The 105,867-nt window shown below is 36.8% G+C and overlaps 1 long non-coding RNA gene across 2 annotated transcripts; it reads left to right on the top strand.

Annotated features, from left to right (window-relative positions):
* The first annotated feature begins 26,856 nt into the window (after window positions 1-26,856).
* Window positions 26,857-73,434, top strand: LOC308176546. 2 transcript variants are annotated; one of them, XR_013938362.1, is made up of 4 exons: window positions 26,857-27,348; window positions 30,692-30,771; window positions 37,583-37,661; window positions 65,918-73,434. It is a non-coding gene; the product is annotated as an uncharacterized lncRNA (long non-coding RNA). The 2 variants fall into 2 exon arrangements; XR_013938363.1 differs by lacking the exons at window positions 26,857-27,348; window positions 30,692-30,771 and adding an exon at window positions 30,789-32,459.
* Window positions 73,435-105,867: the final 32,433 nt, after the last annotated feature.

The raw sequence follows: 105,867 nt of genomic DNA, 5'->3' as shown, positions 1-105,867 counted from the left end.
TTTGTCTATTTCTTCAGTGTTGAGGAGACACCTTGATTACATATTTAATGTAGACTAATAGCAATGGTTTAGAATGTACAATAACTTCAAGGTCATTATGAGTAGTATGTGAATCATAAAAGGCAACAACTTGCAAGGATTCTACTGCTGTTGTCAACTGCTGTCTCTGCAACAGTAATCTGCTTTGCAACTACCAAGATTTCATGGGGTTAAGTTTAAGAAAATTAAGGTAGCCATGACTGAAGTTTTATATTCAATCTTGTTTCTTCAGAAAGAATAATTAGAGATATTTACACAATTACATTTTAGTAAACTATTATGCCAGCTTAACAGTAACACATATCTGGTAAAAGTATATTAAACAGCAATCCAAAAGCAATTTAGCTGCTGAAGGCACTATTTGCTATCTATCTATTCATAAATTAATGTATAAAATTAAATTCCAATCACTAAAAAAATGAAGCAATGTTGAGAATCAGAACTACATATTAGTTAAAGCTATGCAATTCATAACAGAATTAAAGCTTTCTTTTATTCAAATTCAATGCTTAAAAAAGAACAAATCCATCATCTTGAAATTTGACTTGTAGCTTGACATTAAAAATAATATGAGTAGAATTTTCAGTGGGGTAAGCACAAAACTAGTTCAAGTAGTGTCACTCTCAATTAATGTACTCAGGTGGTGTGCCCATTAAAATTCCCACTTGTGGGTTCAGCTCTCTATGCAAATGGGGTCATTACCTGGAGAATTTAATTGGGTATGACACTGGGAGTAGGAATTTTCCTTTCAAAATAAACCTACTTGCACACATTTTCACTAGAAATTTGATTGTTACATATACTTCATATTGTTTGGCTCTATAAATATTTACCAAAATTGAGAATGTCTTCACTTATTTATTTTTTTACAGGTGATTCATAATGCATCAAAATGATTTTTAAATTGTTCCATGTATTGCATATGCAAGTATTGCTACAAAGACCTGTGGTGAAAATGATTTTTTTTTGGTGTTAAATTGATATTTTTACACATCCTTTTAAAGCTCATATTAATTTTTATAGCATCTGAAACCAGAACTGTAATATTTTTTATAGTGTACATACATGTTAATGGAAACATTATATAATACTGAACTTGTATCTCACACATTGTTTGGAAAGGACAAAAATATATTGTCTTTCTGAGAAATACTAGCTTCTAACTTTTGCTGCAAATTACTTTGCAGAATCATTTGTATAAAGAAAGCTAATACCACAATACATTCATTCCAAAATGCTCACACAAATATTGTGGAAATGCAGAAGTATATGGCTGAGAAGAACTTCTAGAAAACTTCTAGTTCAGCAGCCTAAGCTGAAAGAGTGTCTATAAACATGATCTTGAAAACCTCCAAAGAGAATTTTGGACACTGTAGAAATAATCGTCAGTAGCACTACAGTAGTCTTCAGAGAAAAAGCTTTTTTTCTGAAGAACCCATTTAATCTTATTTTCATTTCTGCAAGACTGATGTATCCATGTTCTATTCCCGGTGGATGTGTAGAACAATCACCATTCTCTTGTCATAACCTTTCATATATTAACCTTTCATATAGTTTGTGTACTCCTGCCTAATTTTCTCTTACCTAGTCCAAAGAAATAGTCTAATTTCTTCAACCTTTCTTCTTCAGTACAACATTTCAGTACAACATTCATTTAAAGCATTATCTACTATATGAGTTATGCTTCTTGTTTCAAAGTATCACAAGACTGAGGGAACAATGCGTGCAGTGACTTTCTCTGGAAATGAGAAACATACTTGTTGCCTGCAGTGTTGAGGTAATAAATACATCCATGTTTCTAACATGCATTTTTGTGGCAAGAGAGTTGACAGTATTTCATTTGTATCTTAACTTCTCTAAAGGATACAGTATAAAGAATCAACCTGATCTCCTACATGCAGCACATGAAAAATTTTAATGGGATTTGTAGAATCCTTTTAAAAATTTCTAGGGTGGAGGCTTGGAGAGCTGTCTTAACAAACCAAAAGAGAAAATGAATCGACCATGTCATTAAAGCTTACCCCATTTGTTAATTCTACATTTTTCTCCAACTCAGCTTTCAGTGTGTTGCCATTTCTGTTCAGCAGTCTTTTTCCTGATCCAACTTCCTCCATGTTTTCACTAAAACTTCCTGACCAGTTTTATTGATTCTCATTGCTTCTTTGATGGCTAATACATATTAACTGATGTGAAAAGGCCCTGCTACTGAAGATTGTTATTTTTGTTTCTTAAACCTACCTGCAACATTGTGGTTGCCTCATAATATGGTTGTAAGACCTTGGCTTAGAGTGGACTTTAACATATATATCTCAAAAGGTTGATGTTACTATAACACACTTAATTGTCAAAAATGGTAATAAGGAGAATTTAGGGAAATCATATTTAATTCTCTGGGAAGACCATGGCAAAGCTCGAAATAATGAAAAAAGTATATTATGGGAAAAATACTAATTCTCATCAGCATAGTTTTATAGGAAATACATCTTGATTGTTTTTAACTAATGTGATTAACAGTTTGGCTGATAAAATAATTGTATAACTATAATATACTTGAGTTCTTATGATATCTGACTTATGACTCATACGACATCCTGATTTCCAAGATTATACTGTAAGACATGCATATGCTATAGACTGAAACTGAGTAACTGATAGGTCTCAAAAAGTAGTTGTCAAATTAAATCATTGTTAAAACAGTGATTTTAGAAAGATTCTGCAGAGATTGGCACTGTGCCTGGCACTATTCAACATTTTCATCAGTGATCTGGAAAGATTTCTAGCAGAATTTATAGATGAATCAATAGCTGGCAGAACAGTGATTAAATGTGTACCTTGTTATGAGCAATCTGGATCTAGTTGGTAGGACCTATTCTGATATATATGTATTTTTTTTTTCCAAGAAAGAGAAAAGAAATATTTAGAGTTTTCTTCATAGATTCTTCACAAGATTATTTTTAAGCACTTTGAAAAATACTGAGGATCATGATGAAGAAGGCACTGAGCAATGTTTTTTGGTTGAAATGCTGTGGCCTTTCATGGTGACCTTTAGATTTTTAAATGGGCAATGCAGTGTGTGGGAGCAGGGAAGAAAGTGTGCTTAGGAAACTGGTTTCAGAACGCTGTTGCCTGGCTTTTGCCTTTTGAAAAACAGAAATAGTTCAAAATAGAGCCACAGAGATGATTTAGACTCATAAAATTGCTTTAAAAAGAGAGAACTGCAGAGCTTAATCTAGTCAGTTGATCAAACAGGAGACCGAGATGGGACTTATCGCACTGTACTGGTATTTTCACAGACAAAGATTACAGTATTCTAAAGCTGTTCTTATTCTACCAGAGAGATGCAAAACACACTAAAATACAAAGGCAAACAAAAATTGTCCAATTTCTTACCTAAATGTAACTGTGAAGATAGTAATGAGCAGAGCAAACTACTAAACTCAGCATTTGATTACCTACCTCCTGACAGTCTTAGTATACAAGTGAATGTTTTTCTGGAACATATGCTTACCTTATAAAGTCTGTGTGTGTGTATGCATACTTACATACATGTATGTATGTGTGCATATATACATAAAATATATAGAGTAAATATATATATATAAGCAATAAGTGTTGCATTGGATGAAATTTAATTTCCTTTTGTATTGGAGGTGACGAGGTGATGCAGTAATACCTCACGTATTTGTTGTCTAGCAGCACTAATTATTTTAATCAGCTGAATGGGTAGACTTCTTTCTTTCATCAGACATTTAAAAGAATAGAAGACAATGTTTTTCTGTAACGCTAACATTGGCATAATATAGACATATTCTAGGTCTATATATTCTAGGTCTATAATGGGATGGGATCAGAAAAGCGAAGGCACAGATTGAATTGAGCTTGGGAAGGCATGCAAAAAATAACAAGAAGGGATTCTACAGGTACATTGCTCAGAAAAGAAAGGCCAAGGAGAGTGTAACTCCTGTGATGGATGAGAAGGGAGAACTGGTAACGACAGACCTGCCTTTCAGGTGAAGTCTCTGGTGACTGGAAAAAGTAAACATCGCTCCCATTTTTAAAAAGGGTAGAAATGAGGACCCGGGGAACTACAGACTGGTGAGCCTCACCTCTGTGCCTGGCAAGATCATGGAACAGATCCTCCTGGAAGCAATGTCGAGGCACATGCAGGACAAGGAGGTGAGACAGCCAGCATGGCTTCATCAAGGGCAAAGCATGCCTGACAATCTGGTGGCCTTCCGTGATGACTGCATCAGTTGACAAGGGAAAACCAACTGATGTCATCTACCTGGACTTCTGTAAGGCCTTTGACACAGTACCACATGACATCCTGATCTCCAAATTGGAGAGAGATGGACTTGATGGGTGGACCATTCAGTGGATAAGGAACTGTCTTGAAGGTCACACCCAGAGAATGGTAATCAATGGCTCTATGTCTAGGTGGAGGTTGGTGATGAGTGGTGTCCTTCAAGGGTTTGTCTTGGGACCAATAGTGTTTAATAATCTGTTTCAGTTATGTAGACAGTGGAATTAAGTGCACCCTCAGCAAGTTTGCAAATGACACCTAGATGAGTGGTGCAGTTGATACAGCAGAAGGAAGGGATGCCATCCAAAGGGACCTGGACAAGTTTGAGACGTGGGCCCATGTGAATCTAATAAGGTTCAAAAAGTCAAAGTGCAATGTGCTGCACCTGGTCCAGGGCCATCCTAGACATTAGCACAGAGTGGGTGTAGAACTCATTGAGAGCAGCCCTGCTGAAAAGGAGTTGAGAGTTCTGGTGGACGAAAAGCTCGACATGAGCCAGCAGTACACACTGCATCCTGGGCTGCATCAACAGAGGAGTGGCCAGCAGGCCAAGGGAGGTTATTGTCCCCCTCTACTCTATATTTCTGAGGCCCCACTTAGAGTATTGCATCCAGGTCTGGAGCCCCCAGCACAAGAAGGTTGTAGATCTGTTAGAGTGGGTCAAGATGAGGTCTATGAAGTTGATCAGAGGGCTGGAGCACGTCTCCCATGAATAAAAGCTAAGAAGGCAAGGGATGTTCAGCCTGAAGAAGAGAAGGCTCTGGGTTGACCTCATTGCAGCTTTTGAATACTTAAAGAAGGCTTATAAGAAAGACGGAGAGCAACTTTTTGATTGGGTAGACAATGACAGGACACGGGGGAATGGTTTTAAACTAAAAGAGGGGAGTTTTAGATTAGAGGTAAGGAGGAAATTCTTCACTCAGAGGGTGGTGAGGCAGTGGAACAGGTTGCCCAGAGAAGCTGTGAATGCCCCATCACAGAGGTGTTCAGGACCAGGCTGGATGAGGCCCTGGGCAACCTGATCTAGTGGGAGGTGTCTCTGCCCATGGCAGGGGAGGTGGAACTAGATGATCTTTAAGGTCCCTCCAAGCCAAGCTGTTCTATGATTCTCTGATTCTGTGAATAACAGTATTCTGGATTACTTATCACACCTCTGTTCAGAGATACAATCTAATGAGGACATGATGTTTTCTGCCCCGTGCTCTGCAAGTATCCGTTCATCAGATAAAACATGGATTTAAAAAAGGATTTAAAAATAGATCTAAAAGTTGGATTGCTCCTTGACTGTCTTCCCATAACAGTTTCCACAATGCCTCTGTGTTTTGTTGTTGTTGTTACCCCCCCCCCCTTTTTTTTTCCTTCTTTTTCTTTTTTTCCCTTTCCTTCCTCATATTCACTGGTGAGGATGTGAGAAGTACTAGTATATGATATACATGTCTACTCTATTGATAATGTGTTTTTTTCACTAGTTTGAGACCTCCACATCAGAAAGATATATGTCCTCCCTCCTAGCTGTCTAGGATAATGTGGCAGTCACAGATGTTTTCAATACCAACATTAAAATATGGTGAATGTAGGTTATAGTTCTGGACTAATAATTCAAATAAAGATTAATTTCTATTGCAAAAATATGTAAGACATTAAATGTTAATTTCAAGGGCAAAGCTAAATTGAAGTCCCTAAGAAAATACTTTAAATTAGATGAATTACCTGTAAAACAAACATCATAGATAAAAACTGAATTTACTTAATATAAAAAAGTTAATAAAATGGGCTGTGAAAAGAAGATGAACAGCAATGTTAAGATAAATAGTCCACTCACTGAAATAAAGCATGAATGTTCATCTATGATATACAAGCTTATTGAAAATTTACAAGACAAAATGCAGTCCAGTATATTAAACAAAGGGCCACTGGGACTGGAATGTTGTGAGCTGTCAGTAGGCTCATCATAACAATTACAAATCTACTCTGAAATGTTAAAAGAGCAAAAATACAGAACTAGAAGGTCTAATTCCTGTGGGCTGGTGAAAAGAAGTGGGCACTGGCCTTTTTTTTTGTACATTATCCTTCCACATGTTGCAACGCAGAAAATTATAGAGCAGGTGGAAAGGTCAGGAGTGTGTAGAGACTTACTGCATATTTCACTTCCCTGCTCCTTAGTTAGAGGTTAATACAATACTCTGTTGCATTGATTCAGCAGGAGTTTTGTATTCCCCTACTCCAGGAGAAATTTAACTCACAAACTGTATCTGTTTGTTTGTTTGTTTGTTTGTTTTTCTTGTGCTGCTTTTTTTTTTGCTTCTGTGATATTCCTGAGTTACTCAAATAATAAAATGAATATTGACCCCTACGGAAATCATTAGTTTGTTAGACTATGTTTAGAGACATATGGAATTTCTCCAATTAGAAAAAATATTTTTTCCCTATTCTTAGCCTCATTTCCTGGGTGAAAATGGCTTAATATTCTGCTGTGATGTGTATGCTTGCATGTTTGTTCATCCATTTCCTTATTCCCGACTAATACCATTTAAGCCTGTTGGTCCAATTTAAACCAAATGAAAAATGAGAGCAATTAAAAAAAAAAAACATAAAGGTAACTAGATAAAGGAGAGTGGGCCTATTATTACCCCACTGAAGAGGAACTTGCAGAATTTGCTCAGCTTTTATAAGCTGTCAGAGAATCAGCACAAGGGAGACTTAACTAAAAATGTGTAATTGTAGAGAAACCTACTCCTGAATCTCACATTGTATTAAATGTAATGGAATTAAGCTGAGAGACTCAAATCATACAAATGGAAAGAAACAAGGTTTCCTTAATTCTGCTATTCATGGAACGAATTGTTTTGTGTGATTTAAACATGATCTCCACAAATGTGAATAGTTTAAATTGCTATCAAAATAAATCCTAGTTCTTTCTCTCCCATTTTGTAACAGTTGCTTTTGGAAAAGTTATGGTATTCCCCTCTAATCATTCTTTTTTTTTTTTTTCCCCACAAAATTGCTTTCTAAATCCATCGTTCCAGGGTAGCCTTCAGGTAGCAAACTAAAAAGAGCTGAGAATATAACTTGATAGTGACTAAGAAAAAACTTCTGTAGGGTTGAAAAAGAAACTGTTTTTTTTTTTTTTTAATTAGGATATGCCGATATTTATTTTCTTTTTACTGATACGAACTTTTGACTCAAGACTCAATTTTAAAAATTAATCCCATATATAATACTGAAGCAACTTTGTGCAACAAAAATTATAATGAAAAAATAAATAATATACTGCATATTTGTGTTCCCAGTTAGCATTAATAAAGTATTATGTGTGTAATTTTTACAACTAAAAGTGGTACTGTGGTTGTCACATATTACTGTACACACAGTTTGATTGTTGCAGAGTAGACATCTGCCAGAAACATTTCAGTTTAGCATGATGAATATACTGTAACCCTGTCAAAAATCACATAACAATGCTGAAGTATTGCTTTGAATATGGGTTGAAAAACAGAAATAAGTGTATTGAGGAGGGGCTTCAAATTCTCTCAGAATCCAGTCATTACTGGAGCTACGGCCAGGCATGTAGAATGCTGCTACTCCGTAGGGGATTCCAGGGAAGTGAACATTACTTAGTTAATCAGGGTAGTGAAAGGGAAGACGCTGTTGACTGTAGGTGCCCTGGGTAGGCTCTCAGCCCCACAGTGAGGATGCTAATGCACTAAGGGCATGCAATTTACACAACAGCGTAAAGACTTTTTGAAGCACAATTGTTGAAGCTTTCTAGTAAAACTAAAATGGCAAGTGCACATTTTGTTAGTTTGCGATGTCTTCTGTGGTGATGGCATTTCAAATGCTTACTTTTTTTACTAATTACATACGGAACACTGTAAGCAGTGCTGCTTGGGTTAATATGCTTGTTGAATCCTTTTGTTGGGACCCAATTCTGAACTCAGATAAACAGTAGAGGAGACAATCAGGGAAAACACATGCTGTCTGGAGGCTTAATGGTAATTCTCTAGGATCCTGACATTTCAAGAAATGGTGTATCAAGAAAGTAAGTACTGCTTCTGCATCTTTGATAAAAGATTCTTCAGCGTGGTGTGGCTTAAATTAAATGTAAGCTATCTCACTTTTTTCTCAGTTTAAATCTTCTTATATTTTCAAGAGGCCAAAGGTGTTCCAGCACATTTCAAACAGAAGATAAGATATGATCCTGGGATGTAACTCACACACCACATTTGTAAATTATATAAAACTGTTATTTATGAAAGGGAATTATAAATGTCCATCTGCATCTGCTAGGTCCATTGTCTGCCTATGTGCATGAATATTTCCATAGCCTTCAGGCAAACCTTGGAATCAAAGGTAGGATATCAATATGTAGTCTTTAAAGGACTTTTAAACTGTAAACAACCAAACTGCTTGCTCGCATGTAGATACAATTACTGTAAATGATTATTTTCTGACATCAACACGTTAAACAATAAAGATGCATTGTTTGTTCTATTGTAATTTTCTATGGTTAAGTGACTTAAAAAACTGTATAAAAGTCTGACAGCAGAGTGGCTGTGCTGTATAGCATTGGAACTTCTACCTTCATTGATTTTTGTCAAAAAGCTTGAACCATTGAAACCACTATTGAACAGAGAAATCTCCCTCTCTTTCTTCCTTTCCCTTCTCAGAAATGTACCTCAGAGTGCTGGGACAGATGGTATCAGGCAGTTTAAAGGCAACCCCAACCTCCCAAACTTCCCCAACCCCCCAAAGCCAAAAGCCCCACAAAACCTTCTAAGAGGTGACAGCCTGCAAAACTGGAAAACATGTTCCAAAACAGGCAAAGGGAGAAATCCTTTGGTCCTTCAGAGAACTTTGGTGAGAGAGCTGGGAAAGTCCCTGTGCTGTGAACTTTACTTTCAACATCTACAATCACTGAATTTATCTCTGTAAAATATATTGCTATAGTACATACACATTGATTCCTATAGGTGTATCTTATAACTCTAAATAAATAGTCTTGCTTGGAGTGTTTATGGTTCACATCCTTCTCTGCCGTGTTCTTGTGAACAGCCGAATGCACTGAATGACTGACAAGGCACCCTATTCTGCTATAGCTGAATTAGGGCTGATACACGTTACACACAGTGCTGTCTGACAAATTGAATCAGCTACTCTAAGTGATTTTGCCTGTTTCAGAGTACTGGGAAACTCAAAGGGCATCAAGTCAAATTACACATTGATCGCAGTTTGCCCTGTAGCTTTTGCACACAGGAGGAATCACATACTACACTTAGAAGATTAGTGGAAGAGACTGCATCAGGGGAATATCACATGTAAGGATGTAGAAGTTGGACTTCTCTGGATGATAGTAACATCACAAACCTAACCATCCAGGAAAGAGCAAAACGTACATTGTTGTGAGCTTCCCAAATGATGCAGTTAAGACATAGAATTTGTCAACCCTCCTGTAGACTTTGTAATTCCAATTTAGCCAGAGCACAATTCCTGTTTGGTTTTAGGTTATTTTTCCTTCTTCAAAACCATAAAATGGCAGAATATTACAAATTAGAGTGATGTCTAGAATTATTTTTTTTAATATAGAAATAAATGGCATTTAAAAGGCAATACAAGATAGAATGTATGATTTGCAACGATGTGCCAACCACCAGCACAAAGGTTTGTGTTTATTTAATTTGCAATGCCTGCACTAGCTGAGGCCTGCTCCTTCTCCTTTGTACACTGATGAGTAAATTCTAGCACAAAATCATAGAATCATAGGATCACCTAGGTTGGAAGAGACCTCCAACATCATCAGGTCCAACCATCAACCTAGCACTGCCAAGTCTACCACTAAACCATGTCCCTAATCACCACATCTACAAGTCCGTTACATACCTTCAGGGATGATGACTCAAGTACTTCCCTGGACAGCCTGTTCCAATGCTTCACAGCCTTGTCAGTGAAGAAACTTTTCCTAATATCCAATCTAAACTTTCTCTGGCACAACTTGAGTGTGTTATCACTTATTGCTTGGGAGAAGAGATTGACTCCCCCACACACCACAACCTCCTTTCATGTAATTGTAAAGTACAATCAGGTCTCCCCTTGAGCATCCTTTTCTCTAGGCTAAATAACCCCTTGGTTACGGGGCTTGGTGAGAACTTCTGCCAGTACCCTTGGGTAGATCCCACCTGTGCCCATAGACTTGTGCATGTCTAAGTGGTGTAGCAAGTCACTAACTATTTTCTCATAGATTATGGGGGCTTCATTCTGCCCCCTGTCCCTATCTTCTGGCTCAGGAGGCTGGATACCCAGAGAATATTTGGTCTTACTGCTAAAGAGTGAGACAAATAAGACATTAAGTACCTCAGCCTTTTCCTCATACTTCATCACTATGTTTTTCCCAACATCAAATAATGAATGGAGATTCTTTTTACTCCTTTTGTTGCTAATGTATTATTTATTTATTTTTTGGTCTTTAATAGTGATAGCCAGATTAAGCTCCAGCTGGGCTTTGCTCCTTCTAATTTTCTACCTGCACAGCCTCACAGCACCTTTGTAGTCCTCCTGAGTGGCCCACCCCTTCTTTCAAAGGTCATAAACTCTCTTTATCTTCCTGGGTTCCAGCCAAAGCTAAACCAGGCTGATCTTCCACGCCAGCTTCACTTTGGGCACAGAGGGACAAACTACTCTTGTACCTTTAAGATTTCCTTCTTGAAGAGTGTCCAGCCTTCCTGGCATCCTTTGCCCTTTAGGACTGCCTCCCAAGGGACTCTTGTCAATCAGTCTCCTAAACAGGCCAAAGTCTGCCCTCTGGAAGACCAAGGTGGCAATTCTGCTAACCCCACTCTTTTTCCAAGAATCAAAAACTATTATTTCATGATTGCTATGTTCAAGACAGCCTCCAACCTTCACTTCACCCACAAGTCCTTCTCTGTTCGTGAGCAAAAGATCAAGCAGAGTGCTGTCCCTAGTTGGCTCACTCACCAGCTGTGTCAGGAAGTTATTTCCACACAGTCCTGGAACCTCCTAGACTGTTTCCTTTCTACTGTGTTGTATTTCCAGTAGACATCTGGTAAGTTGAAGTCCCCCATGAGAACAAAGGCTAGCAATTGTGAGACTTCTCCCAGCTGCCTATAGAATATTTCATCTGCCTCTTCATTCTGTCTGGAAGGTCTATAAAGGAATCCCACCATGACATCTCCCTCATTGGCCTTCTCCCTAATTCTTACCCATAAACATTCAACCCTATCATCATCATCATCATTAAGCTCAGGACAGTCCAAACACTCCCTAACATACAGGGCTAGCCCACTACCTCTCCTTCCTAGCCTATCCCTCTGAAGAGTTTTTTGCCATCCATTGCAGCATTCCAGTTGCGTGAGTCATCCCACTGTGTTTCTGTGATGGCAGCTATATCATAGTTTTCCTGCTGCACGATGGTATCTAGCTCCTCCAGCTTATGTCCCATGCTGCATGCATTGGTGTAGATTCACTTCAGTTGGTCTAGTGATCCCGTCACCTTCTGGGGGCGATCCTTTTGTATCTTTGTGCGCCAACTTGTGGTATGCTACTCAGAGGAGTGTCATCTTGAAGTATTACTAAAATCATTTCAATAAAACTTAATGTATTGGATCTCAGATTACTGATATATATATATATATATATATTTCCGTAGTAGTGACTCATTAGCTTGTAGTTTTCTCAAGTCCATTTTGCATTCTTTTTTTTCCTCCAGATTTTGTGATTTTTGTGATTTCAAAAATGACCATGATGGTATTTGAGTTTTCTGGGAGTTTCTTCGCTACGATGAATGTTGTGAACAGAGTTATTTCTAGTTCTGCTTCTGGGCTCCCTCTGATCTTTATAACATACAGTGCAGTGTTCTCTTCCCTAGGCACTTCGCTTATGATTTTCTTAACTTGTTCTTCTGTTACTAGCAGGTTGTGGAGCTCTGCTAAGGAATCATTTACAGTACCAGCTGAGCAGTAGAAAAACATTTCCAAGGATTCTACAAAAATGAAGAATGATGACATTTATCTTTTTAAACATCAAAATGAGGAAAAATGAAAATTCCACAGTTATCCAAAAATCCTTTCCCCTTTTCCTGCAAAACCCAACAAATAAATGCAAGTCTTACCCATTACAGATGCAACATTCTTCAGTAGGAACTACTTTGCTTAGGACTGTATTAAAATCAGAATGAGTAAACAAAACAACTATTAGGCCAAAGCCAAGCATTCATCTATAGACATAAATTTTAAAAATATGAAATATTTTCTTTCTTACCCCTCCTCATGCAGCAGCAAGTTCATACAAAGAAAACACACATCAGAATTAATTGCTCTTCTCCCTGGAATAAAATATGTTTCATTTTTGAAAAATATCATTATTTTATCTCTAATTTTCTGTTATTAGTAATATATGAATTGCTGAAATTGATCCTCTTTAATTTGCCTGGGCTTTTGCTCTTGCCATTAATCACAGTTGTGAATGCTGGAGCTCCTGTTGTCCAGGTGGCTGGCCTCCTCACATGGCTTACAGCATGCGTCCTACCAGCTGGCACTGGGAGAAAGCCTTCTGCATCTTCTCCCACTTCAGCTTCCTTGATACCTGTGCTTATAAATACTTGCTTTTTATGTTCCTTTGATTTCTTGTTGTAACTATTTTGGGCTTGAGCAAGACAAGAAAGACGTATACAAAAATATTATCAAAGAGAGAATATTTCATCTTAAACTAACCAATGCTCTTCCTGAAGTATTTGAATCATGTGTCTGTGGACACAACAGACGTCCCTCAGAGGCTTATATGTCTGTCTTTCTGCAGGTCTGTCTACATGATCTTGATCATCAAGTGATTATTGACTTGCTTTTCTGCTTAATGCAAAGAGTTTGTTACTAACAATGAAATCAGTAGATCCTAATACCAAACCTGAAACCTTGTTTTGCCATTTACATTGTACAGTGTTGTGCTTATCTAGCTTACCTATCAGACTGTCTTAACTGTGTAGGACCAAGTTGGCTGATACTTCTAGAAGCATTTTAACTTCCTACTGCTTTGGTAAGAGGTAGCCAACCTGAAAATCTATCAAAACTTGGGAAATTGCCCCAGTTCTCCTTTGATTTTACTGGTGATTTTAACAGGAAGATCGTGCTATTTTGAAAACACAAAAATTACAAGACTTGTGAGGCAACCATATATGCTTTTCACCATCATTCACAAACTCATTTTGCCCACAGAAGGTTTAACATTGCTTTTGCATTTGCTTTTTTTTTTTTTTAGTGTAACTTGGCTGTGCCTCTTTATCTTATTTGTCCTTGTTTATTTATTTTTTTATTTTTCTTTCCCCTTTCTTATATTGTGAAGTGTTCTGGCCTGTCTCTTTATGGCTGTTCATGACTGTCTGTTGTCCATTTGTACAGAGCCTCTACCTTTATTCTTTTCATCACAGCATGGCTGGCCAGTCAGTCCCTCCAGCAGGAGTTAACTGGAACTTGGGTACTTTTCCAGTTGAAGGACAAAACTGTTCTTCCTGAAACCTGTATTTCAACAATAAGCAAGAGAAGTTTTGTAGTCAACATTAAATAAAAACACATGGTTTCCTGCAGCTGGAGTCTTAATCTTGCAGTAGGCTTCCCGCAGTCAGTGCTGCAAGTGTCAGCTTTTAAAAGCTGGTGGTACTGCAGCTGTTGGTTTTGCAACTGTGAAACTCTCTTTTCAGTTAAACTGGAGTTAATGGCTGCTCATCACAAAGGTACCAAAAGGGAAATAACTTTTTTAGTTTCTTACTTTTGGAAGACCTGCTGGGAAATCAGTGGAACCCACTCTTGTTGTTCTATAGGAGACTGCAGTTTCTGTACTGAAGGCAGAAAAACACCCTAGGCTTTATTTAGCAGCATATTTCTCCATTTAATTAGACCTTACATCCCCCTCTCCTTTGATATGTTCCTTTCTGGAATTAGCTGAGTTATCTAATAGTGGAGTTAAATAGTTTGCAAAAATTATGTTAGTCTTGTTGTTTTAAAAACGACATGTTTTGGTGTTCACTTCTTATGTTGCTCTTGTGTAAGGTGCCATAATCTTAAATCCTCATCTGAAAATGCTATGAGCCTGTCACTTTTTTTTCCTTGACTCGCATTTCAAAGAGATCTGCTTCTTTTTATCATCCTGTCTGCCTTCCCATTACAATTTTACATTATGATATTGAAGCAGTCTTTGATCGTTTTGTAGTTTGCGTAGGTCCTTGTGTAATATGTTCACTTGCTTGTCTCGTAGCATGTTCACTTGCTTGTCTAGAACACTGCATGTCAGTGAGACAACCTGCACAAGCCTAATCTCATCTGCCTTGTTTTTTTGAATAGTTGGCATATTTTGTCTGATGTGCTATAGAAATTGTCTGAGTGTTTGGCGGAGCCCTTTTTGATAATTAATATATTATTCACCAGGGATTTTCATAAATGCATTTCCTCTAACTTTCTGTTCTTTCTTTATCTGAATAATGAGAATTGTATATGCACAGGGTACTGTCACTACATCTTCCCAATTGCTTCCAACCCCCTTCACTGACATGATTTTATCACACTGGTAGATAATTTGGTGTTTGTTATGCTAATGATAGTTAGCACATGATAGTAAAAATTATTTTCCTGTTGTCAACAATATTCTCTCTTGCATTAAGTTACAGCATTCGTGTGCAATGACTGTTATGTTAGAGATCTTTTGAAACAGAAAGTATGCTGGTTATTTTGGCAGAGGTAAATTACACTTAATTTATAAGTTTCACTGAAATGGAAAAGGCAAAAGAGAGAGACACAAGTGTGAGCATGAGTGACAAGTCTGTTTCTCCCTGTTTATAGGTGACTACTAAGGATCCTCTCCTCATTGTATGCATTAAACTGAATTTTGGGGGTTAAAGACTGGTCAAGTTTATTCCCGATCATGCAGAATGACAATTTGGGACTTGATGTTTATCAGGAAAGCATATAAAGTAAATTTACATAGATTTGCACGAGTATTCATAAGGAACTTATGGGTAGTATGCTCCTGTGGAAAAGTTTCTATATTGCTTTTATATATGTATATATATATATATATTTATTTATTTATTTCCGTCTGATGGTATTGAATTAAAAAAGAAAGGACAGAATTTCTAGTGACCATTGTAATACTTGGGACTACTGATGGGAAACAGGGAACAGCCAATGAAGTTCCTGTAGGGAGAGGAAGGGGAAGGAAAAGGACCTGAACTTTCATTTTGGCTGCATGCTACATTGCCTGAAAACCTCAGGGAAACTTCCAAGTGTTACGGTAGGTAGACTGCAATGTTCTGATCTAGTCTGAAGATAACCAAAGTACAGCTTAGGGTGGGGAGGCTTGAAACTGATTAAAAGTAATCACAGCCCTGTGGCCTGAGGCATGTAGAAAACAGAACCATTAATGCTATCCGGGAATCCATATAATACCCTACATAGCAATTGCCAGTAAAGAGAAGAATAAATTTCACTAGCTCTTCTTCAAACCAGGGAATTTGTTCTTTCTGCCAGTGTGGCGAATAAGAGCATTATCCCAACGTATCTTGAGTGTCAGCCTTGATGCTAGTGGGAAGTGAGTTCTCTGCCACACAAACTAAGCTTTCTATATTCAAGGGGTGCCTTTTTGTGCTTATTAATTTACAATCTAATTTACAGCCATCTTATTTTATAATTCAATAGATGCTATACTGAGAAATACCAACATCTTGTTTTGTGCTCAGTATAGTAGAATATATAGAATAACAGTGGGAGGAAATTGCTGAAAAATAATTGCTTTGAGATATTTCAGTGATGGCTTATACAGCATCTGCTGGGAATACCTCATATATTGTTGATTTCCATAAGAATATTTGCATTAATAAACACAATAGAGCTCTATTTTTGGTTTAATATAAAGGTTTGTGTAAAAAAAAAAAAAAGTTATTCAGTTGTATCTCTTGAATTATCTTAACCATGTGGGGTCACTTTTAAAATTAAACAATTTATTACATTCTAAAGAGCAGCTAGGGAACTATTTAATAAATAAAACTGAAAGCAATGTAATTACAAACAGAGGGGCAGAAATAATATGTAGCCACAGTTTAGAAACTGAGGCTCAAGTATTTTAATATGTGCCTACATGAATGATTAGCATTAGTCTGGTTCGGTACTTAATGAAAAGTTTTTGTCTTAGTATGTTTATTCCACCTGTTGGTAAATTAGTAAACCACCTCATGCAGTCTTCTTTTGTGATTTTTCTTCCTTCTCATTTATATCACTTTGAGCTTACTTGAAATAAGTTCCTTATTTTCATGCATGCATAAAAATCACCAAGGAAGCTGAAAGCCTTTAGAATGAAATTTAAGAAATGTAATTATTAAAAAAAAAAAAAAGAAATGCCATTTCTAGAATTTAAAAAGTACATGTATTTACATATGCATTTAAAATTATAAAGATCAATTAGTCATGATGAAAGATATTTCAAAGATATTTCAGCATCAAAAGGTGTACATATGCACCCTCTGCATAGGTCTGCAACTTCCTGGATTTTGTTCTAGGAGCAAAAAATAATTATGTTCTTGCTGGGTAATGACACAATCATTTCTTCTGGGCCTAACTGAACTCCGAAGATGCTGTATATGAAAGCTGTTCATGTATTTGTGTTGTAATTATAAAATTATAGATAATGATATCTTTTTTACCATAGGTGACCACTGTTTTTAAAAATAACAGTCATAGTTTTAGAAATCAGAGTTCACTCACACTTCTTAGCAGACATAATTCTGTACAAGTGTCATAAATTGTTATTCTTTTGCATTATTTAGGATAGCTCAGATAGGGTGCTTTGAACTAAAGGTTTTTTTTTCTTACTTTATTAAAAATACTGAATTTTCCATATTTTTTCACTGTTGTACATTTTATAGTGCTTCCTTATTAATGCCTTTGTTTTAAAAATGGGGCAGAGAGACTCCTGATCTCAGCAAATATCTTAGTGAGTATACTTTTGCTTTGGGGCAAGCACAACTTAATATTCATAAATCTTGGAATGCAGAGGAGGAACGTGAAGGGAATCAATGTAGATTCTCAAGCATTAGGTATTGGGGCTAAATATCTGATGTGAACAACTTATCAGAGGATTGGCAACATTATTAAAGTATCATGTAAGAGCCAAGCCATTTCTAAGTTTCAAAAATCCATGGAAAGATCCCTGGTACTAGTTGACATTTCAATAAGATATGGCTAAGAAGAAAATATCTCATATAAAGTGATCTCAACAGACTAACATAAAATGAAACAATAAAGTAGAAGCCAGTGCAATAAAAAATAAAGGTCCTTGTAGATGAAGCTTGAAATCTGAAAATCAATTAAATCTACTTTTTAAAATGACAAGTGAGTAGTTCATGTTATAAAAGACACAGCATATCATGTGTTGCATGCAGTGCATGTGTGGTTTAAAAAATATTTACTTTTGATTAACGGAAGTCTCAGCAGGTGTCTGTTCCATGCACTGCTTGCTTCACAGTCACATTAACATTAGCAATCATCCTAATTTATACCATAGATAAAAATTCAGTGGCAAATATAAATAATAATAATAATAATAATAATAATAATAATAATAATAAAACAGTCCATAACAAATATAGACCCCCTTAAGTGAAGCTTCAAGTTGCACTAAAAATGACCCAAGAGGCAAACAGGCTTTGTTACATATTGAAGAATAGGAAATCTAAAATGTGGCAAATCAACAGCAAAAAACATTTCCGGTGTCAACAGCATCCCTCAGGAAAAAGCCTTCTGCCAACAGTTCTCCTTTGATTCCAAGGGGAGTCTGTGTTCAGCATTGCAGGTAATATGGACAGAACTTGGTATGGAGATGGTATGGAGCAGCCTTGACACCAAAACCCGGTCTAGAGCTGAACACTTGCTTGCTTCCTCTGCTTCAGAGCCACTGGGTTTTGGGCTGGTGTAAGATTACACGTAAGTGATTTGGGTGACATGAGCTTTTTTCAAAGCATGGTATGTGTCCCCTTCTACATTTGATTCATAGAAGAGATGCATTGCCTCCAAGTCATTTATGAGGCACCAGTCCTGCAAGCATATATACAGGCACAGAATCTTGCTTCCTTAGCACAATTCATGCCTGGGAACTTCTACATTCAATGACCTATGACAAATAGGCCTTTTTTTTTTTTTTTTTTTTCATTGGCATTTTAAAGAATTCTACTGAAGACAAACAAGAAGGAACAGAAACCATCTTTCTCAGCTGTGCTGGTTTTGCAGGTCTAGCTGCAATAAAAAGCATTAAAACCTTTTTTTTCTTTTTTCTTTTTTTTTTTTTCTTTTTTTCTCCTTACTGAAGTCAGCAGATTCAGCTCAGAATGCTCAAAAGGGCTGGCACTGTGGAATAAAACTGTGCTATTATTACTTGGACATGGTAACACTTCAGGGTAGGGAAAAAAAAAAGACTTTTATGAAGTTCTGGATGACTCTATTTCACCAGTTATTGATGTTAGCTAGCATACAGTTGGTCAAATGCCTATGCTTTTGGTCATCACTGGTGACTTTTCTATAATATCTGGCTTCAATTTCTTTTCTTTGTGCATTTTTATTTTCTTTATAAAAGAATGTTTGAATACATTGATGTTCAAATATATCTGTATATATATATATAAAGTATTAATATTTTGTGTATATATATTTTTGTTTTTAAAATATTGTCTACTGGAGTGATTACTGTAAAACTTGTGAAGGAAGCTATGTATGAGAAACTGGTTGAAGACTTCTCTAAACAATTTAGTCGCATGGCAAAATTTTGTACTGTCTTTATCAAGGTACAACACTCAACCCAGAGTGTGGGGTTGAAAAAAATCTTTATACCACCATTGTGCTCTATTGATTATAAGAGAACACAGAAATTGAAAGCATTGGATTTGTTGTAGTATTGTAAGTTATCGCTTCTCAGCTGAGCAGTGGTCACATATGTGTGACTTCATGCTACCCCAGATATAACTGAAAATGTTAGTATTAATTCTATTACTTTGGGCCATGTACTGTTTTGTAAGTGGTTTTAAGAGTAGCTATGACCTTCAGAGATTGTCCTCATTTCCCTTTGAGCAATGATCCTTTGATCCTTTCAGCTGGAATCCCTTTCCATTCCTGAATTTTGTTCGAACCCCTTCATTAAAGGCCACTCTGCCCCTATCTTTGGGTTCTGCACCAGCAGTATAGTCTACTATAGCAGAATTTGTCTGCACAGTTTGCATCATGGGCTTTCCCTTATAAACCTATCTATAGGGCTATAAAACTCTTTCATGTTGTCACAAAAGCATAAAAAGATGAGAATAGCCGGTGCACATTGAAAGTTCCACAGGTGTATTTTAAAGAGAGAATAAAACACACTAATTTTAAGTAAAGTTGTTCTCAGTCTATGATTTTTGAACATCACTAAAATACGTGTAACCACATGAGAGTGTGTACTGGGTCTGGCTGGGATGTTAACTTTCCCTGCAGCAGCCCATACAGTGCTGTGCTCTGCACTTGTAGCTAGAACAGCAGTGGTATCACACCAGTGTTGTGTCTGCTGCTGAGCAGTGCTGGCACAGCATCAGGACTCTCTCTAACCCTCCTAGGGGGTGGGCAAAAAAGTGAGAAAGGAACATCACCAGAGCAGCTGACCTAAACCAACCAAAGGGATATTCCATACCATATGATGTCACACTCAGCAATAAAAGGTGGAAAAAGGAAGAAGAAGGGAGGGGTGGGCTCTCGTTGCGAAAACGTCTGTTCTCCCGAACACCGGCTACGTGCGTTGAGGCCCTGCTTCAAGGACGTGGTCAAGCATCGCTCATTTGTGGGAAGTAGAGAGTAATTTCTTTCCTCTGCACTTCCACACAGCCTTTACTTGTTTTGCTTTTCCCTTTCCCCCTCCCTTTTCCCCTTTCCCTTTTTTCTCTTTAGTTAAATTGTTTAATTAATAATAATCTGTCCTTAATAATTATTTTTCCCTTTAATTAAATTATCCTTATCTCAACCTGTGAATTGTTCTTTCCTTTACTTCTTCCCCTCCTCTTCTAAGGAGGGGGAGTGAGAGAGCGGTTGTGGTGGAGTTCAGCTGCCTAGCACGGTAAAACCACCACAGAGCGTTCCGAAAGAAACAGTTTATTTCTTTGTAAGACAAATTATATGAAATTTCTAAACAGGTATTTTGTATGAACACTTTGGGTAGAATCTCATAAAATTAGTAGCTGAGATTTCACAAATGTTAGAATTAGAATTATGTGGAGAAGAATTTGGAAAGAATGGAACTAAAAGTCTTGATACATCAACTGCAAACAAATGAACGTATGCATGATAAAAGACTAGCAAACTTCAGTTCTTTAGTCAAGATGATGAGGGATGGTGAATATAGACTTCCTTTTTATTGGTGCAGATTTATTCAAACAATTGTTGCTTACTGAACATAAACTTAGCAAACCTAACAGAATTAGTAGTTCAATAAACATTCTCAAAAATGTTAAATTTCCTTGAGAAAATGGATATCATTTTTATTAGTCCTAATTTTTAATGGCATTTGTTCAGAGCTTTACTTTCATGTAGACTGTCACAGGTTTTAAATTCATACATTTTTATATTTTTAGCAACATTCATTAACAAAATATCTTCTTAAAATGCATCTATCTCAGCATTGCAACTACATTAGATACCTTCTGGTGAAGATGTTAGAAATTCTATTGGCAGTTACATGAAGTAGAGAACAGGGAGCACCATGCAGTTCAAATTCATTTTCAATAAGCAGACAGTCAGGCAATGGCAATTCAAACCATTAGACAGTTTCCCAGGACTGGCAAATAAAGAATAATTCAACATTGTAAATTATGTAAATGATCATTATCGGTCCTTTTTATAAACTTGAGCTATCTATACCTGTGAGCATAATTTTGCAAGGTGGAAAGAGTGACTGCTTGTCTTACTGGCTATGAATGACCTGTGTATTTATACACAGGTAATTAGCTAGCATTTTCAGTGAAATATTTGTGTATATTAATAAGAAAATATTTTTCTGATAATTAGGAAAAAATATGTTTTATCACTGTGTAGAAGGTTTTAAGTTTCTTACTGTTCCTTCCAAATTTTGTTGTTTATCTCCTTCATTAACAAGATTTAATGTTCATATGGGTCACCAGACTAGCTAAAATGAAAGAATGATGAGTAACAAACAAAGAAAGATTTCCATAAAGTTTCTATGGATGTTTGACAAATTTGGTGCACATACTAGTATCATTTTTTCTTTTATGTATAACGAAATGTATTTTTCTTCCAGAGGTTAACAATGAAAGCTAAACAAAACAAAACAAAACAAACAAACAAAACCAACAAAAACAAAACAGTTCAACTTGTCAGATTGTAACCCGTTCTACATATTCTACATAGCCAACACTTGACCTTTTGGACCATCAAATTTATGAACAAGGATACTGATCTTACACCAGTTCAACCACTTTGTAATGTGTGCTTGTCTCTTATCCAGTATTGTTTTGTTTTCAGTTACAGAGATTTGAAGAGATCTGAGTTATATATGCTGTGCTGTGAAACATATCAAGACCTAGGAGATAAAAGATTGCTATGCCTCATATTTCCTGTACATGTTTTTTCCAGATTATTGAAACTTCTTAGGTCTGCTAGTGTGGTCTGGTGGATGAGTTTCTGAAAAAAAAAAACATGAATCTTATTCTCCACAAATAGAATTTTTACCCTAAATCACCAGTGTGAATTTATGTTATTTAGCAGACGGAAAAGTCTAGGAGATTTTCAGAACCATAATAGTTAGACAAGTACCATAACAAGGAGAGATTTCCATCTGGAAATAAAAATTGGGGAGGGCAGGAGAAAATGGGATCTGGGGGTGCTGGTTGACAAAAGGCTCAACATGAGCCAGCAGCGTGCCCTGGCAACCAAAAGGGCAAACTGCATTTTAGGATGCATTAAACACAGCATAGCCAGCTGGTTGAAAGAGGTGTTTCTCCCACTCTACTTAGCATTGGTGCAGCCTCACCTTGAATATTGCATGCAGTTCTGGGCTCCTCAATATAAAAAGGATGTCATGGTCCTTGAAAGCATCCAGAGGAGAACAATAAAGCTGGTAAAAGGGCTGGAAGACACATCCTATGAGGAGGGGCTAAGGACACTTGGGTGGTCTAGTTTGGCAAAGAGAAGGCTGAAAGGTGACTTCTTACTCTCATTACTCTCTACAACTTCTGGAGGAGGGGAAGTGGAGTGGGAGGTGCTGATATCTTCTCCCTGGTAACAAGATGCACAGGAAGGGCACAAAGCTGCGACAGAAGAGGTTCAGACTAGATATAAGGAAAAAATTCTTACCCATGAGGGTGGTCAAACAACGGAACAGGCTTCCTAGAGGGATGGTTGATGACCCATGCCTGTTCAAGAGCTGTTTGGACAATAGCCTCAATAATATGCCTTAACTTTTGGTTAGCTCTGAAGAGGTCAAGCAGCTGGACTTGATGATCTTTGAAGGTCCCTTCCAGTTGAACTGTTCTGTTTATTCTATTCTATTCTATTCTATTCTATTCTATTCTATTCTATTCTATTCTATTCTATTCTATTCTATTCTATTCTATTCTATTCTATTCTATTCTATTCTATTCTATTCTATTCTATTCTATTCTATTCTATTCTATTCTATTCTATTCTATTCTATTCTATTCTATTCTATTCTAAATTCTAAATTAACAAAGACCTGTTGGTCAACTCTGGACTGCCACCTGGTGCTCAGAGGAATGGGAACTGCCTGCCCGGCCACTTCCTATCCTCCACCTTCCAAATTAATTGAAGTAAGCAGGAGAACTTGCCAATTTATTTAATTGCTCATAACTTTAGGACTGTATGATCCAAATTATTACATTTTTTAGCAATGTAATAGTGTAAAATGACAAATTTTGTTAAGATTAAATTGTATCTTTAAATTATTTAGAGGTCTTAACCGTTCATTAAAAATCACCTTCATAAAACACATAATTGTGTTTTTATAGAAGAAAATATGAATATTCTGACTGTGGCAACACTTTAGATGTTTAGCTAATTAACTGTTTCTGAACAATTCTCTTGATGAAATATGTGTGGGCAAGATTTCACTTGGCAGTAGTTGTCTCAAATAGTTTTCTGCAAAAAAGGATAATCTAATAGAATAAATCCTGTATACACTGAGGAGGCTTCTCTTAGCCTGTCAAAATCCCATTGGTCAGATGGATAAATCAAATCTTATTCCTTTCACTTACATTAGGGTTCATGTTGTTTAACTTCCGCCACTCCATCAAGGCAACTGGGCTTCTTCAATGGTCTTCAGAAGTTGAGAGGCACTTCCAGAGAGCAATGCATCCTATCTGAGACTGGTCTGTTAAGACAGAAAAAAAAAAAAAAAAAGAAATAACTCTAGAAATGGCCATTGCTTCCCATTGACTATAGCCCTAGAAGCCAGATTAGATAAGTAAAGTTAATGAGAAGAATTTCACTTACACTTTCTTACTCTACTTTTTGACATAAAGAACATATTTCAGCTATGAGCCATGACTGGCTGATGCTGCATATTAATTTTCAGTACATTTCCCTCCATGCTGTGAAATAATCATTTAATAAAGCTTTCAGGGGCAGTGTGAATCTGAGTGATATCACTTTAATAGATCTGTTGCCAGGGAACTTAAATCACGGCTTAGGCCCAATGCCAATATTAACGTAAAGACTCCCATAGGTGGCCTTGTCCCTTGTGTAGGTCTTACACGATCTGAGCCAGTTTTGGCAGTATTTTTTCTTGGTGGGAATGTTGACAACAGTGCTCAGTGCAGACCTCTGCTGGAGATAAATCAACATTCACAAAGATAATCAGCGGGATGGAGCACCTCCCCTGTAAAGATAGGCTGAGGGAGCTGGGGTTGTTCAGCATGGAGAAGAGAAGGCTCCAGGGAGACCTTATAGAGGACTTTGAGTACCTCTAGGGGGGTGCAACAAGAAAGCAGGAGAGGGGCTCTTTATCAGGCAGTGTAGTGATAGGACAAGAAGTAATGGTTTTAACCTAAAAGAAGGTAGATTTAGATATAAGGAAAAAAATATTTATTATGAGGGTGGTGAGGCATTGGAACAGGTTGCCCTGAGAAGTTGTGGATGCTCCACCCCTGGAAGTGTTCAAGGTCAGGTTGGATGGGGCTTTGAGCAATGTGGTCTAGTGGGAGGTGTCCGTGCCCATGGCAGGGGGGTTAGAACTAGATGATCTTTAAGGTCCCTTCCAACCCAAACCATTCTACGATTCCACTTTGTAAGAGACATAAAAAATGCCAAATGATATTATTTTCCATTGCTGAAACCTATCTTGTACAATCTGGTCCCAAACCTTACAAGAAACTATGAAAATGTACCATATTAATGGATTACAATATAAATATATATTTAATATGTATTATATTTTCAAGTACTGTCACCATTATAGCATGGTGTCTTTTTTTTTTTTTTTTATAATCTACTTATTCACAGAATCATAGCATCAAAGAATGGTTAAGGTTGGAAGGGTCCTCTGAATGTCATCTTGTCAACTCCCCTACTCAAGCAGGTTGTCCAAGACTCAGGCAGATAATGATAGGACAAGGGAAAACAGTTTTAAACCGAAAGAGGGGAGATTTAGATTAGACATTAGGAGAAAATTCTTCCAACCCAAGCCATTCTATGATTCTATGTCCAGAAATTCAAAGTAATATGTATCGAAATGTAGCTCTTAATGGTTCAGGCTTCAAAGAACAGTTTGGTAACCATAAAATGGCCAGAACGAGAAATTATTCCACCCTCTCCTGACAAAACATGGCAGAGGTTCATCAGAGCTGTGTCTTTGATCTTTAAGTAGATTAGTAGCTCTGCTGCTATTGTTGCTTAATAATTTTGAAAATACTATACATTTATGTAGAAAGTTTTGATCTAGAAAATATCAAAGTGCTTTTGTAATACATGACTTTGATAGAGCTTTTTAGTCCTTTCTACCAAGAAGGTAACATGGGCTGATCTGATACCAAGAGGGCCTGGACACAGGTCATTATCTCTTGGAGTTCTGGAGAATATAATCTGAAAATAGCTGTCACACTGTATTTGGAATTGATGTATAGAGTGCTTTTGTACTGTATGCTTACCTAGTGCTAAGACCTTTGTTGGAGAGGGCTTTTATTTCACTTCTTCCCAACACAGAGACACGAAAAACAGTTGAATCTTTGGACTCCATGAGTACCAGCAGTCTCTATGTGATGAAATTTCATGTACTAGCTGCAAATAAGGTAGAGAGAGGAATAGAAGAATTATCATATTCTTTCCAGCATTTTTGCAACGGAAAGCAGTAGCCAAAAGACCCACTACAAGTTCTTGATGAAATAGGTTCCCTCGTATTGAGGCTTTGAATCAGTGACTGGTTCCACATCTACTTAAAACAATATTTTTTATAGCAAGGTTGTAATCCTCTTTGAGGTCATTTGTTAATAAATAATTGGTAATAACTGGTAATAAATAGTCATTGTATACCTTGTAACATAAAATAAATGAGAAGCTGGAGAGCAGCCCTGCAGAAAGGGTAAAAGTGTTTTGGTCAATGGCAAGATAACTATGAGTCAACAGTGTGCCCTGGCAGCCAGGAGGGCCCATCATATCCTGGGGTGCATCAAGCACAACATTGCTAGTCTGCTGAGGAAGGGGATTGTCCCATTCTTTTCTGCGCTAGTGCAGCTTCACCTTGAGTACTGTGTGCAGTTCTGGGCACCACAGTATAAAGAATATAAAACCAGTAGAATGTCCAAAGGAGGGCTACAAAGGTGGTGAAGGGTCATGAGGGGAAGAAGTGTGAGGAGCAGCTGAAGTCACTTGGTTTGTTCAGCCCAGAGCAGAAGAGAATGAGAGGAGGCCTCATGGCGGCCTGCAGCTCCCTCACGAGGGGAGTGGAGGGGCAGGTGCTGAGCTCTGCTCTCTGGGGACAGCGACTGGACAGGGGAGGGTCAGGCTGGGTGTTAGGAAAAGGTTCTTCACTGAGAAAGTGGTCAGGCACTGGAACAGGTTCCCCAGGGCAGTGGTCATGGCACTGAGCCTGCTGGAGTTCAAGAAGCATTTGGACTTTGCTGTCAGACATAGGGTCTGATTTTTGGGTGGTCCTGTGTGAAGCCAGGAGTTGGACTTCATAATCCTTGCAGGTCCCTTCCAACTCAGGATATTCTATGAATTTAAGATTCTATGAAACAGTAAAAATTCCATGTACAATTTTAAATTTATTAATTTCTAATAGAATGAGTCTTCACTCTTTATTATGTAAGGTGAAAGCTTGAAGAACTATTTGCCTTTTTTTTTTTTTTTAGTTGTATATTTAAAAATATTTGGATAAAACATTTCCTGATCATGTCATATTATATACTGCATTATATATATGTATATATAGATATATGTATATATGTACTATGATAGCACTGCATTTGAGCAGCATGTAAACAAAAGATCAGCAATGTGCTTAGAATGCCCATCCTGAGACCAATATATAACTAACATAATTAGTCTTTTATTGTTCTTGTAGGAAAACAGATTCAATAGCAGTTGTTGGATAAGTGTAATACCTGGAATCAGTTTCCAACAGGATAAATTTAAGATTTGATGATGACATCTTGGAAAATTCTACAATTAAAGGCATACTTTAAAGCTGTCCCATAGTTGACAGTCCATCAATTAGTGAATACTGTAAGGACACTTTAATCAATGACAAATAAATTAAAAAAAAATCCCCATGAATTTATTGGTCTTTCAAATCTTGGAAAAAAATGCTAATCTCAATCCTTGATTTCCCTTTTGGCAGCTTCTGCAAGTGAGCTGGAAAGTGTCTTTTAAAACGGAATAGCTGAACTGAAACAAATTCCTCTTGCTTTTGTCTCCAAGTGAACTGCACTGTGAAAGGACATGAAATGCGAATGCACTGCCTAAGTAAAAGATAAGGTACAGACTGGGGGGAACTATTAACATCTCCATTGTATGGGAAATACTCAGAATGGTAAAAGGTTGTTGGTCAAGAAACAAGTAAAACAAAGCTTTAGTTTTTTTTAAAGGTTCTCTGTAGATATCTAAATTTTTCATGTGAGTTGTCCTTGTAGCCCTGTTAAGAGCTGTTCTTAGAGCTGCAAGAAGAAATTGCTAGTTATTCAGGTATATGAAATTATATGCAACAAAAGCATGTAAGAGAAGAGGGCAAAACACCCTTACATTCACCAGTTATGTTATTAATTAATGTGTCCTCATCTTAAGATTGACGCTTTAATTTAGCTGGAGAAAAAATCATAACATTCATGCTGATTTGTGTTCGTTTATGGATCAGGCTTTCAAATAAATAAACTTTACATATAAAAATTTGTATGAAACATTGTATGCTTATATTTGTGCATGTCATTATTATATGGGGCCTGGATAGGGCTTGCTCCAAAGTCTCTGGAAATTAAAGGTAAATAATTCCTATTGATTTCAATGGGTGTTAAGGCAGACCTTCTGTGAAGATACAGACAATTGCAAATCATTTAAGTGTCTCATATTTCACTACATCTGCCTTCCTATATCTGGCCTTTTATGTGCCACAAATATATATATGTAAACCATTGTGGTGGTTTTACCCAGATGGGCAGCTGAGCTCCACCACAACCATTCTCTCTCTCCCTCCTCAAAGGAAAAGAGGGAGAAAATACAATGAAAAGGGCTCAAGGGTTGAGATAAGGACAGGGAGATCGCTCAATAATTATTATCATGGGCAAAACGGACTCAGCATAGGGAGTTAATAAGATTTATTACCTATTACCAATGAGTTAGGGCAGTGGACCCGGGGCCTGCTCCTGCGGGGGCTCTCCATGGGTCACAGCCTCCTCCAGGCCACATCCACCTGCTCCACCAGGGGCTCCTCCACGGGCTGCAGCATGGAGATCTGCTCATGGGCCCCCATGGGGGACCCATGGGCTGGAGGGGGGCAGCCTGCTCCCCAAGGGACCTCTTTCCACAGGCCACAGGGGAACTTATGCTTGGAGCACCTCCTGCCCTCCTGCTGCACTGACCTGGGTGTCTGCAGGGCTGGTTCTCACTCCTCACTCTCCCAGCTGCTGTTGTGCAGCAGTTTTTTTTTTTTTTTCTTTTTCTCTTTTTGTGCCTTTCACAGAGGTGCAAACAACATTGCTTATTGGCTCAGCTCTGGGCAGCAACAGGTTCCTTTGGGGCAGCTGAAACTGGCCCTTATCGAACATGGGGCAGCTTCTGGATTCTCACAGAGGCCACCCTTGCAGTCCCCTGCCACCTAAACCTTGCCACATAAACCCAATACAACCATACCGCTTTATGGTAGGACTAGGCCCTTGCAAATCTTGTAAAAAGGACTTTCTGTGTACTTTCATGATGTGGTAGGTTAAAAAAAAATAAAAAAAAAATTGTTATAAAGTGTGCTCTTGTAAGCGCTGATACCTCCTTTGGGGTAAAGGGTAAAGTGATGATCTCTCCAGACCTTTCCAAACATTTTGTATTATTTTAGTGGTATAGATGTAAGAGTATCTGATTAGTGGAACTGAAAGGATTTAAAATGTACTTGCTGACTAATGCTTGTGAAGTGTGATTCACTTATCTCTTATTTACATATCTCGAAGGCAAAGTATCTATAAATTCTTTCACTGAAATAGCAGTTAAAGAAAAAAATGCAAAGTTCAACATTTTTGGTTCCCCCCCCCCCATCAAATTTGTATGTCTATACTGTAATGTGCCATAAAGTACAAGTATAGATGGAGATTTTTAGCATCACAGAGTAGACTCTGTTGTGACACTGGACTGAATCTATTGACTTCAAAGCAGTCATCCTATATTTAAGGTGTTGTATTTCAGAAGTGAATACGAAGGGTGACATCCCTTGAAACTCATATTTTGTTTTAATTAATGACAATTGCAATTGCAGACATATCAAAAGGTACGTATCTAATTTTAATATTTACTTCAGTCAGCTGAACATGTAAATTGAACCGTAAACCCCATTCAGAAGACTGTTGTGTTGTGTCCTTTTACAAAGCGTAAACACAACTTTAAGTGCTGAAATTTTGTGGCAGTCATATGAAAATACAGAGTGTGGTGGTTTCACTCTGATGGCCAGCTGAAGTCCACTAAAATCACCCTCTCACTCGCCCTCCTCAAAGGAACAGGGGGAGTAGAAACTATGATGGGTAAGAAGAAGGTTCATGGGTTAAGATGAGGATAATTTGGAAGGAAGGAAGGAGGGAAGGAAGGAAGGAAGGAAGGAAGGAAGGAAGGAAGGAAGGAAGGAAGGAAGGAAGGAAGGAGAAAGAAAAGAAAGAAAGAAAAGAAAGAAAAGAAAGAAAGAAAGAAAGAAAGAAAGAAAGAAAGAAAGAAAGAAAGAAAGAAAGAAAGAAAGAAAGAAAGAAAGAAAGAAAGAAAGAAAGAAAGAAAGAAAGAAAGAAAGAGAAAGAAGAAAAACAAGCAGAGGCTGCACATAAGCAAAAAGAGAGAAAAAACAGTTATTCCGTACTTTCCATCAATGAGCAATGTTTGGCCATGTCCAGGGAAGTAGGGCCTCAACACATTTAGTAGTTTGGGGGAAGAAATATCTTCACAATGAAAGCCACCCCTTCTCCTTCCCCTCTCCCACCCTTTATTGCTAAGTGTGACACCATACGGTATGGAATATCCCGTTGGTCGGTTTAGGTCAGCAGCCCTGGCAATGTCCCCTCCCCAATTCTTGCCCACCCCCAGCCTTCTGGCTTGGCGGGATTTGGAGAGAGTCGTGATCCTGTGCCAGCACTGCTCAACAATAGCCAAAACACTGGTGTGATATTCGGGCTGTTCTACTTACAAGTGCACAGCATCACTGCTGTGGGGAAAGTTAACTCCATCCCAGCCAGAACTAGTACACAGAGAAGTAAGGTATTTAAGAGATGTGTGGATGTGACACTCAGGGACATGGTTTAGTGGTGGACTTAGTAGTATTGGGTTGTTGGCTGGACTTGATCTTAAGGGTCTTTTCCAATCTAAATGATTCTATGATTCTCTATAAATGTATTTGCAAATTTCTGTTTTACCACTCGTCAGATGATATAGTGTGAAAGTCTCCTAAAAAAGATCCAGCAATCACTAGGTGAAATAACATCAGGGTGTGGACAAAAAGAGCTTTAAATAGATAGAAATAACTTTCTAATCCATATAGTGTCCTACTATGAGCAATGGACAAATTTCTACTGTGAAAGAACTGCATTAATGATTAGAAGAATAAGACATGCTTTCTTTCCTATATTTTCTCTCTTTCCACTAGAACAGTGTTTGAATGAAGGCAAGAGCTGGGCTTGTTCTCACCTAGTATTGGAGATCTACACCTAAATGAGTTACTGCAAGGTTAGTGTGAGTCAACGGAAAGAAACAGATGCTTTTTGGATATAATTTATCTGTCCTTTTTTAGAGGAATTTTGGCTTAGAGATGATTGCAGCTCTCATTGACCATGAAGTGGGCCTTGGGTGAGAGGAATATGAGAAGTTATATTTCATTATTTGTTTTTGTTTTAAATGGCCAGCTGGGATCATGACCTAAACCCATTTCTTTATTCATTCGTGATATCTGATTTTTGTACTAAAAATAGTTTAAGAACCATGTGCCTGAAAACTCTAGTGCTGCCACTCTGGTTCTTTTGGCATAGTGATTAGCAGAAGGTGATTTTCCCTGTCTCTGTACTAAAGAAAGGGTAACTGGATTGCCCAGCTACATTATGTCTCCCGGGGGTTTTCATTAGTCAGATTATCTAGGAAAGATGATCATTATATATATATAATATTTTGATTATGCAACCCACTATCAAAGGATACTTGAAACATAGTTCTTGGCAGGCAGCATGGCAGGATTTAATAATAATAATAATAATAATAATAATAATAATAATAATAATAAATTTTCTTATATTTTGCTTCCTATTTGAAATTTTCCATGGGACAAAATTTCTAAATCTGACCTCTAAATGTATTTCCATGAATTTGTAAGAATATTCTACTTTGTATCCCAACCCCAAGGGGAAAAATGATATGTGTTTTAATCCAGTTCTAAATAACCACGATGGATGAAACTTCAAGCCTAATTCACAATTAAAAAAATGATAAATGCAGCCAACATAAGTGACTTTATTGTAAGTATTCATTGCTTTGTACAAGAAAAGCAACTCATACAAATAAGACTGCATATACTTACACAAAACTCTTGGTGGAAAAAAAAAGGCATTGATTAAATAACTTTATTTTCAAATTGCCTGCTTACTAGGCAAACTTTTGACATTTAACTGGAAAACAAGATTTTTTAATACCTTTTTTCCCCATAGAGATGAGAAATATTTCCCACCTGTTTGTAGATTTTTTATTTTCTAAATTAAAAGTACAGCCATTGTACAGTTCATAAATGTAAAAGTTTTCTTCGTTTCTAACTTACTGCATATTTCACTTCTGGAAAAGTAGATTAATAGTTCGTGTTAATTTAGACCAATCAGAGTATTTTACAGTTAAAGTTGTAGGAAAATCACAGGCCTTAATTTCCCCTGCTGGTTTTCACAGAATTGTGACAAACTTGCAGTTTTTATTTCACTTCTAAAGTCTTGTCTCCCAGTTTTATGGTCTCAGAAGAGCATCAGGATGTGAACGCTACATAATCATACACTCACAGCTTTAGGTGAGGCTTCTGGTTTGTGTTGCCCTGTTACTGACTACTCTCAGCTACGTTTTTCCTGGCAAATTAGGTTTTACCATAAGTGCTTCCCAGGCTTTAGGAGTCTTTATAGGCCCTGGGCTACTCAAATCAATGGGTCTTTTTAGCAGAAACACTGAACTGTCTGTTCATCATTAAAGTGTCTACCATACATACCTTGGCACTGAACAAGCAAGTTCCACATAAAACCACAAATTTCCTTGGTCTCAGTGAGGAAGGAAAAAGGATAATCTGTAATATAAGGGTAAAGGACACACTGGAAACAAATAAAAGACACACTCCAAGACCAATGAAAAGATAACCATTGATTTCAATTTCTTTTGGATCTGACTGAGGCAAGGTAAGATAAATGCTATGTAGTGCATGTTATATTGTGATAATCATGGATATAATATATAAAACATAAAAGTAAACATGTATTTAATTTGTTATTGTGCTTTTTGCTTTGGGATGACTGTGCTATTGCCCTCTTCCTTTAAAACTAAGATGACTTATTACCATATTTTTTATGGTACATATATTTTAGACAGAACTGAAGCACATACCAAATCTAGTTACACATGAGAGTTAAAAAGCCCATGCAAAAATATGACCATGAGAGTAAGGTTTGTGGGTAGTTTCTATTGTCAAAGAAGTGTGGAAGCAAGCACAGTTGTTCAAAAAAGGCTTTGAATAAAAATGCTATAGATAATGCTTTAAATTTTTAAATAGTTTGTGGCTTTTTTTTTTTTTTTTACTGTGATAGATCTATTCTTTTTGATGTTAGTGATAACATACATTCTATCGATCTGTCTCCCCGATGACTTGCTGAAGTTTGGTGGTATATCTATTAAAATGTTACTTAAAGTTCATCCGCCTTGTTTTTTCTACACTAAGTTATCCCTTCACAAATTATCCCTTGTTGAGAGGCAGGAAAGAAAGAAAGAAAGAAACCAAACCAAACCAAACCAACCAAACAAAAAAAACAACCACCACAACACTGTACACGTGAGGAATATTTTCCACTGCTCTTGAAAAAAAAACAGTTACGGAAAGTTCCATTTATTCTTCCAAAGCCAACGTTTACCTTTTTGAATACTTTTGATTTTTTTCCTCTCTCAACTTATACCATTTTTTTTTTACATTTTGCTTATTGCTTTTAAGGTATTTCTATGCCTGTTTGTGTTAGGTGTTTATCCCTCACAGTGTATACTTGAGTATGCATGAGATTGAGACAAATAACCAGAAAGCAGAGAGGAAAAATCAGAATCTTATATTTTTCTCTACATTTGCACACTATACTATCTAGTATCTTGAAGGGATACTTATGGGAAAAATTCATTATAACACTATAATGTTATTTTAAAAGTTAAAGTGTTTTGAACCGTTTTTTTTTTTTTTAACTGAGATCAGTGATGATATATCCTGAATAAAATTTATAATTATCAAAGGAGAATTAATGTAATCTTTGTTGTATTTATACATTTAATTCTGCTGTTGTAGGCTACAAACCTCCAAAACTCTTACAGTAAAAGTGTTCTAAAATTCAAACACACCCAAATTATTTCATTTTGCATTGGTTGTTCTGAACACTATGACTTACTCTTACTATGCAACGCAAATTATTTTTGCATGCTATACTCAGATTTATACAAGGTGAGAATTTTTATCATATTGCAAAAGAAAAAAATCCTTTTATGGATTATACAGCACTGGAAAAATTGTATAAAAAAATGAACTTCCACTGTAACTTAGGCAATAAAAAATTGAGTTTTAAATGATATTTATATAGGTGTGAATAACTTCTATAAATTTTTTTGTACAGCCATTCGGCAAAGAAAATATTAGAAAGCTTACAGAGATGGTCTGTGTAGGGTAGATATTTCTTAGAAACTATGATTATTAAGGAAAAAAGCCCAAACATAAAATGAAAACCTTTACCATTATAAGCATTTTAATAACTAAATTCTAGAAATTCAAGTCTCAAATAATTCTATAACTCATCCTATTCAACCTAGTACAGCACAATGCAATTTTTACAGTGCCCTTTGTGCTAGTATCCTGGAGCACTTCAAAATGAATAAAGTTAAAATTAGCAATGTAGCACTCAATTTCCTAAAGGAGTTACTTTAGAAAAACTAAGTAAAATCAATGCCTTAAATGTTTAGATTTAAAACCCTGCCAATTGAAGCTCTTTTTATTTCAAGTAGCAAAGTATTCCAAATCTCCTGAACAAAATGTCTGAAGGCTCTATAGGTTTAGGATATCAGAAAGTATTTAAGAATTATAAAACCATCATCTATCAATCTCTGAGTGCATACTGATAGGCATAGAAAGTAAATGTAATGGCTAGGTAGAGCTATACAGCAGTCTCTGCATAAAATAATAAGGTAGTAGTTTATTTGCATTTCTGTAATACATTTCAGCTGAAGATCTGAAAGCTGAAAAGATCCCTGTTAATTCCAGCAGAACAATATAAACCACTTACAAAATAGAAGTGAATTGCAGTAGCATGCTGAAATAAAGGAGTTTTGTATGAGCAGCAGGAGAGGTGTGACCCTCTGACAGACCACTGGGTCAAATGCACATCAGGTGGAATCACTTGCATACTGGGGCTATTCGTAAGTGATTTTATTGAACTATAGTTATATAGTTGATTACCGTAGATCCTGTGTTTACTAATGCAAGCAACATTTACAAGAATTTCATTGGAGGTCAGCAACTGCAGATGTGGCAGCAAACAGTACATAAGCAACTGCTGTGTTCTTTTCTCTCTTGTCTCTTGCAAAAGCATGTAAATACATACCAGAATGCCTAGATGGGGGTGGGGTGGAGGTGTAGGAAAAAAGAAAAGAAATAAATCCACAAAAATATGAGATTCTAATAAGTAAACAGAACTCTTGTTACTCTTGTTATTTCTGCTAACCATCTTGATAATATCATAGGCAACAAATCTGCTTGTTTTCTAACTCTGAATAAAATTGGAGAGTCATCTTCCAAATTACAGAAAAACAGTTCTAATTTGTTTTGTTACTCTTTGGGAGAAGTGAAGCAGAAACAGGAATGTAAGAGTCACATACACATGACAGGAGCTTGTGATCAGCTTCATGGTGCTCATGATGAGGAATCTGGTCATGGGTGAATCCTGGAAGCTGCGTCGTGAATATTCATAGTCTCCATCCACTACTGTCAGGAAGGAAAGCACAGATCTGCAGAATGTATCCATTAGAAAAACTCATTCAGCCGATGGTTTCTGTTTGTAACAATAGTCTGCCGCTTTTTATAGCCACTTTTGAGTTTCTTTCCCCTTTTCTTACGTATTGCTACAATTCACTCTATAAAAAACTACCTCAGACTTTCATTCTCTGTATATCCATCTCAAATTTCATTTGTGCCCTGTAGGCTAAACATTCAGCTCTGGGGCACTCAGGTCTTGCTCACTATATTTTCAGACTCTAAGAGCCTATTACATGTTTTTTTTGTTTGTTTGTGTATTTTTTTCTGTTCACTGTCCATACCACTGCCTGCACTTGCTCTCTTGTAGACCCTTGTCCATCTGGGATCACTGGGATAAAGCTGTCACAAGGGTCAGGAAAGACAACTCATGTTTCCAACTACCACATTCAAAGTTAGAGGCAATATGGACCCAGACCCTTTTCAGAGTAATAGGACAAAAGGCAACAGACCCAAGTGGGAGTACAGGAGATTCTATACATCTCTGTAATTTATATAAGCTTTTATTTTATTTTATTATTTTTTTTTTGTCCTTTGAGGGAGAAAGGATACTACTGGTGGTACTGTTTCATTAAATTACACCTGACTCCCCTATCACTTTAAAAACTGTCTCTTATGGTCTAACAAAGAAGGCCCGTTGGCATAACAGGACAGATTTTGCACGGCATGAAACAATGTATAAGCATTGATTTTTCAAATTATTTGCATTCTGAATGTGATCTTAAATACATGTTCTGCTTTCACAGAGAGCCTTCCTCCATTTGCTGGGTGATGAAAGACCACTAAAATCTTGTCAGTCCAAAAAGGCTTCTGTGAACTCTCTTGCTTGCTTATCTTTGCCAGGGTGAGGGGAGGAGGGCATGGGAGAGGAAAGAAGTGAGACAAAGATGTTCCAGGTGTGGAGAAAGAAGTTGCCTTTGGAAGTTGGAAAGAACTAATGTATCAGAATATGTCAGGTGTCAGGCAGAATAACAAAATATATTGATGTTGGGAAATTTATAGTTCCAGAAATTAAAGTGTTTAGTGTAAAGTCCAGAAAAGTGTTTAGTGTAAAGAGGATTTTCCTGCATTTCTGTAGTGAAAGAAGGTGTTGAGATTTGATTTCTTTTGTCATACTCAGAATGATTGGAGAAGAATCCAATGACATAACAAGCAGAAAAGCAGCTGCCTTCATGGAAAGTGAGGTAATTAGCTGGCACAAAAAAAAAAATAAAGGAAAAATATAGTACTCTTCCTCTCCCTACCTCCATTGTGCAGTTGGTCTCTTCAGGAGGGTTACTTGGAGAAGGAAGGAGAAAACATAGTCAAGGCTCTGTAATGAATATCTCATTCTTCATAGCTAGCCTTCCCTCTCCGAGGATTTTTTATTTTTTTTTAAGTTTCTATATTAGTTCAAAGAAACACAAAAGTTAGCTTGTAAGTTTCTGCTACATCTAGCAGAAGCAAACACATTAGCTTAACAAGAGAGTAAACATGGACACTTTAAAACATTCATAACAACTAGGGGCTCCAAATCTTGTTTTTAGATTTTAGGCTTTTTCCTATTCTGTATATCCATAGTGTGACATCTTTACAATGCAAACACTCTGTCACTTGTTCTATATGATTTAGTGTTTTAGACAATTTTCAGTGTCAGGTTGTGCAGATTTTGGCTCATGAGAAGAGGCTATTTAAACTTCTCCATATAGGCAATGATGCAGACTACTAATAGGAAGAAAAGGATTGAGAGGTGGAAAAAATTCTCAGTATTTTCAGGCAAATGGGCTTTCAAAACTGATGTATTTGCTGGTGAGAAGAATTTTCTGACATTATCATAAGGTCTTTTCTTCTAGATTCTTGGGATTTCCTTTCTGATTGTTACTCTTCTGCACAGCTGCCTCTTTTCCCAAACCATTCATAAAATAGCCATCATGTTTGCACAGTATTTTCGGCCATATGTGCTCCCATCCTTAGAAGGGGTGCCCATATTCCGTTCCCTTGTCCTGAATGTCCAGGTAATGCAGTTTGAAAATAAAACTCCTAGTTCAGGGGAACACTCAGTTATCATCCCTGTTGACTTTGACAGGATTTAAGACATGCCTAAAATTAAGTACAGGTTTTATATTTTCTGAAGTGGACAAGTCAAGGAAAAAAAATAAAAATGAAGAAAACCACTTCAAATTTGGAATGCCATAAACAATTAAACAACTGTTTTTCAAGCAACAAGGAATGGATACTTAATTCTTTGTCAATCTTTTGTGTGTTTTCTAGGAATGATGATATTGAAAAATGGTGGTAGAAGACTATGAAGTACTCAATGGATGCTTTCTAAGTGATAATAATAGCTACAGTAAGTGTGAGATGGTATATTGCTCAGAGATATTTACTGAATTCATTTGGCTATAGGCAGACACATATCAATGGTAACTGACTGAAAAGGAGTAGGGTTATATTTTTATTTTTTTTTTCGCAACTGTTCTTCTAAAATAAATCTTTTTAAATTTGTGACACAGCCAGTCATGTGCATCATATTATGGAAGGTTACATCACATGATTTTATGTAGCCTGCTGGTAACGTCACTTTGCATTATACATTTAAAGAAATATCACTTCTTTTCACGTAGACAGTAATCAACTGACAAGAATTCTCCTGCTACCCATGAGAAGAAGTGGAGTATCAGATCTAATACTTTCCACCCCCAACAAATAATTTCCTGTAAATGCTTGTGCATGACAGAATGCTAGCAGATAGTGGGTATTTCACAGCTGGTGACTCTCTTATTGTTTAACTGTGATGTCTGCATCTTATCACTCTGTGCAAATTATTTAGCAACTGCCATATTATTTATAGGTATGAATTGCACAAATTAATCTCATAAATAATTCAAAAATTTTTTTTCACTGTGAATTAACATTCTGCCACAGTTAAAAATCTATTTTTGTAGAAGCATATCAACTGCAATGGGCATGTTGTGCTTGATTTTTCAAGCCGATGGATTTTGAAAAACATAGGTTTCAGTGAAAAGAATGAGAAGAGTTTTTTTTTCTTGAACTTTACACACACTCGACAGAAGCTTTCAGGTTGTGAAAAGTACCACTGTAGTCTTTAATAAGAATTATGTCATGTTCAGGCATTTACAGGAAGAGGAAAAACATTGGATCTCATCCTAATAGTATGGCAGACTGTCACTACGTGACACCAGTTTGTAAACAAAAAAATAACTTACATGAATAATGATCCATTTTTATAACTTGAACCGAAAATAATAACATTCTTTTTCTTTCCACAGTAAGACATAAGAATGTCATTGTGGACCTAACAGAAAGACAGTCGCAAGTTTGTTTGCTAGTAGACTCCTAGGGAGCTGAACACAAAAATCCAATAAATAATTAGCTCTCCTGTGACAGGCTTCTGAATTACTGTGATACATTAATTGGACAAAATTAGCATGAATTAAGGCAAATAAGTATAACATGTAATTTATTACTTACTAAGCATGGTGCTGCAGTGGAAGCCTCAGATTTCCCTTAAGATTGCTTTAACAGCTATAATGCATTCCTTAATTTACTCTGTGGAAAATCAATTTTTTCAGAGTTCATTAAGCACCAATATGTTACAATGCAACTCCCTAGAGCATAGAACCACAATACGTTATGCAAATTCATACCAGTGTGTTACCAATATGTAAATAGCAATAATACTATTGTCGGCTTCCTATTGATAGCCACGCTGAAAAGGATAATACTTAAAACTTCTTTAACTCTTACGACTTGCTTCTGATATTAATCGGTACTCTTTTAAAATGTCATTTCTAAGGAGAGTAGTTATTTTAAAAAGTCTTTTTTTTTTCTTTATGCTTCAGTAGTGAGAGTATTCTGAAGTCTCTGTTTGCAAAGAAAAGGCACATAAAGCCTTCTTACACTTTCATATGCATCAGCCGTTTCACAATGAAAGCTCAGTATTTCCAGTAGATGCATAGCTGGACATTGCCGTCTGTTAATTATGGATATACCACAGAATAAATGAAAGAGAAGGCATTCCTAACCTGTAAGTCCTACACATAAAATCATTTAAGCTTTTTTCCTCCCCTTTTTAGCACACATAAAAAATATAATAAAATAAAAATAAATTAAATGATGCATCAAGTTAACTCCAGCCAATCAAATGTGAGTCAGCAGAACTAACATTAAGAGAATGAAGTTCCAGACTATTCAATATTCACCTAATGATATGACAGACTCCAAAGCTATCACAATAACTGCCTCCAGAGCTCTTTGGGGAGACAGATGTCACTGGTGGAAGGATGATTTCCGTGTCTTGGCACTCTGCAATTGTCAAACTGAGGGAGGGAGAAGGAAAGGAGGATTCTGCTAGTGAGGAAGCATCCTTTGTGGAAGGAGGAGGAGCCATGTCTCACTCCTGTCATTCTCCCTTTTAACAGATTTTTTTTTTTTTTGAATAAAACCCTTTCTGGCTAAATTGCACTCTGAGAAGCAAGGAATGGCATTGCCCTAAACTATAGATACCTGCACTTACATTCACAATTTGGCCCTGATCTGCAAATATCATTAAAGTCAGTAGGTCAGAGGAGTTGGCTTGGAGAGTCTGGGCCTCTGACAGTAGGTTTATTGTTGTTGTTTTAAACATGTATATAACTGATTTATTGCTGCTTTGAGCTATAGCTACAGTGAAACTGGCAGAAGAGCAAGACACTCGGTCACTACCGTTTCAGCCTCAGATGAAACAGCAGCTATTAGGCATTTAACTGTTGCAAAATGTTGAAGACTTCTTATGTTTAGGTTTGATGAAAAATAAAAAATTTGTTTTGTTAGGACATCCTTGGTTATGCAAACAGGAAAGTCTACGTAAGGTGAGAGTTGTAGGTCATTTTGTTTAACACTGTGTTTGTAGTGTTATTTTGTTTGTTTGTTTGTTTGTTTTTACTATACATACAGGAAATACTGCACTAGAGATAAGTAATATTGTGTAATAAATATCTATTAATACCCAGTGGTAAAATATATTCAGGCCTTTACTCAGTGAACCACATCCTAGCCTGTGAATATAGCACTCCACACCTTACAACTATAATCAAAATGGTGACATGCTCTACAAGCTCCTGTCTGTTGAAGAGCACTATCAAAGTCTTTCAAATATAGCTAAAAGAAAGCCAATAAAACTATCAGTGTATACAGACAGCATGATACTCCAGAATTATTTTTACAATAAATACATGTTCAAAACTGCCAGTGTGTTAGATATAGTCTCAGTGTGCACATTCAGATTCACTGTGGACTTATATCTCACCCTTCAACATCAACATATAGCAGAGCTCGTATTTGAGGGTATAGTTGTGTCCTAGTGGAGACTGCATCCCTCTGGAACTGAATCAGGTGGCTGCAGAATCTGACCCTCTAAGAATAAAGGGGATTTGGAGTCAGTTGAAAATATTGAACTTTTTTGTGTTAATGGCAGTCTTAAATATTTCCAGGGGGCAATATCTGGCTCCATCTATGCATGGGATGTGTACAACAGACATTTTGATTTTGTATTTTCAAATTCCTTGTGATCATTTGCAATAATAGCCTATATCTTCCTGATAAATAATAAATATTTGTGTACCAAAGTGAGTGGGTATTTTCTAAACCAGATTAGTGGATTTGTATTTTCTATGGGCCATTAAATGGCATGCTTAAAATAAGTCCCTCAAAGACCCTTAAAGAATCTGGAATGGGTACGGAAGGTGAAAAAACTGTGGCAATTATATTTCTCTTATTGCCCCTGTAAACTGAGTAACAGAGAACACACACAGAGGAGCTTTGTGGTCCATATATCCCATACATATATATTTCTTTCTTTTCACTCGGGATGTTATGCAATACTGTAAGGGTGAAAAAAGAAACCTGGTGAAGTAAAATCTACAGTTAAAAGAGAACACAAGAAATTGATAGGTTTTCGCTAATCTGAAAAAAAAATATATTTTTTTTTCTCCCAAAAAGGAGCTGCTAAATGCATAGGGCTCATTTGTTTACACCTAGTGTGAGAAAGAGCAGCAGCTGCAGCATTTGCCGGCTCTGAGTCATACCAAGTTACAGTCACAGAAATGGGAGAGTTTAAACCTCTGAGGGCTTCCTTTGCCTTGGTGCTGTACTCCACCACTCCACCACTTCTTTAAAGTCTCCCTGAGGCCTGCCCTGATTCACTATGGTGTGTTATGGAGTGGAGTGGTAACATTTGTGACATCTTCTGATTGCTTTTGGAAGTTCATTGTCTTAACACATTGCATACGGGCAGCAGTAGTTCAAAAATAATTCATGTCAAGGATTATTACTGCTGCATGGACTGTAAATCCATGTAAAGTCTTCTGCATTTTACTTATAATGCCACTGCTGGTGCTGTCAAAACCAGCTCCCAGATGTCGCAGTGTTTCCCATCCCAGTCATTCTTATCAACTACCTCTACATTCTTGTCTGTAGTTTAGAGTGAAAACATTTTTGTTGCCCTCCAATCATTTATCACTTGAAAATAATAATAATGAAATAGCATAGAGACAGCATACTGCGGTTTTATGTAATTTGATACAATTTAAAAACTTTTAATTACAGAATACTCCAAATTAATGTTAATTAATTTTCTAGAAAAAAATGTACAAAACATTGGGTATTAATGTTTCTATATCAATTTCTATATCAATTCTGACTCCATTTTTTTAAATTGTGAAATTGTTCATTTTTCTAATTATTATAATAAATAAATAAAAAGAAGACCTATAAACTGGTAGGGAGTGGACTTCAACTCTCCATCTATCCACAGACCTCCAAATTAAACCTCTGTGTTGACATTTGACTTCCATTTTTTTGTGTGTTTTTAACTGCACTGTGGCCTAACCTGGAAAGAAAGGTTATAGAGTATCTTCTTGCTATCCTCTCATCTCCTCTGACAGTTAACTCGGGTTTGATGGTATGGCACTCTTGTTGGGAATGGCAGTTTGGGGTTTAAATCACCATAAGCTGAGGAGAAGCTGGAACACAGATGGCTATTCTACAAGTCCTCTGGCCACTAGGATATTTTACAAAAGGTCCATGCTTAGTTATGCATCAGGCCTTAGAAGACAGCTTTGGGGTTGGAGCCTGAAGGGAGAGCAGCACCTGAGCTTTAGAGAGCAGCCAAAGTTCAAACACAGCCCTGTCCTTTGACAGCTCTAGCCAACCTTGGGCTCTTTTGATATCCTTTCAAGGTAGTTTCACTCTGTTTGCTTGTTGTATAAAGTACATTGGTGCCAGAGTAACGCACTCTGGATCGCCTGACTGGGGTCAGCTACCTCCTTTTTGCAGCTCTTAAAGTAAGTTGTGCAGCCCTACTCTTAAGTCATTACCATCTGGCTGAATCCAGCTCGTGTTGGTTTCATGGCAGCTGTGTCAAGAAGCTACCAAAATACCAAATACTTACTTTTTGTGTAATTCTCATTTGTCACTTCCCTTGTTAAACCTAGATATTTAATAACTGGCTGCAGTGATAGGAAATTTTACAGAGCTGTGCCAGGAATTTATTCAGTGTATGGTTTCATGTGAAAATCAAAAGAAGAGTATGGGGTGAAACACCCTTATTGTCTGTAGAAGGTCTGATTCTTTGCTCCCTGTTGGAATTACAGGTCATTATTTTCCTGCTTTCTTTTAGCATTGAGAGAATAGTGACATGTACCTGAATTTGCCCTTTAACTTTCAATCACATTATCTACAAATGTAACAATTCCTTTCTGGTCTTTGTTGTCACTAAAATTGCTGTAATATGCCTGACCGTATGTGTGCCTTACAGGCCCTTGCTTAACTTGCATCTCTGAAAATGGCTTACTAATATATGTTTGTGTTGAGATAAATGTCACCTCTGTTCTTCTCAACAAAGTCAAAACCAGTGAGATATAAGGCAAACAATTCAAATGCTACTGAACAGTGGGGGAAGTTGGCTACCCACGGGTATGGCAGGGTAATTATCTATCTGCCCACAATCTGTCCACAGCTGGAAATTGAGTTAATTTTATTTACTCTTCCAAAGAGAAATAGAAAACCCAAGAACAGAAGATTCTCATAAAACTCTCCAAATAATTAAAGTTAAGACCTTGTTTCAGAGTCTTCTGCCTTTAATATGCAATATACTGTTCTGCACCTAACTCATTTAATCATGGGCACTTAAAATTGCAAGAGAAATAACCCAACAGTACAGTGACCCTCCTCTGTGAAACTGTGAAACCTGTCTTTTTCTTTAAGAACTCCACCTAAAGAGAATTTGGTAGAGTTAAAAAGTGGGATTAAAACATTAAAGGAATTTTATGTTGGTGGTTGTGTTTAGGGGAGAGTTTGCGTGGCACTTTTAGAGAGAGATTTTTTGTGACTCTTTGAGAACATTTCAGGTGCCATACTGTAGGTGTCAGGTGCCATTTGATATGCCCTAAGGTACTCTGCCTGACTTAACAAGGTTATGAGTCTTCTGTGGTCCTGTGGCATATCTGTGGCCTAAGCATACAGCTCTGATATTCTAAGGCATTTTTACTATTGAGAGTACTGAAGTTGCCTCTAGTATTTCATTTCAGTTATCTGTCTCCTACTTTTTCATGCTGAAAAACGGATTACATGAGTTAGGCAAAATGAAAGGCTCTTCCTTATATTATTGCAATTATAGTACATAGACTTACCATACTATAATATCTCTAAGATCCTTTTGTCTCCATCCTCCTATATTTTCACATTTTCCTTAGGCCTATATGATTCTGTTTCTATTCAATTACTATCATTAACGTATATTTGGCCATCTTGCCTGTTCTATTGATTAATTCACCCTTCATGTCACATTTGACCATGGCTATGAAATACTTTTGGCAAGCACTACCATCTCTGCTTTTATAGATACTTACAAGAAATCTCAATGTGAAGAGGCAGTTGGAAATTTTTTCTCCACAAAACTTGGATTTTGCTTATTTTCATCTCTGCAAAAATTGCTACTGTTTTGATTTATGGGTAATTTCCAAGTTAAAGGAAGAAAACAAGATAAAAAATGGTGTGTAATCAGATCCAGATGTATTTTAAAGAACACATCTGCACTTTAATAGTATTAAATAATCATTGCAAAGACTTCATTTTGAACAAGCTTCATTCTGTCACTTCTTCCTGTCTTTGACCAATCTCATTTTGGCACCTGTGCTTTTTTGTAACCAATATTCCCATTTTGCCTTCCTTCCCATGACAGTAGGCTGATGGTGGTAAGCTCTAGGGAGGTAAAAGGGAATGTTATCTGCTCAGCACTATCAGTTCATATTATCTTTTATCTTTCAGATCTTGTTCCCCTTGACTCTAATCATCATCTCGGAGTCTGTCTTTCTGGCAGCTGCTTGTGCTCATGCTCTTTCTCTCAGACTGGAAATACTTGGGAGAAAGGATTTTGGATTTTGGTGTTCTGTGCTCCATCTCTCCTTTGTTTGGGTACAAATCTAGCATAGAAAGTATCTATAAACTTACCAAAAAAGGTCTGAAAATTCTGAATATCAGATGCTTCTGTTCCTCTTTTTTTTTTTTTTTTTTAAATTTATGGGGCACTTCTGTTCCAAATAGAGTATCACTGATTGTAGAAGTCACTTTAATGCATCATAAAGTGCTAACTCTCTTTGTCTTCTCCATGTGTTCTCCATTCTTTCTCATATTTTTGTCCCCCAAAGGTCTTTAAGAATGAGACTTCTGTGGATCCCACATGAACATCCTTTTTCAACACCCAGAGATGGTTAATAATCTGGTTAAGTCTTTATTTTGTGGCTACTGTGTATTTGCTCCCACATATTCTATATATTGATGGGAACCTCAATATAATTCAGGCTGTGCAGCATCTGATTGTAACAGATTGGTTTTCACTCCCAGAAAGCAGAACATCAAAGCAGACACAGATCAATAATACTTTCCCCTTCCTGTCTGTGGATAGCGTTGCAGGTTTCTGTTCAACAGCCATGAGAAAATGCCTGCAAAAATCCAGATAGTGATCACTAAGTGGCAAATACAGAATCAAACAACTGGCACTGTACCTGGCACATGAAGTGTCACTTAGAGTACAAGTTGTTGGTTCTTAGTAAAAGAAACTTGAACTGTGGATCCTTAAGAGCTATTTTTTTTTTCTTCTTCTCATTCCTTGCCTTTTACTTTGGCTCCTTCACATGGTGCTGTTCTCCATTTTTATGCTGTAGCTCACCGATAGTGAATGCTTCCAGTCCCAGCTAGTCATCACAGGATGCAAACATTAAATGAAAAAAAATTCAATTAAATTTTAGGTTGGTTGATCAGCCAGAAGTGAGAAATATTTAGGTGAAAGTGAGTAGTGGATATCTGGATGGCAATTAGTGCCTACTTCCAATACCTTGAGGCAGGGACTCAAATATTTCACCTGTGGAGGAGGGGGTCACGGCTTTTTCATCCATTCTTTTCTTTTCCTTTTAATTCCCTAACTCCCATAATCTGGCAATGTATTATGCAGCACAGACCAGGAAGGTGGGCTGCAGTAAATGCTGCTTTATGGATCAAGCAGTAGGAAGTGCTATACTCTTCCCCCCAGAGACTGAAAGCTTTACATCAATCAGCATACTGACAATGACTGCTTTTGAACTTACCTGTAGTATAGCGGTGTGGCAAATCATTATCCAGCATTCAATTTTTTTAAAGAACACATATAATTTGAACACTGAAGCACCATACAGCCATTTTGTCTGACTCCGAGCACCTTTTTGATTGATCGCCTCTCTCTGTGCCACAGGGAGGAGACAAGATATTTTCTGTGCCTTTTGAGCATAATGCCCAAATAATCTCACATACTCTAATGAAGTTTGTGAAATTCTGTGCCAACATTTGTGTAAATGTGAATGCAACATAGGACATTCTCCATAAGCAAAAAACAGTGAAGTGGGGTACTTTGTACCAAGCAAACTAAAAAGGTGGCAAACACAACATGTAGCATTATGGTGTGAATTCAGATATTAGTCTTGTTTTGTTATGGGTGACAGGATGGCATTTGACCTGTTTTTAAATCATCCTGGAAATGATGAAAGGGAACAGAAATGGAACCTAATGTTTATTAATCAAGAGCTTTCATACCAGGAAGTTAGATGAAAATCCAAGAATCTGTATGTGAATTCATTTCACTGCGGGATTGAGAATGTCAGGTCAATGGCATAGACAGTTTTGCTTAGCTTCAATTTCCTCAGGTGAAATAACTACTGCATGGACTGGAAACAATGGCAAGAATCCAAAGGCAATTACACACTGTTCTGGTAAGGGAAAATCTAGCTTCAAACTCCATAGAAAGTAGGCAGTTTCATGATCTTTGAAAGACAGATTATTTCACGTAATTTGAGTTCTACATTTGAACTCCACTATCTCTTGCTAGTCACCTGGGTCTGCATTCTGTATAATGGGAGTGATGGTGGCAATTACTTTGGGTCCTCCTCTTGATCCCACCCCCCTCCCCTTAAAAAAAACAAACAAACAAACAAAAAAAAAGCTCCTAATTGCATAACTTCCTTTCAGGGATAGCAGTTGCCTTTTCTACTTCTTTTTAAAAGCATATGTTTATCTCAATCTATATTTTTGAATTTTTCTGTATTTCTATACTTAATTCAGTGCTCGGCTCCTGCCAAGTGTGACTCTTTCCCATAAACTCATTGGTGGACTTACATGTGATGAGAGAAGAAACGTTTAGACATGGAAAATAAATGCAAGCACAATCTCTTTATGCGTTTAGTTTATTTATGTGGTTGCCATTAATGTTTTTTCAAAGAATCTGGCTCTCTAATCCAGGATTGTGCCTTCCTCTTAATCATAATCTGTTTTAAAATCGTCATTTAAACAAGCCATTGTTTCAAAGACAAATCTAGTGATAAATATATTGGCCTTCATTGCTCTTCGGACTTCACTAAGACAACAATAAAGGGAGGTGAGTTGTAACCTATTCATATTTTAGAAGGGCCTTTTTGTAAGTTTTTGTACTGTGCTTTAATACAGTAAGTGATAGAAAGAAAGCTTCACAACCTAATATTTTCCAAGTTTAGGCAAGATGCCTTAAGGAACCAGTTTGGTACAGTTCTGCAAACACCCTCTAAGGTCTCAGTGATCTCCATTTTGACTGAGAAGGCCTAGAAGTGACTCCCTTTGCAGTTGTCTGTCAACATTATTCCAACTCCAGCCAGAAAGGATCATTTCAGAGTGACATTGTCTATTTGAAATCTTCTATTGTTTTTGTGTGATAACATCACCTGCCTAAGGATTGCAAGATTTTGCACTCACAAGGTCTGTGAACATTACTGAGTTTCAACCATCTTTATCACAATAAATCAAACACCTAATTAAAGGTAAAAGTGCCTGAAAATGTCAGATAGACTTTCTACATATGATAAGAGACCTTCGGTTAACATGTAAAAGTTAGATCTTACCTCTTTCTGTTCTCTTGTTAAGGCTTTTTACCCCAGAGCTGAATGTGTACACAGCTGACATTAGTACATGTTCTCATCTATCTTTAAATAACAGAGCAATGACAGTGGTTTTATTTAGTGCTTTTCACTTTGTATATATTGATGCTGAGAAACTGAAATAAGAGACATTTGTTAACAAATGCGTTTCTGTAAAATGACAGACGTGACTCTTCTTGCCCCATTTTGTGAGATAGAAATAATAGCAACTTTTTACAAGGCGTATGTGTTCTGTATGTGTTACGCTGTGGCTTAATATTGTTTGGCTTCATTTGAATGCATGAGTACTGAAGCTACAGGAAACAGAAGAAAGGCTACTCTGCCCTTGGCCTTCTTTTCATTTAGTGTAGATAGCAGGACATCTAATTGTTTCTTGAATGACCTACAAGGTCTTTGTGGAATGAGATTGTTGTCTTCTGTGTAGAGAGAGCATCCACATTCTATTCAGCCATTGTAACTTAATTATAGGATGCATGTAATAGTTTGGAGATGGTGAATTTGCCTCTCATGCAAGTCATCATGAGACTCTGGGAAGTAGATGCACATGTTCATTTATTGTAAAATACTCAAATTAATTATTTCACCTGATATCTGTACTTGTAAGTTGCCAGCTGCAGTTGAGGATGACAGAGAATGAGCCACAGATGAAATATATTAGGTACATTGTCTAACACTCTCCTGAAGGCATTCATATGCTATGTGAATGGAAGCTGTGTAGAGCAATTGGATTTAAAGTCCATCTTATGCTTACCAGTTATTCTATTCTTCTTTTCTGTGATAATATCAAATGATTTTTAAAGATGTTTTTGGTTACAAATGACAACATACACTACACAGCATTTCTCTGTTCCCCCTCCCTGTAACTATACTTTAGTGAGATGCAAGAGCCATGTTGGTGTCTTTACTACAGTTGCATTTCATTTCAGCAGTATATGTTCTGTCACTTGTTATTTTCTATAAAGAGCGTGATTCTTTCCACTTATTTGTTAGTAATCCTGCTCCACCAGAACCAGTTGGAAAGGTGTCACTGTTTTCAACAGGTGCAATTTTGCCTTCATTCAAAATAACTACTAATCTTATGGAATAGTGTAGAGTTTGTTCAAGAGCCTTTTACTTCTGAGCATTTGTAGTGCTTGAACTTAGTGAAGGCTGTGCTTCCTGTTAGTTTTTGCCAATTGTTTTATCTGTGGATTGTGTAAGCCTTGTACATGGTTTATATATTATTTAGCCTGCAAAGAATATTAAATTTAAGTATCTCTTTAGTGCCTCTTATAATGCAAGTTGATTACTTTTTGAAACTCAAAGTAATATTTAATAACTGTTAGTTTTTTTTTAGAGAGTTCCTACCTAAGAAACAGGAGTTCTTACAGCTACATGGATAATTAACTTGAAGCTTGTCTGTCTCTTGGGGGACATCAGATATGTAAATGAGGAACTTAAGTCTGAACAAGTCATGCCAGGGAATCACTAAAAGTTTTATTACACTGAAGTACTGGTATTAAAATCCTAAATGTTATAGTATGTTATTATAAATCAGTGCATTTTAAAGAGCAAATATGCAGGTTTTTTTTTTTCTTATTTGCTATGTAAAATAAAAATATGTAGCTTTCAGTTTGAAGTGGTACTGCTGAAATTTTGAAACTACCAGTAGAACAAGATCAGTTATGGGAAAAAACAAACAAACAAACAAACAAACAAAAAAACCCAACACATATTATGAAACCATTCTACTTTCTCTCACTGTGAAAATTTTGAAGAATAAATGTATCACAGTATCACAGATTTCTAGGTTGGAAGAGACCTCAAGATCATCGAGTCCAACCTCCGACCTAACACTAAGTACTCCACTAAACCATATCGCTAAGCTGTACATCTAAACGTCTTTTAAAGACCTCCAGGGATGGTGACTCCACCACCTCCCTGGGCAGCCCGTTCCAATGCTTAATAACCCTTTCGGTAAAGAAGTACTTCCTAACATCCAACCTAAAACTCCCCTGTCGCAACTTTCGCCCATTCCCCCTTGTTCTGTCACCAGGCACGTGGGAGAACAGACCAACCCCCACCTCGCTACAGCCTCCTTTAATGTACCTATAGAGAGCGATAAGGTCGCCCCTGAGCCTCCTCTTCTCCAGGCTGAACAAGCCCAGCTCCCTCAGCCTCTCCTCGTAAGACTTGTTCTCCAGACCCCTCACCAGCTTGGTCGCCCTTCTCTGGACTCGCTCGAGCACGTCCATGTCCTTCCTGTAGCGAGGGGCCCAAAACTGAACACAGTACTCGAGGTGCGGCCTCACCAGAGCCGAGTACAGGGGCACAATCACTTCCCTAGACCTGCTGGCCACACTGCTTCTTATACAGGCCAGGATGCTGTTGGCCTTCTTGGCCACCTGGGCACACTGCTGGCTCATATTCAGCCGACTATCAACCAATACTCCCAGGTCCTTCTCGGCCAGGCAGCTTCCTAACCACTCATCTCCCAGCCTGTAGCTCTGCTTGGGGTTGTTGTGCCCCAGGTGCAGGACCCGGCACTTGGCCTTGTTGAACTTCATACAGTTGACCTCAGCCCATCGCTCCAGCCTATCCAGATCCTTCTGCAGAGCCTTCCTGCCCTCGAACAGATCGACACATGCACTTAGCTTGGTGTTATCTGCAGACTTACTGAGGGTGCACTGGACGCCCTCATCCAGATCATCGATAAAGATATTAAAGAGGACCGGCCCCAGTACCGAGCCCTGGGGGACACCACTAGTGACCGGCCTCCAACCAGATTTGACTCCATTCACCACAACTCTCTGGGCCCGGCTATCCAGCCAGTTTCTAACCCAGCGAAGCGTACGCCAGTCCAAGCCCCGAGCAGCCAGTTTCTTGAGGAGAATGTTGTGGGGAATGGTGTCAAAAGCCTTACTGAGGTCAAGGTAAACCACATCCACAGCCTTTCCCTCATCCACCAAGCGCGTCACTTTGTCATAGAAGGAGATCAGGTTCGTCAAGCAGGACCTGCCTTTCATAAACCCATGCTGACTGGGCCTGATCGCCTGCTTGCCCTGCAAGTGCCGCATGATGACCCTCAAGATAATCTGCTCCATGAGCTTTCCTGGCACTGAGGTCAAACTGACAGGCCTATAGTTCCCCGGGTCTGCCCTGCGGCCCTTCTTATAGACGGGCGTCACATTGGCTAGCCGCCAGTCAACTGGGACCTCCCCCGATAGCCAGGACTGCCGATAAATGATGGAAAGCGGCTCGGCCAGCTCCTCCGCCAGTTCTTTCAGTACCCTCGGGTGCATCTCATCCGGCCCCATCGACTTGCGCACATCCAAGCTCTGTAGCAGGTCGCCAACCATTTCCTCATGGATAGCGAAGGCCACATCCTGCTCCCTATCCCCTTCCACCAGCTCAAGGCACTGGGTATCCAGAGAACAACCGGTATTGCCGCTAAAGACTGAGGCAAAGGCGGCATTAAGCACCTCAGCCTTTTCCTCATCCTTAGTAACTAGGTTTCCCCTCGCATCCAGTAAAGGATGGAGATTCTCCTTAGTCCTCCGTTTCGTGTTGATATATTTGTAAAAGGATTTTTTGTTGTCTTTAACGGCATTAGCCAGGTTGAGCTCCAGATGATCTTTGGCCTTTCTAATTTTCTCCCTGCACAGCCTCGCTACATCCTTGTAGTCCTCCTCAGTGGCCCGCCCTTTTTTCCAAAGATTATAAACCCTCTTTTTTCTGCTAAGCACAAGCCGCAACTCTCTGTTGAGCCAGGCCGGTCTTCTTCCACGCCGGCTCGTCTTTGGACACGTGGGGACGGACCGCTCCTGTGCCATCACGATTTCCTTCTTGAGGAGCGCCCAGCCTTCCTGGACTCCTCTGCCCTTCAGAACCGTCTCCCAAGGGACTCAGCCAACCAGCGTCCTGAGCAGCTCAAAGTCAGCCCTCCGGAAGTCCAATACAGCAGTTTTACTGGTCCCGTTCCTGGCCTCGCCAAGAATAGAGAACTCTAGCATTTCGTGGTCACTCTGCCCAAGACAGTTTCGGACCACCACATCTCCCAACAGTCCTTCTCTGTTTGTGAAGAGAAGGTCTAGCGGGGCACCACCCCTGGTAGGTTCACTGACCAGCTGCGTCAGGAAGCTATCTTCCACGCTCTCCAGAAACCTCCTAGACTGCTTTCTCTGTGCCGTGTTGTGTTTCCAGGATATGTCCGGGAAGTTGAAGTCCCCCACGAGGACAAGCGCTGACGATTTTGCAACTTCTGTCAGTTGCCTATAAAACTCCTCATCCGTCTCCTCATCCTGGTTCGGCAGTCTGTAACAGACCCCTTGCCGGCCTTCCCGCGGATCCTAACCCACAGGGATTCAACCTTACCATTCCCAGCCTGGAGTTCCACAACATCAAAAGATTCTCTAATGTAGAGAGCCACGCCACCACCCCCTCTGTGCTGCCTGTCCCTCCTGAAGAGCCGATAGCCAGGCATTGCAGCACTCCAGTCGTGGGAGCGGCCCCACCACGTCTCCGTGATGGCAACCAAGTCGTAGCCTGCCTGCTGCACGATGGCTTCCAGCTCCTCCTGTTTGTTACCCATGCTGCGTGCATTAGTGTAGATGCACTTCAGTATACTTGGTATACGCTAAGTAATGCTCCCCCTCCCTGCCCAATTCCAGAACTGAAGATGAATGTACTTCAGACTATCACGTAACATCTCATGCGATACTGTGAACTACCCCTAGCGGAGCAAACTGTTCACACCATTGCACTACTGAGAACAAGATTAAGGGCTAATGTTCATCAAAAAGTTGTTTGGTTTCCTTTCAAAAAATAGTTATTTGTTATTGAACTAATTCAACAGACATCCAAACCAATTAAATAGATATCCACTGGTTAGCCTTTTGCCAAAACCAAACTTCCAAAGATCTGCTAGTGCTCCTCTTAACAAGTCAGCAGAGGCTAAGCGATAAGTGGATATAAAGATCAGCTAGCCTTCTCCTTATTTGGACTAAAGGTAAGGAAGGCATGGAGAACGTCTATGAGAACTATCACTATAGTACCCTTTCTAGAAATAGAGAGCATCCACTTTAAATGTCTTGAGTGCAATGTCTCTTGTACGTGATGTTTATATAAAACACATATTCCAGATCTTAGGTAGATTCCTAAACGCTAATACATCTTTTTCTTTTTGGCAGCTTGGTTGAGCTCTGCACTTAGAATGCAAGCTCATAGTTCAAGCATACCAATGATATCATTTCTTTAGTGAGGTTATTCATGTGCTTAAAATGATAGGCTTCATTTCATCATTGAACTAAGCAGAGTGCAGGAAAGAATCAAATGTGTTAGTAGCTAGATCATCTCTTGTACCTGCTGATTCACCACCACTGTTTAAATCAGCAGTGGTTGTAAGATTCAGCAACAAAGGTAATTTTAAAATGTTTCCTATTTCTCCTGTGTTGTATTTGTTTTTATCTCATCTTATTTTCATATCAGGTGCAAAACATATTCATATCAAAGTGACCATGGCTGCTTTGTGCAGACATCATGGTTCAGCCTAATTTTACTCCAAATGCATGTTTAAATTTCCCTAAATATTAGTGAAACTCTTGCTTAGCATGTACTGCCTTTCACATATTTACAAAGTGATCCCTCATTTTTCTTCTTTTTTTTTCTATATATATATATTTTTATTCCAACAAATGGTTACAAGACACCATCTGTTATTTTTTATGTACTATAGACATGTTAACCCTAGAAACTTTTCACATTCATCTACGTTTAAACTCATTGGGAGGAAGGAACATGGCAATCAGTGTTTAACCCTTCTTATTTGGACTAAGATTTTGATGATATTTGTAAATAAATACATATTACCTATCTGAAGATAGGTAATTTGAAGAGGAAATATTGATTTATGATAAATCTCTAACAGTTTTGTTCCAGAAATTTTCTGGAAATGTAAGGTCTGGTTATGCAAGTTATATACAGTAGGTTTGGGGGCCCTTGAAAGGGATGATGTGATCGTGGCTCATAAATTATTTGCAGTATTGGTAATTTTCAGGCATACTTTTGTCAATAAATTCATCTACATGATGTGTAAATTGTGCCAGTGGAATTCAAGAATATAAAATTATTTGTTGTGTGATAGTATACGTGTCAAAATTATATTTGTATGTGGCTGAAATGCAAGATGAGTCATGATTTATACCTTTCATTTAATCTTGGATTCAATTAATTTACATCATCTTTCTTCAAATGCAGAAAAGATCATAACAAATAGAAATAAGCTCAAACAGTTTATGTTAGGCACATCTTGTTTGTAAAACTGACAATAAAAAATATTAAAGAGTAAATTGTTAATACTAATTGTATTAACATTAATCTAAGAAAAACGCAAATACAGGACTATCTTTTACATTTTATGCTTTCTGCTATTAAAAAAAATACATTTATAATAGGCATTTTCAATCACATAGACCGTTTTAATGCAGTGTAACTTAACTATGAATATGTTCTGTAAATTTGGTTTTAAGGCTTGGTTGGTGTTTTTTTTTTTTTTTTTTTTTGGTGAGAACACACTACCTTTGATTTAATTTTTTCTGACACTGTGCCCACTGCACAGTAGAAAAAAAAAAGTGTAATTGTAGTTTTGTCCTTTACAGCACAGGACAAATAAATGTCAAAATCAAATGGTGGTGTCCCCCAAGGGAAAATATACTTCAGTTATGAAATATTCCTCTCCAGCTCCCATTGCTATTCCTGTGAACACCTAGGTGAAGCTGCCTCAGGACCTAATCAGATGCTGCTCATTTGCATATAATAAAAAATCGTGCAATTAGATTTTAGCCTGTTCTGAAGAAAAGCGCCTATCTCTTCAAAACATTCTGGTGTACAACTGGTGCGGCTCTGGCACCGGACGAATGGTTTGAATGGGATAGTTTGACAAGACCTGGTGTGAAATGAACATCTGTTTATATTGGTGGTGGTCTATCAGCTTATTACTGCATTTAATAAACATGTTGGAAGGTGGAGTGGTGCTATTTCCTGATATGTTTCTTGAAAATGCAGTGTATTGATAAACTGTCAGCCTGTCTCAGGAATGATAATAATAACCAAATATACAAAAGAATCACTAAGGAAGTTTGAAGACAAGATGGTTTCAGGGAAAAGACTCTCCTTGGGCATTATTAGCACTCTTAATTGCATTATTACTCAGAGCAAGTGAAACCCATTGCTGTTGGTTTATATGTTGTGCCACTCTGTGATATAAAATCCTCAGCAGTTTGAGACTGCGAATTGTCATCAACTACTTTTATATTCTAGGGATTTGGAAATATCTGGAGTTGCGCTAAATGTTTTTAGTCTTTCCCAAAACTAATGGTGTGATGTACAACTAGTTTGGATTTGGGTACTTTTTTTTTTCTTTCTTTCTTTTTTTTTTTTTTTTTTTTTTAGGAGAGGATATGCCAAGAAAGCTTGTGAGCCAAGTAAGTAAATAGTTAGATAGACAGACAGACAGACTGACATACTCTTTCATACTGTCATAACAATTTTTAGATAATTTTGTTAGGAAATGGGAGGCTGTCTGAGAGGGAAAAGAAAATATTTTGAAATGGTGGAGATCCTGTTTTTGTCTTTCTAAACTAATACATCCTTCTCTTTCAAGCAATTTTATTTTGTAGTGAAGTTTTGTTTTTAAATGTAAAAATAGAAATTGAAATAATTTTCAAATTTCAAAATATTACAGTATGTTCTTCTTAATGACATTCATGAGAGGAAGTCAAAAAATCCTTTTCCCTCACTCTTGTATTTTTCAATGTATGAAATACTATCATTTTCTTGCCATATGAAATCTGTTCTCTGACTCTAGCTATGAAACTAAGTTATTGTCACTGCAAAATTGTATCTTTCTGCATATTCTTCCCTCAACAATTTTGTGCATGAATGGTTTGAGTAAACAGAGGCTGAGAAAATGTGCAAAATAAGAAGTTAGCTATATGGACTCTCCTCTTGCGCAACCAAAGGCTCTGTGGGGTGGGGATATGGAGCAGGAGGGCTGTGAGCAGGCTGTATTGAGACGTAGAACTGACACTGTAGTCTTTCACCCCTTTTGGGAATCTAATTGCGTTCTCTCTCCATTTCTAGTCCAACTGCTATAATTGTAGTAGCACGTTTGCTATCTCTGGGTGAGCAGATGATATGCATTTACACAGAGTGACGCTGAGGAAGTCTTCTGAGAGGCAGCTAACACTGACAGTCAAACTCCTACACACCTGTCAAGCATTTTGCATTAAACTTATATACTTACCCCTCATTCCCTACCCCTCTAGTCCCAAATTGTATCTATCTGTAACACAGATTTAGAAACATATGGGGACTTGGATCTGATAATGTTTTATCGTGGTTTCTCCTACCTACCAGGGACCACTTTCAATGCTAACTGAGCGGGAAGCTGCGTCTCCCTCCCTTGCTGCTCATCATACTGGCTTGCTGCCAGGATGGTGCATCCAGCAGCAAATGAAGAAGACAGAGAGAAAGTTGTGAGAGGAGGTGGGAGGGGGTCCAGTATCAGCAGCCCTGGTTCTCTGCTGCCAAGTAGCTCCTGTGGATGTGCAAAGACTAGCACAGGTGTAGTCATGTGTCAGTAGACATCAGAGCAGAAAAAGAGTGAAGATATAGCAGCAGCGGTAAAAAGCTGATATGGTAGGCAGAAGATACAATAAGCACAGATAGAATAACCATGTGTCGTTGAATTGGGCCTTTGGTGTCTTTAAATGCACATCCTGAAGCTGCAGCAAGGCAGTTAATGAGCTTTCTTTTGCTTTGTGGATTTCCTCATGGATCACAATTCCTTACAGACAAGCAATGCTGGAACCTGTGTCCACTTGCCAGTGTGTGTTCAGGTTCTGGGACCATACTGTGACCAGCCAGAGTAAAAACCACAAACCACATACAATTTGATGTTGATTCCTCTGTGTCAGTGGTGTCACTCAACAAATCCACTCTTACTGACTTGTGCAACTCCTTAATCTAGATATAGCTGACATTGAAGTTTTACTAGAAACTTGTGGTTTAATTTGCTAGGCAGCTAAGCATCACACAACCATTTGCTCACTCTCTCCTCCAACCCCCAGTGAGACAGGGAAGAGAATTGGGAAAAAAATGTAAATTTGTGGGTTGAGATAAAAACAGTTTAATAGGACAGCAAAGGAAGGGATAATAATAATTAATAATAATTATTAATAATAATAATAATAAAAGAATGCACAAAACAAGTGATGCACAACACAATTGCTCACCTCACACTGGCTGATGCCCAAGCAATGGCAGCCCCTGCCCCAGGCCAACTGCCCCCAGTTTTATTGTTCAGCATGATGCCATATGGTATGGGATACCCCTTTGGGCAGCCTGGGCCAGCTATCCTGGATATGTCCCCTCCCTGCTTCTTCTGCATCCCCAGCCTCCTCGCTCACAGGGTAGCACAAGAAACTGAAAAGTCCTTGGCCTAGTGCAAGCACTGCTCAGCAATGACTAAAACATTGGTGTGTTATTGACATTATTTTCCTCCTAAATCCAAAACATGGCATCACACCAGTGACTATGAAGAAAATTAACTCTATCCCAGCCAAAACCAGGACAAAACTTTTGTATGAGCTTATTCTCCCAAGACCTTAAGGTGCCCATTTTCTGAATAGTTATGTCAACAAACTTCATTAGAGGGTAAAAAAAAAAGAGAAAAAAGAAAAAGAAGATATTATAGACATTAAGAAAATTTTCAGAAAAGAAGCTACGACTTAAATGAGATGTTTCAAAATAATGAGGTTACTTAAGTCTTTTTAAATTTCTTATTTTGAGATGTAAATTTATGGCTACCATTTCCCCTCATGTTTCCTAATCCTGTCATTTTTTTTAACTTTGCTTTTGTGCATAATCATTTCCTTATTTGCTTGTAATGCATTTCATAGACACTGGTGTTGCTGCAATATTACTGTTTTTTCCCCTTTTCCCAGCTTGTATCTCTTCTGCTTCCCATTATGACCTATGAGGGCTTAGGTCCCACAGTCTTCTTTGCCTATTTATTTAAATGTTCACCAAAATATGTAGCGTTAACTCTTAAAGACAAAACATTAGATTTAAAATCAACATCCAGAGAGCTAAATAGCAGAAGTAGAGCTGTTGCTTTTCTGAACCCAGATTTCCATCTGTTTCCAGCCTTAGGCATTGCACCAGTTTACAGTCTGCTAACAGTTGCAGGTTTTCTTCACAACTATGAAAGCTAGAAACAATATTTTTCTTTTAATGGAAATGATTTTATCTGAAAGTTTAGAATATTTAATCTTAGTGTAACATATGGGTTATATAAGTATATGAAGCAGGTCCATTTGGCCCAATGCCTTAAAGCATAACTGGATGTTTGACATCACTGCATAATTTTATGCAGTGATGTAAATCAGAAAATGTGCACACAGGTAATTCAGCATCTACAATTGTACTACATGAGAAAGGTTACATTTGATTATGTAGCTGTAAGGTCTCCATTTACTTATTAGTTGCAGAAAAAATGGCAAAGATGGGTGAAAGCTTTGAAATGCTCCTGAAAAAAAAGCAGAGTCTTACTATTCATGCCCTGCCAGACAGGCATAAAAGTGATGGAAAATCATTCAAGGGTAGATAAACCACAGAAAATACTAGGAGCAGGATTGCACACTGGCTTTGTCTTGTTTTCTCCAAATTATTGCTACCAAAAGTTTTCTGGTTTTCTGGTTGCTCTGGCTGAAAGATGATTACACTTACTGGCATTGCTGACAAGAGAAATGTGCCTAGTAGGCAAAGATGTTGAAGCCTGACTCTAGCGTCTTGGAGGAGACACCATGTATTACTACAATTACAGGTTTCTAACTAGGGCTTGGGCAAGTGGACTATAGATACAACATCTGAATCTTTCAGCTTTCTGTGCTCCCACTCCTGGGCTACCACAGGGAGAAAGGGGAACACAGTTGTGCCCAGTTTCCAATACAGGTAGAAAGACTGTGAAAACAGGCCTATCTCTTTGCTTCATTCTGGTAGTCACAGCTCAACTGCATGTAACTGTCTTAGTTAGTGGTAACAGGACAGGTAAAGGAGGGCACAGACTGCTTGCTATTTACCTAGCATCTACTAGCACTAGACTGCTTGCTCATCGTAGACTACAAAGTCATGGGTTCTACATGAGCTAGCACTGAACTGAGCTTACTCAAATCCAAGGTGAATTCAGTTCTATAGGGTGACTTCTCTTTCCTGAAGGGTATTTATCGGCTACATAATTATTTCCTTTAATGTTCATTTTTGTAGGAAAAGAATATTGGCGGGGCAGATTGACAGATGTTGCAGATGAACTTTTTCCTGTGGACCAGTAACTGTGAAAACTTGCTGAAAAACCTGTCCCTGATTAATGAGTGCTTAGTTGTGGTTGTGGTGATGCCAACTCTCAGTACTCCTGCACTGCAGGATTCATTTCAGAGCTGATCCTTGCACCTGTGTGGGCTAGCAGCCTCACATGTTCCAGTATGGGCAAGGCTGCCCCAGCTGGGTCAGGGCTTTCCTCTGTACTCCCAGTGCTGTTTTCTTGCAGTGAGTCATCACTGAGCCTTTGAGGCACATCTGATATGCTTTGGCAGCAACTATCCTTGTTCCTATCTCTTGAATTTAAGAGGCAAACAAAATCACATTGCTTTGTAATGCTTAGGAAATGTTTCCATAAAAAAGATTATTTATTTATTTATTTATTTATTTTTGAGGGGGGAGATGGGAACAAATGCATGTTGCCTGACTTTGTCATGTACAGACCCATTTCTCAAAGGCGTTGCTGTAATGGTGAGGAGCTGACACAGACAGATTTACTGGAAGTTATTCATGTAAATTCTAGTTCAGTTCTTTTCATGAGCAGAGACTATGTGGTCCTCTTCATCCTGGAAAATCCATTTTTTCTGAAAGCCTCTATTGTACTAAATGCAGTAGAGATTAAAAGCACTAGCTACTTTATTCAAAACATGTTTCCCTTAAATTACAACAGGTTACTTTGCAGCCAGACATCTGAAAGCCATGTGCTAAATAAACTGTACATTATGTAGAAAAGGGTGTTAAAAATCCCCTGAAGTTGTAGAAATATGAGAGGCAGAGAGGAAGAATATGATTTTGGCAACTGCAGTCAGTACATTGAGGCTAAACTGAGCTTTGTCTCTGTAGTTCCTCTAGCAAGGAAGACAGATGTCTTGAATGTGGTTCAAGTATATTGCAAACATGAGCTGCTTAAGGAGGAGGTCATTGATGATGGCAGACAGTATTGTAAAACTGTGTTTATGTTCCAGATAGGGAGTTGGAGGCCGAGTACCTTATATGCACATATATTCTGGTACATTTTCAAATGGTTTAATTACTGAGGCTTAGTGTTTTCTCACACTACACCACAGAAAAGGTTTGAAAGTAACAAATGACAGAGTCAGTGTGCACATTTTGCTCCCTTGGATTCCTATAAAGCACTTTATAGCAACCGTTACAGCTATAGGGTAAGTCTACTACTATGGGAACAGTGAGCTTACATCAACTAATTTTGACAATTCTTCTGGTAAATTACTGGATGTTTGATATTTATATTAATTCAATTGATATGCCTGTTTTTTGCAACTGTATTATTTGTCCAGAAAAATAGAGAGCTCCACCATCAGCATGAGTGAAATAATTTTATCACACAAGATAACACTATAAGATGGTGCACATGTTGAGAAGAACAGTGTGGCATGGCCAGTTCTGTGCAGAGTACTCTAATTTCTAAAAATCGTCTCGGTTTTCAAGCACTTTACTTGAACAAGAAGATTTAATTTATTTGTTATTTTACGAAGCATTTTTATGTGTAGAAAAAGTGCTACTTGTTTGCACTTGCTGGTTATGTGGCATCCTTACATGATTTCATGCTTTGCTGATGGAAAATTAGACCCTTGTGTATTACAAAAGAATAGAAGATAGCTATAGAATCAGGATGCGATTGCCTCAGGACATTCTGTTGACAGCTAGAAATATATACAGACAAAGCAATGTCACTGGATGCTAATGTGAACTATACAAGCTGATGAGTACTGTAAATCCCTGTAAAAAGAGGAATCTATACCCTTTTATTTTGTGGACATTTGCCTTTAAAATTACCTCTAATGACACTTCTATAATTTTGTTATATATAATAATTGCTAAGATTTTATAATTACAGACATGTAAAAGCATATATATATATTATTATTTTTGCTAATATATCTATATTCGGATAACATATTAACCTTCGGTTGTTTACTAAACCTTTGCTTCATGTTTAAGGTGAAACTGTTATCATTTTAAAGGGGAAATTTGACTGTATAAGAAATGCCAGACAGACCAGTATTGCGCTGGAGAAATAGGGCTCAGTTTTTGAAACTAAAGCAAGATGCATGAAATTAACCCTAATATTACAGGATCTTTCACAGCCTTTTTGTGTTTTCCACATCATCCCCTATAATCAGCCTACATGTTCTGTATAGACCACATCTCAGTAAAGAAAAAAAAAATTGTAGGAATTTATTTCTGTTGAGCCAAATCTATCATTCCCAATAGATTACAGAACTGTATCATCCCCGAGTTGCAACTATTTGTTCTACTGCTTCCATTTTCTGAAAGGCTCTCTTAACAACCCAGTACAAGTAAAGCTGTTTTGATATTTCCTGTTTCAATTCACCTTTCTTATTTGTTTAATCTTTAAAAATATACCAGAAGTATAAGAGGACTGCAACAACAATACAGTAGCTATGTACAAATCTCCATCTTCCCTGTCTATACTAGTGTGATAACACTTTGGACATCAAATATTTATCCTAATTACAATTCTGCTCCAATCTGAATATATTTTATGCCAGCAATACTGTTTCTGAGAAAAGAAAAAGATAATTTTCCTCTCAGATACATTGCTGTTCAGGCAGAGTGACTCTGGACTTAGCAGCTGTACCTTGGAGCAATAATGGGCAACAGCGGGCTCATGAAAACGTGCAGTTTTGATTCAAACTACTCAAACTAATTTGCTTATGGGTTTATTATTTAATCTTTTTCTTAGTTCATGAATACAGTCTTTGTTTTCTAGGTAACTATTTACTCAAGCTGATAGTTTTATCTCACTAATTTATTCTTTATGTGTAATCAGATGTCTCTCACTACAGAAAGTGCAACATCTCTATATATCTTATAGACCCAAAGTTTTCCCCAGAATATGTGAGAACTATATGTTCCACATTTGAAGGAAACCTTTAAATTTGGAAAGAGTTCAAATATGAACTTGCCAAGTGGCTAGCAAATATATTGTCTGTTCTTCTCATTTGGAAACAATTATGGGACTAAAATTTCATATACATCAAATGTCATATGCATGTTTATAAAGATAATTAAAGGCCAGTAAAAATTACAGTTGTATGAGCCTGATTGATTGATGTAAGAATTTAGAAAGGAGGAACACAGACACTGGAAGATTAAAGTCTGTATAGTAAGTAGTAAATCTAAACAGTAAACAGGATCAGGTATGAAAGGCTCTACAAAGCAAAACTATTAGAATTTCTTGAGCATGGGAAAGGAGAAATATTTTTTATATTCTAATTTTTGTATTTTAAAAGTGTTTTACAAGCCTTCATTATGTTAGGCTGTTAGAGTATCTAAATATTTGTTAAGAGACAGACAAGAATAATTTTAGTAAAAATGTCTACAAGACAATAGGTAGAAATTATTATTATTATTATTATTAGCCATAAGAAAGGCTAGCAATGGATTCATAGATTAAACTCTGGCCCTGTATTATGTAATATAGTTATTAATAAATTACAGTTTAAAATATATAATAAATGAACAGAAGATTGCTATAGAATCAGGATATGATTGCCTCAGGGGTAGTGTAAAGCAATGAAGCAAACTTTGCAGAAAATTAGTAAAGCTTGTGAGGAATTTCACAAAGACCTACTTAAAGTAGGCAATAGGAAACAGTGTGGCAAGCCAAGCTCAATAAGCATAATTTCAGAAACCTTGAAAACTTAGTGGACAGCTTAGGGAAGTTATCTACTCAGTGTATGATTGTCATTGAAAAGGAAAACAAATGTTTGTATTCAGTGAGATGGAGAAGGAATAGAAAACTTTCTAGTACCATTATATGAAATGAACTTATGACTGTCTGAAATACTGTGTAGGGTCATTGCTGATCTTTGAGAGATTTGGAAAAAGGCACTGAGAAACAGGAAGGGAATATTAAAACTGTGCAATGGAAAATAAGTGTTGTTTACTTTAGAGACCAGAATGAGAGAGAAAAAATTAGAGTGAGACAAAAGAATGAAGGTAAATGAGGACGGTCTGTTCTTGTCTTGTAAAGCAGGAGAGTGCTCAAAACTGAATGGTGGTGAGTTCAAACACAGTAGATAGAAATATGTCTTCACACAGATACAGATTGATCTAAGCAGCTGATTTTCCACTTGATGTCAGGGAGGTCATAAATTCAATAGAATTCCAGTAGGAGATGGAAATTTATCTGAATAACAAATGTATCCCAACTAGTACCATTTAATCAGAAAGGGGGAAGGAAAAAGGGGAAAGGAAAAAGGGGAAAGGGAAGGGAAGGAACCTAAACCATACTTCAGAAAAATCCAGTCTTGGAAAGCATATAAAGCCTTTAGCTTCAGACTTTATACTAATCTTTAGCTATTTGGAATAAAGATGTAATTTTCCTGGGGACAGATGGCCTGCTCTCTAACTGAAGTGGAATTTCTCATCCTTCTTCCTGAGGAGACATCGTGTTGATTACTGTCAGGTAGCAAGGGTTGCAGTAAAAAGAAGGTATTGTCTTGTAGGGTGGTATCTAGTAAGACATTTCCTGTGTTTCTGCTAAATTCTCCCTAGCTGAGGAGCCAGCCTTAGCTATACTGCTTGGAGTAATGCTGCTGTGGCTAACCACTACTAGCCATTTCTAAGCCTATTTACACATGCTGTTCTGTGCTCCCATTGCAGAAGAGGGGAAAAAATCTGGGCAAGTGTAGCCATGGTTACCAGTACAGGGAATGGACAGATTTCCAATATTCTAATACCAATTGATGCTTTTACACAGAAAGTAATGGAAATCTGTTGGGCAAATTCATCCTAATGCCCAGTTTTTCCAAGCTGGTAGTCACCTAGCCATTGAGAATTACTTGCATGTACTTCCACTTGTGCTATGTAATACTAGTATTTTCATTCCTCTCTGGGAGGCCCTTGTTGCAGATCAGGACATGAGCAAATTGAATGTGTAGAAGTGCATTAATAAATAAATTTTAGTTGTACTGCTTTTGTTTTATATAGTACTTCATTAACAGAAACCATATTTCTTCCCAAATTCCCACTTCCTGTTTTTCTCCTCCTTTCCATGCTTTCTATCCTGTAATTCATCAACAAGCACTTCATGATACTGTTATAAATAATTAACTGTGGTGTGGAACAAAGTTATTTCATACCATACACAGTAGCTCTATTTTAAAAGAATGATCAGCTGTAAAACACTTATATTAGACAGTGGCAGAAATAAGGTTGACTCCGCATACACAAGCATTGTGTTACCTTTCTACTCAAATAAAACTAAAATATAAATGAAATTCAAATAAATTTAAAGAAAAAAAAATCTACACTACTCCAACTAAGTCTCTTTCAAGTTGGTATTCCTTACATAGCCAGACTCTGAAATGAGTAAGAGTTTAGAACCAAATTTTATTTTATGAACATAGAAATATTGGGAGAGGTTTATATCTGTATGTGAGTATCTCTAGAGTCATAAAATACTAGGAATGCTTTTATAAACCAGTAGATGGTAATTTACTAGCTGCAGTTTTTAAAGTATAACCTTTAGAACAAATGGGGTGATGTTTACTCCCCCTTTACTCTTTTAATATTCATTGTTTTCATCTCATTGTAAGGAAGTGAGTAATGGCAACACTCACTTTCAACCCATCTCTTCTAGATAAGGAAGCCATTTCTGAAGTTATTTGTGAATCACCTCAAACAATATGTTATATAAAATAATATAAATTTATATAAAAATGTGCCATCTGAAAATTGGTGACTCTAGCCCCAAATTCTAGCTTAATATTTTTATGTCCTTACTTGTTATTTACCAAATATCTTTGGTTGTTATTATTAAATTAACTTGTAATTAGTATCATATTATTGCTATTCAAAAGCTCAGAGTCTTTGCTTGCGATAAATTCATAGACTTCCAAGGAAATGCATCACAGATATATCTTTTGTTATAATTTCCTTTTGTGTATGTCTGTGTGTGTGTAAAATATAAAGATAAAATGCTAGAGTTCAAATTGTTGTTGGGAGAAGGAAGATTTTGTGTATCTATGTAGTGAGAGTATTGTGTCAAATTAAATGCTGGAAGATGGAAGGCTACTGGATTTTTTCCTTTTCATCCAGGATACTGACAGTGTTCCTAACCCTGCCTCTTAAATCTGGAAGATATGGTGACAAGGACCTATTTAAATTAAATAGCTGAATTTGTGACTTGCTCATATTAGGTGAAAAGTGTTACCTATATTCATAAATGGCCCAGGGCCAAATTCAGCCCATACATATGCCCCTTTCCAGACCACTGAATGCTTCTGAAATCAGAACATGGCCATCACACTTGATAAATTGTAAATGGATGCAAACCTTCATATCCTGTGTGCAGTTATGCATTCTTAAAGCACAAAATGAGCTGAACACTGGACAGAGCATTCACCCCTGGAGCCACTAAGAAGACATATGGCATAATCCAAGGCAGGTGTTTGTAAATCCAAAAGATCACATTAGACCCCTTAGGCTACAATCTGAATGACAGCAGTGGGATTTTGTAGTTTACCTAGGACCCTAAATTAAGTTGTCACCCTTAATTTGTGGGAGATATCCTACCACGGGCAAAAGCAAGTTAGAAACTTTTCCTTGTTGTGCAAGTTGAATTATTTTCCAGTTACTGAAGTCTACATTTTCCTGTAAATGTATCTGTTTAAAATGTCTTTTAACTTTTGGTTAAGTAACTTTGTCTGCTGTCAAGTATTGTTGGTTTTTTAAATCATAACTATTTATTTATTTATTTATTTAGCATTTGGAGAAAAGAAGTAGGTGTACAGCGAACAGCCAGTGGCTATGGGATTGCCTGGGACATCCACACATCCTTTTCCAGACTGATCACCTGAACACATGCTGTATTATGAACACCTTTGATTGATGAATTCGGATCAGCTTTGGCAGATGTATATTCTAAAGGAGTAGATTAATACATATAAACCGTGGAGCTTAGCAGAAAGTACTGCTCAACATAGTAAACTGCCAACTTTATCATCTTTAAGTAAAAAATACAGTTTTTCTTCCCAACAAAGACTTTTTATAAAAGCAATAAGGTAACTGCATGAAGTGTGCTTATCATGATATAATCACACCCCAGGGGGAATGAGAGGTGCTCGGCTGCACCTCATGCTTTGTAATGACCCAGGGGTGTGATTATCTTATGATAACCACACTCCCTGTCATGCCTTATTGCTTATATATTCCACATGTCATAATGAATCCTGAAGCACTTTCTAGGTCTCGTAGCAAAGGCAATGACTTTGAAGTATAGGAAGTAGTCAGATTTTCTAGGTACATACAGATTAATATTGTATACATTAGGAGGAATTATGAATGACTACTTATCTGTACTAGCCAGGCCATAGTTTTTAACTGTTTCTGGGTTCTTTAGGTTTCATGTGGTATTTTATGGGAATATGCTTAAATTGTTCTCTGTAAAGTGCAGCACAAGGACCGTGAAAGTTGGACCAACATCTTTCAGGACTATGGGGAAGATAGCAGTTATGACAGAACCAGCGCACACTTTCCTGTTAGGACGATATTTTAAAATTATACAGAAATATAACAATCTGATTTTACCACAGAAATCTTTGTTCATTTGCATGCTACTTAAACTATTAAAGCAACTTCAGGTAAAAAAAATCTGCACCTTGATATGCCAGATTTTGGCAGGAGATAGAAAAGGAGCTTTAGAGACCTGTATTTAAAACACTGACTGAATATCCCATCAATCTCCTTTACTGAAGCTGTAAGAAAGAATTGTGGGTTATTTGGAAATATCTATTAAAAAAAAAAAAAACAACAAAAAAAAACACACTACACTTTAATAATAAAAATAGTAATAAATCCTAATTAAAATGAATGGGGTTAATAACAGGTCCATAAGGAACTGGGAGATCAAGAGGTTTCTGAATTCACAATTAGGGGCCGACATAAAAGACAACAGGATAATAAACTAAGCAATTATCTTTGATATACCTTATGGTATAATAGCACCACAGGGTGAATCTGCACCTCAGGGAATGGGATTCTCAGTAACTTTGCAACCTTGTTAATCTGATGTATATAGCAGTCAACATTTAAATACTACTCCACTTGGCAGGAAAATCTACGGTACTGTTTTCTGCCTGTCATTGTAAACTGGTTGATAAAGATGATGGCCTATCATTATGACCACTGATGGGTTGATTCATTGTAAGCTTAGTCTCTGAGATCAGCTAAGTTAACTGCAGGTCACTGCAAAGAATTGTGTGTGTCTAAAATAAAGCTTATTTAGCTCCATAGTTCACAAGTGGAGTACTACTGATTACCATAAAGGTCAGACATGCACATTTTAACTGGTGGTAATGAGTAGTTTTAAAGATGTTTGAGTCTTTTCCTAATCTTTCCATGTCACAAGGCTTCTATTGTTATGCACCAAAGAATGTGCCTTTAATTGTACCATTTGCCCTATTGTATCTTGATCATAGAGTGGGCTGTGTGATGTTACTGGTGATAAACGCCTACCACATGTCCTAATAATTACTAGCCTTCAGTAAATCGCATAGTGAAGTAACACAGAAGTCTGGTAAAACAAAAGGCTCCAAAAAGTTGAAAGCAATATTTAAATAGTTTCGTGTACTATACTAAATAGCACTAAATGTGAAGTGTCTGAAAGCAGGGTATAAAAAATAAATAACTTTCAATTCTGATTAATAAAAAATTATTTGACAACAGGAAACATTAAAAAAAATAAAGTTGTATTGTCCAATTAACTTCCTATAAATGTTCGGATAGATTTAAGTGGAAGATTGAAGAGTGGGAACCATCCATCAACAAAATTAATGTTTGTGGCAATTATTTTTATAATTAAAGATATTATTTTGGAGTTTCATGTGGAATGAGGTTTTCAAGCAGAAACATGCTAACCAAACTTACGCTTTGCAAAGGATATGCAATTTCACAGTTTCACATGTAGGAGATTTGAGCAATTAGTTCCTCTAATATTTCATAAGAGCTGTGTGAAAAGATAAGTTCAAATAGTTCAAAATGGTGATAAACATAAATATTACAACGGATATAAAATACTACCTCTTCGTGCATGTTTAGAAGAAAAAGAAATAGAGAAATCTAACAGTTCTTAAAGTGTTAGGTGTGATCAGTTCAACACCATTGTAAAAATTGTAAAATAATGCAGTAGCTTCAGTTATTTTAAATATTGATTATTTAAAATGCTGTGAATTTAACCTTGTACTTTGCATTTTCATGGAGTTGATTCAAAGATCTGAAGACTGAATTTCTGTAACTGAGAAACTTGATTATGAGGACAGAAGTACTTGTTCATTTTTCTCTATAAACTATTAGGAGTAATGTTTAGCAAATCTAACAAACTTAAAGGATCTGATGCTGAATTCAGCAAAATGCTGAACTATTTTAATAAAGTATCAAAATTTCTTGATTATTATCATCAAATGCCCTCAACATTCAGAGTGGTCCTGAAGCTCTCAGATTACTGAAGTACAAAAGCTACATTGGGAAGGTCTCAGTAGTCAGTCAGCAGTAAAAACTGCTCTGATGTTTTCACTACACCGGGTCTTTTCCCAATGACTGACTTAATCTTCACATTTGATGGAGCAGATCAAATGCAACATTCTGAAAACAAGTTATTTGTATTTTGTGTTATTTTGTATAAAACATTATGAAATTATTTGAGAAATGTTGAAGAGTTGATCATGTCTCCTTTCTTTCATAAACAAAGACCAATTTCTTACCTACATAAACACATACATTTTTAAATAGGTATGCCCCCAGCACATGTTAAAATCAAGCATAAAGTCTGGTCTACTTATCCAAGATTTAATTTAATTGTAACTAGCCAGCAGAGTTGATGCTACTAAATGTATTGGGTTTTGTTTGTTTGTTTGTTTTGTTTTCCCAATATGGATTTTTAGCTGCACTGCTCATTTTAGAGGAGAGTTCTCCAGATCAGTGGCATTAAGTGTCAGAGAAGCATTGGACAGCCATGACAGCACATTATAATAGTCATCTTGGAGTATTTTAGGAAGAAACAACACCGATCAACTGACAAATATATTGTGTTTATTGCGATGTAAAAATTATTTATCTATGAAAATTAAAAACTGTTAAGTTCCTGAAAAGAAAAAAGCACATCTTTCAAGGCTGTGGGTCTTTAATGTAGTTATTTATAATCTCCTGAAATAATGCATTCCCAATTCCCCTTCACTCTCTATCAGATAAAAACCAAACAATGTCATCAGTGGCTCCACAGAGGTGAGAAATTTTACAAGCTAATGTGTTTGATCAGAGTATAGTGTGCCACAGTATCATGTCTGAGTTGTTCAGTTACAAATACCAATGAAGAGCTCCTTACAAAGTAGAGAGGTCCCTTGTCTTTGCATTTTTTTTCCTTAATCTTAAAAGGGTTTTCTATTTTTTTTTTTTGTTATCGTTATTCTCCACATCTTATTTATTTATTTATTTATTTCCAGAGAGGAGTCTTTTGTTTTTTCTTGTATTTGCCAAATTTAAATTTTCTTTAACTCCTTTATAATTCTTTTGTAGCATTCCAGTCAAACAATAGGCAAAAATGCAAACCTAAGTGGAATAAATGAAACTTTTCTGAATTCTTTTACAAGCAAAAATTCTCTTAGATGAAACCGTCTGGGTTCATATACCTCTACCTGGTATATAAATGTCCTGAAACCAAATAAGAAAAAAGGAAAAAATGAGTTGACTTGTTTTCTGTTGGATTGCATTTTTTTCAAGCATATCAAAGTCAAATGAATAGCAAATTGAGAAGAATTCACTTATGGTTAGAAATGCAGTGATACTCATAACTACATAATTGTGTAAATCTGTCCTTATTTATGTGAACTTCTTGTAAGATTTACTTCAGGGTATAACCTGTGAAGTGTTAATGATCTTACACTTGCAGTCCTGACTGTCATATCAAATTATAATAATGTTGGGTTTATTTTTCAAGTAGTTGGAACAAGGATTAAACTTTTTTTAGACCTACTACTAAGCAGTTCATTAAATGGGTTAGAATTATTCCTGATTATTAAAATTAGTAATCTGTTATCAATTGTTGAAGTATATGATGCTTCTGCTAATAAGGATTTAGGTGCATTTTAATATTGTTATACCTAAAAGTATTTTCTTAAGTTATACTGCGATTAAAGAAATGTCAATTTAACAAGAATCAAATCTATTAAAAGTAAATTTAAGATAAAAAAAGATAAATTTAACAACCTATCAGCTATTTCTCTTCCTCAGGAATGAACCTTTATGTTATTTTTTTCAAATCATTTTGCTTGTGTTTACATGTGTGTTTTCATATGCCCTAAATAGAAGTGTGCGGCTATGCAAATAATGACGTATTTTTAATCATGATTATTAAAGTTTATGATTCTTTTTCTCTTCCCATAGAATACTTCTGTTCAATGGCTACAGTATAGCTGTTCTAAATCTACTCAAGTGGGTGAAGCATTAACCTTTTTTTTTTTTTTTCTGAAATGCATTTTAGTACAGTGGGAAAATTATGAATTTAGTTATTTATTACACTGTTGAGAAGAGATTACTGATTTTCATTCATTTTATATTTTTACATTGATTGTGCACCAGGAAAAAAATTATCTGAAAACATGTTCTTCAGTTTACTCAGGACAGGAATGACAATCTTAGCAAGTAAAACCACTTTTCTTTAAATTTTGTTGGTTTTTTTGTTGTTGTTTTTTGTTCAAGGAAATAGATATCCTCTATTTTATTGTAAGTGGTCTCCTGAAGGAATAATTTAGAGCCTGATGAGGGTATAAGAGCAAATATATTGACAGACTACTAGTTTTCCTATGACTTTATGTAGTACTTTTCCTTTCCCTTGCTGAATGCAGCCTTTGCTCCCTACCTGGCACTCTCTGACTGCCAGAGGAGGAAGGCAACATACAACCTTCTGTTGTATCATCCCCTTTTTACATCTTTCAGTCTTCTTCCTGGAAAAATGTGGGTAGGATATAAAACTGTCAGAAGAAGCCTTGACCACTTTGTATTTTATTTGAGGAAGAGAAGCAGGTTGTAATTTGTACTTAGAAATTATTCATAAAATTACAAATAAATTTATAATTTGGTAATACAAATATAATTTTTTTTTTTAATCCTCTTAAAAATGTCCTCAGCTTATTTCTTCAGTCTCTGTCCTTACAAGTAAGATATTGACTTGTTTGAGTGTGTGCCGAGTTGAGCAATGAACCTAGTAAAGGGGCTGGAAAACCAGAGTAATGCTGAGTGATTGAGGGAACTGGAGTTGTTTAGTCTGGAGAAAAGGAGGCTCATCACTCTCTATAATCACGTGAAGGGAGGTTGCAGAAAGGAAGATGTTAGTCTCTTTTCTCAGGCAGCAAGTGATAGGACATGAGGAAATCGTCTGAAGTTACGCCAGGGGAGGTTGTAGATTGGACATTAGGAAGAATTTCTTTACAGAGAATGGTCAAGCATTGGAACAGTCTGCCCAGGGTAATGGTGGAGTCCCCATCCCTGGAGCTATTTAAGACACTTGTGGACATAGAGACATAGAATCATGAAGACCTCCAAGATCATCTGGTCCAACCGTCCCCCTAACACCAATATTACACACTAAACCATGTCCCTAAGTACCACATCCAACCTTTCCTTAAATACTCCCAGGGATGGTGGTAACTCCACCACTTCCCTTGGCAACCCATTCCTACTCCTTCTGAGAAGAAAATTTCTCCTAATTTCCAACCTGAACCTCCCCTGGTGCAACTTGAGGCCATTCTCTCTTATTGTCTGCGAGAAGAAGCCAACCCCCAGCTTCCTTTCAGGAAGTTGTAGAGAGCAATAAGGTCTCCCCTGAGCCTCCTCTTCTCCAGACTAAGGGACATGGTTTAGTGATGGGATTCAGTAGTTCAGGTTGACAGGTTGATTATATTGGATTTCTCACCTGTTTGCATGGACACAGAGCAACAGCTCAAGTTTGCATAACAGTTTTCTCAGCTAAATGAGTTCTGTATTCATGAAGAAGCTGATGGTGACTTTATGTAGGACAGATTCATAGCTTTGCAGTTGCTCTGGCAATATACTAGCTTTGGGCAGTATACTAGCTCAGGATGTATGGATGTGTCATTTTCTGGGAAGGACAAAAGAACAAATAAAAAATATTTATTCTTTTTTTACCTCAAGTAAAAGTATCTATATGCTCTTGTAGCCAACTTGGAATTTATTCCCACCAAGGACCTATGTGTGTATATATGTACATACCGATTGGCAGCTGACCTTTGGATAAGAACTTTTGTGAAGCTGAGGTGCCAGAGGGAAGGGAGTTTCTGGGTCTGTGTGCATGCAATCATATCACCTCAAGTGACTGAGTGTCCTCTGAGAAGGCAAGTGATTATTAATGACGGTAGGAAGCTCTTCCTTACTGCTAATGGTATGGATTAATTGCCATTTTAGTGTCCATTCAAACAGAAATGAAAATGGTGGATATCTGCCTTTTTAAAGCCAAGTGTGCACAGTTTGTTTTTTTTTTTTTTTTTTTTTTTTTAGCTCTGAGTGTATGCCCTTTATATAGTTGATAACCAAAAGCTTATGTGCACACAGCTTAAATTGCTTTTGCAAGACACCTTTAAAAAGAAAAAAATACTAGGAAAATGTGTCTAAGAAATGTCCAACCCCTTTGTTGTCACAATATATGAAGAAGGTACTGTGAGCTCTTATTAAGGACAACAGAAAGTCTATCTCAATGGGATCCTGTTAAATAAGTAGGATATGCTTAGATGCTTGATGATGCAGGTATAGGATGTAATAGAAATATGCGTCCAGAGATCCCCAATGTAGAAATATAGCTTATTTTACTGATTTCTGAAGACACTTAGAAGAAAAAGAAATATGCATTTATGGTCTAATATTTATTCTGGTTTTATCAGTGAAGCTATTTACAACCCTTTGGGGCTGAGCTGACCCACAGCAGAGAGGACCAGCCCCAAACCCTTTGCCTCATCCAGAGGTTCCTCAAGAGGTCCAGGAAGCCCAAAGTGGAGCTGTGGCTGGCTAGAAGCCTGTCAGTTGGGTCTTCAACTCTAATTCACACAATTTATATACAGACAATGAAGTTATTATTGTAATTCCTAGAGGAATCCTGGAATAAGAGTGTTTCTCTTTTGTGTTTATGCAGAAGTGTACCTCCAGTACATTTCTGTTTCCACATACCTATTTGTAAACCCTGGACACAGATACTGCTTTCTTACAACAGTTCACAGAATCTGCCAGATTCTCTTCCATAAGATTTTAAAAATTCTTTTGAGGTCTTTCAATGGTACGATGACAATTATTGCTGGTTAAAAGTAAATGTATTCCTTACTGTTCACTTGCAACCATGCTATAAATCATGATTTTAATATATTTTGTTAAATGTGGTGAGATCTAAGTCTACAGCATTAAAAAATATTTTACTGCTCTTTGTGCTTGAGGCATTTTTAGCAAGCTAAGAGATCTTTACAGGCATTGACAAGTTGTATAGTGTCTGTAGAGAAATGATTTAGAATGAAGAAAATATATTTTTAATATACCATAATAAAGAAAGATTTTTGCTGCGAATTAATAAAATTAATATTTAATAAAATCTCTACCTTATTTTGTTTATGCAGCTTCTGTCTCTTTCTGTCAGTTTTGTCGATTGCTCAGTGCTATTACCAGTCAAAATGCATAAAAGTGATTTTTTTTTTTTTAGAAAACTTGCAATTGATCAAAGCACACTTCTTTTACAAACCTCTCAAAATTCAGAATACTGGTGGTAAGATGTGGCGTGCGTTTTGTTTTTTTTAAAGACAATTTTCTTTTTAATGTTTTAGCAATTCTTTTGTGGCACTGTACAAAATGATACAGAGCATCTGACATCAAAATCAGCAATACAGATTGCCTTTAAATATAAAGAATGTGTTGCCTGTGTCTGGGAGCTGGTTATGTCTCACATATAACAGAAGGCACCTTTTGTTCTTTAGTTAATTAGCTCATTATACTGTAGGTACATAATTCTTTCTAAAGAAGCAAACTCATTTGAACAGGAATCACAAAAAAGTTATGGATGATAAATTCAGACAGTGCAAAAATGTTAAAGATGTTGACTTTCCATGAAAAATGCATGTGGTAGCATGAAAGAATTTAAGCTTGTGGAACCAATGCTTCTGTAATGTTTTAATTCCTATCTGTAGAAAGACTTTCTATTGTTTGTAAATAAAAAGGAAATATTTCACTGTGGCACTTCCATCTGTTACCCTAACAATAAGTGAAGTCATGCAGTTAATCACAGCATTTTCTAAAAAAGGATTTAAACTTGAGGCTCTGCTCTTATATCCCCATGCAGTTATAAAACACTTACCCACCAAGAACAACTGATTCTGACTGTTAGTGTTGTGTTTTAATTCCAGTATGGGCTAGTTCAGAACTCAAAGGCATGGGTTTCCTACTGAGTGCTGAGATCTGCTGCCAGGGATGGCTGCTGTCCAAGGAAACGTGCTACCTTTTAAAGAAAATGTTCTCGGGTGAAAGAATGTCAAGACTGCAGAAACTGTTTGCTCGCAACATTATTTAGTAAAATGTAATCTTCCAAGTATTTAATTTAAGCATGCTATCAAACATCAAAATAATGGGTAAAGAAAAACCTTGAATCTGGCTTGATGGCTCAGAACTCTAATCCTTCCTAGCACCAGTGGTCTGCTCTTCTGAGGACTGTGATTCAAATCAGCATACAGTGCCCTGAGCTGGGAACCAGGCTAACAGGGCCAGCCCTGCAAGGCATATTTCAACTTAGGCTGCTCAATAAAAGCTGCTTTTACGAATTTCAACTTTGGCTATTTATTTTTATTATTATTATTATTATATTTTTATTTTTTAAATTATTATTATTTCAGTATTTTTTTTTTATGGATATCTGTTGATTTTCCCTAGGGAAGGAATTCTGGAGTAACAGTGGCACATACCAGGAAATCTAGGGTCATCATATTTATCTAGACAATAGTCTATTTTGGAAACATAATGGCTATGGGGATTTTTTACTGATGGGTTTACTCAGTCATCTGGTCTAAGCATCCCTAGTGGTGATGTAGAGTCAGTAAAATGTTACATTCATTATAGAGAATTCCTGAGGAAATCTGAAAAAAATGTTCAAAGGCAAACAGCAGTTTAAAGAATGTCACTGACACTTCATACTGCTTCACAGAGTGGGAGCTGCTGCAGTGAAAACATCAGTTATGTGAAGTCTACCTGGAATTAAGTGAGGGAAATTGCTTCCTTTAAAAAAGAAAAAAGTTATACACAAAGTATATAAACTTTTCCCCATGATCAACAAACATAAATTTGGGAAAGGGGATGTGTTTTAAAATATGTATATGATTACTTACTCTGCAGCTACCTTACGTTTGGAAACTTCACTTTCACAAAGAAATGTAGTGTATATGAATTAAGGGCAAATATTTCAGCAAATGAAAAATGTGGAAAGATCTTTGTACTTCTGTGTGTAGATTCACTCCTATTCCAACCCTAAAAAGGAAGCCCCCTCTGCTGGCTCAGACGGTATATTACTTTATTCCTTTAAACTGTGGTCCCTACAAACTACTACGCAAATTGCTGTGACTTAGGTTCCTGATGTTCATTTCTGCTCTGCAGGGATCACTTTGCTGCTCTAAGTAGTACCAATACAATTTTACAAATATGCCTTTTAATTTCTCCACTTTAAGGTAACAATGCCACTGGTAAGACACAATCAAAAGTTTGATGAATTATATTTAAATTAGTTTTGTGGTTCTGTACAAGCAGATGGAACAACTTATATTAAAATCTCCTACTGAAGGATTTGTTTTATTGATTTGCAAAATGTGTAACCTTGAACAGAGGTACATGAAGGTTTTTGGAAACTTCTCTAAACGTAAAGGTACAAAATCTGGGTAGGCAAAATTGCAATTTCAACAGAATGGAACCTGTGCAGATTATTTCACTAGTTTCTGGGAATGAATGAGTTAATTTTTACATTGCACACTTCACATATAATTACTTTTCTGCTGTTATTGAAAGTACAACATGACTGCTCCATATGTTTCCACTGGGTTCTGCTACCAGCGTATTATTCTTTTCATACTTTGTGTGTATTTTTTTTAATATAAAAAAAAAAATATCAAGTGATTTTCATATGTATTCCATATGAGCTGCTGCATCGGATTGTACTGTTCATATCAAAAGAGCCCAATGGAATACGCTGGAACATATCATAAGAACAGGTATATTTCAGAGTGAAATACAAAATGGACAGGGCCAGATAATACAAAGGCTGTTCTATTCCTTTCTAGTAGCTTTTTGCCAGCAATGACCTTCTCTTGGCTTACCCTTCTCTGATAGAACTGAATTATATAACACCACATGGTGGCATATATTTTCAAATTGTGTCCTAAATGAGGAATAAAAGGGCTTGATCCAGGACAGCACTGGAGCACACGCCTCAGAACCGACTGTGAGTGCATATGTCTGTGCTCAGGTGGATGGAGCTCTTGAGCGTTAGAGGTTGCTCAGCCTAGTTTCCAAAGAGATTTCATCTGTTCAAGGTAGCTTTGCTGAATGCTATAAAGTACATTTTGAAATAATGGTAATAGGACTTCTTGAGTTTCTCCCGTCATTGAGAGAATCTATCAAACAAATGAATGGTGGTAGACAGGGAATCTAAGCTTGAATTTTTTTTTTTCTGAGATATATTTGGAGCACAAACTGAAAGAGGAAAGTCTTTGATGCCGTCAGTTTGATGGCAGACCTTACTGCTGTAGTCAGTGCCTGGGCTGAGGGGTGTGCCATTGCACTAGAGCTTCCTTGTCCGCAGCCCCAGCTTCCCAGGATGGAAACCACTGCTGGGAGGGAGGGAAAGAAAACTGTGAACATCTGCCGCTCATCCTGAAATGTGGTCAGAGTGCACAGCTGGACCATGGAGCTTGAATCTTTTGGCATATAACCTTTTCTTCCTCCCATGTGAAGTGATTAGTACCTAACCTCTACTCTAGGAGCACCAGAAGATGTGTTGAAACAATGTTAAGTGGAGAGAGGGCTATAATATTTAATGCTGATGTAACTATTACTTTAATAATGAAAAATGATGTTCAATTCTAAAATATCATCACTCATAATAATGCAGGTTATCCCTAGACAAAAAGAGGAATATGCTCAAGCATATTTATTACAGTAGCAATGAAAGTAAGGGAGGGAAAGATCAGAAAGTTTATTTATTTTGTAAAAGAAAGACACTTCGGAATTCAAAATTCCAGTTATTAATGGGATATAGACTGAACTGAACTGATGAACTATGCATGTTAATACTAGATCTGATAACACATAATTAACACAAGAATTCCAAAATTGAATTTTCTGTAGAGGTCACTCCTTTGACACAGAGACAGGTGGAAAAAAAGTGGCATAATTTTAATTTTGTGTTAAGCTTTTATTAATGCATATTTTCAAGACAATCTTTATTTTTTTTATATATGAGTTGGAATTTTATAAACCACACTCCTTTGGTAGAGTTTACATTCTAAAACTTTATAAAGGAAGTAATTAAGTTAATTTATATAAAGATAGACATAGGGAGAGAGATATTCAGAGGGAAGAGAGAATATTTTGTTTTCAGATAAGACAATGAGTAAAACAGAGAGAGATACTACTTGTATGGCAAGGTCTGCAGAGAAGATTCTTTCCTCAAACGTGACAGAAATCACTTAGAGTGCATCACATTTAAGAATTACAGCTGTTTGTTTACTGAAGGACACTTAAATCCCTTTTCCTGCTCATACAATCCACTTCACCTTACAAGGTCCTCTTCTACAACTCCATGAAACTATGCTGGCACCTCAGTTTGCAGCGTCTGAATGTTGGAGAGTTATTGTGTTTAATTACACCTGATGGCCTGGCACTTTTGTGAATTATCTAACAGAACTGACCATCATGCAGAAAAGGGAAAAATTCAGCGATAAGCCCAGCACCCTGATTTATTTATTTTTTTTGTCTTAGCACCGTTAGCTGCATTTCTAGTTTTTCATTCCAATTAGTGCCTATTTTAGTCATCTAGGGAATGACTTCTAGGGAATGACATCTAGGGAATGACTTCCACTCTATGGGAATGCCATTTGGGAATGATGCATAAATTTGTTAAATCTAGGATATTAAAAAACATGTATGTTTAGAGTGAGATTTTCAGTACATTTCTTCTGGCTTATGGCAGTGGCTGTCTGTAAATAGCCTTATGTAAGGCATAACTGAGAATGGAAGCTTAGCGAGACATTATCAGTAAGACTGTATTTGTCATGTAGAGGGGTGGTTACCTCGTGATGCTTTTTTTTCTAATGAACCACAGTAGCGCACTGAGAGAATACTGATATCCTTTATGTAGAAATATTTCTTTATCTTTCATAAGAGTGTGATTTATGCTTCTCTTCATTTGGTAGTGAAGGCAGAATAAAAAAATCAAAAAGGAAATCGTGTTGAATGAATGTTGGAGTTGCCATGTGAAAGGTACTGCTGCCGTAAATCTTTTCATTCTGCAAAATGTATGGGCATGCCCAAGGGAGGGAGGCTTCATAAGAAACACTTCTTATGAACAGTTCTTACGAACACGGGATGCCCCCTTTTTGAACAGCAAATATGGGGCAAGATAAAGAATGCATCTGAACACTAATGAAGCTTGGGGCAATGCTACTTTACAACGCTCCATGTGGGACTCTGTTCTGCCAAGCTGCACAAGTGCAGGACTTGCTGCCCACTGTAGTGTGCCTTATACCATGGTTCTGCTGGCCGGAGCTACATATTGCTTCTGAAAACAATTATGCTACTCCCAACACGGTTGGGGAAGTTGAGGCAGGGAGCTTAGTGGTTCACTGAGGATGAAACAGTGTGTCAGGGTAAGAGCAGGAATAAAACTCTTTAAGTCCCAGTGCCATTTTTTTTTTTTTTTTGCTTATACCACTAGATCATAGGGTCTTACAGAAACTTATAAAGTGAGAAACCCTAAAATGCTCAAATCTATCTCCATATATTTTATCTTTTCTGCAATGGTATCACTTAAAAATAGCTAAGATGATTTTTTTTCTAAATTATATTTTAAAAAGCATGACAACTGTCCAAATAAGAACTGCAAACTACTTGTAAGCTTTTTTATGGATATATGCCACTGTGGAAATAATAATTGGTTGTAGAAACACTGAACTACCACATTCTTCATAATACCATCATTAATATATTTCTGTTTTTGTACAGTCCACCCTATGATTCTCATGATCTCTGTTTTATCTTGTCATTGGCATGAACACAGTGTGAACTCCACACGTGCTTATCTTGAAACCTAAACAGAAAATGCCACTGCAGTTTCATTGTCTGTTGTACAAAGGAAATAAACATTCTTTTGTTACCTTTGTTACAGTATGCTGAAAGTGCAGTGAAATGGAATTGCAAAGTGTCTGGTTTCTTGGGTTCCTGTTTTGATGAGTGTGCTTACAGTTGGATTACATGGTTCCAGTAGCTTTACAGTGAAAACAGGTCGTTTTTCCCACACAAAAATTAAAACTCTGTGTTAATATTAAGCCTTAATTAGTGCTCAGTTAAGAGAGAAGTGTGGTTCTGCCTTAATGTGCTACTTTTTAAAAGACAGATCACTGTGTCTGTTCCAAATCCTATGATGACTGTATGGGACCCTAATATAGATGATACACTCTGATACTTTACAAAAGTGTTTCAGTACTTTATTTGATTTTAACATTATTCTTCTCATAGAAAGCTAGAATCTCCTGCAGATATCTTATGATTTTATAACATTTCACCAATGTATGGCTTTTTTGGAGATGAAACGATCAAAGATTTCAGTTTAGCAGTATGGATTTCAGGACATTTTATTCTCCAGCTGCAACTTCTGATGCCAAAGAATGTCCCAATGCCCTTTGCAAATTTGACAAGCGAAGCCACAAGAAAGAATGAAATTGCATTCGAAAGAGCTTAAAAATCTTCATAGCAGGACCTTGTTAACATTACTTCTACACCTTAAGATCTGAAATCATATGTTTTGATAGAATATAAACTTATGGAAATCATTTGTAGAGATGTAAGTATATAGCCTTACTTAAAAAGAGGAGCAGTGCTTTGCAAAATCCCTCAAGAGAGCCCAAGCTTCTTCATAGTAATGAAGAAATGTCAGTGGAAGTTGATGGTGCGTGTGTGCATGTGTATGCATGTTGCAGGGAAGGAGAGAAAGGAGGTAGTCAGCCTCTAGAATTTTTACATTTCAAATGTCTTTTGGAAATCACTTGTGTACTCTAACACATGGTCCCGAACTCTTTCTGTGCTATTAAAAATGGTCTGCATACAAATCAGTCTGCTGTAAAAAATTACTTTGACAATAACAGTTTTAAGTGGTTGATGGCTTCAAGTGTACAGAATCTCCCTTGGCTCTTGATCCAGCACGAAAGGGAGGATGTTTATCTGTTATACCTACATTTGTGTGATGGTAAAATAGAGCACATTCTTCTTTGCTATTTGTTCTCCAGCTTAGTCTCCATGTCTTAGACTTTTTAAAAATGATCAAGTTATTGTTTGGTTTATACAGTATTAATATCCATTAGAAATTTAAACAAACTTGTGTAATGTCTTCTCTGAAAACCACAGAAGTTAATCGAAACATTTCAGAAATTTGAATGGGCTTTGAAATTCCCCCTTATTCCGTCCTCAGTTCATTCACTACTACATTTCTATCAAAAAAGTAATAGTGTACAACACATTGTACAGACACTTAATGGTTCCTTACATGGTTCCTGTTCATGTCTTAATAGATTTCAGGTGGCAAATCTAAGGCACAGAATGCTAAGCAGCTCAGATAAGGTCCTAGCTAGAAGCAGCACTGTGTCTTGACTTAGGGCCTCCTATCTGTCTGTCCTTGAACAGCAAACTAGAGCCTTCTTCTCAAATTTATTCCACCTCCACAAACACAACTGAAAAAAATTAAATTGCAATAATGTATTTAAATATTTTATATCTGTTGACTGACATCCAACAGTTTGTGTACAGTAAGCTATGTTTTCTACAAAGTAGCCAAATTTTTCCCTTCCTACCAAAACCATTCTACGAGTCTATAATTCTGTGAAATTTTTTGAAGTCATGACTATATGTTTTTATTTATTTTTTTTTTATTTTTAAGGAAAACATTGTAAAACAAATGTAAAGTACAGTGAGGAACTTTATATATATATATATATATATACACACATATATATGAAAAGAATCCACAAGAATTATAGTGAGCAATTAAAATTTCATTTTGTGGAGTGAAAGCTCTAAACCCCAGAAACTTTACACTGATTTTTGGAGCTTTGTACTGATTTTTCTTGTTGTTCCACTGAATGCCATTTGCCTCATGGCATGAAACACTGTACCATACCATGTTGTTTTACCAGGCCCTCAGCAGTTACTTGCATCAGACAGCTGCCGAGAGTCACGTATGAATGATGTTAGTTAAAACTGTGGTCTAATGTGTCTGCTTCCCTGCCCTCAGAGCCTTTCTCCTGTTTAGATTCCTGTTCTCCAAAAGAAAGCTGAATGCTTTTTGCTGGTTTTGTTTTGTCTTTTAGAAAGTTGGCTGAAACTTGAAGAGCTGAGCACCTGTGCTACTTTATGACACAGTATTGCCTTTCTCTACAGCCTATTCCAAACTAAAAAAATTTGAATAGGATTTGCACCAGGAAACCTTAACACTCCTCTTTGTTACACCATGGCAGCCAAGCATGTCAGGTGTTGTAGCAACAGGGTTGGTAAAAAGTGGAGCTATAAAGTCAAAAGTAGTGCTATATTAGTAGCCATTGTCAAAGAGTTTTAGGAGGAAGGAGTGAATCAGGACTATAAGTCCTTAATTTTGCACTGTGATTGCTCACATAGCTTTTGGTATGCTGAAATCATTAATTATATGCAATTTCTTTCCTTGTGAAGTTTATTAGTGCTCATCCTCATATTTTCTCATTTAAAGATATCTTGACTCAAGGCAATATGAAAAGATTGCTGCATGTGGAAAGAACTTTGTAGCGTGCTGCAACATGATTGTTCACACTTCAAAGAAACCCCAAGAAAAACTGTAAATAAGGACTAAAGGCATAAAAATACACCAGCACCTGGGAATATTCAGCGTGCTGCACACCAGAACTGAATCCAAGCCCTGGAAAATGGCCAGCCACTGGGGATAAATCTGGAAGGACTTAATATGGACTGAAGTGATCCACTTGGAAACAAACTACATGCATGTACTTATCTCCTTGTCACATACTGTAGTCATTTTGCTACTTTGAATAAAAAATAGGTCTTGTCATCATGTAATAGACCTCAACCTAGCACTCCTGGTGTGTAGAGCTAAAATTCAGAGTTTGTAGGTAGTGCTCACACCTAGAAAGAACATTTCTTTTTCCCCTTTTGTTGGTAATTTTTGATGTACAGGTGGACAGTGACATTCAGACCTAAGAAAGTGATTTGAAATCATTTCAGAAAGTAGAGATACTATACTGGAGGCTAGGGTGAACATTAATAAGTCTGAGTCATAAAATAACACAATAAAAGTCATAGATGAGTCATTTGTGGAAGTTGCCATAGTTATACAACAAAACATGAGGTTTCTGTTTATATATGGACAAATTAGCTCTTTCCTGCTAACTGTAACAATAGTGAGTTTAACAGGTTGGCTTAAAATTATTTTTAGCTGAAAAATCTTACATAAAGATTTGACAGATAAGCTGTTGCTATTTGAAATTAAAACTACTGTTTCATGGTAGAAAACAGACCATGTATATTTTGTATATGTATATTTTAGAATGTAATAATAGGAAAAAATCTAGAGATCTTCAGCATTCTAGCTGAGTGGTAAACCTCTAAGATATAAAAACTTTCCCAGTCAAAGGGATCTGTAAAAAGTAATTATTAAGTACAAAATGAAATGTTAGATTTCTGTTAGGCTTACTCAATATCCTAGTTTCTCTTTCCCTTAAGTATATATTTCTCTACTGTTTCAGGTTTCACTAGGGAAAAGCCAGCTTCAAATTTATCCCTAAGCTAAAACCTATAAAATGATTGACAAAATATTAGGTAACTTGAAAACTGGGTTAAATATAAACTCTCTTGTTACCAGTGTATATTCTCTACACATTGCATGTACAATTACTGTTCAGACACAATAGGAAGACAGTATTACCCAAATATACATATTTTAAAGCTCACAGCCTTTTGAAGAGCTGCACAGGCAATGCCTATGTGTATATACACACTTCTACAGATTTTTCCTTGGAACCGTGGCGCTATTTTTTTCTTCTTTTATTTTTTATTTTTTTCTATTAAGCAGTCTCTGTCATCCCCTCTACTCTTCCTCTTTTCTTTCTCCCCTCTTCTTCACACACACTCACTCCACTGCATAAGTTTGGGCCTGTGTATAAAGTTATTGATAACAGTGCAAATATGATGATCAGTAAATACTTTCACTTAGACAAACTGTGCTAGCAGCACAGACTGTTGTGGTCATAAAAAAAGCACCAGTGGCATTTGTATGTGATTCCTATCTTAACAAATCTTTCAGAAGAGTAAGTGGTTGATCATTTATTACAGACAGATGTCTTTGAACCACACTGATTTTTACTTGTTAACCCCTTCTGTCATGAGAGCAGTTCAGTCAAAGTCAAGATATGACCTTCCAATACATGATTCTGCAACAGACTAATAATTTCATATGCAGGATGGCAACTCCTTCTGAGTGGTCAGCACATAGATTAATACATATGGAACAAGTCATTAAAAATGGCAGAGACCTAACAATTAATCCATGGGTGCAATCTAATGTCCAGCTCTTGAAAATCAGGCCAACTTCTTCTGTTTGGACATAACAACAGGTTTGGAAGGGAGTGGATAGTCTATCATCGATAGCATAGTGTTGAGACTCAAACCTGATTTTTTTTCTCTAATACAATTTTCTGTGTATGGCATATTTGGTAAACTTTTTTTTTCTTTTTTTTTTTTCTTTTTTTTTTCTAAACTTGCTTTAGAATACAAGGCTGTGGTTACATGTTAGTATTTGCCATGTATTCCTACATCTGTCTGTTGACTCTGAGACAGGGATAAATACTATAGGTATTTTATAATAGCTATTTACTGTATTTTTTATATTCTTAATATCTTCGGATATGTAATTTTGAGAAGTTATATAAAGCATAGTAATATCAGCTCACCAGTGAAAGAGTGAGACAGAAGTAGACAAAATGCTAGTAAGAATGATACTGACTATTCATGATTTTTATTTTATGTGTTGACAATAAAATCAACACAAAATGAAACTTCAGGGGACTGGACACATGACTCAGGTCGTCTTTAGTTAACAGTTTAAGCTTAAAAGAGGGGACAAATATTTTACTCTGTCATTTCAAATATTTGATTGCAAGATTGCAAAATGATAATATGCATGCCTTAAAAATTATTTACAAATAAAATTATAACCATAAAGCTGTAACAGACATGCTTCTCAGTGCAGAATAAATTAAAGATAAATTGAAATATTTATTTACATACACATATGAACCCCCCCCTTTTATTTTTTCTTTGAGCAGGACTTTTTTTTTTCTTTTTGTGTCAAGGCACAAGAACAATTTATTATTTTCACAATTCCACTGCTAATTGGAAAACACACTTTAATCTATAATATTACTAAAAAGAAAAAATGTAGCAATGTATACTTGCTTCTTTATTTGTTTTATGTATGATAGTTTAGTAATGGTAGATGGGGAGACTGAAAGTCCTCAGAAACACATTGGTGATATAAAGAACAAGAAGAGAAAAGGCAGGGACGTATCACATTGCTCCAGTCTGCCAGCCTGCTGCGCCTCAATGTTAACCTCAGAGAACTGCCTCAGATAGTGCAAAGTATTGCACTTTCTTTAACTTCGTTGAAAGTGCCCTGGGAGCAGTGAGAGCCAAAAATGTGTTTGTACAGAGAGCTAGGCTTTTTTTTGAGAATGCCTCATTTCATATAAGCCTTCAAAATATCTGCTCCCTGCCACCTTCAGTTGGATGAATACTCCAGAACATAGGTCACATTGCCAGTTCCCTTAACCATCTCATGCTGCTTGTGTACTTTTCACTGTGCTTTGTTGTAAAACTCTCCCGGTTCCTGTGGTTGTGTGTGGCATCACACTTGTTCCTAGTAAATTTATTGCATTAGCATAGCAAAAGCATTGAGGTATTTATAGTTAGTGTCCCATCTTGCTTTTCAGAAAATAATATAAATGAGTTTATGGCTTCATGCCAGCAGTAGAAAAATGATGCTTTTCTGGAACAATCTATGCTCCAAACAGGGATTTGTGCTGCTCACCACATCTGTGTTGGCCCCAGTTACTTTCCAAAAGGATGCACACTTTGGCAAGAAAATCCTTTTCTACTCAGTGAAACCTTCCCTCAGCATGATAGGTGCAGGCAAATTCATAAAATATTCCACTCTTGTGGTGGAATAACAGATGTGCAGCAGCCTCTTTCAGATGTGGAACAATTAGAGACATGAATGGACTTAGTTTCTGCCCACATTGCTTCTACCATGCAAGCATTCCCATATTGTCTTTCTTTTCAGAGGATGCTAAGGGACTTTGGAATATTCTCCAGCTCATTCCCCATATCTCCCAAACTTTTGCCTTACCTGTAGCCACTGTTCCTGCATTTCACATTTTCAATCTCAGATACTGTATGTATGGCTTTAGCGTCATGGCAATGTAAAATCCCCACTCTTAAAATAAGGCTGTCTCGACCTACCCTGGTTCACTGATTGCTTCTCATGAAAAAAATAAAATGAAACTGCACTTCTACCTATGGAAAAATAGTCAAAAGTGAAACGACATAAATACTGATAGGAGCAGTGGGTTGCCATATATCTGCACCTTTGACATTTTAGGCAAGCAGAAGTGGGATGGATCATAAGTGGGACAAAGATTTTTTGATGAACAATAAATTCACTGAGCAATGCAGCTTGAGGTTATTCAGCTATTTGTGGGTCTATTTGTGCTGGCTGGATTCAGGCTTGATTCAGAAACTGGCAAAAAGAGAGATGCAGCCTTGGGAGCTGTGGGTTCAATTCCTTCCACTGCCTAAGGGAATCTGAAATTGCAGCTCCCATGTCCCAGGAGAGCGCCTTGACTGCTAGTCAGGCTTAAAGAGTCATTCACACTCTCTTGCTCAATTAATATTTAAATACGCTATGGCAAGTGCCACTGCTCCCACAGGAGGGATTTCAGGAGCTCCACACTTGAACACCTAATAGCGCGGTGGTTAGGCTGCTCTCCTGAGTGGCACAAGACCCTGATCCAAACCCTCTCTCTTTCTGATTCGGAGAGATGCTGGAACCAATATCACTCTGGGGAAAGCTCTTCCAGTTTGCATGGGTACCTAAATATTCATTGAGCAAAGCCACGAAAGAGGGGCTTTCCAGCCTTGCAGACAAGAGTCTTTGTAGAAGTGGGATCGCTGGGCTCCAGCTTCTGCTGCCATGAATACAAAGCAGAGTGGTGCCACAGGGCTAGCTTGGTCCTGGCCCCTCAGTGTCCCCCAGAGCTTTGCTGTGGCATGCTGGTCAGGATGCTCTCCTGGCAGGTGAGCACTCTGGATTGTATCTCTTAGGCTGAAGAGAGGTCTTTCACAGCTTGGGAGATTTTCCCACCAAATGGGATATTAATTCAAATAGCTTCTCTCTGGAACAGATATGAATTTATCCCTTTCCTTGCTTTGCTTTTTTTGTGGGTGTGTCCAAACTGCAGGGTTTTGAACGGAATATTTTGTACTGACTGAAATGAAAATGATCTCTTTTCCCTTTTCTTGCAAAGAATATTACTGCGTATATTTTTGATCTGAACAATTTATTTTTTGTTTAGTGTTTGGATGATAATTTGCAAAACACCTGTTTGGCTGCAGACAGCACTGCTGTGAGTGCAAGCTTTTTAAATCATTGATCCTTGTGTGAGCAGATATAAGGGTGTTGATTTTACTGCAGTACTCACCTTGGGGATGAAATTTCTGCCTATGTGGTGAACCAAACAGAACTGCAAGGGAAGAGACTGTCGATAGTGGTAGGTTTGCAGGTTGTTGACAGGTATGTTAATGAAGTGAAAGGCATTTCACCAATTCCTTCTTTTTCACTCTATCTCATCCTTTAAGAAATGTCATGCCAGAAGCAGCAGTGATGTGGCACAGAGAGCAAATGGGAGACTTACCTCTCATTTCATTTCAGATACAACATTTTTTGTGCTTCAAGGTAGGAAGGCCAGATCCAAGGTTAGGAAGATACATCCTATAATAAATTCTCTTTCCTTTGCATCAACATCCTCAGACAAGTCTCACTTCATTTTGTCGTGTCCTGTAGGTATTTATTTCTAAACTCAAGTACTGTTTACAGCATATTTTACATATACCAGTACACAAATTTGAATGAAAGTAAAAATCTCCAATGCCAGAAGTTTGAAATCCAGAGATACAATTATACCATTGTTATAGCATATTTCATGAGACCACATTCAGAGGAAGATGCCCACAGTAAGGGTGAGAGGTCTGAGCCAGATTCACATACTCTATGAATAATTTTTGCAGTCTCTAAACTGTTATTTGAGTCATGTTACGGTATTGATTTTTTAAACAGAAATTCTATTGAAATTAATATTTTGGAGTGCTTAAAAAATGGATGGAACATAAGAAAAGCTAAATGCATATCTTGCACTATATAACATCCCTAATTTTCTGCTGTAAGATGTATCCTCAAATCCTCTCTTTGTTTAAATTTAGAAGGCCAGTCCTCATTTTTTCTCCACAATTTTTGGTTCATTCAGTGTGGTAGGAATAAATAGCTTTGTGCAGCATCTGAAAGTAGAATGCTTTTCATATTTTTCTGCCATTTACAGTACCTCTACACTTATTGCACATTCACAGTTGCATGACAGTTCCTACCAACATAATGAGACCCATGGCTGGACTGAGACATTATTAGAGATCTCTCTGAACTGGTCAGACAGCATGTTATTAGAAAAGTAAGAAAAAAAAACTGTTCTGTTTTTAACATGGTCAGTAAATAAAAGACAGTGCTCTCTGGATGCCTGCTGATGTGAAAAACTGGAAATATTTCATTCCATTGTGATTTATAATCAGCAAATACGTATGAATAATACAGATGAGATGAACTCCCTAAGCAGTTCAAGTGCTTTCAAACACAACAATTCTCACCTGATGACCTTCAGTTTAAAGGTGAACTGCCAAGGATTTGCTAAAAAAGAGGAAAAAAAAGTAGACTTTTGCCTTCTTCGCTTCATTCTGATGTATTCAACAAGCTGAATGGCTTGCATTTTAGATGGTTCTTCATTGTTTTTTGTGGAGTTTGTTTGCTTGTTTGTTTTCAGTCTACAAAGATCAAAAATATAATTTGAGTCACTTTACTTTTGTTGGAAACCCTTTCTGAATTCATAAGGGTGCTTACCAACTCAGAATTAAATGTATTTTCTTTGTTCAAAATACTGAAATAGTCAAAATAAATGTTAAAATGTAAATGTTAAATGTTAAAATGAAAAAGAATCAAAACATGATACCATAGGCATTCAAAGTTGTCTGCAATTTGAGCTGTTCACACATTACTAGTTATAAATAATCTCTGAATAACTACAAATGGCAGCCTACTTTTTTCTGTGCACTTGTACAGGGCCTCACATATGGGTGGGTTAGTGTCCTAATGCACTAGTGCTATGGAAATAATTAATGATAGTTTAATATTTAAAAATATTTCAAAGGTGAGACTGATCCTTAGAGAAGGGATGCCAACCAAAAAAATCAATTGATATCAAAAACTTGAATAAGAACGAACATATCTGTTATTATTGCAGAGGGGCTACAAGGGGAATTGGGGTCTGCATGGGATCTCTTCATCTTCATACCAAGAGGAGTGATGGTCTTAATCCCCTGTAAATGAATCTTTGATTATTTGGATATAATGATTCTGTGATTATTTTTCTATTCAAATTATAAGGAAACAGTAGCTGTTTTCTCACCTTTGCTAAACTTTTTACTCATGGCTTTTGTATTCCCACAAAAACTGTGGCAGATGTGCCAAATACAGATGCTATTAAACAAAACCAAAATCTAGCTTAGTAGGGTATTAGTCTTCCTCTAAAGATTAGATTCACCTTCCCATGTCTTTCTGTAGTTGATCACTAGTTAAAAATAATATTTTTTTTTCTTAAAAAATATTAAATACAGTTAACAATGATTTCAGTGATTCTTTGTTTGGCATTTTAGTCAGTTGTCTCCGAGGCATGAAAGTCAAGACTGTTAAATGCTGATATGGTATCATGGGGATTCATGATCAGAATTTTTGCTGCAGTATAGCTTCTCATCCAGAACTGACATTACACCCCGCTCAGCAGTGTCGGGATCAGCTGCAGTATCATTATCTGTAACAGCCATAGCAGTGTCTTTTGGACATAAAAGTTTTCACATTTACTTCTAAGGATGTTTCTTATTCCTGATGTTCACATAATTGTTCATTGCACTTCCACAAATACACTGGAAATATTAATATTAAAGAGGAAGTGTCTTTTTTATTATTGTCTTATGAAACCTGGAATTCATAGCTTTTGAGTTCACTTTTTCAGCATGCCTCAGATTGCTTAAGTGGCCTTGGACATGTCACTTAATTTTCTTGGTCTTATTTATGATGAAAAAATAAAACAATTCGCCTATTTCCCCACCACACAGTGTTTGTTAGAGGATGAGTTGTAAACTGACTGTGAATTGCTCAGACACTATTTTATAGGGGGCATAATTTTTATAAAGATTCCCATGTTACTGTCTCTGCTCTGATTGCTAAGGAATTGCACAGCTACATAAAGAAAATACCTGTAAGTTGCTATAACTCAGTGTCTGCCTAATGATGATTACACCATCTGTATATATTTTAATTATGAGAAAGGCCTAGTGGTGATGGTCTGGGTATATTTTTCCTAACTTAACAGGCTAAATTATATTAGATCATTAGGGCAGGGCTGCTGTCAAGGTTGATTTTGTTCACTTTTTTAAAAACCGTGGGAAAGTATCCATTTGAACATATCTTCTCAACACAAGAGGGGTGCTAACTCACTCTTGAAAATGGTTCAGTGTGTTGAAACACAAAAATGTTCAAACTGCACCACACTTGACCTCTTTGGGATTCACCAACAGATGTTGACAGATGGCACATGTGGACATAGCACTTCTTTTATAGAAATGTTTCTCTTTGCTTTGCCAGTCTTTGAGATAGAAAGTGTGTTATTAAGGCAACTGATGATGTTATTTTCTGTGTTTCTCATACAGATGCCTTGAGGAGCATATGTATTTCATATTTCATCACTCTGAAAGTTTGTGGTGGACATCTCACTGTGAGATATGTTACTCCTCCCTGTCGAACACTGTGTCCTGAGAAACCTTCCTGCAAAAAAGAAAGAAGTGTCGTCAGTTGTCTGTAACCTTCTTTTCAATTGACAGGACAAGTTACGCTTTCCATGCAGCTGTCTTAATTTCCCGCATCTTTGTTACAGAGTATCTGAAACGTCTGGGTTTTACATGCAGCAGCCAACATGTTGTGAACATTCCTTGTATTATGGAAAAAAAGCAGAGATTTCCAGGTTGAGTGTGGGTGAAACATGTTATGAGAAGAGATCCAGCATCCTGGACTGCGTTCAACTCCCCTGTTCAAAATAACAAATGCTGTGTAAAAGGCCATTGGTTTATCTCTGGCCTTTACATTTCCAAGAGCTCCTTGGCAGGATGACTTTTCTCTCACAATGTCAATAACAAATAGTAAGATAAGCAGGGCACAGACTCTGCAAAAGAGTAATAAAGATGAAGAAAAAAATTGTTTTCTGCCATTTTTGAATGTGTTTCTAGTCCATAGGTTTAGTCTTATTTATTTATTTATTTATTTTTAATGTAATTAATCCTATATGATTTGATATTTTGTGGGTTTTTATTTGTTTTCATTTTTTGTTTGTTTGTTTGTTTGTTTTCAGCATGAGTCTGTAAATATGTCTGCTCCAATATTTGATTACAATGCTCTGGTTTATATGTGAAAGAAGGAAAATGTCAGATTTAGTCATAAAATGGATTCTATTTTTAATCACTACACAAGGTATTAGCTTCCTTGTGGAAACTGAGTACTAAAAAGAAATATATTCTAAGCAGAATTGTCTTTCCACATGATCATGTGTTGCTGTTACTGCAAATGAATTCCATGAATGGGATGCAAAGGGTGTCCACTGACATTTGGCAGGGTGCTCAATTACAATACCAAGATAGCATTACTGCTTCAATATAGGTCATTTTTGCATGGTGGTTTTTCCAATAACTTCTGAGTTACATATAAAGTTTTATTTTTGTTCCAGAGACTGTACTTACTTACTTTTCATGCAGATCAATAGAAAACATGACAGATGATAAAGACAGAAATAGAGCTCAAGGTCTAAAGAATTATAGCTCATCATAAAATGGCATAATATAATCTTTGTCCAATGGTATATAGAATCTTTCTTTGAGTTTGTTATATTTCCATTATCTATTAATTTTATACATTTGTATTGATTGTAACCAGGTCATGGCTTCTTTCATTTTAGTTTAAATGAATTAACCAAGTCTTTTTGATGATCTTTTGGGTCTTGTATACTCAAGAGGATCTACATTTCATAATTTTATGATAAGTGATGGTTGTAGTGCTGTATGATAAATTGTTGGTTCACTCTCATAATAAATCAAAGGAATAAGTAACAACATTCTTAATAAAAGCTGTGCTTTTAAAAGCTTTAACTCCTTGACAAATATTGCAGTTAATGAAAAGACTGCACTAAATATATATCAACTATTTTTGTAGAAGTTTACAGATCACTATGGCAAACCTCTGCACTGTTGCACTCCATGATGTTTTTTTTTAAATATATATATATATATATATTTATTTTTTATACATTCAAATGGCTAGGAGAGAAATTCTAGTAGTAGATGAGCTGAGGTATACTTTATGTGAAGACTTATTGCTTAGTAACACTCGATAACAAATAAAGACACAGAAAGAGTTTGTTTGGAGCAGGGGAAATTAATGCCATTGGGATTGAAGCTTGCTATTAAAACCAAGCTAAAATAGTCAAAGTAGGACGAGTATGTTTTTAACAATTTTTAGACTATATATCATCATAATAAAAAAATCAGGAAGAAAAGTTTTTGGCCTTAGATGGCAAGTTACTTACTCATTTTTCAGTGTTGATTTAAAATGTATTTCTTTCCTTTCTTCTTTTTTTTTTTTTTGTAAAATGCAGTGGCTGTTCAAAAGAAATCATCTTTTTATTTATTTATTTCTTTTTACTTTTTATTTAACCTTCATGGAAGATTTCTAATTAAAAAAAAAACAAAACAAAACAAAACTAAACAAAACAAAATGTAGGATCTCTTTATACAAATAGAACCGTTAAACAAAAATATGTCTATTTCAGTGATAAGTTCCAGAATTCTCATTTTATGACATATTTATTTTTCCATTTTGAACATATAACAAGGTATAATTTCAAGATGAAGAACAATTAAGATTTCTTACTAACTTAGTATATATATTTGAATAAACATGATGTATTTTTAATAATCAGTACCCTCCCTGGTTAATTACCTGCTTACTTTTTTCAAATGAAAGAGAGTTTGAAACATTGTCAGATGCTTTTGTTTGGGTTTGAGATCCTTTGTGTACCTCAAAACACTATAAAAGGAGTACTCTGTGTTTCTTATAGAATCTGCATAGTTTTGTATTATATATATAAAACTGCCTATATTTTATTTATTTGTGTATGATCTTGAGAGCTTTGACTATTTGACACATGATCTAGCTTTTTCTGTTTGAAAAGTGTCTGGTTGTGACAAGGGACTTTTTGGTGGTAGAATGTGTTATCAGCTCCTCTTGGTTGGATAGGTTGGCCAACCAAGTGCTCTGAAAAGTAAAGGTATAGGCATCCTGGCACCACTCCATGACAGAGACTGGAAAGTTTCCTTTAAAAGGATCTTGTTCCTTATGTTCACTAATTCTGTTTAACTTGAAGCCGTACTGAACAAAAACTTGGGAAGATAAAACTTATGAAGACTGGGAAAGTCACTTTTCTGCAAAGGTTTCTGCTTCACATTTAATCATGTTTTATGAAAGGGATGGAATCCATGGTTTGTAATTTTTTTTTTTCCACTGATAATACTACAGGGCAGCTATTTGGTCCCGGCTTACCCAATGTTTATACCAATCCAGAAAAGGTTTACGAATATTACAAACATTTGATTCGTTTCAGTTCAGAGAACAGGTTTAAAAACAGGCTTAAACATAGTCACGTTCATAACCCATGCATTTCTGTACATATTTCTGGCATCAGCCTGGCACACTCCTATCAGTTTCTTGGCCTTATAAATCCACATTTTAGCTGGAAAGACATGAAGTTAAATACGAGAGGAATTTCAGCATCCTTGGCTGCAATGGGAAGGCAGCATTCCCAGAAATGATAGTGACTCCTGTTATGTCTGCTAGTTGAAACTCTCAGTGTGTCCAGACTCTCAGTGACAGAATGTGAGCCCATGCTGTGGTCTCTCATACCCAGAGAGCTGTGAAATTTGAGCAAAGGCCCTCTCAGAACAAGCTTTTGGGGTAGCAAAACTGTTCTCACTGACAAGGAGGACACAGCTTTTCCAGAGGCAGCTGGCACAAGCAGAGTTCCATGGAAGGATGGACACCTCTGGAAGAATGCCCTGAGAATCCAAGGGGGCTTTCTTTGATATTGCTTCACCTCATGTCTTTTCTGCATGTCTGCACAAAATGAATCTGTATGTTATTAAATATCATGTAATCTTAACTGATCATCTCTTTTTTGGATGCTCTGATGCAGTCCTTTTTTCAAGAGAAGTCCTTGGTAGAGAATTGCTTGAGCAGAGAAGCTATGTCTGATGTATTTTGATCTATGTTCTTGGTTTTAAGATAAGATAAACTAAGAAAATTCCCCATTTTTTTTCCTAAAAACAAATAAAAAATCTTTATGCTAAATTCTTGGGTTAGTCATGAAACAATTAGAACACAGATATGAGGGAATCCTTCTGCACTGCGCTGGTAATGCCTTCAGCTATATGTATGTATACATATATATGTACGTGTACATATCTAATACACATTATATACACAATATATGCACAAAGATATATACTCTGTGTATAGTATATATGTGTACATATCTACTGTGGTGGTTTTACTTGGGTGGGCGGCCGAGCTCCACCACAACCGCTCTCTCACTCCCCCTCCTCAAAGAGGAACGGGGAGAAAATACGATGAAAAGGGCTCAAGGGTTGAGATAAGGATGAGGAGATCACACAGTAATTATCGTGACGGGCAAAACAGACTCAGCGTAGGGAGATAGTAAGATTTATTGTCTATTACTAACAAGCTAGAGGAGCGAGAAACAAAGGAAAGAAACCAAAAGCACCTTACCCCCCTGTCTCTTCCACCTCCTCCCCCTGAGCGGCGCAGGGGAACGGGGGAATGGGGGGTTATGGTCAGTCTATAGCGCTTCTTCTCCGCTGCTCCTTCTCAGTCACTCTCGTCCCCTGTGCTGTGGGGTCCCTCCCATGGGATGCAGTCCTTGCTGAACTGATCCGGCGTGGGCTTCCCACAGGCAGCAGCTCTTCAAGAACTGCTCCAGATATGGGTCCGTACCACGGGGTCCATCCCTCAGGAGCAAACTGCTCCAACCTGGATCCCCCACGGGCAGCAGCTCCTGCCAGGTCACCTGCTCCTGCGTGGGCTCCTCTCCACGGGCTACAGGTCTGGCCCGGAATCTGCTCCAGCAGGGTTCTTCCACAGGCCGCAGCCTCCGTCGGTGCAGGTCCACCTGCTCCATCGTGGTCTCCTCCACGGGCTGCAGGGTGGAACCCTGCTCCACCATGGTACTCCATGGGCTGCAGGGGGACAACCTGCTTCACCGTTGTCCTCACCACAAGCCACAGGGGACTTCTGCTCTGGCGCCTGGAGCACCTCTCCCCCTCCTTCTTCATTGACCTTGGCGCCTGCAAGGCTGTTCCTCACTCCTCTCACTCTCCCAGCTGCTGTGTGTGGCGCAGCATTTTTTTTTTTCCCATCTTAAATATGCAAAACAACCTCGCTTATTGGCTCAGCTCTGGTCAGCAGTGGGGCCCTTACCAAACATGGGGCAGCTTCTAGATCCTTCTCACAGAAGCCACCCCTATGGCCCCCTGCTACCAAACCTTGCCACGTAAACCCACTACATCTACACACATGCATACATACATTAGAGATGCTTGGCAGTAATTAGCTTCATAACTCTGAGGTTCGATTTCCTCCTAATGTGCAATGATACAATCAAACTTTTGAATAAATTATAGACAAAATCCTTCTGTTGTCTAACATTTGACCTAGAGTTTCTGTAACCTGCTGTTTATTAAGACATATGGTACAATTAGAAGCTCTAAACACTTACAAGGATCTGTTGCCTGGGGGAGTATGTACACAGCATCTCCATTAAGCAATTTAAGTATTGTTAGTGTCAGTTTTAGCTTCAATTTTTTTTCACTTTCATTTCCTGTTCTAAGTACATACTGTACATCCCTCTGCGTATTACATGATAGCAGATAAAGAAAAATTGCCAGTAGAAGCATAGTTTATTTGAAACTACATTTTGTCACCAGTGATTTCCCTTCCCCTATTGTATAACTGCATTCCTTCTGGCCATGGACAAAGGTCAGATGTTCAGAGTAATTTTATTAGATCCATCAACAGCCTTTGATACCTTACAAATGAGAGACTGCTGACCCGCCCGCTGTTTGTGCTTTGTGCTTTCTCTTGTGGATAGTTTAGTTTAATATGTTGCTTACTTCTTCTGTGTGTTTCGAACTCAGATGTTAGGATGACTGGGTGCATAAAGCTCATTAAAGGTAAAATATTTTTGTCTGGGCAGCATACCATTTTTGTGTACAGAAACTTGTCTCTGTTGTGTAAAGTATGAGGAAATCAGAGTTGTACAATGCAAAACTGATGATAGAATAGCATCTTTGATTTTTTTTTTCTTTGATAATAGAATGTCTCATTTGAGTTCCTCTGACAGGAAAGCCAAATATAAAGGTCACTTTTGTAGCAACTTCACAGATGCTAAACTCTAATACCAGTACTACAATATAGTTACCTTAAAGTGGTATTTCATATCACGGTTAGGCTTTTCCTTGTTTCCATTAGAGATTTTTGTAGAGGCTTTGGAGCAGCTGTTGTCCTGGTTTTTAATTTCATTTGTAGACCACTTTTCTTTTGCCATGGCTAACCAATCAAAGAGTTCTTAACTGTCAACTCTTCGAGAAATGTCTTTGCATTAGGGTCCAACTGTGCAACAATGATTTCTCTCCATCTGCTGTATTTCTCATTTCTAATTAAATCTGAACACAGGCTTAAATACATCCTGAAATACCTTATATTGAATACAGTTCATGTTAAGAGTAGGATATTGAATTAATGTTGACAGATCTGAAGGAGTCAGGGCCAATAAGCAACTTCAAGGCAAGGGTTTATTGTGTTTTCAGTAAACCAGCACAGTCTGTAACACATACTCTGCCTCAGCCACCTTATCCACAGATTTGCTACATTGTGTTGCTTAGCACAATCATTCTTCATAAGGCATTCTGTAGTTGCATCTTTGATGCCTAATTTATTTATGTATTTTAAGGTCATATTGAGGTCTATAAGATCTGGGAGCTTTTCACTGACAGATTCTGATTTGTTTGTGCATTTCATCCTACAGTAAGAGACAGAGTACTCTAGACCTTTGTCTTCTGGGATTTGGTGTGCGCTAAGATTTTGGGTATACCAGAAGTATTTTGGGTGTCATGCAGCTGCTGCTGGGGCAGCCATGGTTCCCTGCCAGCCCACATGCTTGGATTTATTTTACGTGGAAAACAAGACTTGAAGAGGGGGCAGGTGGAAAGGAAGAGAAGTTCACACACCTGCATCTACCTTTGTCCTAAGTAAAATATACTAACTTTAAACCTAACCCTAATATACTTAGGACATAGCTAGGGTGAATGCCGGAGACAAGGGAGCACCTCTGGGCCCTGCAATAGAGGGACTAGCAATAGAGCCCCTGAAGAGACTTAAAACTCTCTTTCTTACCTGTGAATGAAACATAAAAACACAATTTGATCCTTCCTGTATGTACACATAAGCACATAGTGCAGTCTAATTATATCCTCCATTTGTAATACATAAAGGAGTCAGCAAGTTTATAAAGTATTTAAAAGAAAAACATACTAGCATTCAAAGTGCTAAAGTAGGCATTTATTTTAAGAAGAGAAAAAAATAAACAGCCAGGAGTGAGTTAATGATCTGGTTTGCAAGGGTTTTAACTTTGCAGTTATGGAACAACTTCAGATATTGGAAAGTGTTAGGCACATTGGCTCCCTTGGACCCATATACTAAAGAAATGGAAAAACAATAGTAGGGGAAAAACATTTTTTTTTTCTTTTTTTTTCTTTTAAATTCATTTCAAGCCACTTAAATGAATAAAAACACTGGAAGCCCTATAATACTAAAATCTTCAGTCTGCTAAAATTGGCAGCTACGTCTCAGCATCTGCTGACTGAACAGACACACCCAAAGCATTAGATTATCTCAAAACAATCACACACCCTGTTGTGTTTTGGTTTGCACTTCATGGATTCACTTGGTGACATTCAAATGCACACTAATTATAAACATTTTTCACACACAACTGTTCCAAAATATAATTCTTATGCATATTCATGGTCAATCAAGTTTACATACAGAGACATCACTGCAGTCATTGTGATTAAAAACTATCACACAGTTGTTATACTGATTAGGCATCCATTAGACACACATACATTTTACAGTAGCTCTCGATCCTTCATAAATATGCTTTTTCTACATTGATATTTATTTTTCAGAGTGCTATTTGATTATACTTATCCAAAAAGCAAATTTGTGAAATTTTAGAATGGGAATTTGTTTCATTTATGTTCCCTATATAAAGTATATATTTTAACTGTTCCTGGTTTTCAAATCGATAAATAGTCATCTATTAAAGTTTGAAAAAAGTAGAGCACAGTGCTTTTTCTAACCTGGAGGATGCCATGCTTTCAAATTGTTTTTTGTGTTTGAGCAAAATCACTGCATATTGAATGAGAAACATTTTTATTTTTATTTTTGCACAACACAATGCTTTGCAATTGATGTCAAAAAATAAATCAGCCAAATAATTATCCTTCATCTTAAAACTTATACAAATCACGAGGCCCAGATGCATAGTTTAATAACACGATGCTGCAACTTTAACAAGGACTACATTTGTCTTTAAGTCCGCATGATAGTGAAAGCTTAATATGAAAAACTTTTGTCTAGCACAAGTGATTTGAAGATGTTTTGCTCCATGCATGTGAACTCAGCAGGTGATTCTTGCCTATCTTTGATGTCAAACAGCACAAAACTTCAGTGAGTAGTAGCTTCAGAAATGCAATAGACATAGCTGAGTCTTCATATGAAGCTCATGCTTGAACTACATCAGAAGAACTGACATCTATTATGGTGAGCAAAGACAAGTGTTTGAAAAGAGATTCAAACAGAAGTGTCAGAATTTACAGTGCATAGTTTTATATAAGTTGATTTTAACCAAGCATATCTCTATGAACTCGGCAGGATAGAAAAGAAATTTCAAAAGGCAGAGAAATTGTTGTCATCTAAGGGCATGGAATGTTTTAATAGCTTAAGGAAGAACATTTCTGAAAGGTTATATGGTGATCCATTTACTTTGACTGAGTAATAAGGCTCGTCATTGTCATGGTGAAAATTTTAACCCTTAGAACAATGGAAATGTTCCAAATACACTCCTAGAATTAAAAAGCGTAGAGTAATTGGCTGTTGCAAAAAAGTCTTTGAGATTTTTAGTCTCTTCAAATACATATTTCACATTAAGATATATGAATAAATCAAATGCATTTTTTCAGTCACCTTATGTCTGACCTAGAGTTTCCTGCCTCAGTCTAGACTAACATACCTTAGGATAAGGACTTGCACTCACAAATGATCATTTTTAAGGGGAAGGAATGTAGACAAGAGTTCCATTAAGTACTATTAAATTTGTTTATTGTTCTTCTTCCATTTATTCATTTTCTTTCCTTGTCCTAAATACATACATCCCTGCATTCATTACATAGCACAGGGAAAAAAGAAAAACCCTTTGTAGGAATGTAGTTTGTTTGAAACTGTGTCCTACAGGCTTACTTACAGCAGTGCTCTGAAACTATCCCCAAGGAGTCCAGTGTCACAAACCAATCTAATTGTTCTTGAAATGCTGCTTCTTTCATTAACAAGTGAAGGAAAAAAAAAAAAAAAAGGAGGAAGACAAAATAAAAAAAGCAAAACTCCATGGCTGAAGCAAAACAAAACTAGAACTACTGAATTTTCTGTGTAGTAATCAATATGGAGGAATGTGATGTTGTTTTTAAGTTTTCTTAATTTGCAATGAGTATAATTAGTAAGACACATGGAAATCCTTTTGCTTAACTATTATACTCTGAAGTGTTATAATGTATTTTTTTAATAGATTTTACTAGTTTCATAAGGCATATAAAATCACTATATTTTAGAAAATAAAATGAAATGGCCAATTGAACTGAACTTTGTCTTCACTTTTGACTATAGGTCGTTACAATCTAATTTGTTTGCAGTACTGAGCTATACTCTATTCAGTATAGCTGAACTCTTCTTCATACTATGAAAGAGCTAATGATTTATTTGTAGTATAGAAAGGTTAGTCCATACCACATTCCTTAAAACATTTTAAGAAACTATGGACACACAGTTGGCTAGCCATAGAATATATGGAAATGATTTTTTTTTTCTTCTTTACTTGGAAAGCCATTTAAGCCTACCTCAAACTATCTTGAGAGATACTTGGAGTTCCTGCCTGGCAAGCACAATTTAAGATGAAGAGTTGTGTAAGTGTTTGTTCTCTATTATAACTTTTTTTTTTTCTGGTTGTGTTTTCCTTTTGCTTAAATACTTATGCAACATAAGATGGAACAAATAGTTTTGGATCTTCTATAACAAAATGATCTTTTCTCTAATACATGAAATGATATGTATTAATGAAAATCTTTCTTTTGTTTTAGAATATTAAAAATAAGTTTGGCTAAAAATACAGTACTGAGGCATTAATATCTTTTCCATTTGCATACATTGCTAAGTAATCCCCTTAATTATTTTAACATAATGAAGACTATGGAAAATGCAGTAAGGAGTTCTGAGATGGTTTGAACCTGTTCAGTTGCCCCATGATGTTTTACTTTTTTCCAAGGTCCCTCCTGGAACTAGCATGGGCCTGAGACATGAAAGCAGACAGCATCTTCAAACTGAGATATTTTTCAGAAAAAGTAAGCATGACCAGGTTGTTTGATAGGAGTTGATGACTATCACAGAAGTCCCTCTCTTTCCTTCTCTCAGAAAAACACAAACAAATAACCCTAAATGACTTCATAGGGATAATTTGCAAAAGAACACTAACAAAGACAAAATTTACATAATTTGAAATACATGATTGTACAGATCCTATACCATGTCCACTCTCAGGCATGGCTTAAGTCATACAAGTGTGCAAAGCAATAAATTGTTTCTAAATGTAGGTAGTAATGTGAGTGTCTAGGCCAAAAAGGTTTTCTGTATCTATTCCTTATTAGAAGAATACAGAAAGGGAAGATTCATCACATCATTGCTTTGTCTTTACGTTACTTTTGCTGGGCAAAACATAATTTCTTTTTGGCATATACTCTATTCCTAAGAAATACAAGGTTAGTTGTTTTGAAGTTGTAACAGCTTAAAATTTTGGTTGGGAGTTCTGCTTTGGGACTAACTTCACAAAACTTCTGGAAGATTACCCTCATCATGCCTCCAGCTATACAGTTTCCAAGTAGGTCTGGGAAGACCCAGTATCTGTCTCCTCCTTCACAGGCTGCAAGGCACATCTGTCTCCCAGGAAGCCTTCCTAACCACCGTGCTGTATGGTATATTGTGTGGAAGAGTTATGAGATTTATTTAGCTTCTGTATACATATTCATAAATAGTGCGCTGAGAGAGAGAGAGACTGCTCTCGCACAGGTTCTATGTTAGCCCTTTGTCTTCATGCACATCTGAAATGGAGGTTGAACACAACAGACCTTTATAATTTTTTCCTTATAAACCAGAACAGCAGTGGTTAAATGTGGTGCAGTTGATAGCTTTATTGACTCCATTAAAGAGGTGTATTTTATTTCTAATTGGATTTATTTCTGGACTTGTTAGGCTACCTAAAGCCTATGTATAAACCAAGCCTGCCCTTGTGGTCATTATCTCCATGCTTTCTGGAAATGGCCTCCTACATAGAAAACCTGCCATGAAAATCCCTAGGGAGAAAGTTCCCCTGCTTCAATTTGAAATGCTGCCAGTGCGGGTTTGCTACAGTTTTAAGGAATTATGAGGGTATAAGCTGGCCTACTTATTGCTGTCTTGCACATCCCCCAGATGACCAAATACCTTGCAGGGGAACAGCATACTTCTGTTTAGGAGATACATAACTGGATAGTCCATCATTATCTGAATCCAGGTCACTGTCCTGGATTCAGGCAAATAAAGAAATTCAAAAATCTCCAATTACAGAAACTTCAAGGGTAAAAACTATGTATTTTAAAATGAAGTGTTCACATTTCACTATTAGGCTTTTTCACTTTTAGTAGACTACATCTTCAAGTTACATTAAGAATGGTAACATGCTTTAAATGTCTATTAATGTATGCCTAATTATAATGGAAGGCCTATAAAAATCTTTCTGACAGCCACATGAATAGCAAAACAATTATACTCAGTATAATTGCAATGAATACTAAGTGAATTAATAATGAAGGGATTCTTAGAAACAAAATTGCAAACAAGGATGTTCAGCTTAATCTACACTGGGCCAAATCATTAAAGAATTTATGGAGCAGTTCTTCATGAAATCAATGGGCAATTTTGCTTTAAAATTATGATAAAAGCTGTGTCACAATACTTTCAATCGTTTATGAGAACACTTTAATCTGGAAACCCAGTGCAAACTTTTACTTCTAGAGGGAAGGAAGTTAAAAAGTCAGCACATGGTGATGAACATAGGAGATAGTTTTGTTTTGTCTACCTGCATATTCAACAGGAATTCTCTCCATGATTGTCTAGATTGAAAAAAACACATTTGAAATATGTGATGGAAAAACATACTGCATAAAATAATAAGCAAATTTAGCTGTAAATAAAAAGACACTATTAACAATATTTATTGAAGGAAAATATAAATAAATGTATCCAAATGAATTTTTTATTGTTTTTATTTTTAATGGGATTCGGCCCTTCAACTTTAGAGGACCTTAATGCAGACACCTACATCTCTAAGAATAGTTTATATTGCCTTGTAATCAGTGGATGTAAGCAGCAAGTCTAGAGTACAATTAATCTTTTCTCAAGACAGATCTAAAAAATAAGTCAAATGAATCACTCTCTAGAAATGTCTGTTTTTTTCTCTGTAAGAAAAAAAGGAATCTAGCTGCTTAACTCATGTGGAGAAGCCTCACAGTAAGTGAGATGAATCCCACTCTGTGTCATAAATTTGACATTACTAAAGTATGGAGTGTTTTTTGCGTACTCCTCCTAATCATGACCTCTGTGAGTACTTCTGTGAGAAGAGCAGTGAGTCCTTCTAGAGCTTGGCTGGGGATTGAATGTGAAGACCAAGAGAATGAAATCTGTTCACTGGAGTAAGATTCATGATTCTTATCCATAGTAAGTTATGTCCTTCAGGTGAGTATTTCTGTGATCCTTCTTAGGCAGGAGGCACTTGGTTCATAATTTTACTAATATTGAAACATAGTAAAGATTAATTAAGTCTATTAAAAATAAGACTAAAATTAAATTTTAGTCTATATATTTCAGCCCAGTTTAGTGTTAATTTTGGCTAACCATAGTTGGGTTATTTGCGGTTTGTATACTGCAAAGGAATAGCTACTGAAACAGTAGGATATTATCTGTTGTCATTGTGCATCCTGTAGCAATAAGGTAGGAACACCTCATTTAAGAATATCTATGTGAAAGTTCAGCTTCTAGTCTGCTAGGCCTTAATGGAGAGAAGCATACCCTCCTACCACAAAATTGATGTTTAGGTAGGTGCAATGACTTGCTTTCTGTATGTGCCCATCTCTAACACCAAAAAAGGCTGGAGAAGTTTCATATCAGTACATAATACTGAGTACTCAGTACTGAGTATGAATGCTGAATATATAATACATATCAATATATAATACTAGATGAGTAATTGCTAGATGCATTTAAATAAGATTAATATTTCAATGAAAATTAATGTTGCAATGGATTATTTTTTTCTGGGTACTTATAGGGTTCACAATTGTCACCCTTATTCTCAATACTTGCATGATGGTAGTTCCCCAAAAGTGTATTTTGCATTGGAATATGAAGAACTCCATTAATTCCATTACTAGTGTCATTTTTATTACTATTAAGAACAAGTAAAGATTAATGGTAATATTATTGTTATAAATATCATTGTTATTCTTTATTATGAAGTACAACAACAAAAAATACATAGTAACTAGCCTGTATCTGACATTTTTAAAGCAAATGAGGATGTTCAAGATATCACTGATTTTTTAAAGGAGCTGTACAATTTATGAATGATCAGATATATGTTCAATAAAGGACGCCACTCTTTCCTGATAATAGTGTGTTAGCCTAAGGTGTGAACCAAAGAACAGACAAAAGTATGAGATTGACTGTATCTATACATGTTATTTACATTTTCTAAATTTGCAATTTTTTAAAATTTTATTGTGTGTGTGTGTATGTGGTAATTATGAAATCAGAACATTTATTTAGATATACTAAATATAACAAAAATGATATGAGAAGATATTTTACATGCACAAACTCTATTTTTCAAACTCAATTAGGAATTTGTTTCTTTTTAATATTAAAATAGCTGTATATTTTAAGAATATCTGCAGCATTTATTAGTAATTAATGCTTGTTTCAATAATGACTCTTAAGATGTATCCAAAACCAATATGCTTCCTTTTCTGTAGTTCCAAAGTATTAGAGAAGAATTTCTAAATTGTATTTTATTTTTAGTACAACAGTTATTCCACAGCTGAAACACTCCATATGAAACATTTGACCAAAGCCAATTTCTACCAGTAAGTTTTAAGGAGCTGAAAATCAAAGTTTACAATGGAAGTTTCACTACCTATTTAGTGACAGAAACATGAACAACCTCTTATAATTTAACGTGTAGATTGAACCTCCATATATCTCTGGCAAATACAGACTTAGCCGCCTCAAGGGTTTGGCATTTTTAGATAAAAAAGAATCAATGTCATTATACAGTGTCTCTCTGGAGCATCATAATTATTCTGCATGCATACAATATTTATTTTAAACTTAAAATTAAACTTCAAGAGGTGGTCATTTGAAAGCTGGCAGTCAGTGAACAGATCCTGTCTTCATAAAAAAGAGAATATTTCTTCTAAAAGTTAAGAAGTAGATCAAAACGGTCTTTCCAGTAACTGACACTTTAGTCATACAGATGCTTTTTATGTGTCAGATTTATTAATAAAGAAGGTCCATGGGAACGAACAGAAGAAAATCTTGAGGATGTGACTGTCAGTTTTTGATATGTCAGGTATAATTTTGTAACTGTGATTTTTGGATAGCAGTACACACACAGCATTGTACTGATGTTTGTGTACTTCTTTGTACTTTTCATTTGTGATGACTGAGAAAGAAGATGAGGTGGAGATGTTTTGATACAGGATTGAATCTTGAAACTACAGTCCTTCAATTTGAACATCATTCCTTTTTCATCTTTCTTTTCATGTTACCTTTTTAACTTCTGCCACTGATGTAAAGAAAAAAGAAAATTTGAAAAGATGCCAGGTGTTGGTTCTTATCTAGGTGAAAGATCACAGAAATGGAGAATAAAATATAGTTTTAGTTTGTCGCAGTGACAGAATTATGAGACATCAAATACTTGTCAACAACAAATGTTTATCCTCCTAAAGCCAACACAGAATAATTTAGACTGTGACATCTCCCCCTATTTCTTACAGAAAATATGAACATTATTATAATTAGCTGAAAGTGGGATATGCTACCACTGCTCTTCTGCAAATAATAGCATCTGCTTTAGCTACCCTTTGTGTACACTGGTGGTGTTTTTAAGTTATCAAAGTGCGTACAGCAAAGAACTGTAAAAGAATATCACAGTGCATCAGCTGAAGAAAAGGAATTGAATGAAAAAACGTTCCTTTTTTGATGTTATTGACCTTATAGAGCCTGGTACATCAGAAAAGGCAAAAGTGAAAAGTCTCTGTTTTCCACAAATTTCTGTCAGTCACAAATTCAATTTCTTTTAATTGGAAAAGTGATTATAAACAACCCTTACTCTTATAAACAACCCTTGGATTTATGAATACACATTAAAGATGATATTTCAGAAACCAATAGTCATAAATATTCAGGCTAGG

The sequence above is a fragment of the Anser brachyrhynchus genome (genome assembly GCF_964034855.1).
Source record: "Anser brachyrhynchus genome assembly, chromosome: 1".
In the NCBI taxonomy this organism is placed as follows: domain Eukaryota; kingdom Metazoa; phylum Chordata; class Aves; order Anseriformes; family Anatidae; genus Anser; species Anser brachyrhynchus.
This window is presented reverse-complemented; position numbering and strand designations above follow the sequence as displayed.